Below are 105,291 nucleotides of genomic sequence, written 5' to 3' on the forward strand. Positions count from 1 at the left end.
ATCAGGGAAGATTCCAGAAGGAAGGGTAAATATTATTAGTATTTATAATAATAATAGTAATTTAAAATTTTTCAAATGTCTGATAAATAGTATTTTATCAAGCAATTCAAAGACTACAGGGCAAGCAAAAAAATCTCTTAAGATGTTCTCCCCCACCCCCATACCCACCACAGCTAGGTTGAGCTTCATGAGTTTCTCGTGAATCTTTTCAGATGTTTATTATGTGTTTATATGTCTCACCTGTTGTATTACAGCTGTTCTACTGCCTTCTGTCCTGGTTGTTCAGTCACCGAGTTGTGTCTAACTCTTTTGTGACCCCACGGTCTGTAGTCTGCCAGGCTCCCCTGTTCATGGGATATCCCAGGCAAGAATACTGGAGTGGGTTGCCATTTCCTTCTCCAGGGGATCTTCCTGTCTCCTGCATTGCAGGTGGATGCTTTACTGCTGAGTCACCAGGTACCTTCCAACAATTTATTTTCAACACAAAATTGTTAGTCGCTCAGTCATGTCCGACTCTTTGCGACCCTGTGGACTGTAGCCCACCAAGCTCCTCTGTCCATGGGATTCTCCAGGCAAGAATACTAGAGTGGTTGCCCTTTCCTTTTCCAGGGAATCTTCCCGACTCAGTGGCTGAACTCGGGTCTACTCCTTGGCAGGCAGATTCTTTACCATCTGAGCCACATGGGAGCCCCATTTTTAACACAACTGCCAGGGTTTTTAATAATAAGAGCCTATCATGCTCCAATCCAACTAGTTACATTCCACTCAGAGTAAAAGCCACAGTCCTTGCCATGGGTCCTAAAAACACAATCTGCCATTCCCCTGCCTTATCTCCTACCATCACCCCTCCCCCTAGCCCTTCTTCAAGTCCTCTGGCCTCATTGACCTTCATGATGTACTCTTTAAGGAAAAAAAAAAAAATTCTATTTTTAAATTTAAGGACAAAAGGAAAGATATAAACGTCTGAATGCAGAGTTCCAAAGAATAGCAAGAAGAGATAAGAAAGCCTTCTTCAGCGGTCAATGCAAAGAAATAGAGGAAAACAACAGAATGGGAAAGACTAGGGATCTCTTCAAGAAAATCAGAGAGACCAAAGGAACATTTCATGCAAAGATGGGCTTGATAAAGGACAGAAATGGTATGGACCTAACAGAAGCAGAAGATATTAAGAAGAGATGGCAAGAATACACAGAAGAACTGTACAAAAAAGATCTTCACGACCCAGATAATCACGATGGTGTGATCACTCACCTAGAGCCAGACATCCTGGAATGTGAAGTCAAGTGGGCCTTAGAAAGCATCACTACGAACAAAGCTAGTGGAGGTAATGGAATTCCAGTTGAGCTATTCCAAATCCTAAAAGATGATGCTGTGAAAGTGCTGCACTCAATATGCCAGCCAATTTGGAAAACTCAGCAGTGGCCACAGGACTGGAAAAGGTCACTTTTCATTCCAATCCCAAAGAAAGGCAATGCCAAAGAATGCTCAAACTACCACACAATTGCACTCATCTCACACCCTAGTAAAGTAATGCTCAAAATTCTCCAAGCCAGGCTTCAGCAATATGTGAACCGTGAACTTCCTGATGTTCAAGCTGGTTTTAGAAAAGGCAGAGGAACCAGAGATCAAATTGCCAACATCTGCTGGATCATCGAAAAAGCAAGAGAGTTCCAGAAAAACATCTATTTCTGCTTTATTGACTATGCCAAAGCCTTTGACTGTGTGGATCACAATAAACTGTGGACAATTCTGAAAGAGATGGGAATACCAGAACACCTGATCTGCCTCTTGAGAAATTTGTATGCAGGTCACGAAGCAATAGTTAGAACTGGACATGGAACAACAGACTGGTTCCAAATAGGAAAAGGAGTTCGTCAAGGCTGTATATTGTCACCCTGCTTATTTAACTTATATTCAGAGTACATCATGAGAAACACTGGACTGGGAGAAACACAAGCTGGAATCAAGATTGCCAGGAGAAATATCAACAGCCTCAGATATGCAGATGACACCACCCTTATGGCAGAAAGTGAAGAGGAACTCAAAAGCCTCTTGATGAAAGTGAAATTGGAGAGTGAAAAAGTTGGCTTAAAGCTCAACATTCAGAAAACGAAGATCATGGCATCCGGTCCCACCACTTCATAGGAAATAGATGGGGAAACAGTGGAAACAGTGTCAGACTTTATTTTTCTGGGCTCCAAAATCACTACAGATGGTGACTGCAGCCATGAAATTAAAAGACTCTTACTCCTTGGAAGGAAACTTATGACCAACCTAGACAGCATATTCAAAAGCAGAGACATTACTTTGCCAACAAAGGTTCGTCTAGTCAAGGCTATGGTTTTTCCTGTGGTCATGTATGGATGTGAGTGTTGGACTGTGAAGAAGACTGAGCGCCGAAGAATTGGTGCTTTTGAACTGTGGTGCTGGAGAAGACTCTTGAGAGTCTTCTCTTGAGAGTCCCTTGGACTGCAAGGAGATCCAACCAGTCCATTCTGAAGGAGATCAGCCCTGGGATTCTTTGGAAGGAATGATGCTAAAGCTGAAACTCCAGTACTTTGGCCACCTCGTGGGAAGAGTTGACTTATTGGAAAAGACTCTGATGCTGGGAGGGATTGGGGGCAGGAGGAGAAGGGGACGACAGAGGATGAGATGGCTGGATGGCATCACTGACTCGATGGACGTGAGTATGAGTGAACTCCGGGAGTTGGTGATGGACAGGGAGGTCTGGCGTGCTGCGATTCATGGGGTCGCAAAGAGTCGGACACGACTGAGCGACTGATCTGATCTGATCTGATTTTTGGCTTTGCTGGGTCTTCACTGTTGCTCAGGCTTTTCCTTAGTTGTGGCGAGCAGGGGCTACTTTCTAGTCGTGGTGTGCAGGTTTCTCATCTCAGGGGCTTCTCTCGTTGCAGAGCACAGGCTCTGGGGCACAGGCTTCAGTGCTTGCAGCTCGTAGGCTCAGCAGTTGCAGCTCCCGGGCTCTAGAGCATAGGCTCAATAACTGTGACACTTGGGCTTAGCTGCTCAGCATGTGGGATCTTCCCAGATCAGAGATTGAACTTGTGTCTCCTGCATTGGCAGGTGATTCTTTACCACTGAGCCTCCAGGGAAGCCCATGATGTACTCTTAATCTGTGAGTACACTCCTTAGGAGGGTGCCCAGCTCTTCCATCTGCCTAGATCCCTCTTCCCTGGGATATCCATGTGGCCCTCTCATCCCCTTGAGTACCATCTTCTCAACAAGACCTCCTTAGGCCTTGTCACTAAGTAACATTGTACTTTCCACCTTCCCCTGAACTCCCGACCACCTCCTTTCTTCCCTTACCCCACTCTATTTCTTTTGCTCCCAGCTCTTTTCATCTCATATCATTTCCTTTCAAAATTATGTGTATTACATTTCTCTGCATCACTAGAACATAAACACCCCAAAGACAGAAAACTCTTTTGTTCACTGGTTTTTCCCAAGGTGCCTTGAAGCCTTGTGCAGCATCCATACACCATAGCATCTCAATAAATAGTTTGTTGCATAAACATACACTGAAGTAGTTCTTCTTGGCTTAAATTTCTCTGAAAAGGTAACATATTCTTCTACAATTTTTTTTTTTTTGGCTTTTTACTCAAAAATACGTCTTGGGGGTTTTCTGTTTTATTTTAGAGATACTTAAAATCTTATTTTGCTTAGTACTTTGAAGTATAGATGGAATATTATTAACTAGTCTCTATGAATCACATATACAGCTATCCAGTTTTTCTCTATTAAAAACAAGATCTTCCGTAATCAAATCTCAGGGTCCTCCTTTAAAAAACAGAGGCAGTATTCATCTCATAAAAGATTGAGGATTAAAAGTGATCCTAGGGTAGTACCTGGCAAATCTTTTATTGTGTTTTTATAATTATTATTAGCTGTGCGGTAGCAGCTACTACCACAAGCCTCTACATGACCATTTCTCTGAAGAGTAATTTCTGGATAGGCATGTTTTTAAGCAATACTGCCAGTGGACCTCCTTAAACAGAGCTGTCACCTTCTGAAAGTATGTGACTGTCCACGCACTTGCGGACTCAGAAATTTTCACCAGTCTGAGGACTAAGCAGAAAACCTCTGTGTTGTTTTGATTTTTGTTTCCAAGATGTATTTGTCAGTTGCAACATTTTTTCCTTTTCTCCTTTTTTTTGGCCAAGAGTATATAGTTTCATCTTTTATTCCATCTTAGTGAAGCCCACAAACTTTCCAGACAACTCTAAATCACATTGATCGGATCTATCTTCTGGGTTGACACAAGGTGTATCACATCTGCAACGGCCTATTTGCATGTGGATTTTGTTAATGTCATCACTCAGAAATGTGGACTAGGAAGGTGGGGAAGGGGTCAGCTTCCATCATCAAAGTCACAGACTTAGACTCTAAAGCTGAGCCCAGGAAATTCTTTGAGTATTTTAGGCCAGGAACTGGTCTGTAGAGTTAGTGGTGAGCCATGCACACAGGATCTTTGCCCTCCTGGATCTTATTGTTTAGTGAGACAGAGAAACATGAAGGAAGTAGACAACTAAGTAAAGGCCCAGGATTTATAGATTGTAGTAAGTTCTAAGAAGGAAATATACAGGATAATATGGTATGAAAGCCATGTAGGGAAGCCACGTTGAGTGAGGTGATTAGAAGTCTCTGAAAAGACAATGGTTCAGTTGAGACTTGAAAATGAGACTTTGTACATACCTTTAACATAGGAGCATGAAAACTTTTTTTAACCAAAATCAGAAGGAAAAATTCATTTTATATGGCAACCCAGTAAACATACACTGATATACTACATATGATTACATCAAATCAATAAAACATATGACTTTGTAAAATAATACCTATCTTAATATGTACTCTGATATTATATTTTTTTAAAGCTGGCTGTGACTTTTTAAATTGTTTGTAGTATGAAACACACAGCTTTGGCTCATATTTCTCATATGAAATTGCAATTATTTTTATATTTATCTTCTCAGCTAAAGTGTAAACTATGTGTAGATTGGGGTTGGATCTTATGAATCATGTGTCTCCAAAGCTTACTAGGGCACTTAATAAGACAGTCAGTAGATATTTATTGAATGAATAAATGAATACAAGGGCCTATAGCTTTTGATTCTCCTTTTCCAATATTGATCCAAACATTAATATTTAGCTAAACACAAGTCACTTGGGTAAATTGTTGAATCAACTGGATGCCTGAGTGGAAATTGATGAGGGTTAACTCTCTCCATACCTAAAACTTAATTCAAAATACATAGTGCATCCTCACGTGACTGAGAGAGAAATAGTGTTTCTTGTGTTTCTTCTTAAAAAGGCATTAATCTACTCTAATGACCTAATTGCCTCCCAAAGTTTTAACACCTTCACATGGGGTTTAGGATTTCAACATATGAATTTGGACTGGGACATAAGTATTCAGTCCATAACAGTATAAAACTTAGAACTATAAAATTTCTGGTATAATACACAGGAGAAAAATCTTTGCACTTGGGACAGGCAATCGTTTTGCACAACACAAAACATAAAGCAAAAAAGAAAAAGCTGAGAAACTGAACTTTACCAACATAAAGTCTTTTGCTCTTATGAAGACAAATTGAGAAAATAAAAAGACATGACACAGGCTAACAAAAAATATTTGGGACATGTGTATCAAAGATTTGTATCCAGAATATGTAAAGAATCCCAAAACTTCAAATAAGACATGAAAAACCAAATTTTTAAAAAATGGACAAAAGGTTTGAACAGATTTTTTTTACCAGTGAAAACATCTGAATGTTAAGCAAACACAGGAAAGGATGCTAAACATCATTGCGTGCGTGCGTGCTAAATGGCTTCAGTCATATCCAACTCTTTGTGGCTGGAAAATGCAACTTAAAATGAGGGACTACCCTGGTGGTCCACTGGTTTTCTAAGACTCTGTGCTCCCAATGCACAGGGAATGCTCAGCCCCTGGTCAGGGAACTAAGATCCCACATGCCTTGTGGCACAGCCAAGACAAACAAACAACAATGACAACAAAAAAGAAAACCACAATGAGATACTTATACTCACTAGACTGGCTAAACTTAAACAGACTGTCCACACAATCTCGGCAAGAAACTTGGAGAAACAGGAACTGCTAGTGAAAATGTAAGTGGTACAAGCAACTTGCAAAACAGTTAAGCAGTTTATTGAAAAGTTAAACCTACATTTACCATGGAACTCAGACATTCTAGTCCTAAATTTTACCTGGCAGAAATGGAAAAATAGGTCCAAAGACATTTTCATGACTTGTTCACTTGTTCGCGTCCGTAACAGCTTTATTTGTAATAGTCAAAAACTGGAGACAAGCAAACCCATCGATAGGAGGATAAAATAAAAAGGAATGAACCAGGGATACATGCAACAATATGGATGAATCTCAGTTACGCTGAGTGAAAAAGGCCAAGCAAAATAGAGTACATAATGTATGATTCCATTTCGGGCTTCTCAGGTGACGCTAGTCGTAAGGAATCTGCCTGCCAATGCAAGAGCACAGGAGACACGGGTTCGATCCCTGGGTTGGGAAGATACCCTGGATTAAAAAAAATGGCAACCCACTGCAGTATTCTTGCCTGAAAAATCCCATGGACAGAGGAGGCTGGCAGGCTACAGTCCATGGGGTCGCAAAGAGTTGGACATGACTGAGCATGCACGATTATTATTAGTCACGGTTCCATTTATGCAAAATCTAAGAACCTTATAAGTAGCTATCGTTTTAAACATTTAATACACCAAAGTTGATATACGTCTTTTTATTTTTTTTCAACTCTGTGTGTTTGCAATCATTTCTTTTTTTTTCTTTTGGCCACATTCCCCGACAAGGGATGGAATCTTGCCCTCCACAGAGAAAGCATGGAGTAATAACCACCACTAGACTGCCAGGAAATTCCGCCCCCCCCCCTTTTTTTTTTTAAACTCTTGTCTTCTATTTTTTTTTTTGCAATTATTTCTATCAATAGTCACTTAGATACAAGAGAACTCAACTTCCTAATGTGACGTTTAGACTCATTTTTTCACTACAGCCAAAGCAGATATCCTGAAAAAGGAGGTGCTATTATTTGGATAAGATCTAAATGCTCAGTAAAGAGACAGGCACGAGTATTCCTAGGAGTCTCCTTATAGTCACAGCCTAAGAAGACACACTTATGTGTTGCCTGGTCGCCTCCACAAGTCTATGGGAACCGTGGCAGTGAGGAATGGGTGGTAAAGCACTCTTGCCCAACAGTTAATGAGATTGTATCGTCCTTTCTCCACTTCCTACCCCCTACTCCAACTCATTTATTCATATTGGATTGCCGAATCATTTCTGGTATGAAGGCTTTATTTGCTTAATGGCAGTTCTCAATGAGGGAGGGTGGGGTTTGAAGGAAGGATGATGCATTCTCATTAACCATTTGGCAAGAGTGCTTTACCATCATTCCTCACCTCAGTTACTTTAAAATATACACCAAGAGAACAATTTTCTTGATATTTTGACCCATGTTGAAAATATTGTTTTTCAGTTGGACATAGAGACCATGTATTTTTCCACAGTTGAAATGATTCTATTGGAATGACATGAAAATTTTATGGCTGGAATCCTAGAAGGATGTATGGTTTTCAATAAAATATTAATGAAAAAAGCACTGTTAGAGTCACACATTTCCCTTGGCATCATTTAAGCCTTTGAATCCAGAGCTATTTCTGGGTTTTTCACTCACATGAGCCAATGCATTCCCTCTCCCCCTCTCCCCCTGTACCAATTTGAGTTGTATTTGCTGTCACTTGCAATTTAAAAAGTTTTTAACAATACAGAAATTGGCACCAGGAGTGGGGTTGTTTCTAGGCAGTCAAAATCCCACAAACGTCCAAAACAGAGACATAAAAGAGAGATTATGGAAACGCAGAACATTCAAGTAGAAAGGAACTCAAACATCATCTGACCTGATCATGTCATTTTATGGACAAGTAAATAAATTTCCAAGGAATTAAATAAATCACTATACTTTCAGTGAATGAGACTTTAAAAGACAGGTTATTACAAATTGACACCCTGAGCATTTGTAGGAGAGATAACAATAGTTGTTGAAAACAACACTTAAAATAAATATAGTGTGTTTTATAGCTTCACTGATAGGAACTGGTCCCAGTTCATGGTGCAGCAGAATCACTTATTTTCATTTAATATTCTTGGAGCACGAGAAATGCATTAGCTATTAAAGTAGGTAATGCAGAGCAGGGAACAAGATCAGCAAGGACTATACCCTCACAGAACTTTGTATCTAGTGCAGGAAGACAGAAAATTAACTCAGAGTTTTACCCAAATAAGTGCTGTTGCTGTGATAATACATACTGCAAAGAAAAAGTCCAGGATTCTATGAGGGAATATAAGAGGGAGAATGGCCTTTATGTGGGGGATCCAAGGAAACTTCCACAAAGAAAGGAAATTTAAACTGAAGGATAGTAGAATTTGCAAGGTGAAATTTTAGGGTAAATGATTCCAAGCATGTGTAAAGCCCCTTGATGGGAAAGAGCTTGGCTTCCTAAAGGAACAGAAAAACAAATGTGCATTAGTGAACATGTTTAGTGTTCATTAGTGAAACATTAGTGAAAACTCTGAGTTAATTAGTGGAGTGAGAAAGAACTCAAATGTAGCCAGGGAGATAGGTAGGAGGTAGATGTGCAGAGACTTTCTGACAGCTTTGGAAAGGAGCTTGGACGTTATTCCAGGAGCAAAGGGGGATAACACGGAGCAGCTTTTCGCAGGATGGGGGTGGTTTATGGTTTGGAAAGTTCCGGACTGAATTCAGAGCAATAAAAAAAGGCATTAGGACAACAATCCAGGTCAGAGAGAACAGAAATCCAGGAAGCTACAGTTTGAGTAGAGACAACAACAAAAAGAGAGGAAGTTGACTCAGTGACTGTTCTGGAGGTAGAAGCATACACCTTTTTTTGTACTAGTTTAGGTTGTTCGTACTATCACTTGCAATTGGAAGAGACACACAAAAATTGGTTACCACGAGTCGGGTGCTTCAGTGGGGACATGAGGATTTAGTGATGAGGGAGATATGAAATCAGCGAGAGGGAAGAAACAAGAGTGATGAGCAGGTTTCTAGGATAAGGTATGGGGGCGGGGGGTAGATGTTGGTGACATTGAGAGACTTAGGGAATAATGAAGGTGGAGAAGGATGCAGGACATTATGACATCATGAACAACGTTAGAAAGGCTACCTGTGAGTTATGTAAGGGCTAAAGGGTGTGATAGGAACAGAAACAGCATAGCTTTGGGAATGGTAAAAGCACTGATAGTGAAAGTCGCTCAGTCGTGTCCAACTCTTTGTGACACGATGGACTGTAGTCCATGCAATTCTCCATCCCAGAATACTGGAGTGGGTAGCCTTTCGCTTCTCCAGGGGATCTTCCCAACCCAGGAATCAAACCGGGGTCTCCTGCACTGCAGGCGAAGTCAGAGATATTTAAGCTTTTCCACCCATGTTCCTCTAAAAAGACAAGAAAGGCAGAACTTCAGCATGTGGACCCTCTGGTGAGTAAACATCTAATCCCATGGCAGATTAATACAGAAAAATGCCATTTTTTTCAATCTGATATTCTTTAAATATCCATCCGCCACTTGTTTACTGGAGGCAAGGGAGCCACAATGAATTTTGGGAATTTTGAAATTTTGTGTTTGTTCCTCACAACAATCCATGAGGAACCACTGGCCCTGTTCTAGTGCGTGGGAAGTTTGAAGCACTAAGACAGTCAAAAAGTTTGCCTAGGAACTTCCCTGGCTGCCCAGTGGTTAGGACTCTATGCTTTAAATGCAGCAGGCGCGGGTTCAATCCCTGGCTGAGGAACTGGGATCCCGGATGCTGCGTGGCTTGGACAAAACAAAGTTGTCTAGGTCACAAACAGTCAGAAAATGACTGAACTAGGATTTAAACTCAATGCTGTCTAAATATAGAGCCTGACTCTCATATCTAACATAATTATTTGATGTGGGGTCCCAGTTATTCCAGAAAACCTTATCATATCCAGATACCTTAGCATTTTTAAATGTTTTAAAATATGAGGAGGAAATTCACTAAATGAACAAAATACCTTCTGACTTTTAAGAGTCTAAGGATTAGGGGAAAAAAAATACTTTATACAGACTCGAAACTCTTGGTACGTTATTTTTTCATTATGTTTCTAGCTAATAAGTCAGATTCAGTTTTTGCAAAATAAAATGTAAGAACATGAGAACTATTTTCACATTTTCTGATTTTTCTTCATTGTATATCAAACACCAAGCACCTTTAAAATCCAAATAACATAACTTCCAGTGTGGTATTTTATAAACAAAGAAGATTTTTAATGATTTTTTTTTTAAAAAAGGCAAACTACACGCTAAACCAAATTTGTTTAATAGCTGAAAGGACTTAAGTATTACTATTTAATATTATCTTACAAAAGAAAAGAAACACACTTCCAAAATAACACCAAAAGACAAGACTTTTTTAAAAAAAGTTTTTAATTAAAAAAAGTAAAACAGGAAATGGCATTTAAAAATGACAAGATAGGAAGTAATGTATCAGTCCTTTTAATTTGCTGTAATAATTCCTTTTCTATTGGAGTGTTCTTTATTATGCTCATTTTGTCCCAAAGAAAAATCACTAAAAACAAGTTTTCCAACATAAAAAATGCATTCAGGTTCTCCTTGGGAGCAATAAACAACGGTTGCACTTTTCAGTGACAACACAAACATGTAAAAGTGATGAAGCAGAAATTGCATCGGATTCTTACACGTCCGTGCACATGATGATACAAACACAAGTGCCTTTATCTTGAAGACTCAAGAGAATATTTCCAGTTTTGACTTGTGAAAATTTCTGCAGTTGCCAGAGAAATCTCATTAGCTTTATTGGGTTGGCCAAAAAGTTCGTTCAGCTGTTGGTTTTTTTTTTTTTGGGGGGGGGGGGTTAACCCAATAAATGCCAGCACAGCAACTGTGAAATGATTTCAGCTTAGGTGTCACTATCAATGATTCTTCAATTCGCAGAGTGCAACAAATGCTGGGTCTTTCTTTAAAAAACATGTGAGGTGCGTGTGTGTGTGTACATATTGTGCAATTTTAAAAAAGTTTTTGGAAAATTGTCACGATAAAGATTTGATTTTAGGATTAGAACTTAGTTCTGTCTGTACAGGGATTCCCCAAGTGCTGTGGCTCTGCCACTGACGCCAAGCATCTTGGTCCCACTGAGAAGCTAACATCGAAGACAGGAAGGGAAAGGCAAAAATGAAAAAGAGGAAGATGAAAAAGCAGGAGAGAAATGGAAAGACATAAAAGCGATTGCTTCCCATACTAATAAACGAAGATATCACGATTTATACTCTTATGACATTAAACATAATTCTGAATTCAATCATGAAATCATGTTCATGTTGGTTTATCCAACACATGAGATTCATCTTTTTTGTATAAGTATTAAGCAGTATTATATCTAATCCTAAGTTTGTATGTATGTTGTACCATCTTCAGGGTGAGTTGGAATGATTACTCCATTATTAGATCACTATTCTGTGACTGTGAATAAGGTTTTGTATGGCTTGCTTGTTTTATAAACACCATAACTGCAATGAAATAAATACAAACCTCTACAAGTCCATATAAATATCCATGTCGACAACAAATTCAGGAAAAGTCACAACCATTTGGAGTGGAAGCACTGAATACGGAATAGACATTTCAAATAAATAGTTAAGCTTGGAGCAATATATCCTAAATACTAAATTGTGGTTTTGGAAGTTGAAAGAAAACTTAGATTTTCTAGCCAATTTTTCAAATATTGGAATTTCTAATGTAAGTCACAATTCCAGAGATTTATATTGGGAGAAGAAAAACTCAGCAAGAAAAATATGGTCGGAATTTCTAGTGATTTGCTATTGAAAGTCTCAATATCCATGCACACAAAAATATTACATTTTGCTATTAAAAAGTGTTCTTGCATTCTCCAATGGTACTCTGCAGTCATGCATTAAGCAGAATTTTAAAGGAAACCAGGAAAGGACAGGTCAAGATAGGAGGGTAGAAAGAACCCAGTCTCAAGCTCATCCCACAGATGAGCAATGTGCCAGATGGGACAGTGTCACTTTTTGGCAGACTTCAGACCACAAGTTTCAGGAGTTCGCTGTATTAAAATCTGTGGTTATCATATTTCAAAGGCGTTAATGCAGTAGTTTTATGGGAATTATCAAAAGTAGAGAAAATACTGCCACACGGGTAACATGCTAACTATAGAAAATAATTAGCACTTTTAGGCAGGGGGGTTGGAAGATCAGTTTTTCTAAATTCTCCACCAAACTCATCTAACATTTTTCAGAATACAGCAAAGGAATTTCAAAGCAGAAAACCACACTAAATTCTAAGGATTCATGGTCTCATAATGCATCATTCTAGAATGTTCTAGAGTCTTATCACTGATCTTTGCTGGAAACCCTATGTGTATCTTTAGACTAGAACCAATAATTGAAAGTTGTGGGTAAACCTGGCTCATGCAGGAAAATGCATCTCTGTATTTCAGGTCTTTACAAGCAGATGTTTTTGTGGGGCTTGCCAAGAGAGGAAAGAAACTACTTCAGGTCTATGCTGCTGCTGCTGCTGCTGCTAAGTCGCTTCAGTCGTGTCCGACTCTGTGCGACCCCAGAGACGGCAGCCCACCAGGCTCCACCGTCCCTGGGATTCTCCAGGCAAGAACACTAGACTATAAGCCACCAACAAATCTGAATAGCATCGGTGGGGGTTAGAGGCCATATTGAACAAGCAGGAAGAAAACTTGAATGGAAGTCAGGGAATCATCTCACATCCTGGCTCTTTGACCAAAACTCCATTTGTGGGTACACAGGATACATTTTCCCCATCCAAAAACAATCCAGAAATTCTCCCACAGGCTTTAGAAATCAAATAATGAATGATGTCACCTTTAGTGGTAAAATGAGGAAACATAAAATACAACAGCAAAGATAAGAGTTTCACATCATAATGGTAATTTCCCTTAACATAAATAACAAACCACAGGCCATCCAACTTGTCAAAAGGAAAGTATGGGTTATTACTCAACCATTTTAGATTTAAATTTGTTACTACTGTACACTGCTACAGTAGTGTTGATGATCCTAATGTTGATTGATCCTGATACATTCTTTGGTAGTGCTGAGGTTTTTGTATTTTTTTTTTTTTCATGGTAAGACTTTTTCTGCTGTTATAGAACCCATCATTCAGTTGTGTCCAACTCTTTGTGACTCCATGGACTGTAGCCTACCAGGCTTCTCCATCCATGGGATTTTCCAGGCAAGTGTACTGGAGTGGGTTGTCATTTCCTTCTCCAGGGGATCTTCCCAACCCAGGGATCAAACCCGGGTCTCCCGCATTGCAGGCAGACGCTTTACCATCTGAGCCACCAAGGAAGCCCTATGATATCCTACTGCCTTCCAATATATAGGATATCTATCATATTTGCATTACCAAAACAAAACATTTTCCTTTTAAACCTTCAGATAGCTGTCTGTGATGAAAAATAAAAATTTTTGTTCCTCAAAATTTCTCTGTAAAACAGGATGTATATCTATGCATCTTATAGAACAGTAATGACACTGGATATGTTTCCTTGTATTACAATTTCCTTATTTGCCCAGTGGAGATGATGCAGGTCCCTACCAAGTTCATTAGGCTGTTGCAAACATCAAGGAGATCAATTATGCACATGTTTGGAGAGATAATAAAGCATTATGCAAAATGCCCTTATGCTAATAGCAGCCACTAGGGATTAAGTTAGATCCCTTTGGGTAAAGAATATAGAACTTCCTGTACTGTAGCTAGGTGATAAGACCTGCCTGGTTCCTTGGCTCACAGCTAGATAACCCTAGAGAAGGAAAAAAAAAAAAAAAAAACAACTGAGATCTTTCTAAGGCTGGCAGGAAGACGAATTTTCTTGCCAGTGGAATCCATTGAACTGTTTATTTGTACACATTATATTCCAACTTGGCCTTTAATTTCCACCTATTGCCCAAGAGTTTAAAGAGACACAGCCACACCTACCAAAGTAGAGATAAAATGCTTTTGTTTGGCTCAGAAGGTAAAGCGTCTGTCTATGATGCAGGAGACCCAGGTTTGATCCCTGGGTCGGGAAGATCCCCTGGAGAAGGAAATGGCAATCCACTCCAGTACTATTGCCTGGGAAATCCCATGGACAGAGGAGCCTGGTAGGCTACAGTCCCTGGGATCGCAGAGAGTCAGACACAACTGAGCGACTTCACGTTCACTTTCACTTTCAAACACAAAATCACATCTCTGCTAAACAGACTGCTTAGGTTTAACATCACTACTGAATTTCTCCTTTCAGAGGCTGAATAGACATGTCTTATGACTGGGGAAAAGATGCTTGGATAGGATCACTGACTCAATGGACAGGAGTTTGAGCAAACTCCAGGAGATAGTGAAGGGCAGGGAAGCCTGGCATGCTGCAGTCCTTGGGGTCTCAAAGAGTTGAACACAACTTGGCGACTAAACAAAAACAAACAATTTTTCTTAAAAAAAAAAAACAAAACAAAACCCAGATAGGCTTCACCCTTTATCACTGCCCAATTAGCTAAAATTGAATGCTCCTCCCATATTATTTTTTAAGTAGAAAAGGATAGCTTTATTACTTTGCCAGGCAAAGGGGGACATAGCTGGCTCCTGCCTGAAAACTAAGTGCCTCAACCTTAAAGAATTGATGAGGGGTTGACCTGGGTTCAATCCCTGGGTCGGGAAGATCCTCTGGAGAAGGAAATGGCAACCCACTCCAATACTCTTGCCTGGAAAATCCCATGGACAGAGAAGCATGGTGGGCTATAGTCCATGGGGTCGCAAAGAGTGGACTGAGCGACTTCACTTTCACTTTCTTTATAACAATGGTTCAATGGTGGGATCTCTGACAAACCTAGGGTGTGTGCACAGCTTGTACTCCCTTAATCTCATCTCAAGTGGTCTCCTAATCTTGATGAGCTTCTCTGTCCCAGACACATTTTAAATAAAGCACTGTAAACATAATCATTTTGTCTAAATTTTTAGTCTCCTACATAATAAATCTCAGCATAGGGTTCAAGTTTTACTTAGACTACCTGTTTTAGATACGTTATATGATGGAAAAGACAAGCAGCAAATAAATACAGAAGTAGGGGGAAAAAGGCTAGATGAGACTACACTAAAAAATCTTTTCCCTAGTTGATAGGATTATGGCTAATCTCATCTTGATTTTGGTCCACTGACCTATAGACCCTCTAAAATTTTTTAAAGTTTGTTTGCTTTATAATAAGCATGTATTACTTTTATAACAAGGAGTGGGGGGGAACCAATTGCATAGAAAGAGTCTCAAGAAAATTGGATAAAATACACCACAACAGATGTCACTGCCATTGTCTCTTGACACTCGGGAACTGGAGGGCTCACGAGAGTTCCTTTTCACAGCTAGCTCAACCTGCTTCAACAATGTTAAGTGAGCAATAATACCACTAAAAAAAAACAACAGAGAGATAAATAGCATATTAGGAAAAACCTAAAGCATATTTCCTTTTAGGGGCAACTAATTTAGCAATATTTAACAAGGCTTTTAAAACTCAATTGTCATAGAGCACCATGAAATATTCACATAAAAGAGATCCAGGCAGCTTGAAGATAAATGTTTCCTTGTTCATGAGATGCCTAATTGACTTGTGACTCAGTGCATCTGGTTGGGGCCAACATGGATGATGACGTGTTTCTCATAGGCCCTTTTCATTGTTTTCTCAATTTGCTTCAGAAAAACTTGTGGAATTCGTCCACATAAAGTGTGCACAGTCTCCAAAAACTTCAGCTGAAGAGGGTAATACATGGATTGAAAGAGATTGTCTTGAAAGGGAAACTGAAAGATGAGTGGAAAAAAAAAAGGAAAAGTTTATTTTAGTTACTCAAATGCCATTTAAAAAGGAAATAACTTACTGGGAAATGACACAGGGAATTACTGGAAACACGCAGTCACAGTTGGTATGTTTTTAGATACAGTGGAAAGGACCTCCCAGGACCAAAGTTCAAACCCCGATTCAATCCTGTGCAACCCCAGGCCATCATTTACCCTTTTGGGAGCTCAGTGTCTTTACTTTTTTTTTTTTTAAAGATGATTTATTTGTGTTCTAAAAGCTCTTAAAATTTAAGAGTCAAATATTGGGTTGACAAAAAGTTCGTTTGGGCTTTTTCCATACCATCTTATGGAAAAGCCCAAAGGAACCTTCTGACCATCCCAATGTATTTCCCAGAACAGGATATTCGATATACCATGCTCTTGCTGAGTAGATCAAGATTTGAGTATAAACAACAAGATCTTAACTGTACAGCACAGGGAATTATATTCAATATTCTGTGACAAACCATAATGGAAAAGAATAAGAAAAAAAAACACGTATGTATAACTGAATTACTTTGCTGTACAGAAGAACACAACATTGTAATCAACTATATTTCAATAAAATTGAAAAAAAATTCAAGTATATACTTGAAATCTACTACAATAAAACACTGAATTCTTCATATTTCTTTGCCTTTATAGCAATCTTAATAAAGGAACTATAGTGATCTCATGAAGTCGAGTTTAACAACTACTAGTGAAATGTATCATCAGTGAACTGAATATTTGTTGTTGGTTTTATCTCACATCATACTTTAAAAAGATTATCCTGCTTTCCTATGGAATATGTCTGTATTCTCCCAAACAAATCTTTCAGACTACCTAATCATGAGCATGAGTCAAAGTTTTATTACAATCTCAGCAAAAGGGACAAGGCCTCCCATTAGGTCAAGTCAAAGATTCACTGTTGGCAAGGACATTTTAAACAAAAATACTAGAGAAAGAAAAAAAAAAAGGAAAACAAGAATGATGAAAAGTCAGAATACTATTGCCTGACAGCAGAGTGGGTGGGTGTGTAGTTTCCCAAAACAAGTTTTAATCCATTAAAGTTTATCAGAAATATTGCTTAACCGAGTTTATCAGAAATGTGATTTTCTTCCCAAAAGGAGGTTAAGGTTCTGTCCGAGACTATGTTTGGAACACTTTTTCTTTCACAAAACAATTTAGACCACTGAGAGACTTCTTCTGCAGTTTCCCAGATGGCTCAGCGGTAAAGAATCTACCTGCAGATGCAGGCAATGCAGGAGACGCAGAAGCCGGTTTGATCTCTGGGTCGGGAATCCCCTGGAATAGGAAATGGCATCCCACTCCAGTCTTCTTGCTGGGACAATCCCGTGGACAGAGGAGCCTGTCGGGCTACAGTCCATGGAATCACAGAGAGTCAGATACATTTAGCATGAACGAAAACTTTCCACTACTGTCTCCCCCAGTGATAGGAAAAGAGGTCGAAACAATGGATTCATCTCTGATTCCTCTCTTTCCCCATATCCTTCATCTAGTCCATCAGCAAGTGCTGTCAACTCTGTCTCCGCAATGTATGTGGAATCCGGCCCCTTCCTCCCATCCTCCTAATACCGCACAAGTACCTGCTGGCCCCCTCTCTCGCCTGGATGGTTGTAATCAGCCTCATAAGGAGCCTTTGAGTCTTCACTGTTGCAGCCCTTCCACCAGTTACCAAGCAGGTATTTTTAAAGCATAAATCAGAGCACATCATTTTCTTGCAGGGGCTTCCCACTGCAATTAGAATAAGATTCAAACTCCTCTCTTTCCCCAGATGTTCAATGAGATCTGGAACTCTCTATGCTCATCTCCTGCTCATTCCCCTTTTCTGGTCATTCTGGTTACTGCAGCCTCTTCCCACAAACTTATTCCTGCCTCAGGGACTTTTCCACATTATTTCTTCTACTTGGCAGGATCTCTCCCTAGATTTCCCCAGGGCTGCCCCCAGGGATCAAGGCTCAGGCTGGGCAGAGGCATCCCTGAGGACCTGAGCTTGTGAATCCTCCTCTCCATCCAGGATAGCCATTACCCTGCTCTGGTCACCTTTTAATCTCTCACTGTCTGAAAGGACTTTTATTATTTCTTGGTTTATACGAATATTGTCTGGCTTCATCCACCCAGAACATATGCTTCATGAGAAGCAGGTTTTATCGTTTTTGGTCTTGTTGATTTCTGAGTTTCCTAGAACCTAGACTGTTCCTACATTAAACAGGCTCTTCACAGATGATTGTTGAAAAAGTCACTGGCAGGATGTCTGCTTGGTACATAACTTTCCTTGGGTCATAGTGCGAGCAGATCATACTTCCCCTTCACAGAAACATACACCCAGGGTTAGGGTATGTGAACATGAGTTGAGGGGAGAAAAGGGGAGGGGATGGGATGGTAGAGGAGGAGGGAAAGAAAGAGAAGGGAAGGAAAGAAGGAAGAGGGAGGAGAGGGGGATATTTTCAGAGAAGAAGAAAGAAAGGAAAAAACGTAGAGTGAGAGGTAAGAAAAAAAAAAGTGTGACCCTGTTATCATGCAAACAACTTCTACTAACTGTTGAACACAACTCTACATCAGGCACTGTACTGAAAAGTGTAAACACCATCATTATGTTGAATTCTAACAACACCTTTTAGAAAATATTATCTCCATTTCACAGATGAGGAAACTGAGGCCCAGTAAGGCAAGAAGAGGCTTCCCTGGTGGCTGAGTGGTAAAGAATCTGCCTGCCAATACAGGAGATGTGGGTTTGATCCTTGGTCCAGGAAAACTCCCCTGGAGAAGGAAACGGCAACCCACTCAAGAACTCTTGCCTGGAGAATCCCACAGAGTCTAGAGTACTATAGTCCATGGGGTCGGAAAGAGTTGGACATGACTTACATACTGAACAATAACAGCAAAAGGCAAGAACAGAGAGCTAGTAACTAAGCAGCAGAAAGTGATAATATTGGGATCTGAACCCAGGTCTACTGATGCCCTGACCGGACTGCACTATAGTACACAGTGGTGGAGTGAAGAAATATGTCTTTTATGATGAAGTCTGTCCATCTTTACTCGAGTTTCGGGATGGAGTTAGTGACAGTCCTGATTGAAATGAATGAGAATTGAAGAATTGTCTTTTTAGGCCCAACTGAGGAAACTCAGTGTATTAGCCAGGCTCCTTTATGAAACATTTATTTGGCCTATTTTCTGATCCACCCAGAAAACAAACAAGACAGATTGTAATTCTAGAAGCACAGTTGCTCAATCCCAGACCAGGGCTGACAGATCACAGAACAACTGAAGGCGTGGTTCTGATGCCCACGTCTGCGGCAGCTCTTTAACTTCCATGTGTACTCCTGAATGGGTTTGCATCTGGAGTCAGTGTCTGAATACCGAAATGTGATATCACTAAGTACAGAACACATTTTCTATGTAATTAAATCAGCAGGAACCTGGGGAAGAAAGAATATTAGCTGATAGGTATGTGAAATATTTTCCCTCCATAGAAGACAATTCTGGGGATTCTAGAATTGGAATTCTCTGGGATTCTCTTTGCATGCATGCGTGTTAAGTGGCTTTAGTTGCGTCCGACTCTTTGTGACCCTATGGACTGTAGCCCACCAGGCTCCTCTGTCCATGGAATTCTCCAGACAAAAATACTGGAGTGGGTTGCCATGCCCTCCTCCAGGGGATCTTCCCGACCCAGGGATTGAATCAGTGGTCTCTTCTGTCTTGCTTATTGGCAGCTTTGCAAAATGCCTATTTTCATACATGCAAAAATGTATGAAATATTACTATATTGCAGGGCTCACTCCCACTTCACCCCTACCAAGCCCGTTCATGAATCATGAGGGTTCTTGGAAACCCAAGAAAAAAACCCTCTAATAAAATCTATAGGCTATATGTCAGGGATTGGCAATTTTTTGCTGTAAAGGGCTAGACAATAAATGTTTCAGATTCTGTGGGTCATACAGTCTATCACAGTGACTCATTTCTGCTTCTGCAGCATAAAAGTGGCCACAGACAATACATACATGAATGGTTGTCACTATGCTCTGACACGACTCTATTTATGAATGAAGAAATTTGAATTTCACAAAACTTTCTTATGTCACAAACTATTCTTCTGTTCATTTTTTCCCAACTCTTTAAGAGCCATTCTTACCCCACATGTCTTACAAAAACAGACCAGATTTGGCCCAATAATTGGCCCAAGTTGGATGACCCCTATAGTCCTGTTTTTTGGAATGAAAGTTTCAAAAGAGAAATCTTTGAAAGTAGCTGTTGCTGGTTTTCCCCCAGCAACTTCAAGGTGAAAGGCAATGTGGAAAGCTGCATTTCCAAAGTATGTGAGTTATAGCAGGCAGGACTTGACTGTTACTTCGGTTTGGCTCCTTGCCTAACTGACCACCTTGACACTTGTTCGTTCAACAGGCTGGAGCTGGCAACCAGGCAACATGCTTAGCTTGAGTTGAATAATATAATTTTATTTTTATTGTATTAATATTATGTTTACCCTGACCTATGATCCTTTATTATGGCAAATGGCACAGGGTTTCTCTTTCTGATAGGACATTTCCACCTTCAGCGAACTTATTTCAGGGGAAAAAATGAGTGACTTACTTGGAAATAGTAAGTCAAGAGTGAGTAAGGTACAGTATCAGGTAGCAAGAGGCGCAATGTGACAGACGTTGGGGAAAACTGGTGTAATTCAGTGCTTCTGAGGAATTATTTGACCTTCAAAGTGATGGGTGACCAAAGCGCATGCACTGCATCACACTGATAAGCCTGCTGAACGGGGACGGGAACACACTTACGTCTCGGATCGCCTCATAGAGTGCTTTGAAAGTTGGCTGCTTCTCGTCATGGTAGACACCTCGATTTCCGTGCAGGACAGACACACCTTCCCGCTCCGCCTCTCTGCAATTGCTTCCATACATGCAGTGATCAGGACGGTAGTTCCACTGGCAGGGGAACACGTAGAGACACTCTGGAGGTGACAAGAGAAAGACACAATCAGTGCCAGTGATGAAACCAACATTTCCATAAACTGCACACCACACAGGATTTCAAAGCACGTGAGTGAGTGGTAACTCGTAGCCCAGGTTTTGCCATGTTTGTTAACAGTCTGAGTTCAGGAATTGAAGGGTCATGCATTAGTGATGTTGGGGGCCTTACCCCAAAGAGGAGGGTAATACAGCATCTTGGACAAGAAGGCAAACAATGGCAGCAGACAGCCTGGGAGAGAAACCCAACTCTGTAGATCAAAAACAGTGCAGCCCAGGTCCAGTGACTTAATCACCTGTGTTTCAGTTTCCTCATCCACAAGACAGATGTAATAGGATTGCCCTATTATTGATGATTCAATTTTTTAAAAGCTCGTGTAAAATGCCAAGCACTCATCTGTGGCCTATGGTGTTAGCGGTTACAATCAACTCTTTGAAAAGGTTTTGTGAAATGGACCAACCCAAAAAATTAGAGTCAAGAGTGAAGCAAAGGTTCCTCTTCAGATTAAAAGGCAAGCAACCAATAGAAACAAAATGAAGGAAAACAAACAAACAAAACACTACAATAGCAAAACAAAAAACAACCCATCCAACGAAAAAGCAAACCAAGAAGAGTTCTCCAACCCCCCCAAAAAATGAAGTCCCCATGTCCTGGTGACTATGTACACTGTGGGTGAGCATGTCATGTCCGTTGTGTACTTGTGTGTCTGCATCTCTAAGTCACAGGTTCTTAGCCAGGGGTGATGCTACTCCAGTCTCTCAGGGCCATCTGGCAGTGTCTGGAGGGAGACATTGGTCATCACAGGTGAGGCTGCTATTGGTATCTAGTGCGTTGAGACTAGGGATGCTCTAAACATCCTCAATGAACAACACAGCCCCCACCACAGTAGCAGTGCCAAGGTCAAGAAACTCAGCTCCGATCCTGTTGGACTCAGTAAATTTCCTCTTGGTGACTAGGATTATAAAATTAGCAAAAAGTTCATAACCCTCAAGCTTCCTGGCTCCTCCTTCCTGTGCCTTTAAGGGTTAGGCCTAGAGGAGGATGAATCAAAGTTCTCTGCAAACACTGCGTCACTCATCATGAGAAAGACCTTGTGTGAGAACACAGGAGGTTTGGAACAAATCAATTACCCATGTCAGAAAAGCATTATAAAGATATGTTGTCGGTTAGGTTGATGGTATTTCCTTCTTATGGAAAGGACTGCTGCTCAGAGGTTATTTACAGAAAGCTTGAACATGGAAAGCAAAGAATGAACCATCACTATACATCCCCCCTGGCAGACGGTGTGTAGTATTTCCACCTCAGAATTTACAGGCCACTGTGGAATTCCCTGGCAGTCCAGTGTTTAGGACTTGGAACTTGCACTGCCAAGGGTGCAGGTTTAATCCCTGGTCGGGGAACTAAGATCCTACAAGCTGCATGGGGCAGCCAAAAAACAAAACAAAATGAAAAACTTACAGACCACTGTGACACCGAAGCACCTTCTAATCCCTAACTGTTCACAAACACTGTGAGATTTTCCTTTTCTTGGGAGAACTCCATCCCACCATGATGCTTCTCTTACTTGCATTCACCTCCATGCTTGCACGTATGTAATCCACACCTGGGGGAGAGTGGTGCTCATCCTGAAATCATACTATCAGGATGTGAATCCCAATTCCTTTATTAGCTGTGTGACTTCCCTGTACTTGAGTGCAGAGGTTGGATGTGAGGATGGTGGGAGTGAAAATATCTAAATGTACTTTTGTGCTTCTGAACTGCAGCCTGACGCCAGCACAACAGCTGCCCCTTATAACCCAAAGAGTCACTTCACTCCTTTCTGATACCTCCCTAGTCTTTTGGATTTGCAGCCCCTGCTTAAGCACCTGCCAATAATCTCTGCTGAATGAACTGCCCTAGACCCTATCTCTGATTTGGTAAACACATGGGTTGATGGAATCAACACATATTTATTGAATGCTTGCTATGTGTACAGGTCCTGCCTTCGTGGAGTTTAAGGTTGGTGATGAATGTTTTTGCCTCCTCCTAAGTAGTGAAAGGATTCTACTACTCCTACACACTCACACACACACACACACACACACTCACACACACTCACACAACCCCCCAAACAAACAAACAAAAATCCCCAAATTTTTCCTCTCTTTGCAGCCTTAGAAGACCAAGCCCATTTAGGGCATTGTTCAAAGGCAAAACACAAACTCCCGGAGGCTAAACAATATGTTACTAAATAACCAATGAATCACTGAAGAAATTAGGAGGAAATTAAAAAATACCAAGAGACAAATGACAATGAAAACACAACAATCCAAAACCTATGGGACACAGCAAAAGCAGTTCTAAGAGGTAAGTTTATAGTAATACAATCTTACCTCAACAAACAATAAAAGTCTCAAATAAATGACCTAATCTTACACCTAAAGCAACTAGAGAAAGAACAAACAAAGCCCAAACTTAGTAGAAGGAAAGGAATCATAAAGATCAGAGCAGAAAAAAATGAAGTGGAGATGAAGAAAACAATAGCAAAGACCAACAAGACTAAAAGTTGGTTCTCTGAAGATAAAAACAAAACTGATAAACCATAAGCCAGATTCATCAAGAAAAAAAGGGAGAGGATTCAAATCAATAAAATTAGACATTAAAAAGGAGACGTTGCAATGAACACCACAGAAATACAAAGGATCATAAGCAACTACTATGAGCAACTGTATGTCAATAAAATGGACAACCTAGAAGAAACGGAGAAATTCTCAGAAAGGTACAACCTTCTAGGACTGAACCAGAAAGAAATAGGAAATATGAACAGACCAATCCCAAGTAGTGAAATGCAAACTGTGATTAACAATCTTCCAACAAAGTCCGGGACTAGATGGCTTCATAGGCGAATTCTATTAAACATTTAGTGAAGAATTAAAATCTACCCTTCTGAAACTTCCAAAAGGATTTGAAGTGAGACAGATTCATACATTCAGTAGGTTCAAAATGGACTTCTACCATCTTCTAGCTCTAAAACCTTGGGTGATTTGCTGAAAAGCTTGACTTCAGTTTAGGAGCACTTGTTTAGTTGCTAAGTCGTGTCTGACTCTTTTGCAACCCCAGGGACTGTATCCCTCCAAACTCCTCGGTCCGTGGGATTTCCCAGACCAGAAAACTAGAGTGGGTTGCCACATCCTTCTGCAGGGGATCTTCCCCACCCAGGGATTGAACCCTCGTCTCCTGCATTGACAGGCAGATTCTTTGCCACTGAGCCACCAGGGAAGCCCTTATCATGTGTCACTCACAACCTAACAGCAGAGAGGCTGAGAGCAAGTTCTGGAGTCAATCTGTTAAGACTGAACACCAGCACTCTGCCATGAGTTGCATGAACTCAAGCAAATTACACAATTTTTTCTGGGCCTCAGCTTCATCATCTGTGAAAGGGGGAAGAATTGTACATATCACTTGTAGGATTTGAGGGCGTATTAAATGAGTTCATGTCTAGAAGTACTTGGAACAGTGCTCAGCACATAGGAGGCACACCGGTCATGTGAGCTGCAGTCATTACTATTAACACTGTTATTGCTATAACAAGTACTACCTCATTAGGCTGCTAGAAGGATAAAACAAGATAACTTACACGGAACGAGCCTAGCATAGTTCCTGACACATAGTACGTGGTTGGTAAATGTTTTTCAGCAATTGCCTCTAGACCCGCAGGTGGCCAGGCTTTTGTAACCTTTTAGGAGTCGCAGACCTCTCTGGGAATCTCATGAAGGCTTTAGATTCTGCCTTTGGAAAAATATACGAAGAATATTTGCTTACAAGTTTAGGGTTGTGTAGATCTCCTAAAGACCAGCTAAGAATCCCAGCTATTGAAAGCCACATGTGAAATTTGGCCCCAGACAGAATTCAATTAACCTGTTTACCTTCCCTTCAGAACGTTCCAGGGAAAGAAACGCAAAACACATTGAGAACAGAATTGAAACACAGATTTGTTCACCACAATGCAAGGCACTGGTGTCAGTGGGTGATAAGGCGCTGCCTCTGCCCTTGGGGAATTTATTCTCTTGTAAGGGAGATAGTATAGAAATGAACACGTTTTATCAGAGTTCATAGAAAGGAAGGCATTTCAGTAAAGCTTTATTTAAACTCAGACATATAGTAAGGATAGGATTCTGACAGAAATAGAAGCCTGGAAGAGCTTTTAAGGAGGAGAAAATAGCCTGATGATGGTGAAGAGTTGGGACATCAGAGTGTGTTTTAGAAAAGATAAGGCATTTAATTTTTCAGAGCAACTCAATTTCTGCAAAAGGGTAAGCTAATGGTAGGAACGTTGTCATATAAATAGACTTCTTTGACCTAAGATAGTCAAGAAATATAAATCTATGTATTAGGTTGCAAGTAACCAACTGTAATTCTAACTTGTGAGGCAAAATAATTTTTTTCCTTTGGAAAGAGAGGAGATAGCTCATTAAAAAAAAAAAAAAATGGTTTCCCTGGTGTCTCAGATGGTAAAGGATCCACTTGCAATTCAGGAGACCTGGGTTCAATCCCTAGGTTGGGAAGATCCCCTGGAGGAGGGTGTGGCAACCCACTCCAGTATTCTTGCCTGGAGAATCACCACGGACAGAGGAGCCTGGTGGGCTACAGTCCATGGGGTTGCAAAGGGCGGACACGATTGAGCAGCTAAGCACACACAGCACAGCTCCTCAAATCAGAGAGAAAGCTGGACCAGGGCAGTAAGTGGGGCAGCTCCCGGGATCCAAGACTAATGAATGTTAGCTTCTCAGCACTGCTGTCAGGATGAACCAGCCTTGCCTACATTCTGCTCTTGGAGTCCCAGACTCAGGTTCCCAGGAGATGGTCTGATGGTTTAGTGCAAGTCAGGGCCGGGCAGGCTCTAAGACTGCATGGGATGGGGAAAGAGTTCCCTGAGAAATTCCCCTGAGAAAACCGGGTGCTGTTAGTAAAAGAAAGGGCAATCAAGTGTGCACAGGCAAAAATAACAGATGTGTGGCCTGGGTGGGAGGGGAGTTTGGGGGAGTATGGCTGAGTCCCTTAGCTGTTCATCTTAAACAATCACAACATTGTTAATCAGCTATGCATACGAAGTCACTTCAGTCATGTCCGACTCTTTTTCGACTCTATGGACTGTAGACCACTGGGATCCTCTGTCCGTGGGATTCTCCAGGCAAGAGTACTGCAATGGGCTGCCATGACCTCCTCCAGGGGATGTTTCCGACCCATGGATCGAACCAGTGTTTCTTACGTCTCCTGCATTGGCAGGTGGATTCTTTATCATTAGCATCACCCGAGAAGCCCATAATGAGCTATATTCCAGTATAAAATAAAAAGTTGAAAAAAAAAAAAAACAGATGTGCTTTTTTATTCACAGATATATTTGATGTGGGTTACACTGTGAAACCTCCAAGTAGTTAATGTGTGAAGGAGGAGGAGAAGGGGTACACCAGCATCCTGGGGTGGGTTGAAGATGGTAAACTTCTAAGATCAGCTGATGAACATGTCGTATGGATTACTCACGGTAATTTGGCACATAATCAATAACTATCCCGAAATGAATCTAGTTTAAGCAAGATTATCACAGCTGTCAAAACCTAATGTTTAAAAAATGACAGCACCATGAAATGTGCAAGTTATTTTTTTTTCCACTGTTGAGGAAATAATCGGAGAAGGCAGTGGCACCCCACTCCAGTTCTCTTGCCTGGAAAATCCCATGGACGGAGGAGCCTGGTAGGCTGCAGTCCATGGGGTAGCTACGAGTCGGACACGACTAAGCGACTTCACTTTCAATTTTCACTTTCATGCATTGGAGGAGGAAATGGCAACCCACTCCAGTATTCTTGCCTGGAGAATCCCAGGGACGGCAGAGCCTGGTGGGCTGCTGTCTATGGGGTCGCACAGAGTCAGACACGGCTGAAGCGACTTAGCAGCAGCAGCAGAGGAAATAATACAGTGAATGGTTTTTAAATTCCAAATCCCCAGTGCTTTAAACTGCTGCAATTTATTAAAAAAAAATTTCCAGCTAATCTCTCTGGGTCTTTGCTATTTTTCCTCCCCATTATATATAGATAAAGCAGGTCATTAATTGATTATTTATGAGATTAAAACACCTTAGTGATCCCTTCAGGAGTCTACATTTATTTCCACAGCCTTCTAACTATTTGTAAAGGACTATGTGAATTGATCACTCCTTAAATTTCTGATCATTTCCTACTCTTGGAGTCTCTAAGATGATTGAAAAGTTTGATCATTTTTAACTTCCTGGTGAAATAAGCTTGCTACTTACTATATTCTATCAACAGATTGGAGGCTGTTTGCACTCCTCAGAGCAATTTGTTGTTTTGTTTTTTAATGTCTTATTCTGAAACTAAGCTTTCCCAGCCTCCTCTTCTTCCTTCTTCCAAAATGCACATTGTTCGAGAAAAGGGCAATTCGTTCCTCCATGAAGTCACCTTTGATCACACAATCTGAAGAAGCAACCCTTTCTCTCCAGCCCTGACAGTAGCTCACTCAACCCCACACTTGTTTCCTTCACAGTACTGATCACAGTTGGTGATTCTGAATGACTCGTTTCTATTCTGTGCAAATCAATCTCTCCCAATAAAAGGTTGCTGCTGCTGCTGCTGCTAAGTCACTTCAGTTGTGTCCAACTCTGTGCAATCCCATAGACGGCAGCCCACCAGGCTCCCCCGTCCCTGGGATTCTCCAGGCAAGAATACTGGAGTGGGTTGCCATTTCCTTCTCCAATGCATGAAAGTGAAAAGTCAAAGTGAAGTCACTCAGTCGTGTCCGACTCTTAGCGACCCCATGGACTGTAGCCCATCAGGCTCCTCCGTCCATGGGATTTTCCAGGCAAGAGTACTGGAGTGGGGCGCCATTGCCTTCTCCAATAAAAGGTAGGTTTCGTAAAAAGAGGAACTCTGTGCCCTCTGTTTGCTGCCATACGCCCACTGCCTAGCCCTGGGGCTGGCACCCAGTAGGTACTCAAAAGATAGCTGCTGAATGGGAGAACAAAAGCTTACACCTTCCTCTAGCCTCTGTATCTCTCCCCTTTCTCTGCTTTCTTCCTCTCCTTTCTCTTCCCACCATCCCTTCCTTTCACATTCCTGACTGTGCTCTTTCTCTTTGATTTCCTTCCCTCTTTCACTTCAGTCTATTAATCCCATTCCTCCAACCAGTCAATACACCTCTGAAGACCAACTCCATTTGGTCTTTGAAGCGCCATTTAAGGTGCTAAGACTCGCACTGCAATCACTTGATGAAGACAAAGTAGACACAACGCTCTCTCACAAGGACCCAACAATCTTCATTCTTGCACTTCAGATCAGAGTTCATGAACTTCCCAGACAATGATCTGTTATCAGTTTCCAGGACAGGCCTAAAACCAAATAACCGGGCCTGTCCACTCCAAAACACACGCATAACTGCCAGCTGTTGGGTGTTTTTGGTGGGTGAGTAAATAGTGTGGCTGTCCACCAGGTGCTAAATAAACCCCAGTGACCCAGACAGGATGAGAGAACAAGGCCTGACTGGGCTTCTGAAGAAGCTTGTTCCATGTGACTGGGTGTCTTGCTCCCTGTGGCCCCAGAAAATCCTCCTGACTCCTTTGTATCAGATTCAACTCATGGACGATCTACGTACATACTCCCCTTGTGTTTCAGCTCCTCTCTCTCTTCCGGGACAGAACCCTACCACTTCTACTGTGGTGGGATGTCCTGCCTTGTCATCTGTACTTAGCTGGTTTCATTTCCTCTCCTGCCCACACGCACTGTTCTAGAAACTGTTTCTGAAGAAGGGACAGATCCAGGTAGTCATGTTTGAGAGAGGAGAAAGGCACGTTCTTGTTCCTCTGGCCCCTCATGACCGGAACAAGGGCAGTCTCCTCATCCGAAAAAATAAAACTGGTTTAGAGCTGGCTGAGAATCAGCTGATAGGCTGGACCAGAACAATCTCCCTCTCTGTCTTTCTCTCCTTCAAGAATCTAAGACATAAAAAAGAAAAAAAAAAAACAAAAAACCCTATTATCACTGGTATGGACTTGTAAGGTTCTGTTGACCTGATGTTGGGCCATGTACAAGCAAAGAATATTGCTGGAGAGATGGAATGGAATCAGATGAGCAGAAGCAATAAGACAGATATCCCGAGGCCTCTGAGGGATGAAGAAATCAGCTTTGGTCCTGAGCAGCTGCCCAGAGATGGTTCTCATGAAGTATGGTATGATTTGACCCATGTGTTCATGGGACTGGCACCTGGACCCCTACTTAGTTGGTCTGAGTAGAATTTTATTCCCTGAAACCTAAGTATATTTGAATCTAAGCACATCTTTCTAAATAGGGTTCTCTGTGAGCTCTTGTCAAATTTACCCTTTCTACAGAACTCTGCTCTTGACTCAAATTCACCTATAAAGATGTGAGTTCAGTCTTCCATTTCTTGATGAAACTGCCTCGGCTCACTGCCAGGAAAAGTCCCATGGGATGAGTTACCTGTGTATCTCCCATGGGCTTCAGCTGTCGCCTTGTGAGTCAGTTCAGTACTCAGCATGACAATTACACACCCACAGGCATTTACTATCTAACTATAGCAAGAGTTTCAAAACATTTTTAAGCTAATGACTTGTAGACCTGTTTTAGTGATATGATTGGCTACAGAAAACTATAAGAATGAAAATATTCTAGATATGGGCTCAGGTTTTGTGTGTATTGCTTCACCCATAGCAACCCAGAGAATCATAACAATAAGCATGTTTATTTCCTGAGTCATGGCCAATTTTCTCTTCCTCTCTCCTTTCCGGGATAAAGGTAACACCTTTTTTTTTTTCTCTTCAAATACTGTTTGTTCTGGTTTATAGAAAGTGCTTCCAATCAATATAAACAAAGAAAAACCTTTAATATGATGGATATCACTGGATTTCAGGTCAAACAGCTCATGTTTGATAAAGGATCTGAATAAAGCATGAAAGATCAAAGGCAAGCCATACAAAAGAACGCTCAAAGAGACACCTAATACTTATTGACCTAAAGTTAGGAAACTCAGTTATTTACTTGCTACTGCTCAGACTCAGGATTCAGAACAACTTCCTAATTATTTTATAAAATCCTGTACTCAATGGATCTAAGATGGGCAGTGGGGCACCATTAAATTCAGCTGGTTTTCAGATTAATTAAAGACAAGGGTCTTGGTCTAATGGCAGAGCTGCTTGTGACCACCTTTGAGGATTATTTACTCACTGATCATATCCTCAAATACTCTGCAACAGGCTAAGAAGATATCTGGGGAGGCAACTGCGCAGATCTTTTGAATTCCTCAGTTTGGGAATATGGACAGATAGGCTATGGAAGAGAGTTTAAGCCACACAACAGAGAGGGAAAATGCAATAAAGCAGTGGTCCCCAACCTTTTTGGCACCAGAGACCAGTTTTGTGGAAGACAATTCTTCCATGGACCAGGCTTGCGGGGGTGTGGTTTTGGGATGATTCAGGCACATTACACTTATTGTGCACTTTATTTCCATTATTATTACATCAGCTCCACCTGAGAACATCAGGCATTAGATCCTAGAGACTGGGGACCCCTGAAATACAGGACAAAAGAATGCAGGAGAGAGACACATTTGGGGAAAACTGCACAGCTCTTTAGACACCCCCCCTCAACTAGGGGACCTTCCCCTCCCCCTAAAGGCATGGGGCTGGAGTTGGAAAGGCCTGGGCTTGTACCCCTGCTCTGGCATTCATTAGCTTACGCCACAAATTATTTAACTCTCTTTCATTTGGTACCATTGTCTGTAAAATGGGGGTTCTATCATAGTTCCTATGAAAATTAAATAAGAAAATGCTCAGAACTACACCTGACACGCAGTAAATAATCAACATCAGTCGTTATTCCTTAGCTTCAGGCTCCTGGCCAACATGCTGCCAACATCTGCTTCCTCCCCGCCAGGAATTTGGAAGTGGGATGAAGTTAGTCTTTCCTTGTGGCTGGACCTGGAGTGTGAAACTGTGGTACTGTGCTATGAGCACAGAATGAGAACCTTCGAAGAGAGGAATGCACAGCCTCAGTGGGAGAAGGGAAGTCCTGCCTGGGCTGCTCAGCCTTTTCCCTTGCCTGTTTCAGGTCTTCCTGCTCTAGGTTTCTACAGAACACCAGTTTGCTTATTAAAAAAAGTATCCTTTGTGTTTAGACTAACTCCAGGGGCCTTTTATTTGTAGCCAAGAGTCCTACTCACTATAACTAGACCTAGAAAAAAAAAAAGATGGAATCTGCTTAAGAAGAAAAAGGAGGAGGGGCTGACTTTCAAGTCCCTGTTGCCATCAGAGTGAAATGGATTAAAACACACCACAAACCAACAGCCAACACACCCCCTTCATCACAAGAGTTAGTATCGGGAATCTTTCCCAGAAATGAAGTCCATTATGTATCAACCTGCTTTTTCTCTTTTCCAGGATTTGCTCCTTTTTGATTCAAAGACATATGAGATTAGGCTTTATTTCAGAATTTTATAAAAAACCAAATACAGGTACATACAGAGACAGAAGTCTTAGAAAACAGGAGCCTCTATTTCAGGATTTTTTTTTTGTTTTTTGGTCACATCGCATGGCTTATGGGACCTTAGTTTCCGAATGGGGATCAAACCCTGGTTCAGGGTGGTGAAAGCCCAAGTCTTAACCACTGGACCACCAGGAAATTCTCTATTTCAAGATTTTTAAAGACCAAGGAGAGTCCTAAGTAGGTTATGGTGAGAAGTGATTTTTTTTCCCCAGAGATCTTTCTCAAAGAGAAAACATGGTTTCGATTTCAATCACATTAAGTAAGAGTGTAGTAAAGATGAAAGAAAAGAAGGAAATGTTCAGCTTTAGGCGTCAATATAAAAACACAGACCAGAAACTTACATCCCCCTTCCTTCCCCAAGTCCACCAAATCACTGACTTGAAAAATTTCTTTGCTCCAGGTGGAAAGAAAGAGGGATATGTATTCTTGGTCCCTCTTCTACATTGTTTTAACCCTGAACAAGTCCCTTCACTGTCAGCATCCCAAGAATCAAGTCTCTTCAATCTAGCAATTGTTCAGGCTATGGAGGGCCTTGCGCTTAGATTATAATGTTTTCATTTAGGTCTGTGCCACTTACTTATTTTGCCTGTACTTCTTCAAAGCATGGCATGGAAAAACCCAAAAGATATTTTTGAAAAATGGAGCCCAGTGTTGGAGGTTTCAACATTTGACCTTTTGTGTTGGCAGCGAGAGGACGGCCCACGTGAGACCCCAAGGGCGGATGAAAAGGCCCCCTTTGCAGGGGACACAGGCACAATTCAGGCTCCGCCAACACAGCCCAGGCTGGAATGTGTTCTGTGGGGTGAGGTGGGCGAACTCTTCCATGAACCACATTCTCAAAAGAGAACCTACCTGGGTTGAAGTAAAAAATAATATTTAATAAGTCCTGGTCTCCCCATGTGATGGCATTCTTGTACTTCTGGTAGAGAGGGTACAACATGTCCTCCCAAGCCAAGCCTGTTGAAATCATGCTGTTCTGGAAAAGACAAAACCATCACAGTGGCTACGGTATGGCAAATACATCTGATCTGCTGAGTATCGGTGTACAGGGACGAGTTCTGCCCTGTACTCTCTGCCCCCCAGAGTGAAAATGACATCAACAGAGGAAGCGTCCTGCTGGCCTCAAGGCATAGGACAAAGCAGAATTAGGACTGGAGACTGCAGGCGTACACACGGATGGCAGACGGACCCGGAACTAGAAGCAGGCCTATGGCTTCTCAGAAAAGCAGGCCCTGGATCAAACCCTTCTTTGTTACACTGAATTCTTGCCTCTGAAGTGAAGGAACAAAATACAGATACCATAATTAAGGTATCTTAAGGAAAAATACCTTTTCCTTATCTCACAACAATTATTTATTTTTAAGACAAAAGCAACGTACTCACACTAAATATTCAGACAGCACACAAAGATGTAAAAAGTAAAGATATTTTTCCTTCTGCTTCCTACAATTCCCATTCCCACTTTGTCTAGATGGAGCCACAATTAATGGCCAGTTTCTTAGGTATTCTTCTGGAAATTTCTAAGGCATAAAAGGAATCACACCCTATGGTACCATGTTTTGTTGCATTTAAATTTTTTCACTTAATGTTTTTTTAGAAATCTTGCTTATCTTACTTATAGATTTGACCTAATCCTTTTTAGTAGGAGGATAATTCTTTTTGACTTGTTCTCTATTGATGTTCACTTAGGTTCTTCCAGTTCTTTGCCAAGATAAAAGCTGAGGCCTTCTTCATTTATCTCTGTATATTTGTGTAAATTTATCCCTAGGGTAATTCCAAGAAGTTCTCCAAAGTTTTGGAAGGCTGAGATACACACAGGGTTTAAAGATGGAATTCAGAAATGCAACATAATGTTCCCGAATAGTAACTCTGTTGAAGAGCTTTAAATTCCATAATCACCTGGGATTTTCCTAAACCAACAAATATTCTGTAACTTTCCAAATGCCTTTCTCTTCCCTGGCTTTTTCTACAAGCCATTTACTTCTAAAGTCAATACACTGACACTCCAGGAACATCACGCTGAAAAGACAAAGCCTTGATGTTTAAAAAAGGAAATATAAACTACTTTCTTACCTTGAACTGGGCACTTCTTATCCGAGTTAAATTCATTAGCATGACTCCTGAGTTAACCCCCGCGGAGCCATAGAAAGGATGCCGGGCAAAGCGGCTGTACCAGCCAATCTTGGGGATTTCATGCTCGGGGGCCATGGCTGCAAGCTGCGTGGAATTAAATTGCCTCAGAAGCTTCCAGATGTCATCAACAGGTCTCAGAAAGAGAACATCGGTGTCCACGTAGAGAAGGGAGTCCACGTCCCTTAAAATTACCTTTGTATGTATTGGGTGAGGAGGGAAAACATGACAAGTCAGAAACAAAGGAAGTGGCCCGAGAGGTCAACATTGACACAGATTTCATTGATGAACGCTAATCCTACAAAGGGTATCACTCTTAGCTCCCATTCCTTTCTTCTCCTTGGACTTCAGGGAGAAGTGTCAATCAAAGCGTAGACGCTCAAAGAAAGATCAATCTTGAACCGGATTGGTGCAGTTCCAGGACCCTTAACTATATTTGGTAAGGGTTAAACTTCCCAGGGAGTGAAAATATCAGCAAATGACTACTTTCTTCTTCTTCTTCCATCCTCCAGTAAGGCCATCTGTCTTTCTCTTTTAGTTTTTTCTTGGAAAATCTAGGGCAGGCATTAGAACACTTGAAGCTGGACAACTAGGCTAGTTCATGCCAGGCTTTAGGGTAAATCCTCTGTCTCTGGATCCATTTCTTCCACTGTTGGTGGGTATGGCTCTGCATCTTTTTGAAATGATATTTTCAACTAAGGTTTAGACTTGGGAATAGGCAAAGCAAGTCATTGGCCAGCTTTGTCTGCAGGGACTGGCAAATGCTTTTCTCTACATGGCTAGGGAATAATATTTTAGGCTCTGTTGCAGCTTCTCAACTCTGTTGTAGGATAAAAGCAGCCATGGACAATATATAAACAAATGGGCATGGGTGATTCCAGTAATACTTTACTTGGGAACACTTAAATTCAAATTACATATAATCTTTAGATGTCACAAAACCTTCTTCTTATGTCTTTTGTCAACCATTTGAAACATAAAAGACGTTCTTGACTCAAGGGCTCTGGTTTGTCCACCTCTGTTGTAGATCATTCAAGTCAGCCACCTTAAGTAAATAAGTTCTCCTTTGCTAAATGCTTATTTGCTTACCAGAATTGTGCCCTGGGGTCTGAGACTTCAGAGCCATTGTTATTATAGTAATGGGGTTATTTACCTTGTTTTGTTATTGTCCCGCCAAATTTAGAGATAGCTTAACCAAAGAAGGATCATCATCCTAAAACCATAACAACACTTGTTATGGCCTGAAAGAGTCTTTCTAAAATGCATATGTTGAAGCTCTAACACTCAATGTGATGGTATTTAGAGATGGGGGTCTTTGGGAGGTAATTACAGTTACTTGAGGTCCTGAGGGTAGAACCTTCAAGATGGGATGTGTGTGTGTGCGTGCTCAATCATGCCACCAGGCTTCTCTATGGGATTCTCCAGGCAAGAATACTGGAGTGGGTTGCCATTTCCTTCTCCAGCAAGACAGGATCCGTGTCCTCATTAAAAGAGACGTCAGACAGCTTGTGTCTCTCTCTTGCTCACTTGCTCTTGCACTCAATCTCACTCTCGCTCGCTCTCTTTCTGCCATGTGAGAACATAGTGAGAAGGGCAGCAGTCTGCATGCCAGAGAGAGGGTTCTCACCCTGATCTCAGACTTCCAGCTTCTAGAACTATAAGAAAATACATTTCTGTGGTTCAAGTCACCCAGTTATGGTATTTTCTTGGCAAGTTAAGACATTCCACTGAGATCCTAATATTTAAAATTGATGAACATGGGCACCATATGACACACCATCATAGAGATTTCAGTTTTGAATAATTTTAAAACTTACATGATTAGTTGTAACATTTATCTTTCCTTCCTCATGTAGTAGAGGAATAGAATTTACATGTCAATAAAATGAAATAAAAAACAATGATCATCTACCATGTCACAACAGATTATCCAAATTAAAAAAATAACATGTAACCTTGTTAAATACTTTGTAAATACATTAATCATTGCTGAGAATTCCAGCACTTATCCCAGGAAAAGTTCTGTTAGTAACAATACTGCTGCTGCTGCTGCTGCTAAGTCGCTTGAGTCGTGTCTGACTCTGTGTGACCCCATAGACGGCAGCTCACCAGGCTCCCCCGTCCCTGGGATTCTCCAGGCAAGAACACTGAAGTGGGTTGCCATTTCCTTCTCCAATGCATGAAAGTGAAAAGTCAAAGTGAAGTCACTCAGTCGTGTCCGACTCTTAGCGACCCCATGGACTGCAGCCCACCAGGCTCCTCCATCCATGGGATTTTCCAGGCAAGAGTACTGGAGTGGGGTGCCATTAAATTATAGAATTTAAAAAAAAACTGAACTGAGATATTCAGTGATAGATATACAAGAGATTTTAAAGACATATTAAGGACATTAAAAAGCATGTCAAACATCTCATTATGATTTTATAATGATTATAGGTTGAAATGATAAAATTTTGGATATACTGAATTAAAATGTTATTAAAATTAGTTTCATGTTTTTTTCTTTTTCAACATAAATACTACCGACTGAAAAATTACATAGCTGTGCAGATACAATTTCCTTTTACACTACAAATGGTAGCAGAGCACAAACAATGTCTCCAGTCTTCTTGCTTTCTTTTTATTTTGTATCGGGGTATAGCCAGTTAACAACAGCTGTGACCGTTGCAGGTGAACATCAAAGGGACTCAGCCATACATGTACATGTCTCCATTCCTCCTCAAACTCTCCACCCACCCAGGCTGCCACATGACATTGTTGCTTGCCTTTTTATTAACCAAAACAATACATGTAGGAGGGCTTTCCATTCAGTACACAGAGATTTTATCTACTTATTTTTATGTATAGCGTTCTATTGTGTGGATCTACCATAATTTTTTTAATCATCTAAATAGAACATTTAGATTCTTCTCAAGCTTTTGTTATCATAAACAAGGTCACAATGAAAAAAAAAAAACCCTCATCTTAATTCAAGTGTACAACACTTTGGTGGGCTCTTTTGGGTATACAGATCATATTTCAAAATAGACATCTAAAAGTAGACTAATGATACATCTCAGGGACAGCACAGCGGATAGTCCTTAGGAATCTTGACTCTGGCTTTCCTGAGTTCAAATCCTGGCATCATGAGCCCTGTGGCTCTGGATGAATTCCTTGGTCTTTCCAGGCCCCAGTTCCCCATCTGTAAAAAGCAGAAAGCAAGACCTCTACCACTACCACCCCTGTCCCCGGACTGTCACAATCATCCAGTGAGTAAAAGACACAAGGAACTTGGTACACAGTAAGTACTCAATAAATAGCCACACAGCCTGGATGGAAGGCAGTTCGGGGGGAGAATGCATACATGTATATGTATGGCTGAGTCCCTTCACCGTTCACCAGAAGTTATCTTGTTAACAATCAATTATACCCCAATACAAAATAAAAACTCAATAAATAAATAAATAGCCACACTGCTACTATAAGAAGTCTCTGTGCTTTTTCTCTGAAAATGTTGACTTAAAAAAAAAACTCGCAACCTAAAAGTTGAGAGTTATGTTTTATTCGGCAGAAATTTCTAGGACTGAAGCCCAGGAGGTAGCATCTCAAGTAGCCCTGAGAGAACTGCTTCAGAGAAGGTGGGAGGATGCAACGGGGCGGGGGCGGGTGAGGGTGGGGTGGGCAGGAAGGAACCAGGTTATACAGAAGTTTGCAACAAAGGCCATGCGGTTTGAATATCAAAAGAATTTTTGTGATTTAAAGAAAACCAAGTATCTCAAGTTAAGGAATTTAGCGCTTTTCTATGTATGCTGCTGCTGCTGCTGCTACTAAGTTGCTTCAGTCGCGTCCAACTCTGTGTGACCCCATGGACTGCAGCCTACCAGGCTTCTCCGTCCATGGGATTCTCTAGGCATAGGAAGATGCAAGAGTCTGGCTCACTGAAATCATTCCTTTCATATGCATCTCAGTTATCTGGGGCCAGTATCCTGAGTTTTTCCCATTCTGAGATCCTCAGTGCTCACCTTAGGGAGTGGTTGCAACCTGAGGGTTGCCTAATCTCTCAGGTACTCTCCTTCCTGAATGCCCATGCTGCTGCTGCTGCTGCTAAGTTGCTTCAGTCGTGTCCGACTCTGTGTGACCCCATAGATGGCAGCCCATCAGGCTCCTCCATCCCTGGGATTCTCCAGGCAAGAACACTGGAGTGGGTTGCCATTTCCTTCTCCAATGCATGAAAGTGAAAAGTGAAAGTGAAGTTGCTCAGTCGTGTCTGACTCCTAGTGACCCCATGGACTGTGGCCCACCAGGCTCCTCCGTCCATGGGATTTTCCAGACAAGAGTACTGGAGTGGGGTGCCATTGCCTTCTCCTCCTGAATGCCCATAGAGCTCAGAAATTCACATTTGGAGGGCTGGAATGGCTGATGACTCTGACATCCTTGCTTACTGATATGGCAGGAAATATTCCATTTCTCAAAAACTTCAAATGTAGTTAGTTACCATTTGCATCAGTGGCCACAGTACTTCAAAGCATGTGTTGACCATAAAGTGTTTTTTATACAGGCAAAGTCTAGTAGAGAAAAAAATGGAAGTTTTTGAACCTTTCTAACAGAATCCACTTATTACTTTGACTGAAAACAAGAGCACAAAGGTCTCTTTACTCTTTATCTGAGAAAAAAAAAAACAAAAACAAAACAGGAGAAAAACCCAACTCCTTCTATAACACTGCGTCTCCTGAGGCTAATTCTGCAGCAATTATTGGTGGTATTAATTTGAAGAGGATCACTGTGGCCACGTTTTAATGGTCAGAGGAATACGAAAGGGTATAAAATCAGCCATTCTAATTCTCTTATGGAAATTAGCACTAGAAATGAGGCCTTTGGTTTCTAAGAGAAGGGCAAAAAGAGGCATAGGCACAGACAATAGCTATTTGTATACAAAGCTGCTCTGGTTCCATTCATCATCCCAACCTGGGCAGCTGCCTCGGGGAACCCTGCTGGCTCTCTGTGCTAAGGATCAAAGGCTGGCTATGGGCAGCAAGATTATCAGGGGCCACTGGCTCTCATTCAAGTTCATTATTTGCTCCAACCTTACTCTGACTTTGACAGCACAACTCTGTGGCAGGAAGTTTTGGCTTTGAAATCTAATTACTTGTGTTCAGATTCTGTTTCTACTACTAACTGTGGTCTTGGGCAAGCTGGTTTGAGCCTTCTAAGCCTTATTTTCCTTATCTTGTAGGTGGGATCAGTCACTCACTTTAGAGTGTTGTTGGGATGATTAAATGAGATAATGCATGTGAAGCCCCTGGCACACACACAATGCGGACTTAAATGCTGTGTGATAGTCTTACTGTCTCACTCTCAGGAGGGCTAGTTCCTTGACTCACAGCCCAGTAACTGGCTGCCATAGTGGTAGCAGTAGCAGCAGTAGCAGTAGTAGTAAAAGAATGAGGCATATTATCTGTTCTCAAGGAAGTTTAGTTGGGAAGGCAGATAAAGCAAAGAAAGATGTGCTAATGGTAGGTGTAGCACAGAAGCACAAATAAGGTCCCCCTAAACCAGTTTGGAGTGAAAACAGGGAAGGCTTACCAGATGAAGTGACATCTAAGCCAAGAGATTAGTAGTGAAGAACAGGGCAAAGAGTGTTAAATAGAACAGCATGTGAAAAGACCCAGTAACCAGGAGAGAACAACACATAGGCAAGTTGGCTGATGGGCCTGAAGCTTAAAGCAGGAGAGCCAGGAGCCAGGGGTGGGGAGAGATTAGGCTGGTCAAGTGGGCAGGGGCCTGATCAGGGCCTACGCAGACAAATTTGAACTTGACCCTGAGAGCAATGGGGAGATGTGAAATAATTTGAACCAAGGCAATGGCACCCCACTCTAGTACTCTTGCCTGGAAAATCCCATGGACAGAGGAGCCCAGTAGGCTGCAGTTCATGGAGTCGCTAAGAGTCAGACACGACTGAGTGACTTCACTTTCACTTTTCACTTTCACGCATTGGAGAAGGAAATGGCAACCCACTCCAGTGTTCTTGCCTGGAGAACCCCAGGGACGGGGGAGCCTGGTGGGCTGCCGTCTATGGGGTTGCACAGAGTCAGACACGACTCAAGCGACTTAGCAGCAGCAGCAGCAGCAGCAGCTTCCTCTCCTACCCTCATCGTTCACATCCAATCCTCAGCAACTCTCATGCACTCTTCCTCCAAAATACACCTGAATTTGCCCATCTGTCTTTCTTTCCGCTGCCTCACCCTCAGTCCAAGGCACCATTATAGCTCTCCTAGAATTCTGGAAAGGTCCATTCACTGGCATTCCTCCTCCAATCTATTCCTAACAGAGTAGCCAGAACAATTTTTTAAACTCCAGTGTCATTTCTTCTTGGACCCATGGGTTATCTACAAGGCGGGGGGGGGGGGAGGTGCTAATTTCCAAATATTTGGGATTTTCCAGGTACCTTTTTACTGTTTGTTTCTAATTTAACTTCCTTATACTCAGGGAGCATACTCTGCATGATTTCAATCCTGTCCCTTTCACTGAGACTTGTTTTATGGCCCAGCATTTGGTGAATGCTGAATGTTTATCCTGCAGTTGTTGGGTGGAGCATTCTATAAATTCTATAGCTACTGATTAGGTCAGCTGGTTGATAGTGTTGTCAAGGATTTCTAGGTCCTAACTGATTTTCTGTTTACTTATTTTAACCACAGGAGCTCTACGGAGTTCTATCTTCAGACACAAAGAGAGGAGAAATATGAAATTACTGCAAGTTCATTTACGTCAACAGATATGATCTGGGAGCCATTGTTAATTTTCACACTAACAAACAATTACCAAAAACAAAGAGTGCTGAAGTCTCCCACACTAACTGTGGATTTGTGTAGTTCTCCATTTCTCTAAGCATGGTTTTGCTTTCTACAGCTAGAAGCTCTGTTATTAGGCTTTTAGGTGCATACTCATTTAGAGTGGAAGTGAAAGTATAGAGTGAAAAAGTTGGCTTAAAGCTTAACATTCAGAAAACGAAGATCATGGCATCCGGTCCCACCACTTCATGGGAAATAGATGGGGAAACAGTGGAAACAGTGTCAGACTTTATTTTTCTGGGCTCCAAAATCACAACAGATGGTGACTGCAGCCATGAAATTAAAAGACGCTTACTCCTTGGAAGAAAACTTATGACCAACCTAGACAGCATATTGAAAAGCAGAGAGATTACTTTGCCAACAAAGGTTCGTCTAGTCAAGGCTATGGTTTTTCCTGTGGTCATGTATGGATGTGAGAGTTGGACTGTGAAGAAGACTGAGCACCGAAGAATTGATGCTTTTGAACTGTGGTGTTGGAGAAGACTCTTGAGAGTCCCTTGGACTGCAAGGAGATCCAACCAGTCCATTCTAAAGGAGATCAGCCCTGGGATTTCTTTGGAAGGAATGATGCTAAAGCTGAAACTCCAGTACTTTGGCCACCTCATGCGAAGAGCAGACTCATTGGAAAAGACTCTGATGCTGGGAGGGATTGGGGGCAGGAGCAGAAGGGGACGACAGAGGATGAGATGGCTGGATGGCATCACTGACTCAATGGACGTGAGTCTGAGTGAACTCCGGCAGTTGGTGAGGGACAGGGAGGCCTGGCGTGCTGCGATTCATGGGGTCGCAAAGAGTCGGACACGACTGAGCGACTGATCTGATCTGATCTGATGCTCCTGATGGATTGAGCCTCATATCATTATGAAAGATCCAGAGGGCTTTTTAAAAAACATATTAGATGATACCACTTTCATCTTTAAACCTCTTCAAGAGTTTTCACTGCACTTTCGTTACTCATGAACCATGGTCCCTAAAAGATAGACATACTCTGACCCTACAGGGCACCGAGTTCTTATCAGTGGTGATCTTTCACCTCCTAGCACAACTCTGGCTTTAAGAGCTTCAGCTTTTCATTATGGCTCAATTACTGTCAAAGTCAACACAGGGTAGGGAGCAAAACAGACTTAATAGGAAGCCAAAAACTTCCACTTCTCTTCCTGCCTATATATAGCCAGAGTTTCCACTGTCAGAGACACACTTACACCTTTGCTTAGTTAGAAACTAACACATAAGTCCCCCATGTTCAAAAAGAAAACATAAAGTAGAAACTATCCCATTTAACAAAGGAATTATCTTTTGGAAAAGGATTTTTTTGTTTTTTGGTTTGTTGTGCTTTGTTTGTTTTTGGCCGTGCAGCATGGCTTGTGCGATCCTAGATCCCTTATGAGGGATGGAACCTGGGCCACAGAGCCCTAACCACTGGACAGCCAAGGAATTCCCAGGAATCATCTTTTGATCTCTCTAATGATCTCTCTCACTTTATTCCCTAAATTCAAAGCACCCAAGGTGAAGGAGATAAGGTGCTCAAATCTGCTGAAAAACAGTGCATCTATAGTTTATGAAATACATGTGCAGCTCTGATGCTTTAGTTAGTTTCAAGGTTTGTGAGCTCTTGTTTTAGACAATTGCCTAAAGTATCAAAACTGTGATTAGTGTGAAATTAATGATGCCCCCAAATCATATCTGTTGATATAAATCAGTTAACAGTAACTTCACATTTCTCTCCCTTTCCTTGGCTCTCGAGATTAAGCTCTAGGGAGCATCTGTGATTTAGGATAAATGTCATCCCAAGCCTGTGAGCAAAGTGCTACCAACAGATTGCCACATGTGAGGCAGAGCTTTCCACTTACCATTTTTGAATGCCCAGCTCCAACTCAGCCTGCAGGTATAAGCTCAGGTGTGGCCTCCTCAGAAATGCTTACCCAAGAGCCTCCTTCCTCTTGCCTTCCAGCCTCTCCATCACCCCACTATACTACCTCTGTCCACAACCAAATTATTTTCTCATCTGTTGCTTGCCTTCCCCAATTAGAATAGAAGTTCCATGAGGGCAGGGACCTTCTAGGTCTAGTGAACTTCTAAAGTTTGTGGGCCTAGTGTAATGTCTAGTAGACATATTAGGCAGCAATAAATATTTACCCAAAGTAATGACTTCAATCACTGAGCTGTCTCAAAACCATTGTAACTTTAAATATCCTTCAAGGCTGATTGCAGAAAAAAGGAGAGGTCCTGAGAAATGAGAAGGTCTGTGAATAGCTGAAGAATAAAAGAACCACGTTCCTGAAGAGAAAACCAACACAACACCTACTGTGCTGAATATCATTCTTTTGCTGGTGTGGTCCAGTGTATCACCCTCCAAGTCTCTGTTAATGGGGCAGCTAAGTTGCTAAATATGTATAATATCCCATTTCCTTACCGCTCCAGGATTTTAAAAAGACCCTAAGAACTGAAGGAATCGAAAGGGAGCTGAAGGAGGCTAAATGGAGCAGGAAACTATGGTTCTTGCCCCCTGTGACCTCTGCCTGCCTTCTGTCTGTGAAAAGAGTTTAGCTAAAGAATAAGTTTAATCTGAGAAGTGAGAAAATGCAGAAACAAAGGAAAACAGTCCGATGAGATGAAATAATCGTTTCGTCATTAGGCATAATTAAGGATCTTTAGTTCCTTCTCAAGGCCTATAGATAATATTTTGAGCTATATCCTGTGAGCTGTCTTCCAGACACTGAAACCTCCACCAGGTGGGAGAAGTTAACTACATGATGACCAGACCGTAGCCATGACATCCGCTGCCACAGTTCTTAGAGATGGCCTCAAGGAAATGGGAACAGACCGGAAAACTAAAGATAAACTGTACTTCAAACAATCAAGGTGATACTGGTCAGACCACTGATCACCAATTTCATGATGACTGTCAGACCAGACTGTGCAGTTTCTGCACGCCCCCGCCTCTCTGTCTATAAAAGCCTCCCCCTCCCCCCAGCCCACCATTGCTGGCATCCAAAATAAAGCAAACTTTCCTATTGGCTTTTGAGTGGCCAACTGTGGGACTCCCCATTGCTGGTTACAAAGGGAAAGGGCAGAACAGAAGCAAAAGCAAAAAAAAGCCATGTAGATTTCAGCAGAACTGAATTCCAAAGGGGGGATCTTCGGTAAATGATGTTAGTGATAATTAGGATAGGGTTAAAGAGAGTTAAAGGAGAAGATGGAAACAGAAGAGAGGAAAAGACATCTCAAGAAGCAAAAAAGAAACACATCTTTGTGTTGGAAGACATCTACATTTATAAAAAACAGAGACTTGAATATAATTAAAATAGCAACAATTCATTTGTACAGTCTACAAGTCACAGTCTCCATATACAACGTTAGATCATGACTAAACGGATGATGGTCTCCATGGAAACACAGAAGAGCAGACATTGTTTAACTCTGGGAAGATGAAAAAGTTCTGGAGATGGTGATGGTTTGCACAATGTACTGAATGCCACAGACCTGTACCTTAAAAATGGTTAGTTAAAACATTTTACATTATATGTACCTTGCTGTGTGCTTAGTTGCCCAGTTGTGTCTGCTTCTTTGTGACCCCATGGACTGTAGCCCGCCAGGCTCCTCTATCCATGGGATTCTCCAGGCAAGAATAGTGGAGTAGGTTGCCATTTCCTTCTCCAGGGTTCTTCCTGACCTGGGGATTGAACCGGAGTCTCTCACGTCTCCTGCATTGGCAGGCAGATTCTTTACCACTAGTGCTACCTGGGAAGGGGTTAGATTCTGGGACAAATGTTTACAGTCCCCAAGCCCTTCTCATTCTACAAAAAGATAAACTGGATAGAAGAGGATTTCCGGGGCTATTTGGACTTTTTCCTCTGGAACCAAAATTCCTGTTTCCAAATAAAAATCAGAACAAAAAGAAAATTTTACATTTCAATACATATATGCAACTTGATCAAAATTAATTCCTTTTTCTTCCACCATTCTATCATATCCTTTTTCAAAAAACTTACACGGACCTATCTTGAAGCTATTACAGAGAAAATAAATTTGGGTGAAACGGAGAAAGACAGGTAATGACAAAGATGTCCATTGATGGCTGGGTAACCTCTGAGAGATCCTCTAGTAAATAGAGGTGGCAATCTAAGAGAAGAATTTATGATTTGGAATAATGCTGAAAAGTTAAGAAGTGAACTCATTCAGAATGCAAAGGGCCCTGAAAAACCATGCTGAGGGGTTGTCCCGACTTGATCCTATAAGACAACAGGAACTCTGGGCTGAGAATCCACATGAGAATATCATTCAAAAACTAAAAAATCTATGAGTGGCATGCAGGAGGGAAGGGACACTGATGGCAGGGAGACAAGTAAATAGATCAGTACAATCATCATTTTCTCTATTATAATTGTAGCATTTATTGTTTGTTTTAATGTAAATACACCCAGAACCAGAATACCTGGTCAGAAAGAGGCAAGCAACTTCTGTGATCCTCTGTAATTCTGGCATGTCTGTATATCCTTGCAAATGTGAATAAAAAGTTTCCATACATTATGAAAATTATTTTTTTCTATTTCTTACTGGTTTGCCATTTTAAAAACTGGGTAAATTATACAAACTCATGCTTGTATATTATAAAAGTATGGACAATTCAGCAATCCACAGAATAAGAAATTCAAATAGTTCTTTTTCTGCCTCTCCCCAGCATCCCATCACTCCATGCTCTTATACCCTTTCTTCTTTTTTAGAATTAACTAACCATAACAGTTCAGTGAACTTCACCCCACCTCAGGCAGTTTCTACATATTTAAATATATATACAAAAATAACCTTTTCAGGGCTTTCCTGGCGGCTCAGTATAAAGAATCCACCTGCAATGCAGGAGAGGCAGAAGACTTGGGTTTGATTCCTGGATCAGGAAGATTCCTGGAGGTGGGCATGGCAACACACTCCAGTATTGTTGCCTGGAGAATCCTCTGGACAGAAGACCCTGGTGGGCTACAGTCTATAGTGTGGCAAAGAGTCAGACACGACTGAAGCAACTGAGCACGCATGCACATGACCTTTTCAAGGCCAGGAATTCAGATCTCAGCCCAACTGCGACCTCCTCAGACAGCCCCACTCCCCAACATTCCTAAAATGCTTTAATTTTTTCTCATTATTCTTATTACTATCTGAAATTAGTTCGGGTTTTGTAAGTATTGTTGAATGAATGCTTTTATATATGATGCACATAGTTTTGGAGTTTTCAGAATTAAAGTAGGGTTGATTTACAACATTGCGTCTTACTGGTGTACAACACAGAGTGATTCAAATACATATATACACACACAGTCTTTTTGATGTTCTTTCCCATTATAGTTTATTATAAGACATTGAGCACAGTTCCTGTGCTGGAGAGTAGGACCTTGTTGCTTATCTACTTTGCATACAGTAGTTTGTATCTGCTAATCTCAACCTCCTAATTTATCCCTTCCCACCTCTTTCCCTTTTGATAACTAACCATATGTCTGTTTCCTATGTCTGTCTGTTTTGTAAATCATTTCATTTGTATCGTATTTTAGATTTCACATATAAGAGACACCATATGATATTCGTCTTTCTCTGACTTGCTTCATGTAGTATGATAATCTCTAGGTCTATCCATGTTGCTGTAAATGGCATTGTTTCATTCTTTTTTACGACTGAGTAATATTCCATTATATATATGTACCATATCCTCATCCACTCATTTGTCAATGGACACTAAAGTTGTTTCCATGTCTTGGCTCTTGTAAATAGTGCTGCTATGAACATCAGGGTGCATGCATTTTTTCAGATTAGAATTTTCTCCATATATATTCCCAGGAGTCAGATTGCTGGATCTTATGGCAACTCTGCTTTTAGTTTTTTAAGGAACCTCTATCCTGTTTTTCACAGTGGCTGCACTAATTTATATTTCCACCAACACATACTTTGTAATTATCTACTTTGAGATATTTCCCCTTAGTTTTAGATGTGCAGAGAGCAAAGAACTTTCTGTTTGATGCTATATGTTCTCAAATATCCTTTATACTGTTAAAATAGTTTAAGATAGGGGAGAGAATTATGAACACTTGGAAAGTATCATTCCTCTATAGTGCTCTTTTGTCCTGTTTCATTGCAAATCTGTACAAAAATAAATATCCACTCGATTAAATAGTGATTCACCACTTACACTGTTTTGAGATTTTAAAAGAGGATCACTAAACTGCTAGCTTAAAATGCACAGGAGATCAGCTGGGTGCTCTGTGATGACTTAGATGGGTGTGATGGTGGGTGGGGGGTGTGGAAGGTAGGTCCAAGAGGGAAGGGATATGTGTATAGGATACACTTCCCTGTACAGGAGACACTAACACAACATTGTAAAGCAACTGTACTCCAAGGGGGAAAAAAAAAAGAAAGCATTATAATGCCCTCATTCTGAAAAAAACAAAAACAAACAAACAAACAAACAAACAAAAACAATAACTTATGTACCAAAGAGGTCATTGTGCTTGTCTGAAAGTGACAAAAATGTTTTAAAGGTGTCATGCCAATAAATAAATAAAGCGTACAGGAGAAAATTAAAGTATAGCAATTTTTATTTTTGCTTCTGTTGTGCCCTCTTGTGGAATGACATATAACTTGCATATTCATTTTTGTGAAGTTTTAACAAAGAGCAGATTGTATCCGTGTCCTTGCTACATTTACACATGTTCCTGTTAGGTAGTTAGAAAAAGGAGTCCAAGCTGGTGTCTGGAAGAATCACATAGAAGGCAAACAAAAGAAAAAGCCCAAGAAAGAGGAAGTTAAGAACCAGAGTGAGAAGTGTATGTCTATTTGCATTCCCTTCCCTGATTGGTGGCTGGTACAAGCCCTATTTAGCATAAGGCTGGACCAATCAGGCTCCAGGGGGAGGTGACAGAAAGTATGAAAGAGGAAAGCTAACAGAGATGGAGGCCACTCTTTTGGGATCAGCCTGTTTCCTTTGGGGTCAGCCCAGTCTCATGTCTCAAGGGTGTACTATATGCTGCCTGTTTAACAAAATTCTGCCTGCTTGAGCTGTAGCTAGTCTGTTGTTTCACATCATTGCTACAAGGAGATAAGAATTGAAGGAGAGAAATAAACTGACTTGATGTTCCCATCAATGAAGTAGACTCTTCCAATCAGTGTAATCTTTGATCTCCATACAAACAAGATTCAGACTGCCTCTGAGTTGAGCAAATCAAAGATGGCTTTGTTCAGGATGGTTCTCCTAAAATTCTGACTTGTCAAGCTTGTGTTTGGTCTTCGATTTCATCATCTCAGCTGTGGGGCCAACTGTTCTAACCGCATGCAGGCCGTGTTGCACAGGCCTTGCATTCCTGAAGGTGTCTGGTTTCTCTGGCGTGCTCCGAGATACTGGCTCTCTCAGCTCTTTCATCTGCTCCCATCATCCCTTTGGCTTGCTTCCTCTTCTTACCAGGTGTTGCAATCCCAGCCAGCAAGTACATACTATCTTCTCTTGCTCGCTGCAGACATCCTGTTAGCCATGGCAACTGTCCTTTAAAGCAGAGTCCAGTTTCTGAGTCAGATGGTGCCTTCTTTGAGACTCTCCCCTCTGCTAGGGAGTTGCTGGAAACAGGATCATTGGGTTGCAAGCAACTATAGTTTTCCACTTGAATTGGACTGGTTTTCAAAGGATATTTTCCTTTTCCTTGTATATGAGAATGAAGTTCAATTAACATTTACTGAATATTTACGGGGTTCAAGTCTGGGCACTTAATAAGCACTGAATCTTCAAATCCTCTCTAGGACCCTTTGATGAACTTGGTAAAGCCCTGCCCACTCATTCATGCATCCAATCATACAGCTTCCCTCCTTCCCTCTCTTTCCTCTATCCTTCCTTCCTGCTTTCCTACCTACCTTCCTTCTCATCCATACCTTCCAAACAGTTTTACTGAGTGCCTTCTGTTAATATGTACAGTGCACTATCTGTTGGAGATCAAAGACTTTTCCCCTGGTAGGACTTAGATGCCAGTGAGAGAAAGCAAAAAATAAAACAAGTAAAGTATAGATGAAACTTTGAAGATAGTAGCAGAGAAGGAAAAACAGAGTGAGGGAGAGGAGCAATTTTAAATACAATGGCCTCACTGAACAAGTGAGTCTGAACAAAGACATGTGTACTATTTTTATACCCAGTTAACAGATGACGATGGAAGATTCATGGGAATCTTCCAAAGGAGGTAGTTTGGAATATCCTGGGAATCTTTTCTATAAATACAGAAGAAAAATCTGGCATTTAGAGATTGCAGGAAGTCGGACAGAATGACTACACTACGGGATAAACTTGGGCTTCAATCCAGGCTCTAAGATATAGCCCAGGAAAAAAATAAGGTAAACTTCCCTTAACTTCAGTTTCCTCCGTAGAAAAAAATGTTACAAATCAGTACATTCCTCACAGAGCTGAGAAGAATTGACAAAATCATCAGTCCGAGGATCTTTCATGTGTTTGTGTAACAGTCACTGTGTGGTCTTTGTGGACCAACTATAGAGTCCCCTCCCTTCAGTGGCACATCCTGAAGACCTGTCTTAAAGCCTCATTTCTCAAAGTATTTTCAATTGTACCCCACAGTAAGAAAGGCATCTATATCCCAATACTAGAATGTGCACACACAAATACATAAAACAGAAACATTTTCAAAAATATTATTTGTCTTACTATAGTAATGCATGTCCCTTACTCAATTCTACTCTTACTTATTTAATTTTTAAAAGAGCTGATTATTATCTACAAAATTGATTTCAGGAATTACTAGTGGGGGACTTTCCTGGCAGTCCAGTGGTTAAAACTCCAAGCTCCCATTGCAGGGGGCATGGGTTTGACCTCCTGGTCAGGGAACTAAGATCCCATACACCAGGCAGCATGCTCCAAAAAACCCCCACACAAAGAGTTCAGTTCAGTTCAGTCGCTCAGTCGTGTCCGACTCTTTGCGATCCCATGAATCGCAGCACGCCAGGCCTCCCTGTCCATCACCAACTCCTGGAGTTCACTCAGACTCACTTCCACTGAGTCAGTGATACCATCCAGCCATCTCATCCTCTGTCGTCCCCTTCTGCTCCTGCCCCCAATCCCTCCCAGCATCAGAGTCTTTTCCAATGAGTCAACTCTTCGCATGAGATGGCCAAAGTACTGGAGTTTCAGCTTTAGCATCATTCCTTCCAAAGAAATCCTAGGGCTGATCTCCTTCAGAATGGAGTGGTTGGATCTCCTTGCAGTCCAAGGGACTCTCGAGTCTTCTCTAACACCACAGTTCAAAAGCATCAATTCTTTGGCGCTCAGCCTTCTTCACAGTCCAACTCTCACATCCATACATGACCACAGGAAAAACCATAGCCTTGACTAAACGGACCTTTCTTGGCAAAGTAATGTCTCTGCTTTTCAATATGCTATCTAGGTTGGTCATAACCTTCCCTCCAAGAAGTAAGCGTCTTTTAATTTCATGGCTGCAGTCACCATCTGCAGTGATTTTGGAGCCCCCAAAAATAAAGTCTGACACTTTTCCAGTGGGTAATTTTCTTAGTTCCCTGACCAGAGCCCTCAGCAGTGAAAGCACAGAGTCCTAACCATTGAACCAGCAGGGAATTCTGTAGTGGATACATTTCTTCTAGAATCACAGGGGTTGAGCAGTTAATGAAGGCTTTGTAAGTAATTAAATACAGACAGACAGACATACACAAATAAATAAAAAATAATTTTCCTGCCACATTTCCTCCTTCTCACACCAAACAACCAATTCCAATTCTTTGAGTATGTACCTTCATGTCTCTGAATAACACACTAAAAGAAAAAACTTAAATCTTTGAATTCACAGCACTTCTGACACCAAATGTACGGGGCTTTTCTCCACACCAACTAATTTCCCAGCGCTTCCTTTGGACACCAGCTGAGCGTCCTACAGTTCAATTATGATACTATCTGAATTAGTAAGAACTACCACAGTTAGTTACCAAAGGTTAAGGGCCCAGTCCCACAAGAATGCCGGCCCCCTTCAGACGCTAATCATAAGTAGTGGTCCCCAGGTTGCTACACTTCTGTCTGACTTGACTACAAATCAGAGGTTCCCATGAGCCCCTCCTCAACTCTGATGACTTGGTATAATGGCTCACAGAATTCAGTGAAACACTTATTTTTATGGCTTGTTATACAGAATATAAAAAAGGATACAGATGAGCAGCCAGAAGAAAAGGTACATAAGGGGAGGTCCAGAAAGGTCCTGAGCCCAGGAGCTTCTGTCTCCATGAAGTTTGCCCCACTGTCCCAGAACATGGATGTCTTCATCAACCCAAAATCTCCCTGAACCTCCTTGTTTACAGATTTTTATGAAGGCTTCACCACACAGGCATGATCAATGATTAACTCAATCTCCAATCGCCCTCTCCCTTTCCTAGAGAAAGGGGGTAGGGTTGGAAGTTCTAAGCTTCTAATCACGGCTTGGCCTTTCTAGTCATCAGCCCCTATCCAGAAGCCCACCAAGTCATTTCATTAAGACAAAAAGACATGCCTATTACCCAGGAAATTCCAAGGGACTTTAGGAGCTCTAGGAAGATATTTCTTACTATGTCAGATACGTCTCATCTACTGACTTCCTACCTTAGAAGAGAATTCAGGTCCTTTTCACAAAAACTATCAACTCCATAACACTGCTCACATACATACCTCATCTCCCAATTTAGCAACATCAAAATATCATTTTGATCAACACACAATGTTATTTTATGATGATTATTTAACATGATTTCCAATTAAGCCATGGAGCAAACCATGTGACTTTCCCTTTCTGAATAACTTTTTTTTCCCTGAAATTAATAACTGTGTTTTTTTTTTTTTTCCTCTCTTGTGAGTTTGCTTAGTTGTCTATACTTTAGGCAAAGTTTCTTCCACAGCTTCCTGATTTGCTCTGATCAGGATGCTCTGCATCTCCCTTCCCCTGAGACTCCTCTCATGCCTCCTTTGTGTGGGATTGTCTGCTTCCTGGATCTCGCATCTTTATCTTTCTGAATGTACTCCTTCATTTTGGTGGAACACATTATTCAGAGAGAAGACTGAAGGGGGTAAATATTTTGAAACTATGCACATCTAAAAATGTCTTGATTCTACCCACATGCTTGATTTGTAGCTTGTCTGGTAGGGAAACTAGGTTAGACATAAAACTGCCTCTGAATTTAAAGGCATTGCTCCAATATTTTAGCACTTCCCCTGCTGCTGACAAGTTTGAAGCCTTTCTGATTCCTGATCTTTTGATGTGAACATCCCCCACCCTCCACCTTGCTGCTAAGTCGCTTCAGTCGTGTCCAACTCTGTGCAACCCCATAGACGGCAGCCCACCAGGCTCCGCTGTCCCTGGGATTCTCCAGGCAAGAACACTGGAGTGGGTTGCCATTTCCTTCTCCAATGCATGAAAGTGAAAAGTAAAAGTGAAGTCGCTCAGTCATGTCCGACTCTTAGCGACCCAATGGACTGCAGCCTACCAGGCTCCTCCGTCCATGGGATTTGCCAGGCAAGAATATTGGAGTGGGCTGCCATTGCCTTCTCCACCCTCCACCTTACTGACACCTAATACATTCTTCTTTTTCTCACTACTGATCTGAAAATTCAAGTTTTTTGTTTCACTCGATCTAGTCTGCTGTTGAACCCCTCCATTGAATTTTTCAGCCCAGTTATTGTATTCTTCAGCTCTGTGAGTTCCATTTGGTACTTTCTTATATTTTTCCTTTTGGTTTAAAGTCTCACTTTGTTCATGCATTGCTCTCCAACCTTGGTGAGCATCTTTATGACTATTACCTTAAACTCTTAAATCAGGTTAATTACTTATCTCCATTTCATTAAGGTCTGTTTCTGGAGTTTTATCTTTTCCTTTTGTTCGGAGCACATGCCTCTGTGTCTTCACTTTCTTTGACTCTCTGTGCTGGTTTCTGTGCATTAGATGAAACAGCCATCTCTCCAACTTTTTTGTTTTTAATATATATTTATTTATCTGGCTGTACTGGGTTTATAATGTTGTTCAAGTCTTTTATTCCCTTGTTGATGTTCTGCATACTGCTTAATCCATTACTGAACGTGGGGCATTGAAATCGCCTAATACTATTGGTGAATTGCCTATTTCTTCCTCTAATTCTGTCATTTTTTGCTTCAAGTACTCTGGGGGCTTTTACATTTTACATAAATGCAAAAACAGTGCATAAATGTTTACAACTGTTATATTTTCTTAGTGGATTAACACGTGCATCATGGCAAAATATGCCTGTTTTTCTCTACTAATGTTGCTTTTTAAATTCTACCTTATCTGATACTAGTATAGCCAGTCCAGCTTCCTTGTGGTTGCTGTTTGATTGACATATCTTTTCCAACTTATTTGCATTTTGAACCTGAGGTATGTCTCCTGTAAACAGAACATAGTTGGATTGTATTCTTTATCATCTATCTCTGGCAATTTCTATCTTTTGATTGGACTTCTACTCATTTTTATTTAATGTGATTATAGACAGAGCTGAATTTATGTCTCCTATTTTTGTTTTCAATATGTATCATGTCTTTTTTATTATTCTAGTCTTACTGTTTTCTTTTGCACTGAGTATTTTTTAATGAAGCATTTTAATATATTTCTTTTCACCATGCTTTTTGAGATGTTTCCTTGGTGGTTGCTCTAGAGATTATCATATATGTCTTTTCAGAATACACCTCAGATTTACACTACATTCCAGTGAGATACACAAATGTCAGTCACATATAACTCTATTTCCTCTTCTTCATTTTATAACATCATTGTTATACATATTACATCAATACTGTTATAAGCCCAACAGTATAATTGCTACTTCATATAATTTTACATGTTTTAAAGAAGCTGAGAGAGGAAGAAGAACAAGTATATATTTATGGTGTTTGTTATATTAACTTTTTCATATGCCATTTTTAATTTTTTTCATTTGTTCCTGTGGATTCAAGTTACTATCTGCTGTCATTTTTTTATTCCATATAATTTTTCTTCATCTAACTTTGTGCTATTATTATTAAATATATTTTAACAGTACAAATCCAAAATATAAACATAATGTTTTACACAATCATTTTTAAAATCAATCAAGAGAATAAAGGGTAAGAAATACTCATTTATATTTTCTTTTTCATTAATGTCTTTATTATACTCTTTTTTTAACATGATTTTTTAATCACTGTCTGGAGTCATTTGCTTTCAGACTGAAGAACTTCCTTTATTCTTGCGGTTCTGCTGTAAATGAATTATCTCAGATTTTGTTTATCTGGGAATGACTTTATCTCACCTTCAACTTAAAAACTATTTTGCGGGATATAAAGTTTTTGGTTGACAGTTCTCCCCATCTTTTGGCACTTCAAATAATGTTATCTCATGGTCTCAGGGTATCCACAGTTTTTGTTTTTTCCCTTTATGGCCGCACCATGAGGCATGTGGAATCTTGGTTCCCAGTGCGTGAGTGCTAAGTCATTTCAGTTGTGTCTGATTTTGTGCGACCCTTTGGGCTATAGCCCGCCAGGCTCCTCTGTCTGCGGGATTCTCCAGGCAGCAATACTGGAATGGGATGCCATACCCTTCTCCAGGGAATCTCCCCAAACCAGTGATCAAACCCAGGTCTCCTGCATTGCAGGGCGATTCTTTATTGTTTGAGCCACCAGGGAAGCCCGAGAATACTGCAGTGGGTATCCCCTTCTCCAGGGGATCTTCCCAAGCCAAGAATTGATGGTAACTCAGCTGGTAAAGAATCGCCCTGCAATGCTGGAGACCTGGGTTTGATTTCTGGGTTGGGAAGATCTCCTGCAGGAGGGATAGGCTAACCATTCCAGTACACTTGGGGCTTCCCTGGTGGCTCAGATGCAGTACCAGGGAAGTCCCCACAATTTCTAATGAGAAGTCAGCTATTAATCTTATTGGAGTTGCCTTACATGTGACAACTATTTTTCTTTTGCGGCTCATAAGACTTTGTTTTTGTCTTTCAGGGTTTTTACCATGATTTGTGTGCAGATCTCTTTGAGTTTATCTTACTTGGAGTTGATTTTCCATGTGTAAATAGATTTTCATCAAATTTACAAGTTTACAACCATTATTTTTTCAAAACTTTTTTCTATTCTTTTCTCTCTCTCCTTTCCTTCTGATGCTCCCATCATACATGTCCTGGTGACTCCAATGGTACTTCACATCTCCAAGTCTCTGCTCAATTTTATTTGTTATTTTTGCCTGTTATTCAGGTTGTACAACCTTAATATTTGATTATTTTCAAGTTTACTGATTCTTTCTACTTTAAGTTCAAATCAATAGCTGATTTTTTCACTTCAGTTATTTTCAACTTGTCAACTCTAGAACTTCTAGGTGGCTCTTTTAAAAAAATTAAATTTCTTTATTGACAGTCTCAATTTTACAAAACATCATCATATCATATTTTACTTTTTTAAGCACAGGTTCCTTTTGTATCTTGAATACATTTATAACGGCTTCTCTGAAGTCTTTTTCTACTAAATCTGACAGCTGGGTCTTCTCACCAGTCAGTTTCTGTTGCCTGCATTTTTTTCCTGTGAATGAGTCACACTTTCTTGTTTATTTGCCTGCCTTATATTATTTTGTTGAAAAAAATTTAGATGATATTTTTAGCATGTTAATATATTTTAGCATGATAATACATTTTAGGATGCTTTAGCAACTTTGGATAACTCTCCCCTGCCCATGCTACACCCCACCCCAAAAAGTGCGGGGCTTGTTGACATTGTTTATTTGTTTGGTATCTTAACTGGACTATTTCAGTGCAGTCCACTTCATCTTGTGTGTGAAATCTATAACGTTTTTCCTCAGAGGATGCAGCCTGTACGTACCCACGGTCACCCAGGATGACAGTGGTTTTTATCAGGGCTCTTCTTGATTAACTATTCCTCTAATCTTTCTCATAAGTTGTTCACCACTGTTGGAATTATACCCACTGTTCAGTGCAGTTCAGTCGCTCAGTGACCCCATGAATCGCAGCACACCAGGCCTCCCTGTCCATCACCAACTCCCGGAGTTTACCCAAACTCATGTCCATTGAGTCAGTGATGCCATCCAGCCATCTCATCCTCTGTCATCCCCTTCTCCTCCTGCCCTCAATACCTCCCAGCATCAGGGTCTTTTCCAGTGAGTCAACTCTTCGCATGAGGTGGCCAAAGTACTGGAGTTTCAGCCTCAGCATCAGTCCTTCCAATGAACACCCAGGACTGGTCTCCTTTAGGATGGAATGGTTGGATCTCCTTGCAGTCCAAGGGACTCTCAAGAGTCTTCTCCAACACCACAGTTCAAAAGCATCAATTCTTTGTTGCTCAGCTTTCTTCACATCCATACATGACCACTGGAAAAACAATAGCCTTGACTAGACGAACCTTTGTTGGCAAAGTAATCTCTCTGCTTTTCAATATGCTATCTAGGTTGGTCATAACTTTCCTTCCAAGGAGTAAGCGTCTTTTAATTTCATGGCTGCAGTCACCATCTGCAGTGATTTTGGAGCCCCCCAAAATAAAGTCTGACACTGTTTCCACTGTTTCCCCATCTATTTCCCATGAAGTGATGGGACCAGATGCCATCTACGATCTTAGTCTTCTGAATGTTGAGCTTTAAGCCAACTTTTTCATTCTCCTCTTTCACTTTCATCAAGAGCCTTTTTAGTTCTTAACTTTCTGCCATAATGGTGGTATCATCTGCATATCTGAGGTTATTGATATTTCTCCTGGCAATCTTGATTCCAGCCTGTGCTTTTTCCAGCCCAGTGTTTCTCATGATGTAGTCTGCATATAAGTTAAATAAGCAGGGTGACAATATATTTGGAACCAGTCTGTTGTTCCATGTCCAGTTCTAACTGTTGCTTCCTGACCTGCATACAGGTTTCTCAAGAGGCAGGTCAGGTGGTCTGGTATTCCCACCTCTTTCAGAATTTTCCACAGTTTATTGTGATCCACACAGTGAAAGGCTTTGGCATAGTCAATAAAGCAGAAATAGATGTTTTTCTGGAACTCTCTTGCTTTATCGATGACACAGCTGTTAGCCTTCACTAATTGCAGCTGATTGCTCTTCTATTTTTGACAATGGCCTGAGCATGAGTTGCTCTGCACGATGATCCATTAAATTCAGGCACATCTGAGGGGACAGTTTTAGAAGCTGATCTTTGAACTTTGTTCTGACCAGAAGGGCACTTTTTATATTTTTTCCCCTGGTTCTCCCTTGTAAACTAACTGGCCTATAGTTTATTTGGCTTCTTGCTCTCATGAAGCTTTCTCTTAAGGAAGGGAGCCTCTGAAACCTTGGCCATTTTTGCCTGGAATTTAAGCTTCTGTAAGACACGGCTGGTAGAGATGAGAAATGCTGATGACCTCCCCACCCCGTGCACCCAAGAAAATACCACATCCCTCAACTGGGAGCTGTGGAGGAAAGGATTCCTATGTTCTTGACTGAACTGAGTTGGGTTTCCACCATGCTGAGCTAGAAGGGGAGAGGGAAGGACTGGGTCATGGCTCAATTCGCACAAATTCTCACTCTTTCTTATTAAGTTTTAGTAGATATCCTTGAGTAAGAAATCTGTTTTTTCATTTGCTTAGGCCATTAGGACAGTTTCCAAAGATTCTAGATAGTTGTTTTAAAAATAATGTTCTGGGACTCCCCTCAGGTCTAATGCTTAAGACACTGCCTTCCAATGAAGGGAAGGTCTCACAAGCCCCAGGGTCAGAAAACCAGAACACAAACAAAAGAAGCAATATTGCAACAAATTTTAAAAAAATGGTCCACATAAAAAGTCTTTATATATGTGTGTGTATATATATATATATATATATATATATAAAATCAGTTATGTTTGGACATCCAACCAGTCCATTCTGAAGGAGATCAGCCCTGGGATTTCTTTGGAAGGAATGATGCTAAAGCTGAAACTCCAGTACTTTGGCCACCTCATGAGAAGAGTTGACTCATTGGAAAAGACTCTGATGCTGGGAGGGATTGGGGGCAGGAGCAGAAGGGGACGACAGAGGATGAGATGGCTGGATGGCATCACTGCCTCGATGGACGTGAATCTGGGTGAACTCCGGGAGTTGGTGATGGACAGGGAGGCCTGGCGTGCTGCGATTCATGGGGTCGCAAAGAGTCGGACATGACTGAGCGACTGAACTGACTGATGCTTGTTTCACTGGGGAGCAGTTTCCAGAACTCTCCTGCTGACATTTCAGATGTCAGGCTGCCAGGCTCTTTTTCCACTGCAGCAGCTAAGCTTCTAGAACATAATTCTCAGGCTGCTTCAATCAATCATCATTCTCACGATGTGAGCCTAGCAAAGGACTACGAGAGACAGAGTCCTGGTAACATTACAGCAGCCTTTGGATCTAGTTGTGCTTGAGATCAGTCCTCTGATCTGGACTCCACAGTCAGATAAGTGAATAAACTGCCTTTTCTGCTTCAGTTCAGTTCAGTCACTCAGTCATGTCTGACTCTTTGCAACCCCGTGGACTACAGCATACGAGGCTCCCCTGTCCATCACCAACTCCCAGTTTACTCAAACTCATGACCATTGAGTTTGTGATGCCGTCCAACCATCTGGTCCTCTGTCGTCCCCTTCTCCTCCTGCCTTCAATCTTTCCCAGCATCAGGGTCGTTTCAAATGAGTCAGTTCTTCGCATCAGGTGGCCAAAGTATTGCAGTTTCAGCTTCAGCATGGGTCCCTCCAATAAACAGTCAGGATTGATTTCCTTTAGGATGGACTGGTTGGATCTCCTTGCAGTCCAAGGGACTCTCAAGAGTCTTCTCCAACACCACAGTTCAAAAGCATCAATTCTTCGGCACTCAGCTTTCTTTATAGTCCAACTCTCACTTCCATACATAACTACTGGAGAAACCATAGCCTTGACTAGACGGCAAAGAAAGGCAATGCCAAAGAATGCTCAAACTACCGTACAATTGCACTCATCTCACACGCTAGTAAAGTAATGCTCAAAATTCTCCAAGCCAGGCTTCAGCAATATGAGAACCATGAACTTCCAGATGTTCAAGCTGGTTTTAGAAAAGGCAGAAGAACCAGAGATCAAATTGCCAACATCCGCTGGATCATCAAAAAAGCAAGAGCATTCCAGAAAAACATCTATCTGCTTTATTGACTATGCCAAAGCCTTTAATTGTGTGGATCACAATAAACTGTGGAAAATTCTGAAGAGGCGGGAATACCAGAACACCTGACCTGCCTCTTGAAAAACCTGTATGCAGGTCAGGAAGAACAGTTAGAACTGGACATGGAACAACAGACTGGTTCCAAATAGGAAAAGGAGTACGTCAAGGCTGTATATTGTCACCCTGCTTATTTAACTTATATGCAGAGTACATCATGAGAAACACTGGGCTGGAAGAAGCACAGGCTGGAATCAAGACTGCCTGGAGAAATATCAATAACCTAAGATATGCAGATGATACCACCATTATGGCAGAAAGTTAAGAAGAACTAAAAAGGCTCTTGATGAAAGTGAAAGAGGAGAGTGAAAAAGTTGGCTTAAAGCTCAACATTCAGAAAACAAAGATCATGGCATCTGGGCCCATCACTTCATGGGAAATAGATGGGGAAACAGTGGAAACAGTGGCAGATTTTATTTTGGGGGGCTCCAAAATCACTGCAGATGGTGATTGTAGCCATGAAATTAAAAGACGCTTACTCCTTGGAAGGAAAGTTATGACCAACCTAGATAGCATATTGAAAAGCAGAGACATTTCTTTGCCAACAAAGGTTCATCTAGTCAAGGCTGTGGTTTTTCCTGTGGTCATGTAGGGATGTGAGAGTTGGACTGTGAAGAAGGCTGAGCACCGAAGAATTGATGCCTTTGAACTGTGGTGTTGGAGAAGGCTCTTGAGAGTCCCTTGGACTGCAAGGAGATCCAACCAGTCCATTCTGAAGGAGATCAGCCCTGGGATTTCTTTGGAAGAAATGATGCTAAAGCTGAAACTCCAGTACTTTGGCCACCTCATGCGAAGAGTTGACTCATTGGAAAAGACTCTGATGCTGGGAGGGACTGGGGGCAGGAGGAGAAGGGGATGAAGAGGATGAGATGGCTGGTGGCATTACCGACTCGATGGACGTGAGTCTGGGTGAACTCCGGGAGTTGGTGATGGACAGGGAGGCCTGGTGTGCTGCGATTCATGGGGTCGCAAAGAGTCGGACACGACTGAGCGACTGAACTGAACTGAAAATTTGGAAGGAAAGTTATGACCAACCTAGACAGCATATTAAAAAGGAGAGACATTACTTAACCAACAAAGGTCCGTCTAGTGAAGGCTATGGTTTTTCCAGTAGTCATGTTTGGATGTGAGTGCTGGACTATAAAGAAAGCTGGGCCCCAAAGAATGATGCTTTTGAACTGTGGTGTTGGAGAAGACTCTTGAGGGTCCCTTGGACTGCAAGGAGATCCAACCAGTCCATCCTAAAGGAGATCAGTCCTGGGTGTTCATTGGTAGGACTGATGTTGAAGCTGAAACTCCAATACTTTGGCCACCTGATGGGAAGAGCTGACTCATTGGAAAAGACCCTGGGAAAGATTGAGGGCAGGAGGAGAAGGGGATGACAGAGGATGAGATGGCTGGATGGCATCACCGACTCAATGGACATGAGTTTGGGTAAACTCCGGGAGTTGGTGATGGACAGGGAGGCCTGGCGTGCTGTGGTTCATGGGGTCGCAAAGAGTCAGACACGATTGAGCGACTGAACTGAACTGAACTGACTAGACGGACCTTTGCTGGCAAAGTAATATCTCTGCTTTTTAATATGCTGTCTAGGTTCATCATAGATTTTCTTTCAAGGAGCAAACACCTTTTAATTTTATGGCTGCAGGCACCATCTGCAGTGATTTTGAAGCCCAAGAAAATAAAGTCTGTCACTGTTTCCATTGTTTTCCCATCTATTTGCCATGAAGTTATGGGACCAGATGCCATGATCTTAGTTTTTTGAATGTTGAGTTTTAAGCCAACTTTTTTTTCTTTTTCCAGTTTATTTATTTTACTTTTCAATATTGTATTGGTTTTGCCATACGTTGACATGAATCCGCCATGGGTGTACATGTGTTCCCCATCCCGAACACCCCTCCCACCTCCCTCCCCATCCCATCCCTCTGGGTCATCCCAGTGCACCAGCCCCGAGCACCCTGTATCATGCATCAAACCTGGACTGGCGATTCTTTTCACATGTGATAATTTACATGTTTCAATGCCATTCTCCCAAATCATCCCACCCTCACCCTCTCCCACAGAGTCCAAAAGACCGTTCTATACATCTGTGTCTCTTTTGCTGTCTTGCATTCAGGGTTATTGTTACCATCTTTCTGAATTCCATATATATGCATTAGTATACTATATGGTGTTTTTCTTTCTGGCTTACTTCACTCTGTATAATAGGCTCCAGTTTCATCTACCTCATTAGAACTGATTCAAATATATTGTTTTTAATGGCTGATTAATATTCCATTGTGTATATGTATCACAGCTTTCTTATCCATTCGTCTGCTGATGGACATCTAGGTTGCTTCCATGTCCTGGAGTTTTAAGCCAATTTTTTAATTCTCCTCTTTCACTTTCTCTGCTTAGCTATTCATAGCTGAAATTGAGTTTCTCTCACAGGTAACCAAGAGTTGTAACTAATATCCTAAATGTCAAATGTTTAATAATGTGTGAGTAAATGTGGAAAACTTGTTGAACAAAATTGGTGTCTAGGGTCATTTTCATGCAATCTTTTAGGTAGTTAACTTCATCCTGATAATATAAGGCCTCTTAGGGCTTGATGAAATATACAGACATCATTTATGATGATGCGAACTGATGTTCCTCTTAATAAGGCTTTTTAATATATTCCTATTTGCCTGTCAATGTTTGTTGAAATACAAAAGGTTCTTTCCAAGAAAGTCTCAATGTTAATTGCTAATTTTGAAACATATTATTGATAATACAAAAACCTTACCTTAATTATAAAAAGTTATAATAAAACAAGGTTCTAATAAGCCAAGTAAACCTCTCTTTTCCCTCAACATATGGCAGACGCATTAGAACATTCTCCTAGTGGGCATTAAGTTTTCCAAATACTGGAACCAGATAAAGACCTCTTTAACAAACTATAAGTGCAAAAAGGGAAGGTTGCTCTTGATGTTACATAGAAAATCTAGGTAATTAAGATTTTTATTTGGCATGGTATTACTTTGAAATATTAAAGAATGGGACAAGTTCGTTGGAAATACAGTTAAAAAATTCTCAGGACATATTTATGTTTTGTGAATTCACATCACCTTTTCTTTCTTTAATAGGAATTAGTGAGAGTTTATGGGCTTCCCTGGTAGCTTAGCTGGTAAAGAATCCGCCTGCAATGTGGGAGACCCCAGTTCCATTCCTGGGTTGGGAAGATCCCCTGGAGAAATAAATGGCAACCCAGCCCAGTATTCTTGCCTGGAGAATTCCATGAACAGAGGAGCCTAGATAACTAACAGGGACTGAAACTGAGTCTCAGGTCTCCTGCATTGGCAGGCAGGTTCTTACTATTAGTGCTACCTGGGAAGCCCAGGATCTGCAGAGAGGAACATTATTGAGGAGATAGGTCTTTATAATCAAACAGGCACGTTGTGTAACAAAATGTGGAGATTCAGTATAAAATCTCACTAATTCCTATTAAATAAAGAAAAGGTGATGTGAATTCACAAAACAGTTGTTCTTACAAAAGTAAAGGCTATTTTTGGCTTTTACTAAGCAAAAAGGGAACAGTCCTCCAGGATCAATTTGAAAGGACAGATTTGACTTATCTGTGGTTGGCATATTGTTTTAAATACTTTGAGCTTCATGCAGCCTAGGGAGCTTCATCAAGTCACCTGTTAGCTTGCACTGATAATGGTCCTTAGATCCACTGCTCACAGAAACAGAAAAGTTAACGACCATTGATTGATTTAGGACTTCATAAATCTTGAATTGGTGGGATCTGAATTCCAGTGATTGTTCTTGAGACTCTAATAGGTTTGACTTGCAAAGGTTCATGCTCTGATTAGTAAAATCTTACCTGAGAAAAGGGCTTCCCTGATAGCTCATTTGGTAAAGAATTCTCCTGTAACGCAGGACACCCTGGTTCAATTCCTGGATTGGAAGGATCCCCTGGAGAAGGGATAGGCTACCCATTCCAGTACTCTCGGGCTTCCCTTGTGCCTCAGCTGGTAAAGAAGCCTTCTGCAATGTGGGAGAACTGGGTTTGATCCCTGGGTTGGGAAGATCCCCTGGAGAAGGGAAAAACTACCGACTCCAGTATTCTGGCCTGGAGAATTCCATGGACTGTAGAGTCCATAGGGTTGCAAAAAGTCGGACACGACTGAGCTACTTTCACTTTCACTTGCCTGAGAAAAGGTTTCATCTACAGACGACACCCCCTCAGAAACAAGGTAAGACTGCTTCTCAGTATTCGACTGACCAGGGCCAGAATGTTTGCACTTTAGAATCTCCATCTCCTCTGCACTGACTGAGCAGCACCCTTGATTTGGTTTTATAGAGACAAATTCCAAGGAAAACATCACCCAGACTTTATTTCAAATTACCATGAAGATCAATATATCTCACTGATGTCCAGAAAAGCCATGTTTATAATCTTCTGTTATGATATACAACTCAGGGAAAGTAACTGTCCTGTCAACCACAATCTCTCTTTATTATTTTTAAGAAGGGCTAGTTTCCATTATCAAAAGCAGATAAGGAATTCCAGCACTCATTTGTCATTCAAAATGGAATAGACTTGTTCAGCGGGGAATGAATGAAAACCATCGTGTGGTAGGTTTGTTTTTTCAGTAGTGGCAGTAAAGTCACAATTCAAGGTCAGGGAAAATTCAAATGTCTTCTACTGGGTTGTTACTATTTTTTTGGTAGGTTGGGGAGACAATTTTCCAATAATTACTTGGGATTTCTAATATTTTTCCCCTAAAACAGTTAAGCAGAAGCTTGAGATTTTTTTCTTGTCTTCTCAAATAGTTTTCATAACACCAACCCACAGATTTTAGTTCTGATTTAGGGTAGTTGCTTCTTGAAGTGAAAGTGTTAGTCGCTCAGTTGTCTCTGACTTTTTGAGACCCCTGGACTGTAACCCTCCAGGCTCCTCTGTCCATGGGATTCTCCAGGCAAGAATACAAGAATGGGTTGCCATTCCCTTCTCCAGGGGATCTTCCACACCCAGGGATCAAATCTGGGTCTCCTACACTGTGGGTGGATTCTTTACCATCTGAGCCACTTCTTACTTTGTTTCATAAAGTGAATCCCATTTCAACCTGTACTAAAGGCTGTACCACGTGAAAGACAGGTCATTTAGTAGTCAGTGAACTTGTGCAGCAAATCTCCACCGATAGTACATCCAGCTTGTATTTCTTTTTCACGGGTTCTGAGTAGGAAACGCTAGAAATGCCATTTGCCATTTGGGGTTTCAGACCAACAGATGGTAAGGCCTCCTTGTGTGGGTGTTTCCAAGGTACCTCAAAATCAAAATATGATCCCAATTAAACTAATCTTCTCCCTTACAAATAATGGTATTTCTTTATAGCCTTTTCCATCTCTAAGTTTTGTTTTTACATTTTTTGTTTTTTTTTTGGCCCCACCATGTAGCGTATGGACTCTTAGGTTCCCAACCAGGGACTGAACCCACGCCCTCTATGGTGGAAGCACAGAGTCTTCACCACTGGATCGCCAGGCAAGTCCCCTTTTCCATCTCTAAATAGCACTACTATTATACACTCCCAAGTGACCAAGTGGTGAAGAGTCTGCTGCCAATGCAGGAGACACAAGAGATGTGTGTTTGATCCTTGGGTCGGGAAGATCCTCTGGAGAAGGAAATGGCAACCCACTCCAGTATTCTTGCCTGGAAAATTGCATGGACAGAGGAGTCCAGCAGGCTTCAATCCATGGAGTCGCAGAGAGTTGGACACAACTGAGCTCACACATACACACACATACACTGTATAGGTTGAACTAAAAGAAACAGCGTTTTTTGTAGGTTATAAATAGCTGAATACTGGCAATTTCAAACAGATCAACTTAAAAAGCTGTTCAGATCAGAAACCTTGGTGAAATCTTGATCACCCCCACTTCAGCTCTCACAGCCAGCTACTCATGGGGATGGAGGCATGGTCTGTATTCATCTCTAAGGCAACCAACTGCCATAGCTGAAGTCAGTATTAATTGGTCTCAGCAATTCTACTATCCATACTGTAATGAACAAGTGAATCCTTTTTTTTCCCTCTAAATATGTATTTATTTATTTGGCTGTGCCAGATCTTAGTTGTGGCATGTGGAATCTAGTTCCCTGACCAGGGATTGAACCCAGTCCCCTGCATCGGAGCATGAAGTCTTAGCCACTGAACCACCAGGGAAATCCCTGAATCCTCTTCAAGACCCAAGTCAGATCATCTCACTTCCAAGCTAAGAATTGTTCAGTGGCATCTCACTGTCCTGAACACAAAGATCGGACATTCCAACATGGCTTATAGAGTCTGCAAGCTCCAGACCATGTCAACCCCTTCTATTCCACCACACTCTGTTTTCAGTTACTGGAATCTTCTATCTTCTCAAACATGTGCCTTCCTACTTTTGTAGTAGGGCCTGTATACCTACTATTCCATTTACCTGGAACCTTTTTCTCTCATTACTTCTCAGACTCTAGGCACCCAGTGACCACCGCCTGCTACTACTCCCTCTTCCACATTTCAGCATAAAAGCCATTCCTCAACAGAACCGTCTAGATATCCCCCAGATCAAAGAACCATCTAGATATCCCCCAGATCAAAGTGTAACCCTATGTTACATGAGACTCTGTTTTCCATCTCAGCATGGATCACATTTCTAAGTTCTTGTTCATTTCCATGCTAGACTCAAACTCCAAGGGGGCAAGACCAATAAATAATTATTAAGGATTTGCTGTACAGCACAGGGAGCTCTACTAAATACTCCATAATGACCTGTATGGGAAAAGAATCTAAAAAAGACTGGATATATGTTAGCTATAACCGACTCACTTCGCTGTCCAGCAGAAAGTAACACAACATTGTAAATCAACCATACTTCAACAAAAATTAAAAAAAATAAAAAAGACCACAGATGTCTTGTTCACTGCCATATCACCATCACTAAGCCAGAGCTTAGCACCTAATGGGCACTCAATAAATGTTTACTGAAAGCATGACCTTCACAAATGTCAAGGCTGCAATTCACAAGTCAAAGCTGCCATTTTACTCAGTGATATTGTCAGTTTTGGTATATCTTTGGTGCTTTTCTATTTAGGATTTTTTTTTTTTTTTTCCAGGCCGAAGGGGTGCGGGGCGGGCAGCCCTCGGGGCCGGGCCGAGCGGAGTCTCACAGAAGACCGAGGAGAAGCCGAGGCAAGGGCGAAGCTGGGCTGACGGCCGCCCGAGGCCACCAGGTCACCCGCTGCCCGCACTCACCGGCTCGTCGCCGCCTCCCACCGCTACGCTCGCGCGCGACTTAGGATTTTTTTTAAAGGAAACAAAGACTTTCAACTTGAACACTCCAGATGGAAAAGGTGAACTGGAACTCTGGACCTTCTCTGAATTATTCCCTAGCAAAGTTTCAGCTGGGCTTCCCTGGTGGCTCAGTGGTAAAGAATTTGCCTGCCAATCTCAGAGATGTGGGTTCAACCCCCGAGTCAGGAAGATACTCTGGAGAAGGAAATGGCAACCCACTCCAGTATTCTTGCCTGGAAAATCCCATGAACAGAGGAGCCTGGCAGCTACAGTCCATGCGGTCGCAAGAGTCAGACATGACTTAGTGACCAAAGCAACAACAGCAACAGAGTGACATCCGGTAGTAGTTCTTATTCTAAGAGAAATAATGAAAATCTAAAATTACATTTATTGAGCAGCAACTATGTGCCAAGCTTATGGAGCAAAGTGAGGCTTAGAGAAGTTTAGAGATTTAGTGAGGTCCACAGAGCTAGTAAATGTGGATCCACAGTCACAAAGACTCATAATCAAGAATGCTCTGGATATTCTCAGTCCCTCAATCTTTGAGAAAGACAATTTCTCAACCACAGGGACCTTCTCTGAACACCCTGATCATTAAGAGCATCAACTACAAAATCTAAGAGGAACATATTTTCCGCTGTAACCACTGTAATTAAAGTGTTTCTAAACAAACGCTAGTTAATTCCATGATGTTTCCAAATGCAATTCTCTCCCAAGCAGCATCTTATTAAAAGCAGGTGTTCCTACCGGAAGAAAGAGTCTCTGGGCAGCACAGGGTTTGAATAATTTCTTCCATTCCTGAGGGTTTCCAGCCGAAAATGTGATGGGGTAGATTCTGTGCTCAAACTTCTTTGTATATGAATCAGGCCACTGTCGGAGCTGAAAAAGACAGCAGGTAAGGGGAGGGTGATTAGACCCCAGAAATATGAAAAACACCTAAAACTTCTAAGTAGCAACGTATAAATTATTCAGGTAGCATGCACAGAAAGTTTAACTTTATCACCGTAACTCGTGCTCACCGAATAGACCATTGTCAAGATTTTAAAAAACAGCATCCAGAGTTGGCAAGAATGATGGGAAACTCGCACCTAAACGCTGGAAGGGTAAATTATGAAAAAACTTCCAAGAGGGCAATTTAGAAAGTGGTAATAACAAACCCCAAGATAGAGGTCCAAGGACTTGCACCAAAATATAGTTTTTAGAAAAAAATAAAAAAACAAAACAAAAAAATCCCCTTGGGAACAAATTAAATACTCAATAATAAGGAACTGGGAAAATGCATTATGATGGAACTACACAGTGGATATTGTAAAGGGTAAGTACAGGTGGCACCAGTGGTAAAGAACTCGATACAGTCCATGGGGTCGCAGAGTTGGACACAACTGAAATGACTTAGCACGCAGGCATATGTGCCATTATGAAAAAATAGTTACAATATATAGTTAGGTTTTAGAAAAAGCAAAGTTCAAAAATAAATTTATAATATGGTTCTATCACACAGGGGAAAATACATGCGTGTATTTTACATGTAGAGAAAAATCTGAACAGACATGCACCAAACTGTTAAAAGTGGGTACCTATGGAAGTGGGGGTGTCATTTTCTATGTTTATATTTCTGTATTCTTTAAAACTTTTATAGGGAGTGTATATTACTTTTTATGCTTATATTAATCTTATAATAAAATTATTTTAATCAATAGACTTTATTTTTCAGAGCAGCTTTATGTTTACAGAAAAATTGACCAGGAAGTACACAGAGTTCCCATATATCCTCTTTCCTTCCCTTCCCCCTCTCAGTTTCCTCATCATTAACATCTTGCACAAATGTGGCACATTTGTTACAAGTGATGACCCAGTATCCCAGTATCAATACATTATCAAGTAAAGCCCATAGTCTACATGAGGACTCATTCTTTGTATCACCCAATTTCATGGGTTTTGACAAATGCATGATGCTCTACGTCTACCATTACAGAATGGCAATGTCTCATGCACCCCACCAGAATGGGCTGGGGGCATCCCCACTTCCATGTCCTTCTATTTTCTGGTTCTGAGTCTGGGGCAAAGGTAAATTGCATATTTGATTGTGAACTGCCTGAAGAGGTTAAGAAACCAACCAGCTGACATTTTCAACTTTTATATTATGAGGTGACAAAAATAAATGAAACTTTCAAATATTAAATATCAACAATGTAGATGGTAAACACCAATATCTACAGCTTAAAAAAACTCTAGTTCTTAAACAGCTTAAAAAAAAAAAAAAAAAAAAAAAACCCTAGTTCAATAAAACAGCACTTGCCCACAATGCAGTTCCAGAGGGATCATGATGGCAATGAGCATTTTGTTTTGTTTTGACGCTGGGGTATGTGTTCCTGAGCCTCCCAGAAAGTTATCACAAGACACTCTGGATATTCCCACGATGCCTCAGTGTTGAAACTAACTGACAACCCTGAGAAGGATGCGATAACCTGCCCCTCCACACCAGCATCTCACATAGCTGGGCAGAAACCAACTGCTGCTGATCTACAGTTTTAGGGCTAATACAGTACCCACCAGACAGAAACATTTCAAGGAATCTGTAGAATCTGATATGGCCTCACACTTATACTCCACAACAAGCAAAGCAAGAATCATTTGTCCCTTCTGTGGATCTATGATAGATTTTTGTTTGATACAAATGAAGAAATTGAAGCTGAGACACATTCTGTGACTTATGAAAAAGCCAATGTTTTACATCTAAACTGGCACCATAATCTCAGCATGGAAAAAAAAGGGGCCATATGTCCTGCTGTGATTTTTAACACCCTATTATAATTTCCTTTGCAACTGGGCTTCACTGATGTAACAAAGACCTGAGCAAATAAGCCATCAAAGGGATAAAGTCATCTGAGCAAGGCAAAACATAACACAACTGCACAAGTAGCTACAAAATTTTCCCATACAATAGTGCCTAATTTATAACGTCCCAGAAGAAGGCAATGGCACCCCACTCCAGTACTCTTGCCTGGAAAATCCCATAGACAGAGGAGCATGGTAGGTTGCAGTTCATGGGGTCACTAGGAGTCGGACACATCTGAGTGACTTCACTTTCATGCATTGGAAAAGGAAATGGCAACCCACTCCACTGATCTTGCCTGGAGAATCCCAGGGACGGGGGAGCCTTGTGGGCTGCCATCTCTGGGGTCGCACAGAGTCGGACACAACTGAAGCGACTTAGCAGCAGCAGCAGCAGGTACTATGACTCAGAACAAATTACTCCAAAACTTAGTAGTACAAAACAACCATTTATTATGCTCATAGATTCCAAGGATCAAAAAAATCAGACAAGGCACAGACGGGACGGCTTGACTTTGCTTCACAATGTCTGGGGCCTCAACTACTACTGAGGCTGGGGGCTGGAATCATCTAACGGCTTGTTCTCACATGTCTGGTGGTGGAGGTTGGTTACCAGCTGGGGACCTGACTTCTCTCTGTGTGGGCTTCTTCCTATAGGTGAATTTGGACTTTCTCACTGCATGGTGGCGAGGTTCCAGGGCCAGGCATCCCAAGAGATAGCCAGGCAGAAGCTGTATCCTTTTTCTGACCCAGCCTCAGATGTCACATAACAGGACATCTGGCATACTCTACGTTATGTACACGTACATATTATGTGCTCGTGCTCAGTCGCTCAGTCGTCTCTGACTTTCGTTTCCCAGGTAGCACAGTGCTAAACCATCTGCCTGCCAGTGCATGAGATGCAAGAGACGTGGGTCCAATCCCTGGGTTGGGAAGATCCCTGGAAAAGGAAATGACAACCCACTCCAGTCTTCTTGCCTGGAAAATTCCATGGACAGAGGAGCCTGGTGGGCTACCAAGCATCCATGCACACACATATTATGTATGTAGATATATCTGTATCACCTCTTGCCTTATAACAAATGACCCTAAAACTTAGTAGCTTAAAACCACAAACATTCATTATCTCATATTATTTCTTAAGGTCAGGAATCTGTGAGCTGGGTTGCTCTGGATGAGGAGCCCTCCTGAGGGTGAGTCATCTGAAGGCTAGATGGGGTTAGAAGTCCTGTCTCCAAGTTCATGTGCATGAATGTCAGCAAGAAGTCTTCATGCCTTAATGCATGGTCTCCTGCAAGGGCTGCTCTGATACAAAAGCTGGCCTCCAAGAGAGAAAGAGCACAACCAGGATGGAAGGTGCACTGCCTTTTTAGATCTAATCTCAGAAGTGACATAGTGTCACTTCTTCCCTATGCTACTGGTCATGCAGGCCAGCTCTGGGACAGTACAGGAGGAAAATACATACAGGTGTGAACAGTAGGAGGCAGGATCAGGGGGGCCCTTCAGAAAACACAACCTGTTACACATCTGTAATTATATATATACATCTTCCTTCTCTTTTTAAAATTTAAGTCTGCATTCTGTTCTGTTCCATTCTCATGCCCCAACTTCTAGCATGTAGTAGGTACTCAATAAACACTTGTTCAATGGATACTGTACATGACCCGACTAGTGTTGGCCCATAGCCACTTTTGCTCCATTCCTGCACAGAGCATACTTCTCAGCCCCTTTGGAGTTGGGTGGGTCTTGTGACCGGCTGCTGCTGGACAGTTAAATAGGAACAGAAATGTCAGTGTCAAGCGGAGGGAGTGAAAGGCACCGTGGGGATCTGATAGTCCCTGTCTTTCCTTTAGTGGCATCTCAAGAACTGCAGAGGCCAAATGTTCCAACAGGTGCCAGCTACATGCAAGAATGGTCTCTGTTAACTCTGGTCCCAGGCTGAGAGGGCCGTGTGGAGAGGCTCTCTGAGACATGTAGCAGGCATGTGGAAAGTCTCTGAGCTTTCCGGAAGTTGTTGGCGCAGCCTGACCTAGCCTATCTTGGGTACAGATAAGCATCTCTTTTTATCACTCCTACTGGTCCCAAGTTGCAGAGGCGGAAGTTCAGTTCAGTCGCTCAGTCGTGTCTGACTCTTTGTGACCCCGTGAATTGCAGCACGCCAGGCCTCCCTGCCATCACCAACTCCCGGAGTTCACTCAGACTCACGTCCATCGAGTCAGTGATGCCATCCAGCCATCTCATCCTCTGTCATCCCCTTCTCCTCCTGCCCCCAATCCCTCCCAGCATCAGAGTCTTTTCCAATGAGTCAACTCTTCGCATGAGGTGGCCAAAATACTGGAGTTTCAGCTTTAGCATCATTCCTTCCAAAGAACACCCAGGACTGATCTCCTTTAGAATGGACTAGTGAAGCCCAAAAAAAGCCCCCAAGACTTGCCCAAGATCAGGTAGCAGGTGAATAGTGGAGCTGAGTTTTGAATCTGAGTTCTCTGTCTACTAGTTTGAGAACTAGTCGAGTTAAGTTTATGGATATTTGGGTCAGAAACCTTGAACTGACATCAGATGAGTTAATCACTGAGACTCTCTAAGCCTCAATGATCTCAGTTAGTAAAATACGGATATTTTATTAGTTAGTAAACTACGGATATGGTTATTAACTTTTTCAAAGGATTGCTATGAGGATTAAATAATAGTAAATCATAAATCATAAGCCCTTGATAAAGGCTATTCTATTTTTGAAATCCTGATTACTATTATTATTATTAATTATAATTCCCATTATACCACAGCTTCAGAGAAGCTTCCTACATGTGTTTCAATGTTTTTGCTTGCCCCTTCCCCTGATGCAGATCTTTCTCAAGATATTTGCCAATCAGTTTCAAGTTCCAAGGCAGTTTCTTCCCTGGCTTCTCTAGGAGAGGATGTCAAAGTGATTTTTTTTTTCTTTAGAAATCATAATACATTCTCTAGCTTTCAGTTATTAGTCTTTAGTTACTCAACATTCTGCTTTGGCCTTTCTCATCAGTGTGGCTACCCAGATGGCAGGATGTAGCCCTGGTGACACAAGTTGGTAGATACAAAACAAAACAGCTGTTCTCTCTGCCAGCACTCAAGAACTCACTGCAAGAGAAGCCTCGCCAGGAAAACAAAGCTTGGTTTATAGTCACACATGCAACAAGCCCAGAGAAAACAGGTATTTCCAAAGCGCTCCTGTACTGGGAGGAAACAGTTGCTTGTTCCTCAATACAGGAAGAGTACGCACATATACATGTATACACATATACATACTCAATCTCTCAGATACGTAAATACACATACACACACCTGGATGTGAAAAAAATACGGAAGAATTACTCAAAAGTGTTGACTCTGATAGTTTCTTGTGTGGGGAACAAGGGTAGCAAGGACTTCTACCTTTTACATTTATAACACCCTGTTTGAATTTATTTTGACGAGCACATATATTTGTCATTCAATAAATATATATACACACAGATAAAAATAACGCTACGTGACTCCCACTGAGAACAGTGTCAGTGACACCAGGAGGGGTGGAGCTCTGGGTCAAGTGCTTCAAGTGCATCATCTCATTTGATCCTCATTTAATCCTCCCCATCTCTCTCTAAGGTGGTGTAATTATCCCTATATTATAGATGACAACTTTAAGGCTCAGAGTCAAGTGTTCGTGTGCACACAGCTGAGTATTCAGTAAAATACATTAGGAAACAGGATATGCATGTCCCACAGTGCACTCTGTCTACACTCAGTAAATACTGGGCCACAATTTCTGCACAATCACCTGCTTATCAAACTCAGGCTTCAGAGATTCCTCGGTGAAGATGTGAAATTGCATCTTCCTGTGGCTAAACAGCACAGCAGATTTGAGCATGACAAGCGTCTCCTCCAGCCGATTGCCACAGGCCACCACCGCCAAGTGGATCCAGAGCTCAGGCGGCAACACAGCTTGGAAACTCCTGAGTTCTCCAGGCCTCCTAGAAAGAAGAAAAATAGGTGAAAGCCATTATTAAACTCATCAAAGAAAAATAAAAGCTAGTGGAGGGTTAGAACATTTCAAAACATGAACAGGCACAATCTGTTATACTTTATAAAGTGATAAGCATTTTGACAATTCTTCCTGCTTAGAGAAAAATACCCTTTATTCCCATATTTATCCTGGCAATAGCAGGATGAGTCACTGTTTGGACTGCTATAGGTGTCTGAGGCTTTTTTCCGCCAGCATTCAGCTGTCTAGTGCCTGCTGGCTGCCTACTGGCCCATGTTTGGAAATGGTATTGCTAAACTCTGACAGCTGACACAGGGCTGTGGTGCTCACACTCACATGGGCCATGGAAATTAGATTTGAATGCAATTTGAACAAGACGAGGGTGGACAGTGGCTTTCCCATGTGAAACGAGCAACATGATACTCCTATCATCTGGAGGGTTTTAGCTGAAGTGGAAGGCATGACCACCGGACCAAAGGAAAATCATGCAAACCCAGGAGGTAAGCAAAGAAAACAACGCATGGGGCCTCATGACATCTTGGGAGAGTCTTACAGAAACAGGTGTTAATCTTAATCGTCTCGCTCAAGACTGCTGAGCTGGTAGGTATGAAATTCAGCTTCCAGCGTGAAATGCTTAGTAATGAGAAGCAGGCAGGAGAGAGGACAGGTTAAGCTGAAAATTACCAAGGTATCAAATACCCAGTCAACAGCTGAGAGGGGAACAGAGTCCAAGAGTCCAGAATCATCTTCCAGCTATTTCCTCGTAATAAAAGATTTGTTCCAGACAAGGAGACACAGCCAAGCCTCAAACACACCACTGAGAAACATTTGCAGGCAAGCTGGAAGAAGTTGGCCTGGAAAAAGGTGCCCTGAGACAAATGAAACTAATTTACTTGCACAAAAGATCTGGAGACCAGGGGAGCTTGGATGTGGAATGCTACCTTCCTTCCAAAAACTTCGAGTTCAATCAGCATGCTGCTCCATTATTCACTGCTCGCTCAAATAAAGGCGGCCATGCTCCAGATTTCTTTCACCAAGAGGAAAGTTGAAGATGTGGGTGGAACATTTTGGAAGACTTTCCAGTTTGATTACTTAAGAGCATGCTGAGTAGAAGCATGGCCTCCTGGCTTAGTGAGGTCCAGATGCATAGACTTACTCATATTCCACTGATTTTGGGGATCAGAGGAGAGGACAGTAGAGATATATCTTCTGAGACTGTTCATGTCTCTTCAGCTCCCTGCTGCTACCTGATGCGGCATCATCTTCCCTCACCAAGATCACTGTGACTCCCCCTAGATGGTCCACCTGCCTCCAATCCGATCCTTAACCCCATCTATGATTTCTCCTTGTTGGTGTCAGAGTCACGTTCTTCTAAAATGCAAATAGGATTGTGTTACTCCCTTGATAAAAGTCACGTAAAGGCTCCCTACTGCCTTGAAGATCAAGTTCAAACTGCTGATTGTGGCTTTTACTTAGGTCTCTTGTATCTGCCTCCAGCACCTGGAGCCTCGGTGGGCAGCCATTCATAATCACAGTCACACTTAGGCTGCAGCTCTCCATCTCATTTCTAGTCATCTTCAGATCCTAGCACATGTGCTGTCTCTCAGAAATGCTCTTTTCTGCTCTCTTTTCTTTGCTTACTCCATCCCATTACTCCATAAATCTATATGAAGTGCCTACTATGTGCCAGACACCTTTCTGGGTACTAGAACAATACAGATCAAATGCCTGCCCTTGCTGAAGTTACATTCTACAGGTGGTAGGCGAAAGACAAAGAAAGAATAACAGTCAAAGCAAATAATAATAAGTAACTCACAAAGAAAGTTATCCAGCAAGCAGGAAATACACGGTGGAACCATGAGGGATACAGGAGTGTCTGATGGTTTGGAACATACTATACATTGCAAAGTCAGGGAAATAAGTCCTCATTGAAAAGGCAAGATCCGATGACAATCTGATGGTGGGGAGGGAAGGAGTCACATGCTTTTGTGGGTGAGGAGGATTCCAGGCAAAGGGGACAGTCAGAGCAAAGGTACTAAATCAGAAGCATGCCTGGTGAACCAAGAATCCTTGCCTTCAGGACTCAGATGTCTTCTCTCCCTCAGCTTCATGGATGCATACCTGCTATTAAAGTCAACTCCCAACTAAGTTATGTAAAGGGATGGGAAGGATATGTCACAGATAATGCCAAAATCACAGTCAATTAAGAAAAAGTCAAAATACCAGCCAAAATATGCTACAAAAAACATTTAATGCATACTCATTTGCTTAAAATTATGCTCAATATTTAAAAACACAAGTATCCACAGGTACTAGAATAGTAAATGCAACAGCTTAGCTGTCTTAAATATGAGCCATTACCCCACCTCCAAAGAGAACAACTCCACCTAGTTTAGCTTTACACTTTGGACTTCTACATGAATAAAATGTCTTAACCTCAGTAATCAGGAAAATACTAATTCAAACAATAAGGAGAGTCTATGTTGTTTCGGACTGGTGAAACTTAAAAAATAAAAGTTGAACCATATATGTTTCAGAGTGGATACGGAGGTGGGGGACAGCTCAGATGCTGCTGGGGCAATTTAGGTTGACCTAAACACCTTAGAAGGAGAAGGCAATGACAACCCACTCCAGTACTCTTGCCTGGAAAATCCCAGGGATGGAGGAGCCTCGTGGGCTGTAGTCCACGAGGTTGCTAGGAGTTGGACATGACTAAGCGACTTCACTTTCACTTTTCACTTTCATGCATTGGAGAAGGAAATGGCAACCCACTCCAGTGTTCTTGCCTGGAGAATCCCAGGGATGGGGGAGCCTGGTGGGCTGCCGTCTATGGGGTCGCACAGAGTCGGACATGACTGAAGCGACTTAGCAGCAGCAGCAGCAGCAAACACCTTGGAAAGCCTTTTGGTCACATCTGTCAGGAGTGAAGATATATATACACCCTCACTCTTCTGATTCCACACCTGCATATGAGACCTGAAGAAACTCTTGCACATTTGCATAGGACCCATGCAAGAATGCTCACAACAGTCCTATTTATAATACTGAAAAGTTGGAAATAACTTTCCTGTCCATGCACAGGAGAATCATGAATATATTTGACAACTGTAAGTGGAATACTGCACAACAGTGAAAATAAACCACTCAGAAGGTCATGTACAAACATAAGGACAAAGAGGAAAAAGAGCAATTAGGTAGCAGGATAGCGGTAGAATGAGACAGTTTGGATGAAGCTGAAAAACCAGCAAACAATATTGTGTGTTGTTCACAGACGTACGGAGTAAAAGTCATCATGTTATGAGGATGAGAAACATCAAAAACAAGGCAGTGGTTACTTCCGGGCACTTAAGTTTTTATTTCTTAAGATGAGAGCAGGGTACACAGAAATGCATGATGTAATTGTCTGTATTATTCATGTGCCCAAACTATGTGACAAATACTTAATTTTCTTCTTGATTAAAAAAAGCTTGCACTTCCCTGCAGCACAGCAGGCCACTTTTCTTTGCAGGCTTCAGTGATTTGGGCCTGCATGGTACACAGAGCAGGAGCTGGGGCCTGCAGTCCTTTTTGGTGTCTGGTGACAGGTACTAAAAAAGACAAATAAAGCTTCTCCTGGTGGCAGTTCAAGTATCGGAGGCTGGGATTTAATGAGACCTTTGCTGCCCCCTACTCTGTTACCTCTCATGTTACATTAAAAATTGCAGGCTTCAGGTAATAAGCGTTTGTGTTCTGTGGCCACAAGGAATAATCAAGTTTAAGGGTGCTGAAATGGTGTGCCTTCCACCAAATCTTACCAGTGGGACACAAGCCCCTCTCAAATGTCACCTGAAGACCTGCAAGGGTCAAGGGGATGTCCAGGCTACAGACCTCAGACTTCTAAACCTCCTGAGTTGCCAGGTGTTGGTGGGGAATGGGAGATGGGAATCGTACTTGAACTGCTCTGACTGATGGTTAACTATGTCCTTCTTTACACTTTATAAAAGAAGACTGGAGTAGACATTGGCTGTCCAGGAGTTTTACAGGCCTGCTGCTGAGGCTGAAGCTGATGGCAATCAACTCAGCTACCGCACTGGTAGAGCCTGGATGGGAGTCAACAGGGTGGAAAGCAGAGCCAAAAGGAGGCAGGTCAGATGTCAAATGGCATAACTTGGGCACCTGAATCCAGGTGAATGGCTTTAACCCTGGAAGGTCATTGATCAAGCCAACAAATTTTCTTCCCTTTAAGTCAGTTTGAAACGAACTTACAACTTAGCAATAAAAAGAGTCTACATAGGTCTTAGAAATAGGTTTCAGATTGCCTTAGACTCACTCTGCTTCTCTTCTCAACCTTGAGTCATCCTTTGAATGCTCTATGAATCCATCCCCTCTCTGAGGCTCACTGGTTGGATGACATCAACTCAATGGACATTAGTTTGAGCAGGCTCCAGGAGTTGGTGATGGACAGGGAAGCCTGGTGTGCTGCAGTCCATAGGGTTGCAAAGAGTCGGATATGACTGAGCGACTGAACTGAGGCCCTTCATCCAAATTTTCATTGTTCTACCAGTTTCATAGGTCGGAAGAGATACCAGATACCATCTCGAGCAGGGGATTCCCAGCCTGACTGCGTATCATCATCACAGGAGGTGTCTGTTAATATTATAATTTCCACCCCAGAGAGATTCTGATTCCGTGGTTCTGGGGTGAGACCCCAGAGTTTGCATCCAGAGTCCATCTCCACCTAGGAACTCATCACCTGAGTTGACCTCTCACCTCCCCTCTCTCTCCCTAACTCTTCCCCTCACCTTCAAGAATGAAGCTCTTTCCTCTGCCTTTTCTCTGGGTCGTCTCTTCACCTCTTGCCTTAATGAAAACATGCCGCCTTGCGAGGATGCCACCTCCCCAGTCAACCCCGCGAGCGCAGCTCTTCTTCCTGCCCTGTCCCAGGAGCCTCAGAGGTTTCCTCCCTCCTCCTCCCTAACACGTCCAGACACTGTGTCTCCACGGTGAAGTCTGTGGATGCAACTATTCCATCTTCCTTGTTGGTGTCATCTCTCAGCTGTCTGGTCACTCCTCTTCATTCCCTGAACAGTTGAGCTTCTTGCCCACAGTACGTATCCCCATCACGGTCCTTGTCAACATTCTTGTTGTTGTCTAGTTGCTAAGTCGTGTCCTACTCATTTTGACCCCCATAGGTTCTTAGAGACTTCAATGGCTCTTTGAAAAATGGTTTCTGCATCCTGATCCTTCAGTTTTGTGAGCTGAATACCCTCCACCTTTTCCTTCTCATGTCCTGAGACACCTGGTGCTGTGCTTACATCCTGGACCTTCATATACACTGTTGCTTCTGGAATGTTCTTCCCTAGGGCTTCCCTGGTGGCTCAGTGGTAAAGAATCTACCTGCCAATGCAGAGACTCGAGTTCAGTTCCTGGGTCAGGAAGATCCCCTGGAGAAGGAAATAGCAACCCACTCCAGTATTCTTGCCTGGGAAATCCCGTGGACAGAGGAGCCTGGCGGGCTACAGTCCATGGGGTTGCAGAGTCGGACATGACTGAGGTGACAGCACAGCACAGCTCTTTGCAAAACCACCTCCTTCTCTTTTGACAGCAGAATCACGCTTTCCTGACCACCTCATTGAAGGAGCACCTTCCCTTTTCTTTTCTATCGGGGTCTTTATTTCATTCCAAAAACCTACCTTGTTTGGTGATTACTTACTCTCTCATTGTAATTTACAGCAAGCACACAATATTATTTACAGTCAACATAAGGCAATGTAAATTTTAAAAATCCTTAGAAAAAAGGTTGGAATAAAACACACAATGTATAGTTTCAATTTTTAAAATATAAAACATTATGTGTTGAAATAGTAAAGTTGGTACATGAAAAAAAATCCTTGCCCCATAAAATTTTTTTTGCATGTTACAGTCTGGTCTTTACTCCACCAAATAAAATACATACTAATGGTGTACATACAATTTTATATTCCACTTTTTTCATCTGATTCTTTTATTTTTCCTGTTACTTTTTAAGTCTTCATGACCATCATTTTAACTGGTTATCTGACTAAAACACCATGGCTTACCATTTCTTTCATGGTGGTTGTTCTCAATTTTTCTCAAATATACATACATATATATATATATATATATGTACATATAAAATCTTGCACTAAACATGTATAGGTCAATAGATTTTTTTTCCCTTTTTTGCATTATTTCCTTACACTACATTCCCGGGAAGGGATTTACTGGGTTAACAGCTATTATCCTATCAAGGATGTAGTAATTTTGAGTTTCTCAAATTTACCCAAGAGTTCTTAGAAAACATCCAGACTATGAGAAGGAAAACAAAAAACATAACAAACATTAGACCATCCACCTCTGAGCTCCTTGTATGAGGTAACCGTGCAGCTGACAGCTGAAACAAGATGGAACATGCTTGCCCATGACATCAGTGCCTCCAAATTCCTTGTGTTCTGAAGAGGTGATGCATAGATTGTAGTTATCGTTTAGACACTGCATCAAATAACATTGAGTCTCACAGTAAGAAGTTATTCCATTTTCAGTTCTTTTTCAACAGTGCTAATACGTCTTTCTAACATTGCCTAATTCTCCTTTTCAACTGAGAAGACAGCAGGCCTCAGCTAGAGAGCCTTCAGCAGGCACAAGCACCAAGTTAGAAATGAAAAGCTGTCTTGTTTTCTTAGTGTTTGACTTGACAATCCCCTTCTATTTATGTTATTGCTAACAATTTATGTCAGTGCTATAAAGTTTTCTTTACAAACAAATACACTAAGAATGTGGAGAAATCAGCACCCTCAAGCAGGACTGGTGAGACTGCAAAATAGTGCAACTGCTTTGGAAAACAGTTCCTCAAAATTTTAACTATAGAACTACCATCAGTCAGTTCAGTTCAGTTACTCAGTCATGTCCAACTCTTTGCGACCCCATGGACTGCAGCACGCCAAGCTTCTCTGTCCATCACCAACTCCTAGAGCTTGCTCAAACTCATGTCCATTGAGTCAGTGATGCCATCCAACCATCTCATCCTCTGTCATCCCCTTCTCCTCCCACCTTCAATCTTTCCCAGCATCAGGGTCTTTTCCAACGAGTCAGTTCTTCGCATCAAGTGGCCAAAGTCTTGGTATATCAGGTGGTAGTATAGAACTACCATATGACCCAGTAATTCTACTGCTAGGTATCCACCCAAGAGGAATGAAAACAACTGTCCTCACAAAAACAGGTACATTTGTAAATGTTCCTAGTAGCATTATTTACAATAGCCAAAAAGTCCAACCCAAGTGTCCATCAACTGATGAATGAATAAACAAAATGTGGTATACTCATATAAAGGAATATTACGTGGCACTAAAAAGGAATGGAGCACTGATGCACCTGTCAACATATTAGAACCTTTAAAATAGTTTGTGAAAATACAAAAGACTACATGTTGCATGATTCCAAATGTACAAAAAGTCCAGGATAGGAAAATCCATAGAGACGTAAGGCAGGTTAGTGGTTACCAGGGACTCACAGAAGGGGCAAAGGGGGAGTGACTGTTTCATGGGTATAGGGTTTCTTTTCCAAATGATGAAACTGTTCTGAAACTGGATAGCAGGGATGGTTGCACAACTCTGTGAGTAAACTAAAAATCTCCACATTGTACACCTTTTAAGGGTATTTGAATTATATTGCAATAAAGCTGCTATTAAATAAATACACAAAGGCACACATTTATAACAAGGATAGATTTAAGTTTTTTTCTTTTCAAGTTAGCATACAGTAGTATAGTCTTAAAAATCATGATGCTGATGTAGGAATGACTGAGGTTTGGAAAACGCCACCCTCATTGTCCTGGTTTATGCCTGCCCTGTGATCCAATGAAAAATGATGCTCAGAACAACAGAGAAGGCTCAACCACCACCTCTGCACTGCTGGAGACGAGCATCTCCTTAATTGCTTAAAAGTCTCAAGCGTGTGACTTAATTAAACTTCAATTTCTGGAGTGTATAAATAATGAAATACAGCATTTATGTGTAGTGCTATTTACTTTGGAGCCTATTACTGCAAAACACACTGAATTATTAACGCAAGTAATTGCTTCTACTCAGACCCTCTTTTCTGCTGTCTCCTGCTACCCCTGTTATCAGGGCTTCTTAACTGACAGGCTAAATTAACTCAGGTAAACCTGATGCTATGATATGGGCTGGCAGTATGAGCTGGACAGAAAATCACAGCCTGAACCAGTACTGTTGGTGTCTAGTTTTAATAGGGAAGGAAACCCAGAAATTTGAGGGGGGAGGTGGGAAGGAAGGGAAACAGACAAATTTTAAGATTTGAGTTGAATATGCTCACCCTAGGGAAGACCTGACTTGTAGAATGCTCTTCCCCCCGACCCCTGTCCCAGTGGAATCTCTTTTAAGATGAAGCCATGGCTATTTGAACATGGAGATTTGCAAATGAGGTCACAGTGGCAGTTGAAAAAAGTGGAAATACCTTGATTTAGCTCCTAGCAAAAGAGTCTGGTGATGGGTGATTATATCCATGTTAAGTGTTGGCAGCCAGAGACATAATGAAGTTCCTTGCAAACTACAGGTCTGGGAACACATAAAACCCCTGACAAAAAATTTCCACACTGGAGCTGTGAGTAGAGTCTTTACTTAGCAACCCAGACATGACGCCCAGGACTGTGCTAACAGTTAAATCACTTTTAATGACCCATGGTTTGGAGTTAAATCAACAGTCTTTAATCTTCCAAGACAGACAGAAAAGCTGACATTTGCCTTGAAGTCCCTGGATTACATGAGCAGTGTTGAAACAATGCAAAAATATCTGCTATGAGGGGGAGACTTAATAAAATCATTTGATAAGTGAATCCAATGATTAATAATTCATATTTTGCTTGGATCACAACATTTGAAACATGGCTGTGTTCCTAAACAAAGTCTAGCTCTAAAGAACAATAGGTGTCAATCCCCAAAGTTGGTGGTTTTGCATGTGTGTGTCTGGTTTTAGCCATCATTGTACACATATACGTGGCTTATGATTAGGAAGCAGAGTCAGGATTCAAACTCAAGACTTAAGAAGCCTTGCTTTTCGTTATGATACTGAATATGGGACCACATACAAGTGAGTCAGAAAAGAAGCCCCCTCTAGGCACATAAAGCCTTTATCTTTACTTTGAGCTCCTGATTCAGGGATCTGAAGGTGAACTGGATTTCAGCGCCCACTAGAGCCCCGCCAGGTGTGACTCCCATAGCATACCTGCACCATCTCTTCCTCCGCAATCTATCCACTCGCCCTTTGTTGTTGCTCAGTCACGTCCAATTCTTTGCAACCCCAAGGACTGCAGCACACCAGGCTTCCCTGTCCTTCACCATCTCCCAGAGCTTGCTCAAACTCATGTCCATTGAGTCGGTGATGCCATCTGACCATATCGCCCTCTGTCATCCCCTCTTCTTCCTACCTTCAGTCTTTCACAACATCAGGATCCATTCTAATGAGTCAGCTCTTCACATCAGGTGGCCAAAGGATTGGAGCTTCAGATTCAGAATCAGTCCTTCCAATGAATATTGAGGACTGATTTCCTTTAGGTTTGACTGGTTGGATCTCCTTGCAGTCCAAGGAACTTTCAAGAGTCTTCTCCAACATCACAGTTCAAAAGCATCAATCCTTTGGTGCTCAGCCTTCTTTATGGTCCAACTCTCACATCCATACATGACTACTGGAAAAACCATAACTTTGACCATACAGACCTTTGTTGGCAAAGGAATGTCTCTGCTTTTGAATATGCTGTCTACATTCGCCACTCGTCCTTAGCTGAGGCTGTACACAATTGAGTTCATAATTCTTCTTCCAAAATTTTAGGATGCTGCCTGGACTAATTCTCGCTTCAGTTTTCCCCCTTATGATTGTTCCTGACACACAGGGAATTCTATTTCTCCATCTCCCTTTTCTTTTCAAATTAAGATGCTATTGAGATTTTTAAAATATGAACCAGAGCGCTGGTTTGAAATAAATGTCTGGTGACATATGAGGGGGAAGAGTGTGGATTATATATTCCATGAATGGGCACCTCTATTTCATTCCCCAAAACAGAGCATGAAGGACCTACCAACCTAAAGGGAGGAAAAGTAGTTTCCCCAACTAATTTCCATCTTCTTATGCCTCAGGCCAATAAGGGATTTTTTATTTTTATGATAACTAATATACTTTAAATTGTTTTATCAATATGCAAGTAATCCATATATTTAGCATAGAAAAATGCAAAATATAGACAAGCAAAAAAAGGGGTACCCAATTTGATAACCGCTGTTAACATTCTGGTATACCACTTTCTGGGTGGTGCAGTAATAAAGAATCCGCCTGCCAATGCAGGACACGCAAGAGACACGGGTCCAATCCCTGGGTCAGGAAGATCCCCTGGAAGAGGAAATGGTGACCCACCCTAGTATTCTTGCCTAGAAAATTCCATGGACATAGGCGCCTGGCAGGCTACAGTCCATGGGGTTGCGAAGAGTTGGACATGACTGAGCACACAGGCAGATACCACCTTCCAGAGATATAACCAATATATGTGGGTATGTGTTTATACATACATAAATATATAGAAAGCATTAAAAATGAGATAACTTTTATAATCTGTTTTTTCCCTTATAAATATAAACAATTTTCAAAGTTAAAAAAAGAGAGAGATTTCATTAAAGGCATCTTCTTCAAAGGGATTCTGGAAAGCAAGAAAACAGTTCAAATACAGTGTGGTTGTAAGTGTTCTCAAATACAGTGTGGTTGTAAGTAAAGATCAAATCATGTCTGAAGCTAGTATATCCACTGGACTTTTAAGGTATGTGAACCAATAAATACCCTCCCTTGATAAAGTTTTTTTTTTTTTTTAAGCAATATAGATCTAGTTTCACATAGACCTGGCTTCAAATTCTAGGTCTGTGACTTGGCTGTTCCATCTCTTGGGCCAACACTTTCACCATCTCTAACCCTCAGGTTTTCCATCTGTAAAATGGGCTTATTGATTCCAGTGGTTCTCTGCTTTTGGTTTTGGTGTTTCTTACTAGCATCCATTTCCAGGTGTTTCTGCTAAAGACACCTCAGTTTTCTTTGGGGGGAACCTCAGTTCTCAGTCCACGAGGTTGGGATGGGCTGAAATATCCTCCCCACCAGGTGAGGCCATCAGGGATTGGGTGTGCATGGGATCCAAGCCAGAGCAGTGGAGGCAGCCCTGGGACTCTTGCTGGATGAAATCTTTTCCTTCAAGGTTACTAAAGGAGGAGGACACAAGTCCAGATCTGTTGGAACTATCACACAGAAAAAAAACTGACCTACAAGTGTGGCCCACACAGAAGGAAGCAGAGCTAAAAAAAATAGAGGCAAGATGATCACATGGGCTTCCCGGATGGCTCAGTGGATAAAGAATCTGCCTGCCACGCAGGAGACACAGGAAATATGGGTTCCATCCCTGGGTTGGGAAGATCCCCTGGAGCAGGAAATGGCAACCCATTCCAATATTCTTGCCTGAAAAAATCCCATGGACAGAGGAGCCTGGGCTATACTCCAAAGGGCCACCAAGAGTCAGACACGACTGAGTGACTAAACAAGCAAGGCAAGACAGACATCCTGGATACATTTGTGACTGAAGCTTGATCTCCTTTGCAGTTTTAACTGATCTCACAGTTTTATGAGCTAGTAAATCCCTTTTTATGACTAAGTGATATGATTATGATTAAGCTGAGGAGCTGAGATTCCATCACTTCTAACGAAAAAGAATATTGCCTATCCAATATCAGTACCCATCTCTTAGATTGTTATTAAGATTAAATGAAATAATGTGGCAAAATGCTTTCTATAGTACCTGGAATGTTTTAAGTCATCAATAAATATTAGTTATCATCATCATTATAATTAAATATTAACTTAGATGCATCAGAAGCCTTCATTTTCCTCCAAATCCTTTATACCCATGCCCAAACTGGGCAAGGCAGAGCAGCAAAACACTTAAGTGTCAATACTCAATTATTGCAAATCAGGTTTGTAGTGTTCGCACTTTTTAAACTTCTCAGACTTTAACAGCAAAGTTCATTACCCCATTTCTCCTGAGGGATGATACTTGATACTTGAACACTAAGGCCTGTTACTTTGGAGCAGCAGTCAAACAATTGGCTCCTTGTAATTCCCACAAAATTGAGAGGAGAAGAAAGCAGAGCAAGGGTTCAAGCCCAAGCAGAGACACAGGCTCCTGAAGAGCAGTGTCTGTGGACAAAATCCTGCATTTTGGTTCCTAAAGACACTGCTTAATTCCTGCAAACTCCTCACTTACCCTCAGCTTTTCTAGGATCAGAAACAATAGTTTTTCTGTCCTTGAGCAGAAGTCAAAGCTATAGATGGCCAGACTTTGGGGTTCTCAAACTCTCCAGAAAAATCACCCAACTCTACCAGAGACAGTGAAAAGGGTCCTGTCCCATGTATTTCCCCAGCTTTTACTAAGGACCAGGTCACTGGGTTAGGATAGCATTTGCTATACACAGAGGCTGTCTGCATTTCCTCAAGACACAACCCAGCGAAAAGCCTGCCTGAGTCCACATCTTAGCTCTGGTTAACATTTGCTGAGAGCCTCTCGGGTTGCACGCTCCGTGCCAGCATTTGACTCACATTGTTTCATTTCCTCCTTGAACTTAGGAGAAAGCCTAGATTTGCTGAGGAGCATTGACTCATTCAAAGCCACACAGCCAGTCAGCTGGATCTAGTTAGGATTCAGTTTCTAAATAATAAAGCAACCAGGATGAGAATAGTACCCAGAACAGCATGTCACACGCTGAGGGATCACCATGAGCTAGCCTGCACTTGGTGCTTTAGTGCATTACTATTATTTTAGCTTTTTGGACCTCAGTTTTCTCTCATATAAAAGGAAATTGCATTTTAAATTACGTGTTCTCTATTGCCTCCTGCTTATGGAAAGCTTGGACTCTAAATTGTACGGCTTTGAATATTTATCAGAAGATGACAGTCTTCTGTGTTGCTAAAAGAGGTTGGGGGGAAGCGGGCATCTAAAGATCACCCTCAAACACACCACAGCCGCTCTTGGCTACCAAAATAGCATGGAATCCAAATAAAGGCATCAAATCAAGAAACTCTTCTTTCTGGGGCAGTTGTCAAAATTTCATGATATAAAATATATCAAGTGCTGGGCAAGTTCTGGAGAGGAACATGAATTCCATCTTCAAGTCTGCCTCTTATTTTCTTTTTTGAAAAAGCATTTTAAATGGTGATAAGAGGTGGTGCTGGTGGCAAAGAATCTGTCTGCCAATGCAGGAGATGAAAGAGATGCGAGCTCAATCCCTGGGTTTGGAAGATCCCCTGGAATAGGAAATGGCAACCCACTCCAGTATTCTTGCCTGGAGAATTCCATGGACAGAGGAGCCCACGGGCTACAGTCCATGGGGTCACAAAGAGTCAGACATGATGGGCCAGAACAGCCAGCAGAGGGCAGAAGCTGGCCTTGGGAAATATGTCAGCACCCACCCAACCCCACCCCAGTTGCTTGGCATTGCTTCTCAACCCTCCTTGTCATCCTGGGTCCATGAACTCCCCAGCTTTCTCCATGCCAGAGACAAACCTGCCAGTCCCTGAGTTTCCTATCATACAGTTCCAGCCACTAGAAATACTTTTCCCTTATCCTGTCTCTCTGATTGCAATTTTTTAAATCCTCCACCCCCCAAAGGCTTTAATTTGGCTTAGGAACATATTCCAGAATCACCTGCTGCCTGAGACAAGGTCAAGGACACAGGATGGCAGCTCCAGGGTGTAACGGACCTTCATTTCCTGGGTGGCCCTATAGCTGTTGCCTTTTTTCATCATCAATAGCACTTAGGTTTTGATGTAAAGAACCATCTGCTGCTGCTACTGCTTCTGCTGCTAAGTCCCTTCAGTCGTGTCCGACTTTGTGCAACCCCAGAAATGGAGGCCCACTAGGCTCCCCCGTCCCTGGGATTCTCCAGGCAAGAACACTGGAGTGGGTTGCCATTTCCTTCTCCAATGCATGAAAGTGAAAAGTGAAAGTGAAGTTGCTCAGTCTTGTCCAACTCTTAGCGACCCCATGGACTGCAGCCTACCAGGCTCCTCCATCCATGGGATTTTCCAGGCAAGAGTACTGAAGTGGGTTGCCATTGCCTTCTCCGAAAGAACCATCTAGTTCCATTAAAAGGAGTTTAGGGGCTTCCCTGGCAGTCCAGTGGTTAAGACTCTGCACTTCCAGTGCAGGGTATGCAGGTTTGATCCCTGGTCAGGGAAGCAGGATACCGCATATGGCACATCATGGCAGGGCGGGAGAGGATTTTGGTGGCAAATAACGGAAATCTCAACTGCAGTATGGAACAGGAGGGTTCAAGATGGGTCAGGCCTCCAAAGCTGTGGTTCTCAGGGTTCAGCACTGCCCACAAGGATCCACAGTCTCCATCTTTCTCTACTGCCCAGAGTGGTGACTTCAGTCAAGGCTGGTTTTCTGAGGATGGCAGTGACAGCTAGGACTGTTTATTTTCTTGTTCGCGTCCAGACGATAAAGTCTTTTGTCCACTAACATAAAATAAGCTCTTCTCTTCTGGCTGATCAGGCCAGCATGGGTCATGTAACACCTGTAAAACCAGTAACTATTGCCAGAGAAATGAAATTATACCTTGGTCCTGGATATACAAAGATTACACTGTGGCATGGATGGGGATGTCACGGTAGGTTTAGACCATTGCCTGGAGGTACACCTCACTGCCAAACTGGGGGTGGGATGGGAAAATAGAGGTCAGGAACCAACCACAACGTCTATTACTTTATCTCCACCCCATGGTTCAGGCATATTTGGCCTCATCCCTAACTTAAGGGGCGAACCTCGCTTGGTTTACATCAATTAGCGGATCCCATCTCACCCCTCTATTCCTTTCCATTTCCTCATCCACACTGTAGGCATGTAAACCAAACAAAGCCAATAGATGGGAGAAAACTTTCGCTGGGGCTTCTAGGAAATAAAAACACTCCCTCTCCCAGAGAATCAAGGAAAAGAGGTTAGAATGATCCATGTGGTAGCAGATTACAGTTGGAGACATTAAGTATAAATCCATGTTTAACTTACACAGAGATGGTCATACATGGAAAAATTTATAAGTACATGTACATACATAGGTTAGTACACACATATGTGTTTTGCTCTCTGGGCTGTGAGGGCTAAACCAAATGACACCCCAATAGCAACAAACATATTGAGTATCCAAATCTTGGCTTTTAACACCATTTTCCAATGAGCAAAATCAGGTCTCCTGGAAGAAATGATTGATTTTATGAGTGAAGCAGGAAACACAGGAAGTGAGCCTGCAGCCTCTTATAGTGCCAGGGAGTAAGAAAGTGCCCAGAAAGACAAGACTGAAAACAAAAAACCAAAGCACAGGGATGGGAGTATGTCTAAAGGGCATAGCAGCCAACTGTAAGAGCTACTAATGACTTGAACTGAAACAATTTCAACAACAAAATAGTCATGTTGCATTGTAACTCAAAGTATAAAATATCTATGATTCTATACTGATTTATGACTGAATAAATTAACAAATGGGGGAGAAGAAACACAATATCTCCCACACAAAAGAATTTCAAATAAATTATATACAGATATTCCATACTCCCTGGAGAAGGAAACGGCAATCCACGCCAGTACTCTTGCCTGGGGAATCCCATACAGAGGAGCCTGCTGGGCTCCAGTCCATGGGGTCACTAAGACCTGAACATGGCTGAGTGATTAAGCACGCTCCATCCTCAAGGAGGGGGAACATAACTCCCCACTCCTTACGTGGCAGCTGTGTACAGTGTCTTCCTTCTAAAGAGTACGGTATGGAGACAGGGAAAGAGTAAGTCTAGAAACACTGTCTCAGCCAGGTGACCAAGGCCAACATTCACGTTGATAGTATATACACTTGATATGATGTGATGAAATGGCGCTATATCTCTATGGTTTTTCTCCTGATAATTCATAACCCCGGAGTCACCCTGAGTAAAATATCAGACACCTTCCAATAGTGAAGCATCTTACAAAATACCTGACTAGTGCTCTTCAGAACTCTCAAGGTCATCAACAAAGAAGGAAAGTCTGAGAAACTGCCACAGCCCAGAGGAGCTCAAAGAGATGTGACAACTAAATGTAATGTGATGTCATAGATAAAATCCTGGAACTGAAAAAGAGCACTAAGTAAAAACTGCTGCTGCTGCTGCTGCTAAGTCACTTCAGTCGTGTCAGACTCTGTGCGACCCCATAGACGGCAGCCCACCAGGCTCCCCGGTCCCTGGGATTCTCCAGGCAAGAACACTGGAGTGGGTTGCCATTTCCTTCTCCAATGCAGCAAAGTGAAAAGTGTGAAGTCGCTCAGTCGTGTCCGACTCTTAGCGACCCCATGGACCGCAGCCCGCCAGGCTCCTTCATCCATGGGATTTTCCAGGCAAGAGTACTGGAGTGGGGTGCCATTGCCTTCTCCAAAGTAAAAACTAAGGTGATCTAAATACACCAAACATTAGTAATAATGTATTGCTATTATTTGGTAAATTACAACAAATGTATCATACCAGTGTAAGATTTTAATCAGAGAGGAAACTGGGTACAAGATACATGGGAAACCTCTGGAGTACATACTCCCCAGTTTTTCCACAAATGTCGCTAAGTCGTGTCCAACTCTTGGACCCCCAAGGACTATGGCCCGACAGGCTCCTCTGTCCATGGAATTCTCCAGGCAAGAATACTGGAGTAGGTTGCCATTTCCTTCTCCAGGGGATCCTCCCAACCCAGGAATTGAACCCGAGTTTCCTGCATTGCAGGACAGAAGAAAATGGCTCAGACGGTAAAGCGTCTGCCTACAGTGCAGGAGACCTTGGTTCGATCCCTGGGTTGGGAAGATCCCCTGGAGAAGAAAATGGCAACCCACTCCAGTACTCTTGCCTGGAGAAATCCATGGATAGAGGAGCCTGGTGGGCTACAGTCCATGGGCCTGCAAAGAGTCGGACAGGACTGAGCGACTTCACTTTCACTTTCTCCTGCATTGCAGGCAGATGATTTACCAACTGAGCTATGAGGGAAGCCCTCTAAAAAAATTAAAACCTATTAAAAGAAAAATATTCCCTTTCTTGAAAGGATGTTACTATTAGAGATCCTCCCTAAAAGGTGTAAGATTGTTTTGAATATTATTAAGTCATATGCAATTTTATAATAGAAGCAAAGTCTTAGTATAGTGCTGGCATAAAGGGGGTGCTGCATTCATTCACTCATTAGTTCACTCAGCCAATATTTACTGAGTACCTACTGAGAGCTTATCTCTGTTCTAGGTGCCAGCTGTAAATTGATTAACAAGACATGAAGTGTGCATGAAGGGGGAAGGAGCAAAGTAGTATTTTCATATAATGATGAGTGCTATTTAAAAAAATAAATAAATAAGAGCAAGGAGTTAGAGGATGATCGGCAGGGTCCCAGCTAGGAAGACTCCTCTGAGGCGAAAACCTGAAAGCATAAACCTGAGAGAAATGAGGAAGCTAGCCACACAAGGACAGTAGCAAAGAACATTTCAGCATAGGAAAAAGTAAGCAGTGCTGGCCAGAGTGGCTGAAGCAGAGTGAGTGAAGTGGGGAGGGACAGGAGATGAGGTCAGAGAGCTAAATGGGCCTGAAATAGGGTTCAAAGGCCACACTAAGAAACTGAATTTTACTGTGTATGATGTGAAGTTAGTGACTGGAACCAGGAAACTTTCTGTCATATTAAAGATTATTTCAGCAGCTGTATAGAAAATGGACTGTAGAGGGCGCTAGAGTGGACACCCCAAGTCAAAGAGAAGCTACTGTAGTTCAGTTCAGTTCAGTTCAGTTCAGTCGCTCACTCGTGTCCGACTCTTTGCAACCCCATGAATCGCAGCACGCCAGGCCTCCCTGTCCATCACCAACTCCCGGAGTTCACTCAAACTCACGTCCATCGAGTCGGTGATGCCATTCAGCCATCTCATCCTCTGTCGTCCCCTTCTCCTGCCCCCAATGCCTCCCAGCATCAGAGTCTTTTCCAATGAGTCAACTCTTCACATGAGGTGGCCAAAGTACTGGAGTTTCAGCCTCAGCATCATTCCTTCCAAAGAACACCCAGGACTGATCTCCTTTAGAATGGACTAGTTGGATCTCCTTGCAGTCCAAGGGACTCTCAAGAGTCTTCTCCAACACCGCAGTTCAAAAGCATCAATTCTTTGGCACTCAGCCTTCTTCACAGTCCAACTCTCACATCCATACATGACCACAGGAAAAACCATAGCCTTGACTAGACGAACCTTTGTTGGCAAAGTAATGTCTCTGCTTTTCAATATGCTATCTACGTTGGTCATAACTTTCCTTCCAAGGAGTAAGCATCTTTTAATTTCCTGGCTACAATCACCATCTGCGGTGATTTTGGAGCCCCCAAAAATAAAGTCTGCCACTGTTTCCACTGTTTCCCCATCTATTTCCCATGAAGTGATGGGACCAGATGCCATGATCTTCGTTTTCTGAATGTTGAGCTTTAAGCCAACTTTTTCACTTTCCTCTTTCACTTTCATTAAGAGGCTTTTTAGTTCCTCTTCACTAAGCAAAAAGCAAAGGAAAAAAGTAAAGATATAAGCATCTGAATGCAGAGTTCCAAAGAATAGCAAGAAGAGATAAGAAAGCTACTGCAGTGGTCCATGCCAAACCATGGTGTTCAGGAGCTGGGTGGCAACCATGAAAGTAGTAGAAATGGTGGGACTGGGGTTATACTTTGAGATAAAACCAAGAGGACTTACTAAATGAATACACGGAGAGGGTGAAAGAGGGGACTCATGGAGCAATCAACAAAAATGAATGTGAAACTAGAATCTGCACTCACAGTGACCAAGTATCATAGATGGTCCTCAAGATCTGGAGATCTGTAATGTGCTCTGGGGTGACCAGTTAATTATAGGTTGGCCACAGACCTGGCATTTTGCTGTATAACATAATCCCTCTTTAGTGAGACCTTTATTCAGGTTTGAACCCTCTGAGAGACTTCTCTCAGAGACCAAAGGGAACTGCAGAAAGTGCTGTGTCTTGATGAGCAAATATGCTCGCCTCCTCTCACTGGGGCAGCTGTGAAGGCTGTCAAATATGTAGTGTGTTTTTGTGTTGTCATCCGTCTTCCAAACTCCACCTACCATTGCACAATGAGTACCTGGCTCAGGACACATGTGCAATAAACATCTGCTGAATGACTGTGGTACAAAATCACAGAGGGGCTTAGAAGTAGCCCAAGTCTCCCTTAGAAGCCATATTTTTATGGCTTCTACAGAAAACAGCACTATCCAGGCTAAATCAAAAGACAAAGAATAGAAGTTCAGGAGACGGTGGAGGCTGACTAATCAGCAGGAGTTCTAGGTTACGGCCAATAAATGAGAAACAGAGTGATTTTGCAAGACACAACAAAAAGGGCTAAGTAACATTCCTTGCTGGGATTTTGCAGCTGAACTTGATGATCTCATCACAGGACGGTCAAATGGCAGAGCTGAAAGAGATCTTAGAAAATTTGTGGATCGACTCTCATTTGACAGATATAGAAATTAGGGTGAAATGGTTCCAGAGTAGAACCCAATCCTCTGGACTCCAGATGACAAATTCTTTTTCCTATTACACTGATGGGCAGTTATATTAAACTTCCTCTTCTGTAGGCAGGCTCAAAGGGTATTCAGAAGCAAGCTGGAGAGACAGTCTTCTGAAATCAAATCTAATGTAAAGTTCTCATTTTAGGATTCAGTTGCATGAAAAAAAAAATGATCCCTCTTGATAAACTTTTCCTCTTATCATTCAAAGAAAATAACACAGCCCATCATGGTTCCCTTTTTGACATGGCTGCCAGGAAGCTTAGAGCTAAATTGAACACTTAATCCTCACAACAATAGTGGCCTTAGTTTTAGACAAACAGTACTTATTTCCCACCTCCTCTTTATGACTTTTCATGTTTCGTAAGTATTTCAATGGCCTTATTGTATATGTGTTAGTTACTGTTAGTCGTCTCAAATTTGTTTTGGAAGTCAGCCAGGTCTAAATCACCAAAAAAAAAAAGAAGGAAGATTTCATTTCTCTTGTGCCCTGGAACCACTATTTAGAGTGTGGTGTCCGTTTTCAGATTCCACCCTTGACTTAAAAGCTCAGACCTCACCTCCTGGCTTTATATTTATGGAAAGCGGAGCCCACCACAGGACAGATTGCATACAAATGACTACTTATAAAATTGTAGGGTCTGCCTGCTAACTAGGCAAATCCCTGGAAACGTCTCTGAAATGAAAACAAGATGTGGAAGGAGAATGCCATGCTTGCTGTGCTGACGTGGCAGGAGTTCATTTACACCACGACCCTGCAGGGAGCAGTAGAGCCCTGGAAGGATGGTCAGCAGGTGGTGGACTGGGTCTCATCCAGCCCCACCATTTCTGCTGACTACTCCCCAGGCCTGAGATACCAGATCACGCATGTAGCCTCCATCTCTTCTGGATTCTAGCCACATCGAGAGATTAAAGCACTCATTTTCTGAAAATACGAGGCTTACTTTTCCCTCCCTAAAATGAAATTCCTCCTAAACCACAAAAATTTAACCCAGGCAGGATTAGGAAAGCAACAAAGGCATCCTTGCAAAGATCTTTCCTCCTGCTCCCTTACTGCTTCTGTCACCATTCCTGTCCAGGTAGCAAGAGAAACCTTAAGAAGTCCCCCAAAACGTCAACTTTGCCAGAGGGCTTTCACATTTATGCATTTGAGCCTGAGACTTCCTGTGGCGTTTTTGTTTTTCACTCTTTCCTGACTTTAAAAATTTTGTTCTTTATTCTTATGGTGTTGGCCGTGATTTCCACGATAATCTACCAGATATGTTCGGAAGAAAAATGACTTCAGGAGGTGCTGTTGCTCATGGAAATAGTCCTTCCTGAAAACATCCATTTGGATTCTGCTCGTGATCGCTTCTGAGTCAGAGCCAATTTGTTCAGATAGAGACAAGAAGATACTGCCCCAGTGTTCCCAACACCTTGAAGGATGAAGACAGTTCCAAAAATTGGTCACATTTCTTTAGAAAAAATCTCAGGAAAATGATGAATGCAGGCAAGCCTCATGTATGACATGTGCACTGGTACTAAATGGCTCAACCTGGACCCAGACTGTTGGGATATTTAACCTCACCTTGGAAACGGAGACAAATTGCTAAACCTTGTGTAATATTTTCCTCATCTGTAAAATGGGGATAATATTAGTGCTTGATTAGTGCTTACTTAGAGCAGGCTCTCAAAGTTTGGTGTGCATCAGAAACAAGAGGAGGGCTTATTACAACACAGATTACTGACCTCATCCTCCTGATTTCTTACTCAGAGGGTCTAGGGGTGGGGTGGGAGAGGGGAGGGGTAAGACTGCATTTCTAACAAAGCCCCAGGTAAAGCTGGTGCTGCTGGTTCAAAGAGCCCTCTGGGAGAACCACTATCATAGGGTTATGGTACTGATGGTATAATTAAGAATCATAACCTGCATTAACAATGACTTTTAACATACTGAGGTTAACACTATGCCTCGTAAAAAGTTAGCCATGACAAATGGTTTCCAATCTTATTACCTTCCAAGTTGTCCCATCAACTTACAAATCACGGCAAACTTGTAGTTAAACTGTATTAGAACCCATTACAAAAAACCTTAGTACCTAGAAGGGAAAACCCTATTTAGTTCCTAACAGAAATATCCTTACAGAGCAAATACATTCATAAGAGGTTATAAATGTTTCCAAGTACTCAAAAACAATTCTATAGATCATTGGGTATTTTGCTCCTAAAACTCATCCCTACTCATTTGTACATCTCTTACCAGGCAGAAGAGAATGCTGACACAGCTACTTTCTGAGGTCTCCTGACTTTTCTCTCATAGTAAAAACGTCAAACCAGATTTAGTCACTATGGTCAAAAAGAAGTCTTCCAGTCGTTTCAAGTCATTAGGGAGCCCAGCAAACGTGGACGTTGCAACTGGCAGTTAGAAACATCAACAGCCTCAAAAGGGTAGAGGAAACAGACGGTTACAAGACAGGGGGATTGTTAAAAAGCTCTCTCCACAACAAAGGAAATGAACGCAAATCCCTAACCTGCAGGCGTTCCAGCGACCCTAAGGCCAAGATAAAACTCTCTGATGAAAAGCTGTGGCGGGTTAAGCTCTGTGTAAAGAAAGAGGATATCAAACAGAATGTTGATGGCTAAGACGTTTTCCTTGCAGGACTCTGACCAAAGAGTAGTCTGGAAAAGAAGGAATAACAAGGAACCCCCCACTGTCTTTCCCGTGCCACGCATCACTCCTTCCTAGGAGAACACTTCTTTTTAACACCCTCAGGTAGAGTGCCTCTTCTGTTCTAAGCACAGGGCAATTCGAGGTTCAATAAGAAACAGCCAGTACTTAGCAAAAATCTACCTTTTCCAACTCAATCAGATCTAAGTTTTTGGTTTTAAAAAAAATCTCCAGTGAAATATGAGAGTTAGATAAAGCATTCTTGCATCGCGATGGCTTTTGAGAAATTAAACAAAGGGCGCAAGTTTGGAAAAATGAAAATATACGCTTTTGCCCGGGGAAGTTAAGAATGCAACATGCCAATCATTTCCCCTGACACTTCCCTTTCCAAAAGGTACGTGATGACTAGCACTGCGCTGTTAACAGGATTCCAAGAAGACGATTTTTCATTTCTAGCAGGGTAAGACATAAAAGTGGGCAGCCCGTGGGTGAACTTGGAGTTTGTCCCTCCAGCCCACAGCCTCCCTTGGACTTGACACGGGTGGAGGGAGGGAGACACGGGTCCACAGATGGGATTCTGGGGCTGCCACGACTCACCTCGCCGACTTCCTCAGGCTCACGGCGCCCCGACGGCCGGCTCGGGGGCGCAGACGCGGAGGCCGGCGCCGACGAGCGCTCAGGCCGGCCCCCGGGAGGGCGCTCCAGCCAGGGAGGCGCGCGGGGGCCGGCGCGGCGCGGCGCGGCGGGGTGGATGCGGGGCGCGAGAGGGGCGCTGGGGGTGCGGCGCGGCCGGCGCGCAGGGACAGAAGCGCCAGCAGGAGCGCGGCCAGCGCGAGCAGGAGCAGCGCCGCCGCCTTGTTGCGGAGCTTCATGGTGCGGCGCGGCGGCGGCGGCCCCCGGGCGACCGGGCCCCTCTGAGCATCGCGCCGCCCCGGGCGGCGGGGCGAGGGCAGCGGCGCGCGGCGGCCGCCTCCTCCGCCCGCCCGCCGGGGACTGGGGTCCCGGCGGCCGACGGGCGGGCGGGCGGGCGCGCGACGGAGGAGGAAGAGGAGGGAGGGAGAGAGGGGGAGGCGTGAGCCGGCCCGAGGAGGGGCAGCCCGCGCCTACCGTACTGTGTGGAGTAGCTGCCCGTTTGCCCACCCGCCGGCAGTGAGGCGCTCGGTCTTCTGGTAGGGCCGCCTCAAAACCCCTTACTCCTCCATCCATCCATCCATCCATTCACCCATTCACCCATTGTCTCCCACTCCGTTCCATTCCCTCGTTTACTTCCTTATTTCACTCATTCAGGTACTCTTCCATTCCATCCCCTGTTCATTATATTCCCTCATTATCCCATGCATTTCCCCCGTCATTTATTTTTATCCATCTAACCGCTCACTGGAGCACCTATCCACACGTCCAATCAGGCCGGAACATCCCTGTCCCCCTTGGCCTTGTAGGGCCTGGCACTTGGTAGATGGCTGTACGATAACACGACTCCAGCTCCATATAGCCTAAACAAGTTACATAGCGAATTTTAGAGTCTGGGTTTGAAATCTGACTCTACACCTCACTGACTAGGTGATCTTGGGGAACTTGCGCAGCTATCTTGAGCCTTTATTTCCCTTCATGCAAACTGGGATTGTATTGCTCTTCTCCACAGGGGTGTTTAGTGGGCTTTTCTTAAACAAAGCATTCGAAGAAACTCACACAGTGCTTAGCTCACAACTGGTGCTCAATAAAACTTATGTGATAATTAGTACAACAAAACAGAGCTTGTCATATATATATATAAATGCACGCTTTCTGACATAGATTTGAGATAGAGTGATAAGTTCACAACCCAGTGTAGAAATGCATTCTTCTGAGACTTTAACAGCCAGAATTATCAGACCAAGTTTCTGGAAGTTTCTAACTCTTCTTCCAGGGCATTCCATCATAAACCTGTACCATGAGGACTCCTCCTCTTACTATTTATCGTGAACTGCTAGCCAGTGTTCTATTAACTTTCTTTTCAGCTTGGCCATGGAACAAAGAACACTAGTTATGGCAATGTCTCTGAGATTCTACAGGATTCCATGTTGCCTTCTAAATCACCTAAAATTCAATTATATTCCAAATGGTTCTCATATTAGCATTACATTTTAATTCTTTGAGAGATTCTGTTGTATTGAAAGTTCTAGGAATGAGAACATATAAACACCTGGAACCTCTGGTCAAGCAGGCACCTGGGAGATGGCAGGATGCGGGCTCAGGGTGTGTGTGGCAGATGTTGCAGCTGAGTGAGCACAAAAAATTCATAGATTCTCACCGAGAGTGAGGTGCTGTCTCAGTAAGATGCATTTTGGAACTATGGAAAGGATGTTTTGTGTCTCAATAACTGGAAGATTCTACTGGCACATGCTAAACCTCCTACAATGCTAGGACACTCCAGTAACACAAAAAATCATTCTGGGTTGGGACTTCTTTGGTGGCCCAGTGGTTAAGACTCTGTGCTTCCACTGCAGGGGGCAGGGATTTCATCCTTGGTCAGGGAACTAGATCCTACATGCCACAGCCAAGACCTGGTGCAGCCAAATAAATAAATAAAATATTTTTTAAGAAAAAGAAATGTTTTGGACCAACTGCCAACGTGGCGATGTTGTGGAAAAACATTGGGTTAGGCTAAGGCTTGATGTTCAGGCCTTCCAAGTTCAGAAATGACCATTATTATGTTGGTATGTGGCCAAGCAAAGCAACAATTTCCAAACTCTGTCTTGCCTCCTCTCTTCCTCAAGGAGACATGTGCAACAAGAATAAAATGAGGCCAAATCACACTTGACTAGCAGTTAAGGTTTTGGTCTCAAATACCAAAATAGAACTTGGGCAAGCTAGGTTTGAACAAACATAGGACCCTGATTTATTCAGCCTTGCTGGAACAAAGGAAAGGCCTGATTTACTTCCTTTCCCTGAGTTCAAATTCATGTTTTGGTTACTGCTCTGACATCTAATGTCATGGAAAAAGGGTTCCAGATACATTGTCTAGGATTTACCCAATTTTTCACCTGGATGTCTAATATAACAAATGCTTTTTTTATTTTGTCTCTCTGTCCCAGGAATCTGTTCTTCCACTGGGAATTTTGACATGTCTAGATACCCATTTGCTCAAGCCAGAAATTAGGTAGGAAGCATCCTTGGTTTCTCTGCTTACCTCACACTTGTATTAGTTATCTATTGTTGCATAACAAACCCCCAAATTTGGTGGCTTAATACACATACAGGGACTTCCCTGGTGGTCCAGTGGTTAAGACTCCACCTTCCAATGCAGGGGATGTGGGTTTGATCTCTGGTCAGGAAACTAAGATTCCACATACAACTCAGCTCACATGGTGCAACTAAGCCCACATGCCTCAACTAAGACTAGACACAGCTAAATAAATAAGTATTTTTTAAAAAGATATTATACACATACAATCTCATGCTTTCTGTGGGTAAGAATCCAGCAGAGTATAGCTGGGTTCTCTGCTTCACAGGCTCTCAAAAGCTGTAATCAAAGTGTTGGCCCAGGTGTGGTAGTCTCAACTGAAGGCTCAACTGGGAAAGGATCTGCTTCTAAAATTCACATGGTTGTTGAAGGGGGTGGTTTCTTTCAGGTCATTGTATTGAGAATTTCAGGTCATTGTTTCTTTCAGGTCATTGTTTTGATGATTCTTTGCCAGAGACTGCCCTACATGCCTTGCCAGGTGGCTCTCTCTATCAGGGTAAGGACATCAGAAGAGCTAGAGAGAGAACACAGAAGTGACAGTCTTGTTATCTATTTTAGGAAGTGACATTCCATCGCAATGCTGTGTTCTTCTTATTGGAAACACGGCATTAAACCCATTCTACCCTTAAGTGGCTTCCCTGGTGGCTTAGACGGTAAAGCGTCTGCCTACAATGTGGGAGACCGGGGTTCGATTCCTGGGTTGGGAAGATCCCCTGGAGAAGGAAATGGCAATCCACTCCAGCACTCTTGCACTCTTGCCTGGAAAATCCCATGGACAGAGGAGCCTGATAGGCTACAGTCCATGGAGTCGCAAAGAGACTCCAAAGAGTTGGACACGACTAAGCGACTTCACTTTCACTTTCACCCTTAAGTGGAGAGGATCACACGAGGGCCTGAATACCAGGATTACTGGGAAGTGTTTTAGAAGGCTGCCTCCCTTACCTCCCATATCTGAGAGTCAGCAAGTTCTGTCAACTCTGCCTCCAAGCTGCAGTTGGCATCTGTCCACTTTTCTCCTGAGTTGTCAATAAGGATTATTTGACAAGACCAAACCTTGCCCAGTTCCTCATGGTCTTGTTCTCATTGTATTTCATATAAATTATTCCCACTCCACCCCTCGCTACTTTAAATTATATGATGTAGCTCTTTTGTGGCCTAGAAACCTCCTGGCTTTTCCCCATGCCTTCTTCCAATCCTTAAACCAAAATAATTTTTAAAAAATATATACTGAGTCCTATTTCTCCTCTTGGGCTTCCCTGGTGACTCAGCTGGTAAAGAGTCCACCTGCAATGCAGGAGACCTGGGTTCGATCCCTGCCTTGGGAAGATACCCTGGAGAAGGGAACAACTACCCACTCCAGTATTCTGGCCTGGAGAATTCCGTGGACTGTATAGTCAGTCCACAGAGTTGCAAAGAGTCAGACATGCCCGAGTGACTTTCACTTTCCCTTTCACCTCTGCTTATAACTCTTCAGGGATGGCAACAAATTATTAGAAATAATGCCAAAGGCACAATCCATGAAAGAAATTATTGATAAGCTAGATTTTATTATAATTAAAAACTTCTGTGAAAGACAAATGCAAGAGAATTGGAAGATAAGCTACAGACTGAAAGAAAAGATTTGCAAAAGACATATCTGACAAAGGACTGTTATTCAAAACATGCAAAGAGCTCTTAAAACTCAGCAATAAGAGAAACAACCTGATTTAAAAATGGGCTGAAGACATTAATGGACACTTCATCACAGGTGATATACAGATAGCAAGTAAATGAATGAAAAGATGCTCCACATTCTGTCACTGCTGCTGCTGCTGCTAAGTCGCATCAAGTTGTGTCTGACTCTGTGCCACCCCATGGACAGCAGCCCAGCAGGCTCCTCTGTCCACAGGATTCTCCAAGCAAGAATACTGGAGTGGGTTATTCTGTCACTGCTGCTGCTGCTGCTGCGTCTCTTCAGTTGTGTCCGACTGTATGCGACCCCATAGACAGCAGCCCACCAGGCTCCCCCTTCCCTGGGATTCTCCAGGCAAGATCACTGGAGTGGGTTGCCACTGGGGAAATGCAAATTAAAACAATGAGATATGACTACACACCTATTAGAATGGCCAAAATCTGGCACGACCAAATGCACATGTCTGGCACGACTGACATGACCAAATGCACGTGTATGGCACGCCCGACACGACGAAATGCTAACGGGGATGTAGACCAAGAGGGACACTCGTGCACTTCTGGTGGGAATGCGAAATGATACAGCTTCTTTGGAAGACAGTTACAAAATTAAACATACCCTTACCATACAATCCAGCAGTCTTGCTCCTTGGTATTTATTTAACTTATGTCTGTACAATAACCTGCACTTGAATGCAGGTTATTAGTAATTAGTAATAGCGGCTTTATTAGTAACTGTGAGAACTTAGAGGCAACCAAAATGTCCCTCAGCAGGTGATGGACAAATAAACTGTGGTGCATCCGTCACTTTGGGTGATGATGGTGTGCCAGTGTGTCTTCATCAGGTGAAAGCATGTACCCTCTGGTGCTGAGATGTTGGTGGAGAGAAGGCTGTGTATGTGAGGAAGCAGTAAGTGTGTCAGAATTCTCTGTACTTCCCCTTCAATTTTACAGTGAACCCAAAAATATTGCTCTTAAAAAATCTGTTTTTCTTTTTAAAAAACAAGCAGGTAAAGGATTTTTCATGCAAGTGCTCTGACTCTACTGCCTGTGTTGTTAACCCCTCCACCCCCTGCCCCAGAGGATAATGTATATATGTAGCTTGAGCAAAGAGAAGGGTGTAAAGTGATCTGTACAAGATGGTAGCCAATAAGTACCTCAGTGGAGAAGAGAGGAGGCTTAGGGTCATGTCTATATCAGTCAGAAGGAGCAAAAGAGAATCTGACTAACTATGGCTTTTCAAGCTTTAATGGGTGGACACATTATCTGGAGCTCTTGTTAAATGTAGATATCAATGTCGTATATCTGAGCCATAACCCGAGAGTCTGTATTTCTAATAAGCTGTTAAACATTGCTCCTGCTGCTGGTGGTGATTCAACATTTTGAGCAAAGGCTTGAATAATAAAGATATCTCTATCTTACGGAGTAAGAAACCCAGAACAGATGGAGGACAGGGTTGGAAGGAAATGTTTTCACTGAAAACCTGCTGTGAACATTCTTGTATTTGTCCTCTGGTGAGCACGGGAATATGTGTATGTTGGATATATATATTAGGAGGTAAATTGCTGTGTTGCAAGGTAGACATAAGCTTGGCTTTAATGGATGCTACCCAACAGTTTTTCCTTGTGATTGTATCAACTGACACACACCTACCCGCAACACGTGAGAGTTCCTTCTGCTAAACATTCTCTCCAAGTGTTTTGTTTTTTTCATTTTAACCACTCTGGAGACTGTGTAGTGGTATTTCAATGTGGTTTTAATTTGCATTTCCCTGAGCACTAATGAAGTTAGCATCTTTTCATGTATGCACTGGCCAATTAGACCTCTTATTTTATGAAATTTCTGGTCCAGTCTTTTGCTCATTTTTCTGTTGAGTTGCCTTTGATTGATTTGTGCTGGTGCTGGTGCTAAGTCACTTCAGTCGTGTGCGACCCCATAGACGGCAGCCCACGAGGCTCTGCCATCCCTGGGATTCTCCAGGCAAGAACACTGGAGTGGGTTGACATTTCCTTCTCCAATGCAGGAAAGTGAAAAGTGAAAGTGAAGTCGCTCAGTCGTGTCAGACTCATAGCGACCCCATGGACTGCAGCCTACCAGGCTCCTCCATCCATGGGATTTTCCAGGCAAGAGTACTGGAGTGGGACTCTGCATAAACAACCCTTATCAATAAATATAGTTTCATTTTAAAATGTAAATCTTTGGCTCCCTTGGCATTTATTCTGGGTGAGTTTGGGCCCAACCTTATTTTGTCTTCATATGGTTTTCTCAGCACTTAAACTGCACAGTCCCTCTTTCCCCATCAATTCTAGATGCCACCTTGGTCATGTGCTACATCCCTAGGTGTATTTTTGGATATCTTGGAATTTTCTATCCCATTCTGCTTCTCTGTCTCCCATGTTAGCATGCAGTTTTATTTCCTTAGAATGATGACACGTTTACATATTTAGCAGGATGAGTTCCATTGTTTTAGAGCTTCCCACGCCATTCTTATTTATTTTTCCATATGAACTCAGAACTAGCTTTCTCATTCTAAAATTCAAAAAAAGCTTTATTGGTATTGATAAAAATTTATAAATTAACTTACAATGAATTAACATTTCCACGATGTTGTTTTCCTAGTGGAGTATAATTAAATGTCCCTTATTGGTTCAGTTGCTCCCCTGGAGAAGGGAACAGCTACCCACTTCAGTATTCTGGCCTGGAGAAATCCATGAACTGTATAGTCCATGGGGTTGAAAAGAGTCGGACATGACTGAGTGACTTTCACTTTCTTATTGGTTCAAATGTTATTTGGTATCCTTTGAGGATGCATAGACTTCTCTTGATATGTGTCACTGACCTGGTGGGAAAACAAGGAAAATCTCTGAAGCCAAGAAACTGTAAGAAGGTAAGAAACCCAAGAGATTATTCAGCATTGTAGTGAAATTTTTCTTTGGATGGGAAATAAAACCTAGAACCTAAACAAGTTGTGAAGTTAGAATGGCGACATTTGAATAAACTGGGTTCCCCAAAGAATGACTCTGGGACTCTAACAGTCAAAGCTATATAAGGCAACACTCAACTGAGTAATAGTGTTCTATCAGGTCCATCCCTAGAATTCTCAGGGTCTGGGGTGAGACTAAAATCAGAGAACCACCATTATAGCACAGGGAACTCTACTCAACATTCTGTAATAACCTATTTGGGAAAAGAATTTGAAAAAGAATAGATGCATGTATATGTATAACTGATTCATTTTGCTATACACCTGAAACTAACACAATATTGTTAATCAACCAGCATTACTGTTTAGTCACTAAGTTGTGCCTGACTCTTTTGCAACCCCATGGATTGTAGCCCGCTGGGCTCCTCTGTCCATGGGATTTTCCAGGCAAGAACACTGGAGTGGGTTGCCATTTCCTTCTCAAGGAGATCTTCCCAACCCAGGTATCAAACCACATCTCCTGCATTGCAGGCATATTCTTTACCGCTGAGTCACCTGGGAAGCCCACACTCCAATATAATATAAAAGTTAAAAAAAAAAAAAATGGAGACCCACCTATCCTTTGCTTAAATATTTACAGGTCAAACTAACCACTGTCAAATAGCATATGTTCTATGCTCCTGCATGGCAAATGTGTTTTGATAGCAACCTTCAAGTCCAGGAGGAACTTCAAGATTTCTACACATATGCTTGGAGGTGGCGGAGTGCAAGTCCCTAGCCCCAGTCTTGAGCTCATCCCCTCTTCCCTCCACCTGTACCCAAATGCCCAAGCTTCATCCACTCTCCTGCAAATACCTGCCTTTTGGCCACCCTCAAGCCTAAGGGCATGTATGCTAGGGGCAGTTTGTCTTCAGGAGGACCACTCAACAAAGAGGCCTGCACCAAGATAGGTCTCAGGACCCTTTAGATAGGGAATTGCAGAGTCTTGGATATCCAGGGTATATTCCAGGCCGAGGAGGAGCCAGGGCTCTGGATGGGCTCTGCCTGAGAAGGGCCAGAGTGGGACCCAATAAAACAGGGGGCCTAGCAGGAGCCATTAGACCCGAGGTTTGAGGATAGTAGAGGTCTGTCTACTAGGAATGTCTTAGCAGAAACTGGAACAGACTGTACAGCTATGACTTAGGACTTTGGATGTCTCGGGAGATACTAGTGTGGAGAGACAACTGTGTCTGAGGACCATGAGGGACTGGACAACTGTGTGTATCTGAACAGACACAACTCCAAGGTTCAGATGCTTCCTCAGGCCCACCCCACTCTACTCAGTTTTGTGATTCTTGGAAAACTTCCTAGAGGTAAAATGACACCTTGGGGTGAATTAGGGAGGTAGAGAAAAACCTGAAGCCCTTGAGTCTACTCCAAAGAGATTAAGGAAAAACTCTGAAGTGACTGGGTTGGCCACAAATTGATTTGGCAAACTGCTGCTAGACAAAGAAATTAAATTCAGACAAAGAAGAATCAAAGTTACATTTTTTCACACCTGAGTTGTGTGCATTGAAAGTTCATACCTAATACAGCTTGTACTGGTGCTTCTTGGGTTCACTAGGGTTTTAAGATCCATCTAATTTTTTAAATTAATTTTTATTGCAGTATAGTTGCTTTACAATGTTATGTTAGTTTCTTCTGTACAGCAAAATGAATCAGTCATACATATACATATATTCCCCTCTCTTTTGGATTTCTTTCCCATTCAGGTCACTGCAGTGCATGAAGTAGAGTTTCCTGTGCTATACAGGATGTTCTTACTAGTTACCTATATTTTATACATACTATCAATAATGTGAGAGTGAAAGTCGCTCAGCCGTGTCCGACTCTTTGCAACACCATGGACTATAGAGTCCATGGAATTCTCCAGGCCAGAATACTGGAGTGGGTAGCTTTTCCTTTCTCCAGGGGATCTTCCCAACCCAGGGGTCACACCGGCTGAGCCACGAGGAAAGCCCATCAGTAGTGTGTATATGTCAATCCCAATCTCCCAATTCCTCCCACTTCCCCCTTCCTCCCTTGGTATACAAATATTTGTTCTCTACATCTGTGTCTCTATTTCTGCTTGCAAATAAGGTCATCTATACCATTTTATACTCTGGCCACCTGATGCGAAGAACTGACTCATTGGAAAAGATCCCAGTGCTGGGAAAGATTGAAGACAGGAGGAGAAGGGGATGACAGAGGATGAGATGGTTGATTGGCATCACTGACTGGATGGATATGAGTTTGAGCAAGCTCCGGGAGTTCGTGATGGACAGGGAAGCCTGGCATGCTGCAGTCCATGGGGTTGCAGATTCGGACACAACTGAGCCACTGAACTGAACTGATACCATTTTTTTCTAGATTGCACACATATGCATTAA

At 42.2% G+C, this 105,291-nt stretch overlaps 1 protein-coding gene across 1 annotated transcript; it reads right to left on the reverse strand.

The window, feature by feature from the left end:
* Positions 1 to 10,584: 10,584 nt before the first annotated feature.
* GXYLT2 (glucoside xylosyltransferase 2) lies at positions 10,585 to 96,061 on the reverse strand. The gene is made up of 7 exons (XM_024983343.2): positions 95,664 to 96,061; positions 72,594 to 72,786; positions 66,710 to 66,841; positions 33,569 to 33,820; positions 32,348 to 32,471; positions 20,762 to 20,934; positions 10,585 to 15,938 (listed from the first exon to the last, which is right to left on the reverse strand). The coding sequence occupies exons 1-7, from the start codon at positions 95,936 to 95,938 to the stop codon at positions 15,756 to 15,758; spliced, it is 1,332 nt and encodes a 443-aa protein (XP_024839111.1). The 5' UTR covers positions 95,939 to 96,061; the 3' UTR covers positions 10,585 to 15,755.
* Between the last annotated feature and the right edge of the window lie 9,230 nt (positions 96,062 to 105,291).

Source organism: Bos taurus, chromosome 22 (assembly GCF_002263795.3).
Source record: "Bos taurus isolate L1 Dominette 01449 registration number 42190680 breed Hereford chromosome 22, ARS-UCD2.0, whole genome shotgun sequence".
Classification (NCBI taxonomy): domain Eukaryota; kingdom Metazoa; phylum Chordata; class Mammalia; order Artiodactyla; family Bovidae; genus Bos; species Bos taurus.

What these genes read in the sequence shown, in the direction of transcription:
- GXYLT2 (XM_024983343.2), bottom strand. Translation starts at nt 95,938, where the DNA reads ATGAAGCTCCGCAACAAGGCGGCGGCGCTGCTCCTGCTCGCGCTGGCC. An exon ending in TAAGAAGTGCCCAGTTCAAG is followed by an intron (nt 32,472 to 33,568) that starts GTAAGAAAGTAG and finishes TGTCTTTTCCAG; the next exon opens with AACAGCATGATTTCAACAGG. An exon ending in TATTTTTTACTTCAACCCAG is followed by an intron (nt 20,935 to 32,347) that starts GTAGGTTCTCTT and finishes TGTCACCTCCAG; the next exon opens with AGTGTCTCTACGTGTTCCCC.